The sequence below is a fragment of the Haliotis rubra genome, unplaced genomic scaffold (assembly GCF_003918875.1).
Source record: "Haliotis rubra isolate DU_JTF1 unplaced genomic scaffold, ASM391887v1 Scf326, whole genome shotgun sequence".
Lineage (NCBI taxonomy): Eukaryota > Metazoa > Mollusca > Gastropoda > Lepetellida > Haliotidae > Haliotis > Haliotis rubra.
The window spans coordinates 852,547-974,442 of record NW_025766998.1 but is presented as its reverse complement, the minus strand read 5'-3'; the positions used below and the strand labels follow the sequence as shown (position 1 = coordinate 974,442).

The window sequence follows — 121,896 nt, the reverse complement described above, 5'->3', positions numbered from 1 at the left end:
CGGTCCGAACGGCCAGTGATAGAGCAAGGCCACCTTTCAGACGTCCGTTGTTAGCCCCTGATCACAAAGCAGCACGGCCATCTTGGTGTCACACCCGACGTGACTGGAATTTGACGCGATGGGGAAGGGTCCACTGGTCGCACGAAACTTTTTGTTCATGACTGATGGTCGAAGGCGGGGGTTCATCGATGGTGTCGGGGTGCCTCTTTCATTAGTGTTAACATGACTAAACTAAATCTGATTGGACAACGATACATGACTGACATCATTGACAGGGCTGGTGTTGCACCTCATTTCGATGTCCATCCTATGAACACATGGCCAGTCCTCCTGGACGACAAACCTAGGCCACATCTTTCTGTCATACAGACCCTGAAACCAATATTCATTCCCAAGAAAGCCCATGTACGTCTCGAATATGCGACAAGTCATGATAACCACAGTTTTAGTTTCTGAAAATTAAGAAAGTCTCTGGGCTCCTTTTCATTATCTTTTCTGATTATTATTTATGAACCTTTTTTCTGTAAAATATGTTCATTCCAGTGACTAGATGTTTGTCTAGGCTACTTCGAGCACGTGCCTTTTGTCGATTTCTTACTTCAAAGGCGTAGCAACTCTACCTTGGCCCACAAGGAGTCCAGATCTGACTCCCATGCAGCATGTTTGGGACATTATGGGTCGCGGAATCTTGACTATATTCCAGAATCTTGAAAATGACCTTCAACGACAATAGTTATCAGCAAAACTAAATGAACCAATGTTTTGCTCAAATGAAGAAACTACAGTGTTGCGTTCTTTTTGCGTTTAGATTTGTAATTTAATTATTCCTTGAGTACCCGTGAGGGTTTGGGTTAGAATATTGATCTGCTGTAACCCATGCTTGTCGTAAGAGGCGACTGACAGGATCGCTGACTGGGTTGACACATGTCATCGGTTCCCAATTGCGAAGATCGATGCTCATGCTGTTGATGACTGGATTGTCTGGTCCAGACTCGATTATTTACAGACCGCCGCCATATAGCTGGAATATTGCTGAGTGCGGCGTAAAACAAAACTCACTCACTCATTCCTTGAGGGTCAGTTTATCCAGATAGTAAGCTCAATTGAACAACTGAGGTTTTGATATGGTTAATGGAAACATTTTGATACTATGTACATTGTGGGTGTTGCGATAGTTTTCAGTGTGTATACATGTTAACAGATACATGGGGATTATTTCAATCTAGGATGCACCTGCACACAAACACGCACACAAACAAACACGTGCATACGTAATGTATCAGTCCAGTAAGATGCCACTCACGCAGACAAACATATAATTATTTTTGCAAATATATACTTGTACACACCAAAATATACAAAGTTAAAATCACAAATCCTCCATGTGACCACCCTGGGGATTATCGGAAGGTACCAGGAACTTCAATTCTTCAGTACAAGTGACGTTTGTTTAGATGTTTGCATCTATCAAGGAAAATGTGACTATATCAACACACGACAAAATAGGAGTAGAGTGTGTGCAGAGAGAATGTCTCATTGAGTAGGCTCCTCAATGAATTTACTGTGGAGGTACAGCAAATAAGCGATGTTCTCAATCGAATCTTTTCGCTTTCCGTGTTGGATTTCGTGTTGGGCACATGGCTAGACTCGTGGTTAGAATAACTAATACGAAAACAAGCTAGAAGTTAGCATGTTGCTCTGTATAAGAATCTGTTCACCTGTTGTATATCTACCCATCAAATGTTTAGACTCACTAGTGTAAATTTAGCCACTGCTGTGAACTGTTTTAAACTAGATTTTGCAAAATATTCCACATTGTTTAAAGGTACTGTTTTCACATGAACTGATGTATTGTAAAACAAATTCGTAAAGTTGAAAAGATTATTGTCATGAGTTCAATAAATGATGAATCTCAGTGAAAATTGGTGAATTCTTAACAAAACTTTACAACAAAACGCATCTGTTCACATGCACGATATGCACATGTTTTTCAGCAATTTGATGCATGATCCTCGTGCAGTTCATCTGCATAAGATTTGCAGTTGGTTCCCCTAAGTTAGTTGAGAAATTCATCTTCGATGTAACTACATATATGTACATAACATATAGTGAATGCTTTAAGTGAGTCTAAACTTTTGATGGGTAGTATAGTTGTTGTTGATATCATCGACTGTTTGCTTGCTCACTCACCAGCTTTACAGGTATGATCACTAGCTAGGAATTTACTGTGTCACTTGCTTACGTTTTCAATAGTCTTTAACACTTTCTTTTCCAAAAATTGTTTAAAATCATTTCAAAAGAAGCATTAACAGGAAAATTGGATCGACCACATGATAATTAATCGAGGTGAAGCTTACAATCGGGAATGCTCAAAGTCTGGAATCGGATTATCATCTTGAGGATTTTACACTTTCGACAGCGGTATACTTGCTGACCTGTTTTCTTACACTGGGTGTGTTAGTACATTGGAGTTACTTAACAGTGAATGTTGATATAAATCATAACACGTGATTGTTATCATTATGAACACCTGAACACTTCAAGTACCCGTCTTACCTTTAGTATTAGTAATATGGTTTTTGTATTTTAAAATATAAAATTTAAACCATGTAACCCTGAACTGGGGGGTTTAATGATCCCGTTTTACACAACAGTGAATTCTTCTCTTGTATGCTAAAAAATGAAAAATTAGATGTAAATAAGTAGAACAAACATGAGTGAGTGAGTGAGTTTTAGTTTTACGCCGTACTCAGCAATATTCCAGCTATATGGCGGCGGTCTGTAAATAATCGAGTCTGGACCAGACAATCCAGTGATCAATAGCATGAGCATCGATCTGCGCAATTGGGAACCGATGACATGTGTCAACCAAGTCAGCGAGCCTGACCACCCGATCCCGTTAGTCGCCTCTTACGACAAGCATAGTCGCCTTTGTGGCAAGCATGGGTTGCTGAAGACCTATTCTACCCCGGATCTTCACGGGTCAGAACAAACATGAATACAACGACGCATGGATAAGTAAACAATGGATATATTTGTTAGTTTAGTTTGTTGCTTAACGCCGCACTCAGTAGTATTCCAGCTAAATGGCGGCGGCGCTCAGGACACAGCGAGTTGTAAATAAACGCCCTCCGGAGTCAGGACCAGACAATCCAGTGATCAACAGCATGATCTTCGATCTACGCAATTGGGATACGATGCCATGTGTCAACTAAGTCAGCGAGCCTGACAACCCGATCACGTTAGTCGCCTCTTACGACAAGCATGGGTTATTGAAGACCAATTTTAACCCGGATTTTCACGGGTATATGGAACGAGATTTCTAAGTGATACCCTGCACGTTGTCACACAGTGAGTATAGTGCCTGTTGTTAGGGAAGCTTGATATAGTGGATGATTGGCCGGCTGCTTCAGTTACTGTTCACACTACCCCCTGGCCTAGTCTTGACACCTGATATATTTTATCATAAGTATTTATTATTCTCATTACACTACATAACTTTATAAACACATTTTCTTGTAATAAAATGATATGGTTGAACATTGTAAGATACGTTCACTGAGAACGGCCCTGATTTGGGGATTTTACTGGCCCTTCAGTGAATCTGTTGAATGTAAATTGTTTCATTGTGGGCACAGTCACACAACTTTCAAAGATTGATTGTTTTGATATTAACATTAACACCTGTCATGCTGTGTTTCTGTGTAACCTAAACCAAAAGTAATGTTATCTCTAAAACACATATGAATGTAATGAGATTGCATATTAATATATAATTTCATCCGGACGGTCAGCCGGAACTTCCTCACTCAATTTATAGAAGAATGTTTTTTCTCTGTTTTCAAGTAATGTTTGTGTGTACATACATCTCTTACATTGATGACGTAACAGAACATGATAATACTGTGTCTTGAGACCGCTGTCATATATTTACCATTATGCTTTCTGTCTCTTTTATTCGTCGTCGCTATATGGCTAAAACAATTCCGACACGACGTTAAGACTCAACTCAACAAATTTTATTTCCCGCACATCGTATCCCAATTGCGAAGATCGATGCTCATGCTGTTGATCACTGGATTGGCTCGATTATTTACAGACCATCGCCAATTAGCTGGAATATTGCTGAGTGCGGCGTAAAACTAAACTCACGCAGTCACTATTTCCGCACATTGGCTTGTTTAGCTCTTTAAGTTTTATGGTGACGGTATTGTTGGTAGGCGTTGATTCCCAAGGTGTACCTACTGCAGTAGTTCACCAGAAAGTCGGCGATGCATTGACTTCGTCTATTGGATCCTTCACAAAGAAACACACGGTCAAAACGTTGCCAGTGGACCAAAATGATGTAATGCAGTTTGCAGTTTGGTAACTGAGAGGTGTGAATTTCATCTGGGTGACATTGACCTGTAAAGTGTTCTCTATTCACAGTGAATAGATTCCTCTTGGGTGAATATGATTGGATGTCTTGTGTGGGCCCTTCATTGTTAGTATCTGTGTTCTGAACCCGTCCATGTTGAGTTGGAAGAATCATCGGCTCGCTCATGATCTGAAGATTCATTCATTCGTGAACTGGTGAGATTTTAATGGCGGAATTTTGTGGTTGGTAATTATACACTTACAGCCTCATTGTATCCTACACTGCGTGAGACAGTATGGTTTTACACCTGTTTACCAATATTCTAGCAATTTCACAGAGGGCGAGACCAGAAATAGGTTTCACATATAGGAAATCGAACCCGGGTCTTTGGCGTGACGAACCAAAGCTTTACAACTAGGCTACCACTTTTGTCGCCCCAATTTTTATAAGCAGCATTCCAGTTATATCACAGCAATACAGCATTCAAGTACAGCATCACACAGCATTCCAGTTATATCACACAGCAATACAGCATTCCAGTTATATCATTCCAGTTATATCACAGCAATACATATCACAGCAATACAGCATTCCAGTTATATCACAGCAATACAGCATTCCAGTTATATCACAGCAATACAGCATTCCAGTTATATCACAACAATACAGCATTCCAGTTATATCACAGCAATACAGCATTCCAGTTATATCACAGCAATACAGCATTCCAGTTATATCACAGCAATACAGCATTCCAGTTATATCACAGCAATACAGCATTCCAGATATATCACAGCATTCCAGTTATATCACAGCAATACAGCATTCCAGTTATATCACAGCATTCCAGCTATACCACAGCATTCCAGTTATACCACAGCAATACAGCATTCCAGTTATATCACAGCAATACAGCATTCCAGTTATATCACAGCATTCCAGTTATATCACAGCATTCCAGTTATATCACAGCAATACAGCATTCCAGTTATATCACAGCAATACAGCATTCCAGTTATATCACAGCAATACAGCATTCCAGTTATATCACAGCAATACAGCATTCCAGTTATATCACAGCAATACAGCATTCCAGTTATATCACAGCAATACAGCATTCCAGTTATATCACAGCATTCCAGTTATATCACAGCAATACAGCATTCCAGTTATATCACAGCAATACAGCATTCCAGTTATATCACAGCAATACAGCATTCCAGTTATATCACAGCAATACAGCATTCCAGTTATATCACAGCAATACAGCATTCCAGTTATATCACAGCAATACAGCATTCCAGTTATATCACAGCAATACAGCATTCCAGTTATATCACAGCAATATCACAGCATTCCAGTTATATCACAGCAATACAGCATTCCAGTTATATCACAGCAATACAGCATTCACAGTTATATCACAGCAATACAGCATTCATATCAGTTATATCATTCCAGTTATATCACAGCAATACAGCATTCCAGTTATACAGCATTCAGTTATATCACAGCAATACAGCATTCCAGTTATATCACAGCAATACAGCAATACATTCCAGTTAGTTATATCACAGCATTCCAGTTATATCACAGCAATACGGCAATCACAGCATTCCAGTTATATCACAGCAATACAGCATTCCAGTTATATCACAGCAATACGGCATTCCAGTTATATCACAGCAATACGGCATTCCAGTTATATCACAGCAATACGGCATTCCAGTTATATCACAGCAATACGGCATTCCAGTTATATCACAGCAATACAGCATTCCAGTTATATCACAGCAATACAGCATTCCAGTTATATCACAGCAATACAGCATTCCAGTTATATCACAGCAATACAGCATTCCAGTTATATCACAGCAATACAGCATTCCAGTTATATCACAGCAATACAGCATTCCAGTTACATCACAGCAATACAGCATTCCAGTTATATCACAGCAATACAGCATTCCAGTTATATCACAGCGTGTTACTGTTAGCATCTCTGAACAATGTATTCCTACTTTACTCCTTGTGTAAGACCCCCGAACACGCGTATAGTGCCGTTACATCAAGAAACAGAGTCGGGATGAACCTGGATCCGAACTCACAATCATAGGTTCCTGGTATGTCCAAGAGACGCAACTCCGCACAGCCGTGGACAACTGGGTCCCTGGGCCACCCGTACCCGTCGCAGCGCTTCTGACCTGACCCCCACACGCCTCTTTTTCACACATTCATATACAGTGATAGTATATACAGTGGACTAACACTCACATAGATTAAACACATTTAAAATAATTTTAAATAATCAGTACGTTAATTGAATGCGAAATGGTGTCAGTCTGGAAGAGAAAACAGCTCTGCACAGGTGATGCACTGCCTGAAGCGCCGTAAAAGGTTGCGAGTCTGTCAAAGGTGCCGCTCTCGGGAAATGAAACATTGGAGTTGTGGTCATGCCGTCCCAGGTATTAATTCCTATTATTGGATGTTCAGAACCTGAAGTGAGACTTCACAATATCACATGAGAAGCGTTATAATGTCTGTTACATAAAACCAAGTGAAAGCAAATGCAGGGTGGTAACCATTTCTCCACCCTTATTGAAAGTATCCTCAGAGTATGGACATATTCAGTATATATAGGTCAGAAAATGACAACCGGGACAGGTAAACCAATGACGTGTGACAACCGGGACAGGTAAAACAATGGCGTGAGATTCAAACAATGACAATTGGGACAGGTAAACCAATGGCCTATAGTGTGGGATTCAAACAATGACAATTGGGACAGGTAAACCAATGGCCTATAGTGTGGGATTCAAACAATGACAATTGGGACAGGTAAACCAATGGTTTGTAGTGTGGGATTCAAACAATGACAATTGGGACAGGTAAACCAATGGCTTATGGTGTGGGATTCAAACAATAACAATTGGGACAGGTAAAACAATGGTTTATAGTGTGGGATTCAAACAATGACAATTGGGACAGGTAAACCAATGGCTTATAGTGTGGGATTCAAACAATGACAATTGGGACAGGTAAACCAATGGCTTATAGTGTGGGATTCAAACAATGACAATTGGGACAGGTAAACCAATGGCCTATAGTGTGGGATTCAAACAATAACAATTGGGACAGGTAAACCAATGGTTTATAGTGTGGGATTCAAACAATGACAATTGGGACAGGTAAACCAATGGTTTATAGTGTGGGATTCAAACAATGACAATTGGGACAGGTAAACCAATGGTTTATAGTGTGGGATTCAAACAATGACAATTGGGACAGGTAAACCAATGGTTTATAGTGTGGGATTCAAACAATGACAATTGGGACAGGTAAACCAATGGCTTATAGTGTGGGATTCAAACAATGACAATTGGGACAGGTAAACCAATGGCTTATAGTGTGGGATTCAAACAATTACAATTGGGACAGGTAAACCAATGGTTTATAGTGTGGGATTCAAACAATGACAATTGGGACAGGTAAACCAATGGCTTATAGTGTGGGATTCAAACAATGACAATTGGGACAGGTAAACCAATGGCTTATAGTGTGGGATTCAAACAATAACAACTGGAACAGGCAAACCAGTGCATGGTCAGATCAATGATCTGTGGGTTGGCAAGCCAGTCCCGTGGACTTGTGGGTTCGATCGATGCCATCAGGTAGGACAGTTTCCTCTCGTGGAACCATTCTGTCCATCCGACCATATTTTGACAGACATGTTGAAGTTTCAGACAGTAACCCGTAAAGATGGAGTGAGTGAGTATATTATAGCGTTGCTCTTTGCAATATTCCAGCATTATCACAAATGCATAGAGATCCCGATCACTGTCTTCTCGCGTGGTACCCACGTGGAGTGACCGTCTTCTTCCCGAGGCAATCGTGTCCACTAACCTACATGTCAGTGGTGGACACAAGACTCTGGTGTGCTGGTCACCGCGCTCGCCCCGGGCAGATACGGAGGGACAAGCGAACGCTCGACCCAGTAGAATAAAACAAATATGGAAATGATCAAAATATCCCAGCGATCACCACGTGATACGGGTTTACCAGACATACAGGTGTAAATCTACAACTTAGTGGTTCACATAGCTAATCGTTCAGAATCAAATTAGTTCACAAGTTATTTTAAAATAGAAACCCCTTTGACTTCAAAACATCGGCAATGCCGCAGGTGGTTTACTCCAGCCCCGTATAGTCGTCTTCATCTTTATGTCGGTCTTCATCCCCAACAGGATGGAGTGGGTGAGTGTATAGTCTTTTACACCGTTTTAGTAATATATTAATACTGTACAAACCTAGAGAATCAAACCTGGGGTCTTCGGCGTGACGAGCGAACACTTGCTCAATTGGATACCCCACGGTACCTGGTACACAAAGAAGTCTTCATCTTTATCTTGGTCTTCATCCCCAAGAGGAAGGGGTGAGTGAGTTATAGTCCTTTACGCCACTTTTAGAAATATTGCAGCAATGTCACGGCAGAACACCAGAAATGGGCACTCGCGTGCTGTACAGACGTAGGGAATCAAACCCGGGCATTCGACGCGACGAGCGAACGCAAACGCAGCATCTATAGGCTACCTAGACTAATGCTTAGTCTCTGAATATACATAATTTTGATAATAACAAACAAGCCCATTTAAATTGAAAAGGAGCCCTAGAAAGACCAGAGATTCAGAACCTGAGGAAATCTAGACTTGCTTTATTTAGGGCTTTAGCACTGCAGTAGGGAAAATAATGTGGTTCGGGGACTGTGAGACAGACTATAGACTACCACACGGCACCTGTTGTCGAAAGAAGACTTTGAAGGTTTCATTAGAGTTTAAGTGTTCGGGCGGGAGGTCAGGGAGAATTTGGGGAAATAATTCAAAGCCACAATTTAACTATTGCTTCTTGCGCCGTTTTGCACAGCCGCACAGTCTGGAGTCCTGACCGATGGCCATTATTGTGTTCCTATACCGCACTCATCGTTATTCTTGCTACATGACGGAGGTGTATAAATAATCAAGTCTGGACCAGACATTCCAATGATTGACACTACGAACATCGATCTACCCACAGGCGGGATGAGATGACATGCATCAACTAAATCAGCGAGCCTGACCACCATGTCCCGTGAGTCGCCTCTTCCTCCAAGCACGGGTTGCTGGAGACCAGTTTTAAGCACTCTTCCAGTATCTTCTTCCACCAAGTGGAGGAATAGAGCTGTAACTTAGTACAAGTGTAAGTTTACGCCGCCAAGTTTACTGCATTGTATCGGGGAGAGCTGGGACGGGGTACACGTGAAATGAGCTTCAGATAATGGGAATAAAACCCAGGCCTTAGGCGTAACGAGCGACCGCTTTAACCACCAGGCTACCCCACCGCCCCTTATATCGGGGAATCTCCAGCACACTATAGATTGTCTTGTAATTTTACGGTGTATGATTTGCTAAAAACATTGTGGCGTGCGACCAACTTGCTGGTTTGATGGTTTGTTTAGGTTGTTCTTTGCTTGTTTGACGTCACAGTCAGCGCCATTACAGCTTAGATGTGACGTCCAAAGGTTGTGTTGCATAAAACCATCGCCGTTTCATCAGGAGTCTGTGAAAACTGATACAGGCCACGTACTTCCAGTACACCCAGAACATGAAAGAGAAGCTGTTTATTAAAGTTTCGGGTGCTTTTACAATACAATACAGAGATACACTGAATATAAAAAGCACCCGGTCGAATGGCCTATGGGACACTAAAATCACAAGATATCATAGTAATACAATAACATAAAAGAATACAAATAAAACACATCATTACACACATGCCAGAATGAAAACATTATAATCATACAAAGGTTATAAGAGCACGGGGCGGTGGGGAAGCCTAGTGGTTAAAGCGTTCGCTCGTCACGCCGAAGACCCGAGTTCGATTCCCCACATGGGTACAATGTGTGAAGCCCATTTCTGGTGTCCCCCGCCGTGATATAGCTGGAATATTGTTAAAAGCGGCGTAAAACTAAACTCACTCACTCACTCACTACAAGAGCACGGGCAACCACACCTATCAACCACGTTGACGCACGCGTGCACACTCACGCAATCAGGCACTCGCTCAGTCACGCTTGCATGCACGCAATCATGCATTCACACACATTAGCAATAGGACAATCACGCACTCACACACACAATCACACATGTAGCTTACCCTTGTACTGAGTGCCCTGTCGGCGTTATACCGGGGACAACGCGGTATATCACAACTCTTAAGGTGTTAATTAACCCTACAAGTGACACGCGTCCAATATACACACGTTCTATCACACAAACACCGATACATTAGGAAGTCTATCAAAGTACATGTGCTCCTGTGTAATACTGCAGCACGTAATGTGTTAATTACCTTACAAATGACGAGCCTGTAGTATGCAGTGGTGTTCTACAACCCAACCATCGCTATATCAGGGTGTCTTCATTCAAAAGTGAGTGAGTGAGTTTAGCAATATTCCAGCTATATGGCCGCGGTCTGTAAATAATCGAGTCTGGATCCAGTGATCAACATCAGGAGCATCGATCTACGCAATTTGGATACGTTGACATGTGTAAACTAAGTCAGCGAGTCTTTAAGAGAATATACCTACTGCATGGTATATCATAACACTTTGGGTGTTGATTACTCCACAAGTGGCGGGAGTCCAAAACACGGTGATATTCTATAACCAAAACACCGTTATATCAGGGAGTCTATGTAAAGTGCCAAATGTGAGGATCGTCCAATATATACTCTACAAAAAAGAAACGCAAAAGTGGTTGAAGGATGTATACTTAATGTATCTAATAAATCATCAACAGATCATAATAAAGTGTTCATATTTGGCTCAAGTCATTGTCACTAACCGCGGTTCATCATGGCACATATGAAACAATCAAATGTCAAGATGTAGGTCATCTGTTCTCAATATCTTGCATGTGCTCCCATGAGAGTAAAGAACCCCCCAAGGAATCATTCAGATTACGAATTGGGGCATGGGAAATGTTCACCCACTGCGTTGCTTGTCCCAACTGTTGGAGATTCTGGTGATGTTGCTGACGTGACCGCAGGCGTTGGTCAAGAGCGTCCCATGGTGACCTTGAGGGCCATGTAAACCTGATGTCTTCCGTCTGTACGGAGAAAAAAAAGAAGAAAAGAGGTGAGGTGAAATTGGGTTTAACGTCGTGCTTGAGAATATTTCGCTCATATGACGACGTGCATGCGTGTGTAGGTGTATGTGCGGCTGCTTGTACTAGCCCAGACTGAAGCTGGTTTTATATTGCTAGCCCACTGAGATACCATGCCGCAGTGAAGCATGAATACCCCACTCAGACACATTATACTGACTCCGAGCCGACCAGTCCTTCTTGTACCCATTAATGCCGAGCGCCAGACAAGGACCAACAAGTACCATATTTTAATGTCTTTTGGTATGACGTGGTCGGGCATCGAACCCGCGACCTTCCGCTCTCCGGGCGGACGCTCTAACCACTACACCACGGAGGCGGTCAAAGAAGAAAAGAACTCGTCACTAAAGAATACGTCCCCATCGGTGTTGCGGTCATACTCTGTTCCTTGAATCATTGACGTCGCAGCCGACGATACAGATCAGTCGGAATGACGCCTCGAAATGACCGTATCGGGCAAGTACCTGTGGTGCGTCGACGGTTCCTCGCCGTCTGGGCAGAATGCCTACGCAATCCTGGTATTGCTGCAGCTGCGGTGAGTCTTTTACGTAAGTGACGAACCCGTATGACCTGTCCAGAGCTGTAGTTGTAACGCTTGGTCGACCGGATCTTAGTAGGTCACGTGTTGACCCCTACGTCTGATAACGGTTCCACGGTCTTGTACCGGTGCTTGGCAATATGGGGAAAACATGGCTGAGGACACCGCCAAGTAGCCTGTCTGCAATCGGCCGATGGCGTTGATGCGTTGATCTCTGTCAGTTGTGGCTTGTTTTCACTTTTCACTTGCTGTGCAATTGTGATGGCGGACAAATGAAAACCCATCGTTTTCAAAGCCCAACAATTCATGTTGCACCACATGGTGGTATGTTTAGCCGCCACTCACCCACGTGGTTGCGTTTTCTGGGATTCCCCTGCTTTTTCGGTATTTTTGGGACGTACTTTATTCTACCTTGCACAAATACATACACTCATACTTGGTTTTCATTTTTATGAACATGCGCAATAATCCGTCAGATATTTACATTTCATATGCTTTTGCGTTTGTTTTGTTTTGTCTTTGTTTTGTTTTTTCAGTGTATAGTTCAAACTGCATACAATGACGTTCCATAGACATTATGCTTGTTTGACTTGTAAGGAAAGCGTGTTTGGGCGATGAGAACAACATCTCTAGACTAACGTTTAGTCCCTGAATACATATAAGTGTGATAGTAACAAATAAACCATTTAAATTGAAAAAGAGCCCCAGTGAGATGGGAGATTCAGGCTTGGGAAATCTAGACTTGCTTCATTATGGCTTTAGCATTGCAGGGCGGGCTAGGCAATAGGGAAAATAATGTGGCTCAGGGACTGTGAGACAAACTATTCTGTCTCCTGTGGCCCTCATTTAAACTGCCGACAAAGAGAAACATTCTTTTACAATTTGGTAGAATGTCGACAAACACAATCACCAAAACCCTGCAAACTTAAGTTTCAAACACAAATTCTCCATCCGTTTCAACATACGATCTTTATCCCGGCAGTACATATATCTATTAAAGGTCAGGTCGGTCCAGCGAAAATTGGAGAGAATATGTTGTCGACAAAAGCTTTAAAAAACACACCATTAAGCTGAAAAGCTCATGTACAATGTTATGTCCGTTTTAATGCAATAACGAGTTTCACTCCAATTGACAAATTCAAAAGTGATATGAAACTGTCGTGACTGTTTTTTAGTGTTCACATAACAAAATACTGTAGTCCTTTGTTTTGTGTAATTCCGTGTCTTTCAAAAACTTGTTTGAAATGTAAATATCAACCGTGTGATTATGAAATAATAAAGGCGGAAACTGGGTTTTAAGAGAGCGTTTATCCTGACATGAGCACTGACGTTAGTGTTGACAGTTTAGATTGTCTCCAAAATGTTTATAACATCCCTTTGTTTCACATGTTTTAGTTCATTTGATCTAAGTCCAATTCAATGGACATTTTTTTTTAAAACGCGACAAAGATGATGTCACTTCTCATTGGTGCGTGAGTTTTGTTTTAGGCCGCTTTAACATGATAGCAATATGATAGCGAGAAACACCAGAAATGCGCTACACCAGAGACTTCGGTGTAACGAGCGAACACTTTAACACTTTGCATGAAGTAAGTGCAGTTTTCTTTAATAACCTTCGGGCGGTGGGGTAGCCTAGTGGTTAAAGCGTTTGCTGGTCACGCCGAAGGCCCGGGTTCGATTCCCCACATGGCTACAATGTGTGAAGCACGTTTCTGGTGTACATCGCAGTGATATTACTCTAATATTTCTAAAAAAAAAAAATCACTCACTCAATTAATAACCTTCCATCGAGCAATGAGATTCACGCCGTTTTTTATACAAACATGTTAAAATTATAGCTAAATCAAAATGTAAAGTTATTTACAATGCTATTAGGGTGTGGTGTAAATCATTATATCTGCCGTTTATCACAGTATACTCCTGGGACAAATGTAGACCCGGTCTTAACACCCACACTCCAAATCTTGACCACGTTGAACAACAGGGCTAGTCATCCTCCTTCAAACCAGGCTTAATATTCATGCAGTTGGTCAATGGACATTTGGACAGTGTGTAGACTAAGGCTTAGTCTCTGAATATATATTATTTGGATAGTAACAAACAAGCTCATTTATATTGAAAAGGAGCCCCAGGGAGACCAGAGATTCAGAACCTGAGGAAATCTAGACTTACTTTATTTATGGCTTTAGCACTGCAGAGAGAGCTTGGCAGTAGGGAAAACGATGTGGTTCAGGGACTGTGAGACAGACTAGACAGTGTGGGTCGACCATGTTTGCTTTTAGTAACCTGATAAATTCTGTGGTTAGTTCCATGTCGACAAGAATTTCTGGAGGGTGGGAAGTGTCATACTAATTACTGGATAACACTTTTACTGCTGCTGTGAGATCCTAAAAAATAGGCACTAGATATCATTTGGCCTTGGTAATATAAACAGTCCCTTCTGTTTAAGACATATTGAATCAATAATCAAAGGTGAAATACATGAATGGGCGCGTGCATGGATTCGTGAATGGGCGCAGGACGAACGAATGAACGGCCGAGCTGATTGGTACGTGGAAGGATTGGACTTCAGATATGTGAATGAATGAACACATGTGAATTTCTTGTTGGTGGGGCAGTAGTTCCTGGCCTTGACCTTTAAGTTGTAATTTCATATGTCTTTCATAAGCATCGAGGGGCACCACTTCAGTACGAGTCTGAGCCGAAGCGTTCTCGCAATAAATGGATTAAATTTATATGATACTGTGTGTGTTTTTTATTGGTTTTGTAGTGTTTTGTTTTAAATATTTTGATTTATAAAGATACATTGTTTGAGAGTGAGATTTTATACACGCCAGTGTAAGAAAATGATAAATTGTACTTGTTTTTCTCTTTTCGCCTAAAATACAGTACATAATATACGTGCAATCAGATCAAAAGAGTTTATCGGTTTTGAGGATCTAACTTTCAACAAAACATTATCAAATTAACTTGGAAATAACTAAAAGTATCTACTTGTTGTTTTGGAAAATTAAAACATTCAATATTTTTCCATAGTTATATTCATTATATATACATAAAACGAAACATGCAAAGTGTACGTGTAAACATTGGTGTTAGGGACTGGGTGTCTGCCTGAAAATGTATAATAAAAATCAATTTTGTTTCAGCTTTTCATTGACCCGAACGAGACAAGGGAGGTAACCGTCGCTGACATGATCCCTCCATCTTCAATCAAACGGAGCTAAACGGGCATTGACCGCTCCTTATGCATGGTAAAAGGAAAGTATATCACCGCAACAAATTGTTTGGAAAATAATTAACAGTGTGTTTCACAACCATTCGCGTGTGTGTAGACATATGAAACTCATTAATTTGAGAGAAAAGTCGAACGTTTGCGTCTGGAATCAGATACGAAACCAAAATGACTGGCTCCTGACTTCCTAATTTAGCATTCTGATCGACATTCAACATGGCGAGAAAATTTGAGGTAAGATACTGTAGGTTTATTTTACAACATGTGTGATTACTGTGCTGCATAATGACCTGATTGTTAAAAAAATATCGGAATTAGTATTTGATATACCTATACAATGTTGGAATATTGTCCTTAGTGTCACCACACAGGCACAAAACGTAGAACATCACCATGCTTGATAATTCGGTTTTCTGGGCTGAAACGATCTTATGTCATGATACGAATCCCGAAGAATAATATTACGGATACCGTCGTGTTTCTACACTCATGGATGGTCTTTCTATACCTTTGTGATCGTCGCCACGGTTGAAATAGCCTCACTGACTGATTTTGACAACAGGGTTCCTCAATACGAGCGTAATCGGTTGCCATTCTGAGATTTCGCTGCCAGCCTGTTGATCAACGGCGTTGCACCGATGGCATCTTACATTCGGGTCTATAGAAAAAAAATACACTTCTTTTTTGTTAATAATCATTTACGTGGAAGTTTGCAATACGATCATTACAGACGTGTGAGGTTATTGATTCGTGGTGTTTCTGATGTGATGTTTGTCTGAATCACTGTTGTGATGCTCTGCAATCATCCATCGTAGACAATGGATGACTTATGTTGGGAATTATACATTGGCATGTACCAGTAAGGAGGGTTACCGATTATACTGTATGCTGTAACACAAGTGTAGACAACTGTTTATGTTTCACCGTGTAATGGTTGTTGATTCAGCATCGAAAGTATACAATGTACTTGCTGCAGGGTGCACATGTCCTCATTTCAGTATGAAAAATACAGGAAATCTTTATACTAGGACCTTTGCAAAATTGATGTTTTTTTATTACATTTGTGTTGCATGATTGATTGCGTGATTTATAAGACTGGGCAATTGGTGTTATGTAATATATTAAAAAGTTGCTATAGACACAATGAATATTTCACACCATGACCTCACCACCATACTCAGATTACTGTTTTAATGTTGGCGTGGATTTGTTTTCATTGTGTACTGGTTGGTAACACAAAGTGTCAGTGATGGCTGAATTTTGTTTATGCTGACTTTGCAAATAGTTAACAAGCTTGTAACCAGAATGGTTATCAATATCCCAATCAATTAGGATAGTTTGGATGTATGCCATTTGTCTTACTGCACTCAGTCAGCCTTTGAACCAAATGTATTTGCAATGTTTATGTTTTTGATTAGCCATGTACAGAAAGCAAGTCAAGACAATTTTCTGCAGGCAACATTTTCAGAAAATGTTGATGTATAAACATAATAAGTACCATAAAGTATTAGCATGAAAATGGGCAGCAGGGTGGCCTAGTGGTCAAAGCATGACCTCCTCATTCTAAGGGTCTGGGTTCAATCTCTCTCATGATTACAAAGTCTATTTCTAGTCCCTCATTCAATAAAAGAAGTATAAGACATCCTAAAAGAAGTTGTTCTGGAATCAGTCTTGGGATCAGATGAGAGTGTGGGATGGATGAAATGATTCAGCACTGCACTGTTTGTTTTCCTTGAATCAATACATACTGTCCACATTTTGAAAACTGACAAGACATCACAACGTTGATACACACTTTGTACTTGTTCAGGTGTATCAAGTCAAGTATATACCATCAGACCATGAACTGTTGGTTGCCTTGACCATTTGACATGAATAGATGAAAGTGTAAAATTATTAATTGATCTACATTTTTCTCTTTCAAAAGAGGTGCCAAGATACATATTTACCGAGAATTGCATTAATGTCCCAGGGTTGGAACATTTTCCCAAATACTTTTTTTTGTAAAACAAGCTCATGTCAGTTGTTACTGTTAGTCTTGAAGGCTTAACTCTTTCTCTGTGACACCTGACTGGAGGTTCTTGAAGTATGGTGCTCAGTAATTGTCTTCTTCTAGCATGAGGGTTATGACAAGGCCTGAAGGAGGGTCTTGACAAATAGGGTTAATTGTAGACACTGCAGATTGCTAGGGGTGTCACTGGTTGGAAATTCTAGTGTTGATATATCACACAGAATAGATGTATTGGTATACAGTTATTATAGTAATTCTGTATGTTATCTTAACTTCAGTATGATACATTATGCACAAATGCACGCTCGAAAGCATGTTCATGACGCAGAGAGGAGCAGGTAAAGAGCTGCAACCACGACGTCACCCACACCTTGACGTCATATAATCTGTATAGTTGTAAATGTTTCTGTGTCGCTGAATTTTTTAATTTGAGGAGCAGGTAAAGAGCTGCAATCATGACGTCACCTACACGTTGACGTCATGTAATCTGTGTGGTTGTAAATGTGTCACTGAATTTTTAATTAAGTATCAATATTCATAAATGTAGTATTGACAAAGAAACCATCAGTACACTGAAAATGGTATAGAGAACGCTCATACATGCAGACAGTAAAATAAGGAACTGTTAACTGATCTGCGACCCGATCCACAAAATGTTTGTACACTATGCCATTTGTAAACCAAGCATAAAGTATAGAGTTATGAATAGGTCATTATGTTACGAACACGTTGTGGGTTGGGACCCTGAAGAATGAATTAAAGAAAGGATGGTGTCCAATATTTTCCTGGTATCATATTGTCCCAGGTCACATATTGTGACACAGGTCTATCATTACAGCATAAATAGAGGGCTGAAAGATCCTGTGTCATTTTGTAGCTCTGAGTAGGAAGTAGACCAGGGACTGCTTATTTTCTATTTTACCTAATCAGGGAAGGGCACCACAGCCCACAGAACATGGCTGACATTTTTGGGTGAGTTTTTTGTCGGTGTGCATTGTTTTAGTAAGCATGGTCGCCACATGCATGTGTGGGATGCTTCTCCATGACAAGACTTCATTGTTGTGGGGAGGTGGAGGAGGAGGAGACAAATGCTTCAGGTTTAAGGACACATGTTATACTACTCATCATTTGCTTGGGATGTCGGAGGTATATACTGCTGGTGATAATCTTGGGGACAGCTGTGTGTGAAGGTATTTTCTTAGGTTTGATTTTGGTGGTATTGTACCCTGCTTTAAGTTTGCATACATTTAAACTCAGATACATCTCAGGATACATTGTATCTATGGCAACTAGATTGTTCATATTTACTGCTTGGAATTGGATTTCAAGAGGTATTCTTCTTAAAGATTTTTCTGACTTTTGTATGTTCATGATTGCTTGAATTGGTGACAAGTTCGTTTTTCATTATTTAAACCAATTGGATGATTTACAAATGTCCCATGAAACAAGTCTTAAGATCCAAGCATTCATGCAAACAGATACTTTGACATTTTAAAATACTCTCCTCTAAGCATGCTGGGATATATGCTATAAAACACTGTATGTTTTACGTGCTGTAACTATGCTAAAAATAAACAGTTTCCGTTCTTGCTTTTCCCTGATTGGCTGGTACTGCAACAAAAAGTATTTTCCCCTCACGGTACCCCAAAACAAACTACTTCTAGTTTCATGCACCTGAAAATGACATGTTTCATGGTAGGCTGAGATATTTTCCTTTCTTTTTTGTTTGTTTGTCATTCCAGAATTTTCTGGTGTAGTTCATCTCAGATATGGCTGAGTTTTCTTGGCAACTTTTTTTACATAGATTATGATTCACAAGCTACAGAAAGAAGCCATGAGATGGCATTTAAAAGTTTCAATCGACGTTTTCAACTTATTGTTCATTTCCTAAGTTCTCACGCACATATATACATCTAATATTAACAACAATGACAACAATGGAATCATTGTCAAGGGAACTTTAGGAAAGAACTGATCCCTAGAATCCTACGCACCTGTTGAAATCTGGGTTAAGATAGGCATAGCTTGAAAAGGATACTTTCTGATTGGTTCATGTTGATTTGGTATTCATCATGTTCATTTCAATGGTTGGTTGAAGACAGTATGAAGTTGTAACATTGTTTCAAGATACATATATCATGGTTGGTATTTTTGTGCCCCTAGTCATTAAGATGAGGCCAAGTGGATTATACCTTGCACTGTTGGAAATGATGGTGAAATGCTAATGGCTTGCTGCAGCAGTATTTGGATCAAATGCTTGCTTGTTTTAACCTTAAGGGCATGACAAGGGGTCCTTGACTTGCATGGGTAATTTTAAACACTTCTTTGGTATTAAAGCAGTATTGTTCTCCCGAAGTATTGATTGATGTTCACACTCAGAATGTATTTTGATGTACCTGTGTTTAAATAGATCCTGACAAGCTGAATAATTCATCCAACAAGAAGTGTTAATAAAAACATCCTAGAATATATTTGAAATGTGCCTCAACTGTTTGACACTGTTTGATCACCGTTTACCTCCTGAGTGTTGGAATACAAGCCTGTTGGGCTCTTGGACTATAAGATCACCATTGTGTAGGCTTGTACACAACATGAGACTTGAATGTGTCATGCTACACCACAAGGCTCATTGACAAGTGTCTGTTTATTTCATGTCTATGGCAGTGTTCCTTCCTGTTTCTATCAGCTCTCTGAGTGTGACACACTTAAGCAGTTATTTCATTGATGATGTGACTAATTCTGTGTGTGCCAACCATTCATGACTAATTCCTTCATATGGGGATTCTTTTTGTTTTCCCCACCTCATGAGTGACCATACTTTTTTCTATAAGGGAAAACCCAGATTTTTTATCTGTCTGTATCATGCTCTATCCTCTTGACCTCAAAGGGGTAAGTGTTACAAAAAATATGATTTAGAGTTGAAATGATAACATCCACTCCAGTGTTACCAAGTCGTGTCAGCTTTAAGAAAAATCCCCCAATGATATCATCTTTTGCAGTTTAAACTTGCCTTGAACCATTGTTTGGTTGAGAGCTGGAGTGTAGCTTGTGTATGGTTGTGTTGATTTATCGTTGATTTTCAAGGTGTTGAATTTGTTTTATGCTAGGTAAGAATATTGGTCCAAATCAACAGATGTTGTAAAAGGTAACTAAATATATCTCATGGTCAAACACGACTTAATTGATTTCACATAGTTGTATTGCAATGCATGGATCGATGCTCATAACGTCAGTCACTGGAATGATTATTTACAGACTGCCATCATGTAGCATAAAATACATGTAAACATATTGGTACTTTGCTCAGTTTGTGATTATAAACGAAATTGCACCAATTCACGCTCATAGTTAATGGCTTCAAAATGCAACTCAGGCTTGAAAAATAATTACAGTGAATAAGATGGTTTTGTAAGCCAGTTTGATAAAATGTGTTAAATTTGATGGAAATGAATGGATGACCTGGGCCCCGTTCCTCAAAGCGATCGTGGCGCTACGACTGTCATAAGTCTATGTTAAATTATGGGAGTTACGATCACCTTAGCGTTACGATCGCTTTGTGGAACGGGTCCCTCTATGTCTGATAATTGTGCTCAGCCAGGTTTTATCTGTAGCGCCTCAATTTTGTGTCCTCCTTCAGAATCATGACACTGTCTGTGTTTTGTGCCACTTACAGTGATGTATCAGGTCCATTTGGTATCTAGGATGTACCGTAGTTCCCCTACACGAGCCCAACATGGTGAGATTAGTGCAGTGATGTATCAGGTCCCATTGGAATCTTGGATGTACCGTAGTTCCCCTACACGAGCCCACCATGGTGAGATTAGTGCTGTGATGTATCAGGTCCCATTGGTATCTTGGATGTACCGTAGTTCCCCTACAAGAGCCCAACATGGTGAGATTAGTGCAGTGATGTATCAGGTCCCATTGGAATCTTGGATGTACCGTAGTTCCCCTACAAGAACCCAACATGGTGAGATTAGTGCAGTGATGTATCAGGTCCCATTGGTATCTTGGATGTACCGTAGTTCCCCTACCGTACCGGGACCCAACATGGTGAGATTAGTGCAGTGATGTATCAGGTCCCATTGGAATCTTGGATGTACCGTAGTTCCCCTACACGATCCCACCATGATGAGATTAGTGCTGTGATGTATCAGGTCCCATTGGTATCTTGGATGTACCGTAGTTCCCCTACAAGAACCCAACATGGTGAGATTAGTGCAGTGATGTATCAGGTCCCATTGGTATCTTGGATGTACCGTAGTTCCCCTACACTAGCCCACCATGGTGAGATTAGGGCAGTGATGTATCAGGTCCCATTGGTATCTAGAATGTACCGTAGTTCCCCTACAAGAACCCAACATGGTGAGATTAGTGCTGTGATGTATCAGGTCCCATTGGTATCTTGGATGTACCGTAGTTCCCCTACAAGATCCCACCATGGTGAGATTAGTGCAGTGATGTATCAGGTCCCATTTGTATGTTGGATGTACCGTAGTTGCCCTACAAGAGCCCAACATGGTGAGATTAGTGCAGTGATGTATCAGGTCCCATTGGTATCTTGGATGTACCGTAGTTCCCCTACACGAGCCCAACATGGTGAGATTAGTGCAGTGATGTATCAGGTCCCATTGGTATCTTGGATGTACCGTAGTTCCCCTACCACGCCTACCCAACATGGTGAGATTAGTGCAGTGATGTATGAGGTCCCTTTGGAATCTTGGACGTACCGTAGTTCCCCTACAAGAACCCACCATGGTGAGATTAGTGCTGTGATGTATCAGGTCCCATTGGAATCTTGGATGTACCGTAGTTCCCCTACAAGAGCCCAACATGGTGAGATTAGTGCTGTGATGTATCAGGTCCCATTGGAATCTTGGACGTACCGTAGTTCCCCTACAAGAACCCACCATGGTGAGAGTAGTGCTGTGATGTATCAGGTCCCATTGGTATCTTGGACGTACCGTAGTTCCCCTACAAGAACCCAACATGGTGAGATTAGTGCTGTGATGTATCAGGTCCCATTGGAATCTTGGATGTACCGTAGTTCACCTACAAGAACCCAACATGGTGAGATTAGTGCTGTGATGTATCAGGTCCCATTGGTATCTTGGATGTACCGTAGTTCCCCTACAAGAACCCAACATGGTGAGATTAGTGCTGTGATGTATCAGGTCCCATTGGTATCTTGGATGTACCGTAGTTCCCCTACAAGAACCCAACATGGTGAGATTAGTGCAGTGATGTATCAGGTCCCATTGGTATCTTGGATGTACCGTAGTTCCCCTACAAGAACCCAACATTGCAAGATGAGTGCTGTGATGTATCAGGTCCCATTGGTATCTTGGATGTACCACAGTACCCCTACACGAGGCCAACATTATGATGAGTACAGTGATGTATCATGTTCCATTGTGTGTTATATAGGATGTACCATAGCTTAGTCTCTGAACATATATAATTTTGATAGAAACAAATAATTCTTTTAAAATTGAAAAGGAGCCCCAGTGAGATGGGAGAGCCCAACATCATGTTGAAATGAATGCATTTATGTGTGTGGTTGATGACGTTTTGTTTAGCTGTTACTGCTGTTATTTGGCAACAAGCTGGCCATAAAATTTATATGAACAGATTATTTGCAGTCTTCATCCGTGTGTCACTGTTAGCCATTTTGTATTTTACATGCATCTTGCCGAAATTTATAATTTCCTTACTGATTCACAGAAATAAGTTTGAAATCAGTTTAATCAGAATAGTCAGCACCATACCTGTGATCATATGTTTCACCAACATGCTAAATATTTGAGACCCACATCACTTTGTGATTTCTTCCCACCATGGTGTAACTTGAATACTGTTTAACCAGGGTTAAACCAAACTCACTCACTCACTCGAGAATAACTGGGGCATAAAACAACAAACAATAAAATCGTAGAGTAAGGTCTGAAGCTGGTTTTACTTTAAAATGGGCTAGTGGAATCTTCTTTCTTATTATTGAAATTGTTTTAGACTCGCTCGTTCATTCTTTCATTCATACACTCACTGTATATATTGAAACCTGAGGTATCATGTTATTGACATTATTTCGTTTTCAAGTGTGTTATATTTTGGTTCCATTATGAATATGATAAATATAATGATATACTTTGTGATAACTGCCTGGGAAACATTCATCACATACCTTTGTGCAATTTTTCACTGTTTTTCGACTTGTCTTTGATAATGAAATATGATATGTGTGTCAATTAACAGTAACTGCATTGCAAGTGATCTTGGGCTTTAACAGTGCAACTTAATGATTGGAAATAACAGCCAAGTAATTTGTATCAATTAACTCAGCATTTCACAATATGGAATATCTGTCATACATAGTGTTGCATGATAATTATTTTTCTTGTGAGATTTAGGTTAGTCTGTATCATAAAACAATTTAAAGCATTTTGATATGTAATTGACATGTAAGTGTACGCAGTTATGAGATTGCTATATTCAGTGTATTTTGTTTCTTTGTTGAATCACATATATATATTTTGGTCAGTGTCTCTTTTATACTGTCATACAGGTGCTTTTTTCTGTAGATTACCTGGAGGAGAGGAGACAAAAAGGATAAGATAAATGAATTCACCATGTTTTGTTAACACCATATCTGTGTCTGTTTTGCAAACTTGCTAAGCTTTAAGACTTGTTGCTTCTGGTTTTCTTACACATAAAACTGATTCCTCTGAAATTCTGTTTTCAACAGCATTAAACCAAATTCACTTATTCATAATTACGCATGTGGACACTCATTGCTGAACTTGTAACCTTGCAAGATCTTTTGTATTACAAATAAGTTAGAACTTGTTTTCTCATTGGAAATAGCTAAACATATTCTGATGTGACGTTAAGCATTGTTCACTCACTCACTCACATCACCAAGAGGTGACAGAAGCCTCTGAGAGCAGTTCCTGGAATCCCAGCTCAGATCACCTACTGCTTGTAATTATTTCCCAGTTCCTTGTACATTGATAACTTAACCAAGCGTGGGTCACACAGGCGTGAAGAAATTCAAGGTCACTATGTGCACTTTGTACCACTTTATTTATAGGTTCCCGGCGGGATGATTTTGACAATATTCTCATGCAGCTGTGGCGGCAAACACTAGATATGAGTTTTACCAGCCTGCTGGCAATTTGTGCAAGGGAAGAGACTTTAAAAGTTTATCTACTAGCCTCTATGGTGTATGTCGGGTTCCATATGGCTCAAAATAGACCCAGAAATACTGTTTGCCGAATCTTTGACAGGAGTTGTATTTCTGATAGCGTGGAGAAGATTATTGGAGTGAACCAGACTAGTGCACTTCCAGTCTGGAGCTCAGTAGGGTTTGGTGTTGCCAGGATTGGAAATGTGAAAAATGTATGCTTGCATGTATGATGTGTGTACAGCTTGTGTCCTGATCAAACAGGTGCTTGATCAAACAGGTACTTGATCAAACAGCTACTTTGGCAAACAGGTACTTGATCAAACGTGCTTGATCAAATGGGTACTTGATCAAACAGGTACTTGGGCAAACAGCTACTTGATCAAATGAGTACTTGATCAAACACATGCTTGATCAAACAGGTACTTGATCAAACAGTTGCTTGATCAAACATGTGTGATCAAACAGGTACTTGATCAAATGGGTACTTTATCAGCCTTTTTAAAACAGTTGTGTGTTTTGTCACTTTTCGAATCCTATTGCCAAACAGGAGTCTTGACCTCAAACTCCACATCAATGTTCTGATAAAATATTGTCCATACTGAGAAAAAGAAAAACGTATAAACATATTAATTTTGAAACTAGACATTTTTATCCCTGCTAACCAAAAAAGCTTTTGTATTAGTATAACAAAAATATGTTCCTAGATTCTTGCAACACCATGATGACATGACTTGACATCAAAACATGCAACTTTCAGAAGGAATTAGGTGAAAAAGTGACAGTGTTGACAGTAAGGGGTAGCAACTCCATCCCCACCCACATACTTAATCTTGAATTTCATAAAAATAATTGATGTATGTTTTTCCCAACCAAACTGAGTTTATTTGGGAAAATCCATTAACTCAAAAGTGTCTAAATGATACTTTGTAAATATACATGAAAAGTTTGCTTCCATTCCAAGAATCTTGTGTATATAGGATCATTTTATTATGTTAAGGAATGTGTTGAAATGTTGAAACCAGAAAATAATCTTTACTATTTTCTGGATGGCACAAGGAATGCATTATCATACACAATCTCAGTACTTTTGAGCGTTATTTCTGTGCATGGTTTTCATTGGCTGAAACCATCAACCAATGGCAATAAAGGAAACAAAACAAGGAAGTTGCATCTGCAAAAAGAACAGCTGAAATCAAATTAGATACTGGAACCTTATAGCAGTTTTATTTTTTTGTATAGCAAAGCATCATAGATCTCAACAAACAAACAATACCCAGAGAGCTATTGCTTTTAATCTCATGAAATATCATCAATCATATCTGAAGAGTATTTTTGCAGTCAAACAAGTTCATTGGCAATCATCTGGACAAATAACTAAAATGTTTTGACTTGACCAAAAGATATCTTTGTCACCGAGTAGATTTCTAATATGTCCATGAAGTTTGGCTTCAACATCAATCTAACCGCTGTCGATTCATAGAAATATAATATCTGTTGAATCCACGCTGACTGTCAATAGTGAAGGATATGCTCTATGTATATCAAAGGTGCTGTCCATGTTGTGTTGTGTACCTGTGAAGATCCAAGTTGGAATTGGCCTTCAACAACCCATGCTTGTCTGTGGCAACTAACAGGATCAGGTGGTCAGGCTTGCTGATTTCGTTGGCACATGTCATCATATCCCAGTTGTTTGCATTGATGTTCATGCTGTTGATCACAGGATCGTCTGGTCCAGACTCGATTATTTACAGACCACTGCCATATACTGATACAGCTGGACTATTTCTGAGTGTGGCTCTAAGCAGCAAACAAGCAAACAAAACCTCATGCAAATATCATCCAGCTCTGTGTCATCTGATTGATGATGCAAGTACTGTCAGTGCTGTCACTCATGCATCACTACATAATCAGAACTTTCGTTCTTAGGAATACTTATTAAGTATTATCGATATGAAAATTGTCATCATGTAATAAAGTTTTAATTTGCCTAAACAAACTTTTTGTTAACTTATTGTCAGTTGCTGACAGAATGCACTCTGCTGTTCACATTTTATTCCCAGTAATTTCGACTAGTAATGTGTGAACTGATTATAAACTCGCGTTGTGTGAACTCGCAGCCAACTGGCAACTAATTGTTTTCAGCAACCAAGGTCGGATTACTGCTTCCGACATCTTGAAATCAGTGAGTGAGTTGGGTTTTACGCAGCTTTTAGCAATATTCCAGCAATATCACGGCAGGGGACACCAGAAATGGGCTTCACGCATTGTACCCATGTGGGGAATCGAACCCAGGTCTTCGGGGTGACGAGCGAATGCTTTAACCACTAGGCTGCCCCACCTTGAATGAAGTTGTCAGAGAATGGTTACATGTTATAACTGTCATACTCTGATACATTGGCCATACTCATTCACTCACTCACTCACTCACTCACTCACTCACTCACTCACTCACTCACTCACTCACTCCACTGCAATGGTGAGTCGCTGATGCTGTTAGACAAGTGTCTGTCATACATTAGTTATGCTTAATTATCTGTTACTGATCAATTAGATCATCTTATTCACATCACATGAACAAACAAATAGATCAGGCAAGCTGTCAATGCCTCCTGTCCACCCTCCTGTCCACCCTTCTATCAGCCCTCCTACTTGTCTGTTCATGGCAGACCACCCGAACAAATGGATCAGATGGTCAAGCTATCAATCCCTTTCATTATCCCTTTCACTATCCCTTTCACTATCCACCCTCCTGTCCACCTACCTGTCCACCCATCTACCTGCTGTTCGTGGCAGACCACCTGAACAACTGGATGAGATGTTCTGTCCATGCTGAAATGATCACATAACTATCCCATTACTGTCAATCTCTGGTTTGTTATCCCCGGCCGCGTGTTTAGCGTGAAGCGGGGGATATAGTATTAGGCTCCGTCCGTACATACAAATTGGAATATCTTAAGAACGGTTGACTGGATTCTTTTCATATTTGGTACCTAGGCTCATCACAGTAAAAGAAAGGTCCCAGTCAGGTTTGGTGACCTTGACCTTCATTTCAAGGTCACAAGGGGACTTAAACGTTTTACCTTTGTCAGCTAGATATCTCAAGAACCGTTCACTGGATTTTCTTCATATTCAACACCAAGCTTTATGTAGGGAAGGGGCAAGTTCAAGTCGATCTTGGTGACCTTCACATAATTTCCAAGGTCACGGCAACACTTTGAAGATTTCAGCATCTTAAACTGCATGTTAAGATTGTCAGCGAGATATCTCAAAAACAGTTCACTGGATTTTCTTCATAGACTTTCAAGACTTCCCTTGAATGTTTTCAATAAGCAATTTCTTTATTACTTTTTTTGCATATTTCATACACTAAGACATTCATGTCTTGAAAATATTTGTGCGTTTGAACAACTACAGAGTAAGATATCAAGAGAGGTTGACTGGTCATGTTTTTGTTTACATTTAACTTCGTCTTATCTTACGACCTTCACTTTCATTACTTTTTAAGTTTGATTTGATTATTTGCGACGAGGGATTATGTCTCCTTAGTGACAATGCTTGTTCTCTTCAAATTTGCTTATCTATAATATTGCTTAGTTTAGCATTAATACAACAAACCTGAAATCTGTTTTTGACTGTGGTCCTCAGTTTGTTTAATGAAACTAATGTCCAGTATCCTGAGCAAGTTGTATCTGTGCACTACTGTGTCAGGGTAACCTAGCTTGCCTACTGAGATATGATAGACCAGTCACTGGAGTAATGTCTTGAGCACGAGATAACGCACAGCTGATTCCGAATATGCTGTTACCGTAGGTTATCTTAATTGAAACTGATGTAATCGGATCCCTTGAATGGAGGACACTGTGCGTTGCTTTTGATGATATTTCTTCAGAGAATTTTTGCTGTATTTGATGTAGAGGCATTCCGTAGAAATTACAGAATTGTTTTGGGGGAAAATAGGAAATAAATTTTACCGAAATAATGCTGTTTTTATTATCCAAGATACTGTAATGCATTACATTCCAAGGGGAGAATCATATATGGGGAAAAGGAATATAGAGTGTGTGTAGTTCTGTAAAACAGCAAATGGTCTCAGCATTATGAACATCAGGGGTTAAAGAATGTCTTGAGTATAGCCTACTATATTTGTGGGGTTTTATATAACAGGTTACAACCATGTTGGCAGAGTGGTATGGTTTTAGTCTTGGGAAAGCGCTACTTTGATAGAAAACCACAGACATGCAGTGTTTAGGATAGCATTCTCAGTAACTGCTTGGCCGTTCCATAGCCCTTGGTTTTGTATAGTTTTGAAAACTACAGTATTAACAAAACTCTGTCCCCATTTACTGCCACACCATGTAACTGGAATACTATTAAAACAGCATCGAACTCAAGAAAAAAACTAAATTCTGCATGAGCAGTTTCTGTCTTTCATTAAGTCTCCATGACTGTGGTGTAGTGGAAGGAGTACCTTCCATTTCCTACATTGAAAAATGGTACTTCTTGTTTCCCTGCCTGGTGCTGCACAAACAAGGACTACTAAGTGGGGTATCTTTTCTGGACTACTGCATGTTGCCTCTGCGTGCTAGCACTTCACAACAGCGTCAGTACAAGCAGGCACACACACATGTGCATGCACATCACAGTATAAAGGTATATGTAAATCCTGTAGTCCACTTTCGACCAAACAAGTGAAATCCTGTAAAACATACAGATGAAATCCTGTAACACACACAGGTGGAATACTGCAACCCACACAGGTGAAATACTGCAACCCACACAGGTGGAACCCTGCAACCCACACAGGTGGAACCCTGCAACCCACACAGGTGAAATACTGCAACCCACACAGGTGGAACCCTGCAACCCACACAGGTGAAATACTGCACCCACACAGGTGGAACACTGCAACCCACACAGGTGGAACACTGCATCCCACACAGGTGGAACACTGCAACCCACACAGGTGGAACACTGCAACCCACACAGGTGGAACCCTGCAACCCACACAGGTGAAATACTGCAACCCACACAGGTGGAATACTGCAACCCACACAGGTGGAACCCTGCAACCCACACAGGTGGAACCCTGCAACCCACACAGGTGGAACACTGCAACCCACACACTGGAACCCACACACAGGTGGAACACTGCAACCCACACACACAGTGGAACCCTGCAACCCACACAGGTGGAACCCTGCAACCCACACCCACACAGGTGGAATCACTGCAACCCACACAGGTTGGAACCCTTCAACCCACACAGGTGGAATCCCACTGCAACCCACACAGGGTGGAACCCTGCAACCCACACAGGTGAAATACTGCAACCCACACAGGTGGAACACTGCACCCACACAGGTGCAACCCACACAGATGGAACACTGCATCCCACACAGATGGAACACTGCATCCCACACAGGTGGAACACTGCAACCCACACAGGTGGAACACTGCAACCCACACAGGTGGAACCCTGCAACCCTGCAACAGGTGGAACACAACCCACACAGTGGTGGAATACTGCAACCCACACAGGTGGAAATACTGCAACCCACACACAGGTGGAACCCTGCAACCCACACACAGGTGGAATACTGCAACCCACACAGGTGGAACACTGCAACCCACACAGGTGGAACCCTGCAACCCACACAGGTGGAACCCTGCAACCCACACAGGTGGAACACTGCAACCCACACAGGTGGAACACTGCAACCCACACAGGTGGAACCCTGCAACCCACACAGGTGGAACCCTGCAACCCACACAGGTGGAACACTGCAACCCACACAGGTGGAACACTGCAACCCACACAGGTGGAACACTGCAACCCACACAGGTGGAACACTGCAACCCACACAGGTGGAACACCAACACCACACAGGTGGAACACTGCAACCCACACAGGTGGAACACTGCAACCCACACAGGTGGAACACTGCAACCCACACAGGTGGAACACTGCAACCCACACAGGTGGAACACTGCAACCCACACAGGTGGAACACTGCAACCCACACAGGTGGAACACTGCAACCCACACAGGTGGAACCCTGCAACCCACACAGGTGGAACACTGCAACCCACACAGATGGAACACTGCAACCCACACAGGTGGAATACTACAACCCACACAGATGGAACACTGCAACCCACACAGGTGGAACACTGCAACCCACACAGGTGGAACACCTGCAACCCACACAGGTGGAACCCTGCATCCCACACAGATGGAACACTGCAACCCACACAGGTGGAACACTGCAACCCACACAGGTGGAACCCTGCAACCCACACAGGTGGAACACTGCAACTCTGAATCCTGCAACCAAGACAGGTGGAGTGCTGTGTGTACAAACTGCCCTGACCATCCTGTGCCTAGACGTCCTACAATGTAGGTATTGCGTCATCGTTTGCTCACTCCCGGTGAAACAATCTGCATTGTGAGATTGTCAATTGTCCCGGTGCGGTATTGATGAGAAGGTGTGTTGAGTGGAGACTTCTAGGCTGCTGCCAGGCTGAATCATCACACGATCATGGCGTATACTTGTATTGCATATTGAATCATAGATTTCTACTGAGCTAATTATTCATGGATCATTCTTTCATATGCATGGTTGGTGTGTCAGGACAACTCATGCATGTCTTGTAATGTGCATACTTTGGGAAGTCCGGTTTTTCATGCTGGGGATTGAACATGTGTCACATTCTATGGTAAAGTCTGTCTCATCGTCAGCCTCATCATGTTCTTTGAGGTAATAGACGGTTTGTTTGAAGAGTTCGGTATGTCCCTGCTAATTGTTACTTGTAATAGTTTCTTTCTTTTCTTTTTAAATAGTAATCATTATTCACCTGTCTAGGGATCGTTCTGTGATTGCTCAAAAACTGGTATTCAGACCCATGTCTGCAGCTAATGTCAGTAAAAATTCCCAAAATAACGATATTAATAGAGTAACAATCACTGATTAAATGACTTTGTCCAGATAACTTTAAGTTCACTGATAACAGAAGTAAAGAGGAAGAAACTTCTAAAGGTTCTTGACCCCCTGGTCTGAGTTTATGATTTTCAGGAGAATGTATACTCTTTTTTATTTTATCTTCTAAACTCTGCAGAATAAGTAAACTTTAACTTCACAACCTAGAACATTTGATAGATTAGTCATACTATTGTGCATGTGACATTGACAATAGGTCAAAATCTAACTTAGATTACAGGCAGTTTTTCTTGATAAAATTTATAATATGTCCTGTCGATATTTTCAATGCAATTAGTTTCAATTATGATGAATCCATGTAGATTGTAAATGTTGGTATGTGCAACATGGTGTGAAGGTGCTTGTGTACAAACAGATTAAAGTACATGACTTACTGTTATGTTATATTGCTTACATCTAAACTATAGGTTATGAAACATATTGAAGACAATTTGTTAAAAACATAGTACTGTATTGCTTATTTCTTCAACTATGACCACGTGCATACTTCCAAAGTCAAGTGGTCTTAGCCTAATATGAAAGGTTAGAGGTTCAAATATTAATGGATTAGACCCACAGGATTTGATTTCACACACCATAGTGGTTTGTGAGGTCCAAACATCACTTCACATTATAGGAAGCTACAATAATGTTGAAATGGCTGACTTGGGCATTAACTACTTCGGGCATACTTTAATTTCAAACACTGGTTTTAGAGTAGACTAGCTCTTAGTCCCTGAATATATAATTTGATAGTTACAAATAAACCCATTTAAATTGAAAAGGAGTGAGTGAGTGAGTTTAGTTTTACGCAGCACTCAGCAATATTCCAGCTATGTGGCGGCGGTCTGTAAATAATCGAGTCTGGACCAGACAATCCAGTGATCAACAGCAGCCCGAGTGAGTTGGGAGATTTAAGAAACCTGAACCTGAGGAAATCTAGACTTGCTTCATTTAGGGCTTTAACATTGCAGGGAGGGCTAGGCAATAGGGAAAATAATGTGGTTCAGGGACTGTGAGACAGAATAGCATGAGTGGTCTCAAGTTCTTTGCCATTGTACTCACTACTGGAACAGTTCTATTCTGTGTGTACATTCACAGTTGCATTGATGTAGCCATGTAACTGGACAGTCATGCAGCTTGAACTCATCTAGCTTATACAAGTTCAGCTTGTTCTCCACAGAGAGACTAAACATCTATTTTCCTTCAGTTCTACTGCAGTTTCCCATTTGTTTCTGATCATGAAAGATAAGTTTATGATACTTGCACGAAGGTAATAATTTAATGAAGTTGGAGGATATTGATTTAATGAAGTATGTTTTCATGCTTTCTGTCAGCACACAGTACACAATAATGACTTTCATTCACAGACAGCCATTAGATTGTTATTATTAAATGAAGCATGAATTTCACTCTGTTTGGGCACAGACACTTCTATTGCTGTGAGAAGAGCTAGGTAATTATACGACACCATTGCATGCTATAATATTCACGACTTCCATTGATGAAATGTGAAAGATCAGGATGTGTGTAACAGATAGAATTGAGACGACATGTAATCGATATGTAGTATGTAGTGAAACAATGTTTGCTAAAGTAAGATCAACCCTGATGCATAAATGATGGCCTGGTGTTCTGCTGTTGGGTAGAAATGTATCGGAGTGACAGGTCAGCTGGGCCACCTTGTGCTTGTGCAGGTATAACCTATCAATACTGTCATGGTGGTATGTAAGTGGTGGTAGAATAACTAAATACTGTCATGGTGGTAGTGTATGTAAGTGGTGGTAGAATAACTAAATATTGACATGCTGGTAGTGTATGTAAGTGGTGGTAGAATAACTAAATACTGTCATGGTGGTAGTGTATGTAAGTGGTGGTAGAATAACTAAATACTGTCATGGTGGTAGTGTATGTAAGTGGTGGTAGAATAACTAAATACTGTCATGGTGGTAGTGTATGTATGTGGTGGTAGAATAACTAAATACTGTCATGGTGGTAGTGTATGTAAGTGGTGGTAGAATAACTAAATATTGACATGCTGGTAGTGTATGTAAGTGGTGGTAGAATAACTCAATACTGTCATGGTGGTAGTGTATGTAAGTGGTGGTGAAATAACTGAATACTGACATGGTGGTAGTGTATGTAAGTGGTGGTAGAATAACTAAATACTGACATGGTGGTAGTGTATGTAAGTGGTGGTGAAATAACTGAATACTGTCATAGTGGTAGTGTATGTAAGTGGTGGTAGAATAACTCAATACTGTCATGGTGGTAGTGTATGTAAGTGGTGGTGAAATAACTGAATACTGACATGCTGGTAGTGTATGTAAGTGGTGGTAGAATAACTAAATACTGTCATGGTGGTAGTGTATGTAAGTGGTGGTAGAATAACTAAATACTGTCATGGTGGTAGTGTATGTAAGTGGTGGTAGAATAACTAAATACTGTCATGGTGGTAGTGTATGTAAGTGGTGGTAGAATAACTAAATATTGACATGCTGGTAGTGTATGTAAGTGGTGGTAGAATAACTCAATACTGTCATGGTGGTAGTGTATGTAAGTGGTGGTGAAATAACTGAATACTGACATGGTGGTAGTGTATGTAAGTGGTGGTAGAATAACTAAATACTGACATGGTGGTAGTGTATGTAAGTGGTGGTGAAATAACTGAATACTGTCATAGTGGTAGTGTATGTAAGTGGTGGTAGAATAACTAAATACTGTCATGGTGGTAGTGTATGTAAGTGGTGGTGAAATAACAGAATACTGACATGGTGGTAGTGTATGTAAGTGGTGGTGAAATAACAGAATACTGACATAGTGGTAGTGTATGTAAGTGGTGGTAGAATAACTAAATACTGACATGGTGGTAGTGTATGTAAGTGGTGGTGAAATAACTGAATACTGTCATAGTGGTAGTGTATGTAAGTGGTGGTAGAATAACTAAATACTGACATGGTGGTAGTGTATGTAAGTGGTGGTGAAATAACTGAATACTGTCATAGTGGTAGTGTATGTAAGTGGTGGTGAAATAACAGAATACTGACATAGTGGTAGTGTATGTAAGTGGTGGTAGAATAACTAAATACTGACATGGTGGTAGTGTATGTAAGTGGTGGTGAAATAACTGAATACTGTCATAGTGGTAGTGTATGTAAGTGGTGGTGAAATAACAGAATACTGACATAGTGGTAGTGTATGTAAGTGGTGGTAGAATAACTTAATACTGACATGGTGGTAGTGTATGTAAGTGGTGGTGAAATAACTAAATACTGACATGGTGGTAGTGTATGTAAGTGGTGGTGAAATAACTGAATACTGTCATAGTGGTAGTGTATGTAAGTGGTGGTAGAATAACTAAATACTGACATGGTGGTAGTGTATGTAAGTGGTGGTGAAATAACTGAATACTGACATAGTGGTAGTGTATGTAAGTGGTGGTGAAATAACTGAATACTGACATAGTGGTAGTGTATGTAAGTGGTGGTGAAATAACTGAATACTGACATAGTGGTAGTGTATGTAAGTGGTGGTGAAATAACTGAATACTGACATGCTGGTAGTGTATGTAAGTGGTGGTAGAATAACTAAATACTGACATGGTGGTAGTGTATGTAAGTGGTGGTGAAATAACTGAATACTGACATAGTGGTAGTGTATGTAAGTGGTGGTGAAATAACTGAATACTGACATAGTGGTAGTGTATGTAAGTGGTGGTGAAATAACTGAATACTGACATAGTGGTAGTGTATGTAAGTGGTGGTGAAATAACTGAATACTGACATAGTGGTAGTGTATGTAAGTGGTGGTGAAATAACTGAATACTGACATAGTGGTAGTGTATGTAAGTGGTGGTGAAATAACTGAATACTGACATAGTGGTAGTGTATGTAAGTGGTGGTGAAATAACTGAATACTGACATAGTGGTAGTGTATGTAAGTGGTGGTGAAATAACTGAATACTGACATAGTGGTAGTGTATGTAAGTGGTGGTGAAATAACTGAATACTGACATAGTGGTAGTGTATGTAAGTGGTGGTGAAATAACTGAATACTGACATAGTGGTAGTGTATGTAAGTGGTGGTGAAATAACTGAATACTGACATGCTGGTAGTGTGATAGCCCATTATCCTGATTTAGGAAGTCATATAACGTTTTTAGTGTGGTATCAGTGATATCCTAGAAACGTACAAAAACATAAAAATTTCACTTTTCATCCTCCTGAATAAGAGATGGGTGTAACATCTATTCTTGTAACATGATCTTTCAACATACACATTTGTGGTGGCGAGCTGCATGGTGATACAGACAGTTATACCATGGTAGGATGGAGCCATTTATCTGTTGATTGGCTGACACTGTAGTGGAGCAGTTATCTCATGTGGACAGGCCAAATGGTTTATGAGGAGCCTGACCCACAGGTGCTGGAAACATTACACACTCCCCCACCCCACCCTACCACACAGGTCAAGTGGACTGATTCCCTCCCTTCAAACAGGGCAAGTGGACCGATTCCATCCCTTCATCAACAATATTCCTGATTATGAATCTTTTTACCAATGTTTTGTGTAAAAGATTATTTTATTATTTGTTTTTGTTCATTCTAGTCTCTAGTCATTGAAATTTACTTACATTTCTAACTTCAGATTAAATTTTGCTATATATATTTCATGAATAATTCAGTCCCTGTCCATAGACATGTCAGGAATTAAATTATATTCAGGCGAGATGCCTGCTAATCGATGTCATGGATTTACACGTCAGAGACTGAAACCCCTGCCTCCTGCAAATTATGTACAGATAATTTGAATTTCCCATTTTTGACTTTAGGTCCAGTGATAATTGAACTAACAAAGGATTATGGCTTTCTTAGTTAGCAAAATATGTTTTCATTTTATGCAACATTAACATACATGAGAATTTTTAACAATGAGACTATTAAAAAATGGGTTGAATTCTTCTTTTTTAATGCAGTTTCACTGTTTGCCTTGAAAAATCGTAGATAGACCCAGTATGTATGAAAAAGTCATGAATTTAATACCATATGCTGATTAGTTTGAAAATGACTCTTGGCAGTTTCTAAAATTACGTGGGATTCAGTGTTTTCATTATGGTAGAATGAGTTCCTACTTTCCATGTTCTAATTTCCAGTTTTCATCAGCATCCCCACCTCCGTACCAGTAAGTATAAATAAGGCCATCTTATCAATATGACAGTGTCAGATAGTTATTACACTCAAACAGGTTTAGCTTCCCCATCTCGGTAAAGCTGTTTACCGCCGTCTATGGCGCTGTCATTGTTTCTGGAGGGAAGACAGAAACGTCGTCCGTCACCGCTGGGAGACAATGAAGGCATGGATGCATCATTAACCTTTGATGGTGTCCTCATACTCCGGCTCAGCACTGATCAGCACTGATCAGTAGCTTGGAGTTGGGGATGCCCCTTAGAACTGGAACACCGCGAAGGTTAGGGGTGAGCGAGGAATCGGTAGATTGTGGTACTTGTAGCAGTGGTGTAGGTGTAGTGGCCTGGCAGGAGAATGGACGGTGTTGACTGTGTAAATGTCACGGCAGGTTATTAGCTTGCTGTTGCTTCGGGGGTCCGATTATGAATGTTTTTCATAAACAGGGCTGATGCTAAATAATCTGTGTATTTGCCATGTTTGTGAAGAACATAGTTACCGTATTTCATGCACTAAGCAACCAGGTTAGTGCTTGTTATGTTCTGCCTTGTTAAAACAGGTTAGCTTCTAAATTCTTTTAGAGTGTAAAATGTTTGAAAAATATATGTTTTAACTTAAAAAAGGATTTATTTTATTTTCAATAGTAGTTAATTGAATGTGTGAGCTTAGCTGTTGTTCTACTATGTGTGGTATCATGGTTATGGCTAGTCTAAGGTTATGAGTTTGACAAGTAGATATTTTATCAGTGTTTTGATAGTAAGAGCAGCATAACACCAACTATGGCATGATGGAGCTGTAGCCTCTAATGAGAGAACTGATAAGCCATTTAAATTAGAGGTGTGACGATACAGAAATTTCACGATACGATACATATCGCGATATCATGGAATGATACGATTCGATACGATGCATATCACGATATGCTATCTTTAGTTAGTTTCTTGTTATCAAAATATACTTTTTAAAGAAAATATGTAAATTTTGACATAACCGTCAATTTCTGGTGAAAATTCACAATTTAAAGGTCAACGATACATATCACGATACAGAAAAAAGTATCGATATATTTATTGTCAGAAAAAGTATCACGATTATCGATACTACGATATATCGTCACAACTCTAATATAAATACATGTAGAACTAGCCAAAGTATTTGTAGAAATTCTTTTATTGTGTTTGTATATTTTTTTTAATATTTAATTTTGTATTTGATGGATTATTTCATTGAAATATATTTTTGATTTTTGTTCATGTATTTAATACTCCTAAGACAGTTTACTAGGTCCTGGTTCTATAGTCAAATTTCTGTCGTCCACCGCGACGATATTTGTGGAATTTTGCTAAAAGCGGCATAACACTAAACTTGCTTGCTTGTTGGTAGTATAGTCTCTGAAATACCTGTTACTGCAGGACTTATTTGAAGATATCATTGTATCTCCATGGCATAGATGATTAAGATATTAATGAATACGATGTGTAAAAAATGTACATATCACAGTGTTGATCATAATGAGAAACTAAATTCAAAGAAGAATCTGTTCAGAATGTTTTGGTAACCCTACCCCGGCCACAAAATAAGGAGTGAAAAAACAAATCCAAATTGCTTTTTATGTAGTTTATTGCCAGAGATTGTCTAAATGATACAGATATTACCTTCAAATGTTCTATATATCTTCCAAACAAAGAAAGCAAATTGTAAAGAATATTAAAGGCAGAACTGAGAACATAACATTAAATGAAAGACTTGCTCACATGACAGACCAGTGTTGGATCACAAAGTAATTTGATGTCAATGATGACTATTGAGTGTAACCAAGGGGTAATGATCGGAGCTGATTAATATGGGCTTGTGCCAATAACTGCGTAGTGGCCAACAATGGTGTACATGCCGTCCACATGCTGGCACACACACTGGGTGGGAGGGACCTGATTCAGTCTTCCTCCCACACAACTAGGTCAGACACTAGGCTGGATCAATGGATGAACACATAGACTGATGATGCGTGATCTAAGCCAACTGTATACTGTACCAGCTTGGTACCTCTTACTGGTCTGAGAGACTCACAGTCACCATGACTTGGCTAGAAACAATACTATCTGCACAATTCCCTGTGTTTAGCAACATTTGCAGGGACATTCTTTGTATAGTTACCTAATCTGAAACAATGTTCTTCAGGACATGTTTAGTTACAAATATCTGTGTCTCAGAAAAAAACTAATCTGAAACCACGGGACAGGTTAGGAGATTCATATGCCAAATGGAATGCCTGTTACTTGTGTGAGGTATTGTCAGTAGAACTATTATGAAGCGACAAGATACATTGTGTGTTGTGTTGGGAGAGTACTTCTAGCTGTAGGTTAAAAAATACTGTTCAGTTCCTTGTATGTGAAGCAGATAATGAAGTGATTCATTTAAACCAGCCACATCTCAATACATGCATGTGGCTTTAAAATAGGCATGAATGATACACACAAATGGAAAATCATGTGACATATTCAGAGTGGGTGTGGGTGTGTCCTTGGTCTGACAATGCCAGATTTCCCACACGTGACCCCTAACTTTATCTAACCATGGTGTGGCTTAGTTCTCAAGCAGGATAGTGATTGCCACATTGAAAACTCTGAAGACATGTATCAGCCATTTACGCAAGGCAGCTGGTGTATGTTTCATGGTCATGTGACCCGATGATGAAGTTGATGTGTGTAAGTCATGCACAAGGTTTTGTAATTGGCGATGATTTAGGAGCTTGTAACAGATTATGACCTCATTTGAGTGTTTTATCAGATAGATGTTCAATATCTCTGAGACCTGTAGCTAACTGGGATTGTCGTCAGAGGTGACTAACTGGATTGAATGGTTCGGTGACTTGGTGGATTGTATGTCATTGGATGAACTAATGCTCATGATGTCAGTCACGTGATTGTTTGGTCCAGATTTGATGAACGACTGCTGTCATATATTGGAATATTGCTGAACACAGCATAAAACTATGCTAGGACTTCACACTCAGAGTGGGTTAAGTAGTAGATTAAATACCAAATGTTCTGAAAATATTGATTTGAAAATCAACCTAAGCCTATGAATGTAGGGAAGGAAAATCAACACCCTGTCTGGAGGGTCTCCATAAAGCAGGTTTACAGGGAATGTCTCAAAGAATTAATGTTTGAGCGGGGCGTTAAAAAAGGGGAACATCTTGCTGTTAAAATGTCATTATCTGTCTTTTTATGATAACAAACGGTTTTGATAGAGTGAAGAGTTAAGAAAGGACATGTATTCACAGATGTCCCTGAAAGAAAAATGATGTGCATATCTCAGGAAAGTTGCTAACCTAACCCAGCTAAGTATTAGTTCAGCTTGTGTCGCCCTGTGAAGATCCGGGGTAGAATAGGCCTTCAGCAACCCATGCTTGCCACAAACGGCGACTATGCTTGTCGTAAGAGGCGACTAACGGGATCGGGTGGTCAAGCTCGCTGACTTGGTTGACACATGTCATCGGTTCCCAATTGCGCAGATCGATGCTCATGCTGTTGATCACTGGATTGTCTGGTCCAGACTCGATTATTTACAGACCGCCGCCATATAGCTGGAATATTGCTGAGTGCGGTGAAAAACTAAACTCACTCATTCACTCACTCAGCTTGTGCCAAAAACATTTGAGGCAGTGAAATTAGCTATAAGCACTGTTTTCAGTTGATTCTAGTATTGTATGGACTTATATTTCTCAGTGTCCGCGCGGAGAGTGGAAGGACGCGAGTTCGACCCCGAAGCGTCATACCAAAAGACGTTAAAATATGGTACTTGTTGGTCCCTGACTGGCGCCCGGCATTTAGGGGTACAACAAGGACTGGTCCAGCTTCAGTCTGGGCTAGTACAAGCAGCCACACATTCACATGCATGCACGTCGTCATATGCGCGAAACATTCTTAAGTGTGACGTTAAACCATTTCACCTCACCTAATATTTATCAGCTTCACACCAAAGAGGATTTTATGAGACAGGGCTTCAGCCCATACTATTGACTAAAGCTGCAGACTGTTAGTTGTAGGTTACACTTCAATGGAACTCTATAAGGAAAACATTGATAAGGAAAAAATTGACCCACCTGTGATATGCATGATAAGATTGCTGACTGAATTCACCAGACTACTTTATCAGTAAGGACTGCCTCTGTCATTCTATGGATAGATTGTCTGCTATAGGAGTGGAAGGTAGGTGCTTCAACCCCCCTGGCTGTCATTCCAAAATATACTGAAGGAAGCAAAAAGGAACACCACTTCATGACAGTGTTCCTTTATTTATTCTCAGATTTCCTCACACAGCGCTATTCAAAGCAGGGAAATATTAAGGGAACGCTTGAAGTTTCCTGTGATCCTCTATTTCTTTCTCTCAGTATACTTTAAAAGTTTATACTTGTTGGTGCCTTGCCTGCCATTCAGCCAGGATTCATCTCTGGCTTTGAAATTTTATGTTCAGCTGGGTAGGGTTGTGTTGCCTCAGAACTTTTCACTAACCCAGCACAATCTAATTATATCATATAATACACAGACAATGAAAGCATATCAAACAGCAGGCAACACTGTCAATGTTTCCTGTTCTTTGGGTTTGTTTCTGTTTCTGGATGTTAGCTGGAGATCAGTAGTGTGTTTGATGAGGATGGGATAGGTCGAAATGAAAGTAATTAGCAAATTGTGTAATGTTTGTGTATGCATGGGGAGAAGACACTGCAGGAACATTGTATAGTCCAGAGTATCTGATTTCTTCTTTTTGAATACATCTTATACACAAGGTAATCAATATACACAATTAAACATTTTCTTTTGGATACATACACTCATGTCCATTAATCTCCCATTTACAAGCTTTCTGGATTTTCTTCTAGCAATCAAGACAAATGACCAGTCTACTGGCATGATATGTTGGATATGTTATGCTTTGTATACCATATCATTGTGTGTGTATTATTGTCGATCTACTACAGTGTTGCCATGTCTGTAACATGATCTGTCACCCATAATACCACATTCTAGTCTATCACATGAATGTATGTCTGGATGACTGGGTGTAAATGATCAGATGCTTCATCTATTGACATGATATATATTACTGTAATGACCTGTCTATCATGTGTAAATATCATATGTTTAGATGACCAGGTATAGGAGATACAGTGTTACTATATCTATTGACATGGTATATTACCTATAACACGCTGTGTATCACATGTATATGTCTGAATGACTAGGTATGTAATGCCCTGTCTATCGTGTCTGGAGGAGTAGATGTGGGAGATAACGACAGTGTTGCTATATTTGAGCTTGATGTAATGTACATGCACAGCTGACTTACCCTAGGTCAACAATATTCGCCACCTCGCTGTGCCATATCATCATGTCTGTGTGTGTATACAGCGATCCTAATCAAGAAGGAAAGTCATGTAGCTGTTAGGAAGCCTAGTGGTTTAGATGTTTGCTTGTTACTTCCAGGACCTGGGTTCAACTCCCAGATTGATGCAATTTAAAATGGATATTTTTGGTGTTTTCCCCTCACACCCCTTCACCTGATGAAGGAGTAAGGATATACTCCGAAACGTTATGTTCCTCATAATAAAGATGACACAATTTGATAAAAATATTTTCTAAACTATTCATGATCCTTCAGTGTTGAAAGTTCTTTATAAAATACTTGCCTACTTTTCCAGTTTTTCACAAGCGTGTGCAGAGGTGGAAATAACCCATTGCCCGATGTCCGAGTCCAGTGTTTTTTTCTGTTGGGCAAGCAAATTTGTACATCACACTGTACCGGTGTCCAGTTGACTTTCCAACGTTAATTATGTTGTTTGTTTAAAAAATCAACAAGAAAACGGCCAGTATAGTGGAAAAGTTATCAGGGCAAGTGATTTTACATGTGCCACTGTACCGAAGTACACTAGCAATTTTAAAGTTATTTCCACCCCTGGTGTGTATTGTTGCAATTTTTTTCTACTGGGCGTGCAATGGTTTTTCACTGTGACATTGCAGCTGACAGGCATGGTTTAAATGCCATCATTAATGTGATCCATCATTCGTTCACCTACTCATTCCATCACTCTACACACACACTCTCTTCTATATAATTTCATTGTCTATATTTTACAACATCTGTTATTTTTATATCAATTACCTTTTCCTAATTTGAAACATTATAATCTCAAATGAACCAAAAAATCAGTAAAGACCCCCAAAAAAGCTTTGTCATCACAGGTATTGATACAAGTGAGTTGTATTTGGACGATTATAGACAAAGGATGGGACATCATGTGACATCATGTGAGGCCGGTGTATTGTGGCGGTTGTAATTGTATATACTGCGACCCTGGATTGTGTGTGTACCTACTGACCCAGTCAGGCAGGTGGAAGATGGGGGTGAGTTGAAGTATTCCATCAGATGGGAGAGGGTGTGTGAGAGGGGGGCACCTTGCAGTACTCCAGCGTCAGGCTGAATATGAGAGGTGGTGTTTGACTCACAGGAGATTAAATGCCTGAATAATAACGTAAGAAGAGTTAGGAATTTCAGGTCCTATGATGCATGGAAGCCGTGAAAAACATAGCGTAGGTTTAGGTTTCCTCACTGCTGGTGTAGTCTATGTTGAGGTGCAGTAAGAGCTGCCTGGCTCCTGCAGCTAACATGTCTAACAGGTAGGGCAACTGTGACCTAATCAGTGGTGGGATTTATAGGGGATTCTGGGATCATTTGTGGCTCCTACTGTCGTGTTTGAATGTACAGACCCTATCAATAATAGGAACATCACTGAAAAACTTAGACTATCATCATGTCTGTGTGTGTATACAGCGATCCTAATCAAGAAGGAAAGTCATGTAGCTGTTAGGGAGCCTAGTGGTTTAGATGTTTGCTTGTTACACCCAGGTCCTGGGTTCAACTCCCAGATTGATGCAATTTAAAATGGATATTTTGGTGTTTTCCCCTCACACCCTTTCACCTGATGAAGGAGTAAGGATATACGTTGTGTTCCTCATAAGAACGATGTTGCCATCCACAAAATAACTCTCTTCCTTAACTGTACTTCTAAATGCCATTCAAAGACACAAAGTTATGTGGTGGGATTTATAGGGTATTCTGGGATCATTTGTGGCTCCAACTGTCGTGTTTGAATGTACAGACCCTATCAATAATAGGAACATCACTGAAAAAAACTTAGACTATCGTTCATTGTTTTAGACATGGTATTGTACACAAGTAGGAATTTGCTACTTTTCTTCAAATTTCTAAATTAATCAAAATTTATTCCTTTTTAAAATCCTGGAGATTCCATGGTATGTGTAACAGAAAATTGGTGTCTTTGAAGTGTGTGGCCATTGGTTGTGTGTCGTGAAACATTACTCATACGTCTATGCACTGTCTGAACACATTTAAAAGGCATCCGAGACATCGTTGAAATAGTTCACTCACTCACTGGAAGAAAACAGTCCATCAGAAACTCCATGTCCCCACCTCGGGAAGTAAATTGTCCGAACATTTTAAACCTAATTATGAAAGTGAAAAGCATGAGAAGCATGTTCAGATTTCACTGCTGATGTCAGTTCGTGTTTTCATTGATAATCTCACTTGAACATTTTAGAAAAATTGTTTAAGATACTTAACAGCTATTTGAGTTGAGATTATTGAAAATTATGATAACATTTTCAAAGTCATATTCATACAACCAAAGTGGCTTAACCATTCATTATACCACTTATCCATTGAGGGTTAATTGTAGGTATAATTCTACTTTCTTGATGCTATCAGTGGGCAGCCTTTTTTATGTATACTCCTTCATGACTGTAGTCACTACTACGACTATTTTACAGCTGAGATTTGAATCTCAAGTGAAAGGTACTGTTTGTATTTAGTAAATTCTCCTCATGTTTCCGGAGCAGGAGTGTTCATTGTGTTCCAATTTCATTCTTTGAAAGAGAATTTCAACAGGGAGCAGACGACATTTCTGCCCAATTCCATTCCAGTGGGTTATTTTATCTTGACATTCATCAGATTCTCTCTCTGTTTGCAGGTGCTAGCACATGGATGTTGCTGTCGCATGTGGTGGGCGACCTTCAGGTCATGACCTTGCACCGAGCAACCCGGTGAAGGAAATGACAGAGAAGTTTGTTACCGAGATGTGACTCCACTGATGCTAATCCTTGTGTTGTAATAACAGCTTCGCCAACACGTTCTCTCCTCCTAACATGCAAGCTGGAACGTTTAGGATTCCTTGAAATATTTTCACAGATGACATTTTGAGAATATTTACAGATTCAACATTCATGTGCAATTTGTAGTGAATTAGGACTCCTTTGTTGAGGATTTGTGTTTGTTTTCCCTCCCATCGAGGATTATGTTGTTATGTTTTATGTCCAGTGCAATAATGGCTCTACGATGCAGTCAACGATTATACGCAAATGGCTGATATGTGGATAATGGTGGATTCAATGCCTTTTGGTTGACGACGTCACGCAGTGGTCATGGCGAAAAAGGCAGAGGGACGCACTTTTAACATCGGCGTGATCGGATTATCTGGAACTGAACGGGAGAAGGGGCAATATGGTGTGGGCAAATCCTGTCTTTGCAATCGATTCCTGTACCAGGTGGCTGACAAGTACCACACAGAACACATCTCTGTGTTGTCGCAGAGTGACTTCGCTGGACGGGTCATCAACAACGACCACTTCCTGTACTGGGGCGAAGTCACCAAAACGGATGAAGGGAACAATTTTACTTTCAATGTGGTGGAACAGACTGAGTTTATAGATGATGTGTCGTTTCAACCATTCAAAACAGGGAGGACGGAACCTTACACCAAAAGATGTGTTCAAACCAAAGTGCAGTCTGCGGAGAAACTGATGTACATTTGTAAGGACCAACTTGGTGAGTATAAGTGTAATGTTCAATGTGTTGACAATCGCAACTTGCTCCGTCTGTACCTGTTGGTGTGTGACTGATAAAACTCTTCAGGCTCTTCAAATTTGAATATTGTACCTTAATCGACAGACAAATAACACAACTGCGATGTGGCCACCTATGTACACAGAAAGTTGAAACATACACAGTGTTACATAACAGAAAAGCCCTTGGTTGTATTTGTTAACGCCACACAGCAAACAGAAGCATTTATTGTGGATAGTTGGTCCTATTGATAGAGGTTGCAGCTTCAGTTAGGATATTTCTGTGTCAAGATTTTGGTCTTTGTCAGAAATAGTGTGTAAAATCTTTTTCGCTGACATAGAAACTTAATCGTGTGGTTGAATGGGTGTACTGTATAAATAAGAAATGACATCAAGGTTATTTGGGGATTGAGCAGGTTAAGAGCTCGGTTCAACTCAGGGTTTCAAACTGAAACAAGTTGTTATTGAAACTCTTTCTGTTATAATTCATTTGGTGTATTTTGAAGAGTTAGTACACAGGATTGAAATTAGCGCTTTTGTGTAGGTCCGAGGCCTGTCGAAATTATCCCAGGCTAATTTAGTATAATTCTACTTGCCCGTATAGCAATGTAAGTTCTTTACAAATGCTCTAACCTTTGTAGTCCTTGTTGGTAAACATTTGAAAATTTTATACTGTAAGGACTAGTAACCTTTTCCAGGGCTGGCAGGGAACAAGTTTACACAACTGGCGTAGGAGTGTTTCTTCTTGAGGTCTTCCTTCTGGACTTTCAGTACAGACTCATTGAAATTAACTACTGATAGGGGTTATTGGGTTTTTTTCCGTATTACACAAAGATGAATTTGTAATATATCAAGTGTATATCTAAATTAGATGACATACCTGATTACCTCTGTCAGTAGTTGAGAAATAGTAGTAAAAATAGGGTTAGGACAGTTTGAATAAAACTTGATAATGCCACACAGCCAAACTTGCATCAAACATGTATTGTTCCTGTGTCATGTTAAAGCCGTATTGTGTCATCAGTGTTAAGTGTCTCATGACTATAACAAGTCATGTCAGTACTTGTATCCCAATTACTTAGAATGTTGCTCATGCTGTTGATCACTGGATTGTCTCGTCCTGATTGATTATTTACAGATCGCAGCCATGTTGCTTGAATACTGCTGAGTGTTGCATAAAACAACAAACTAAACAAAAACAGAGGGGCAATCTTTTGCAGATTCGTTACTGTAGCAGATTAGCTTATGAAAGTCATCAGTACTGAAAGACTGGGGTCTATCTTAATAATTATTTATATAGCGCTGATTTCCACCACACAGGGGCAATGCTCAAAGCGCTGACACAGCTCATATGTACAAGAAAAAACAAGGATTTATGAAACATAATGGCTAAATTCATGTCATAACTAACCAATCAGCTCAAGATTGTCAACAGTACTGATAAAATGGAGTCTGTCTCAGCACACTTCATGTCACCAGTACTGAAGGCAATTTCATGTAACGTCATGTTCAGAAATACTCGCTGAGGAGGGAACATTAACTTTAAGATGGAGATTCTGATCTATTTATTGCTCCTGAAAAATTTCTGTTTGAGTTCTGTGCTTGATGAACTATAGAATATAATTTATAAGTGGCCTAATGAGATAAAAGGAAAGTAAGACCCCTGTGTTTACAGTATCCCAGTCTGTTGCATTCCAATAGGTCCATTGTGACATAGCACTTTTGCAAGCCTGCACCCTATTGCTTGCAGGTGGTCGGGCAGTGTCTTGGTGGAGATTGGGTGATGGTTGATGTCGTTGGTTTGCCTGATCCAGATTTGATCACCTGCTTGCAGTAATAATGCTGACTCCAATATTTATCATTCACTCACTTCTCCAAAGACAGGAGTTGTCATTCTTCGTCCACTTGCAAAATAGCAGTCACAACCACCTTTTCAATTGCCTTCATCCATGAGGCAACTGTCAGTCCAGCGTGTCCCTGTGGATGTATTGTGACCTCACAAACTTTTGTAAAACTATGTTCTAAATATTTGCAGCTTTCAAGAAAATTCTCTTTGAGCATGTCATAATTCCTTCCCTGTTTGTGTATTGTAGGTATGGAATCAGACTATGAACAGAAGCTGATGCCAGAAGGAAAGTTAACCATTGACGGCTTCATCTGCTGTTTTGACGTCAGTCAGGCCCCCCAGCGGCCAGTTGACAAGCAAGTGGAATTCGTGGCAGCGTTGCTGAGCGCTGTTCTCAAAGCCAAGAAACCGCTGGTTCTTGCAACCACAAAACATGATGATGCAGAGGAACTTTTTGTGGAAAAAGTAGAGAAATTACTCAACAGACGGGAGTTCAAAGGATGCTTTCCATTGGTTGAAACATCCGCACATGACAATGTGAATACAGAGCTTGCTTTCATGACTCTAGCCCACCTCATTGACAAGACTAAAGCTCGAGCCAAAGTGATTCCTTTCAATGAAGCATTGAAAGCTCGGCAAGAAATCCTCGGGGTTGCAAACAAAGCCTATCAGAACTTGCTCAAATTGCATGTTACAGATCCAGTGCTAAGTTGGCTGGCGTGTCGGAAGAAATTTGTGAATGAGCCTGATTTTGGACATTATGTTGACCTCTTTGGTACAGATAAGGCAAAGAAGTTGTTTCGCAACCATGTAAAACACCTACGGGATGAGCAGATTCAGCTGAAGGAACAGACTTATTTGTCCCAGATACCCAAGATTTTAAAACACTTCCTCCCTAGTCTAGATGCAATAGGTGACAGGTGAGTATCTCTTGCTTCCTTCCTGTTTATTTGCATGTGATATTACAGGTGAAGTAGGTCTCAGTGAAAGGTGGGAGATTCCAGGTAGAATAAGTGTCTCTGTTGATGTGTTTGTTGAACGTGTAGATCTCCCAGGTAAAATGGAAAGGTGTGAGATTCCAGGTAGAATAAGTGTCTCTGTTGATGTGTTTGTTGAACGTGTAGATCTCCCAGGTAAAATGGAAAGGTGAGAGATTCCAGGTAGAATAAGTGTCTCTGTTGATGTGTTTGTGGAACGTGTAGATCTCCCAGGTAAAATGGAAAGGTGAGACACTGAGAGATTCCAGGTAGAATAAGTGTCTCTGTTGATGTGTTTGTGGAACGTGTAGATCTCCCATGTAAAATGGAAAGGTGAGAGATTCCAGGTAGAATAAGTGTCTCTGTTGATGTGTTTGTGGAACGTGTAGATCTCCCAGGTAAAATGGAAAGGTGTGAGATTCCAGTTAGAATAAGTGTCTCTGTTGATGTGTTTGTTGAACGTAGATCTCCCAGGTAAAATGGAAAGGTGTGAGATTCCAGGTAGAATAAGTGTCTCTGTTGATGTGTTTGTGGAACGTGTAGATCTCCCAGGTAAAATGGAAAGGTGAGAGATTCCAGGTAGAATAAGTGTCTCTGTTGATGTGTTTGTGGAACGTGTAGATCTCCCAGGTAAAATGGAAAGGTGAGACACTGAGAGATTCCAGGTAGAATAAGTGTCTCTGTTGATGTGTTTGTGGAACGTGTAGATCTCCCATGTAAAATGGAAAGGTGAGAGATTCCAGGTAGAATAAGTGTCTCTGTTGATGTGTTTGTGGAACGTGTAGATCTCCCAGGTAAAATGGAAAGGTGGGAGATTCCAGGTAGAATAAGTCTCTGTTCATGTGTTTGTGGAACGTGTAGATCTCCCAGGTAAAATGGAAAGGTGGGAGATTCCAGGTAGAATAAGTGTCTCTGTTGATGTGTTTGTGGAACGTGTAGATCTCCCAGGTAAAATGGAAAGGTGGGAGATTCCAGGTAGAATAAGTCTCTGTTCATGTGTTTGTGGAACGTAGAGATCTCCCAGGTAAAATGGAAAAGTGAGAGATTCCAGGTAGAATAAGTGACTCTGTTGATGCGTTTGTGGAACGTGTAGATCTCCCAGGTAAAATGGAAAGGTGAGAGATTCCAGGTAGAATAAGTGTCTCTGTTGATGTGTTTGTGGAACGTGTAGAGCTCGCAGGTAAAATGGAAAGGTGGGAGATTCCAGGTAGAACGAGTCTCTGTTCATGTGTTTGTGGAACGTGTAGATCTCCCAGGTAAAATGGAAAGGTGGGAGATTCCAGGTAGAATAAGTCTCCCTGTTTGTTGATCGTGTAGAGCTCGCAGGTAAAATAGAAAGTTGGGAGATTCCAGGTAGAGTAAGTCTCTGTGTTTGTTAAACGTGTAGAGGTCCTAGGTAAAATAGAAAGTTGGGAGTTTCCAGGTAGAATAAGTCTCTGTGTTTGTTAAACGTGTAGAGGTCCCAGGTAGAATGGCAAGGTAGAAACACAGGTGAGGAAAGTTCCCCAGTGCCCCATGACCATGTGAGAATATGTTTCAGTGGATGCCCGTTTGTTGTGTGTCTCCAGCAATGTTGCTTTCAACCATCCTTGACCAACAAGTTAAACAACAACAAAAACACATTCACCAAACATGCTTTGTCCTTTTAAACATGCATATGAAAGGGAATTTACAGTATACAATTATTATCCCCCGCAACGCGTTTTGGGGGGTATTAAAATGGACTCCGTCCGTGCACATTTGTCTTTTCTGGAGCAGAACTTTAAAACCATTCAATATTTCTTCACCAAACTTGGCACATGGATAGATCTGGTGGTGTACTGGTGCCTTTTGGTAGTTTTGGTATTCTGAATAAAATATTTTTGGCGTTTCCATGGCAACAAGTTTGACTTAGATTGAAATTGGTGGTTGTGCTCCTTTCAGGAGCAGAAGTTTTAAAACCTTTCAATACTCTCCTTCCACTTTTCTATATACACACCAAAACATTTGACATAATCATAACTCGTGGACATATTCATGAAGAGTATTTTGCCATTGCGGGGGATATTGATGACTTTGTCTTCTTGTTTATTTGAACCTGCTTTCACTTTTACTTTGGGCTTCAAAATTGATTGTGGGTTCATCATTGGTGATGATGGTTGATTGGCCACATTTCAAGGTTAATGTTTAGTTTCATAACAGGCTGTAAGGTTAGTGACAACTTCTTGCATTATATGGGGGATATTTCCTTCCTTGTCATTCTGGATATTTTGTGTCCTGGTTTGCCTTGATCAGCATAAGATCACAGCTTGTGGGCGGAGTGGAAAACATGTGGGCATCCATCCCTTTACGCCATCTCCACCACGACCCCTCAATCCCCACTCCCAAAATTGAAATACCATGACATAACTCTTCACAGTAGCTTTCAGCAAGCTCAATGATTTATTCTGAATATATGAATATATACAGATTTTAATAATGTATTGCATTATAAAGTTAAATTATAATTCTGTCTGAATCCCCTGTGATGATTATAGAGCATAACAATATCATCAGAATTTCATGTATGTCTCACTGCGAACACATGGGTTTGTTTTCCCATATAGGTAAAAATGTGAAGCCCATTTCTGGTGTCCCTTGTGTTTTTATTGCTAGAATATTGCTAAAAGTAGTGTAAAACTCCACTCTCACTCACTCACTCACTCACTCACTCACTCTATAAAGATTATTAACCTTGTATGCTTACACATAATACATTCTTTATTCCTAATATATGATATTTATGATTCGGAAACAAACAAGGTTAATAATCTCTTTATCATCTAATGTTATTCTTAAGATTACTCTAAAAACAAAGCACCAAATCGTACATGAATTTATATGAAGAGAATCGAGCATTTGCATAAGAATACTTAGCGGTAGATCAAGGTGAAGGTCGTTCATGGCGCAATAGAAAACCCCTGTAGACTTGCAACATCATCAATGAAATGTTAACGTTTAAGGATATGCATGGCATGTGTGGAGTTTTCTGAAAGTAGTTAGTGTATTGACCTAATTTGCATATTTATCAGATTTGGATACCAAGTTTATCAGATTGCTTTACTGCACTGATAAACCCTCCATTATATGATAAACAGGGATATTCCATACTAGGTTCCCAGTAACCCATCTTGTTGTCTGAATGGTCAGGATTGGGTTCGTCTGTCAAGTACTTGTTGTAAAAGTCACTTGATGGTGATCTAGTGGCTACAAGAGAGATCTAGTTGATTGTGTTGTCTGCTTTGAATTGTGCTCATGTTATCAAGCACTGGTTTATTATGATTGATTCAAACAGTCATGCAAGCAGTTGAACTAGATTGATTTGTGAGTCACTGGTTGATATGGGGGCGGGTTTGATGTGTTTGCCTTGAAGGGTTTTGTGATTGTCTGGTTGATGTAAGGGTTTCATATTCATACAGGGGTCCTGAGTTGATGTGGTGAGCTACAGTTGGTATGGGGTACCGGGTTGATGAAGGGTATGTACTAGGGCTGCAACGAATACACTATGTGGCGAATATGATATGTATCATGAATATTGGGTAACGAATACGAATAATTATTCACGAATACAATATTGTAGTTAAGTGATTGATGCACAATATGGAATGCCCATGTTGACAGTGTTAATTTGTTGCAGCAATAACCAGTTATCTCATGACACTCAGATTTGGTATGTAATAGTTTATAGTGGACAGTACCATGTGTGGACTTGGCAAACTAACATGACTTCACTTGTGCTACTGCAAGGCTAATACATATTCCATAATTGCATATCTCACTTTAAAAAAGAAAATAAGGGTTCAAGTAAAACACACTGTGACTCCCTTTAAAAATTGTAAATATTTGTTAATATTTGGTTCTGGTGACCACTAAATGCACATCCCCAGATACATATTTGTGATTTATTCACTTGTATTCACTGCTTGAATCTAGCTGGCAGGTTGTCGGATTAAATTCAATGTCCTCTCGATATTTAACTTGATTATTGATTTAGAGAAGTACGCCTCCACCATCTATTTTGGCATGAGTTCATATGTGCTAAATAGTTTTGTTTTTTTCAACAGATATGTTTATAATGTCAAACATTAGGAAGTGACAAGTACAAACAGCAGGTGTTCCAACAAATCCCACAGTGTTACTGATCCCAGCATCTAATAGGCATTAAAAAGTCCTACGCACAATGACATCCTTGTTGTAGATATAATTCAAAGGAAAAAATGAAATATCCTGTGCAGGGTCTAGTGTTTAACACAATGGTAGATCAAGTGACAGTAGAATGTTTCCTGGCCGGTGCGGAGTTGTCACAGTCGGTGATCTGCGGCCTGTTCATGAATGGATAATACAGGTTGTCCCCAGTCACAGAAGCAGATAGGTTTGGTCTTGTTGTGACCTGGGGAGCATTATTTGTTTGTGTGGGTACACACATGTGTCAAGCAGCATTTACACATTACATAATATTTACTGTTGGCAACTGCTTCTGTAGATAAAACCTCTACCCTGAGAGTGGAAGGTCAGTGGTTTAAATCCCTGGGTCAAACCAATAAGAATTAAGAACTGGTATTTGTTTTCCTGTCTGTCACTGGGCATAACAGGAATTAACAAAAATATACACATGCCACAAACATGCTACCACACAGATATGAAAACACTCTCATCTTGAACACGACGGGGCGGTGGGGAAGCCTAATGGTTAAAGCGTTCGCTCGTCACGCCGAAGACTTGGGTTTGATTCCCCACATGGGTACAATGTGTCCATTGATATTGCTGGAATATTGATTAAAGCAGCGTAAAAGCATACTAACTCACATTTCTCTTCAACGTGTTACAACGCAGAAAGTATTTGTATATATAAATATATGTCGAGTAGCATTCAAGTGCATTCAAGTGCGATTAGGGGTAGATAGTATGATCATCAGTTCCACACATTGGGGTATTATGGCATTCATCCGTGTCATAGTTTCACTGTCTAATCTTTCAGATTAAAAATAACACAAAGGCAAGTTCTTTACATTCAGATTTCAAGGTTACAAGCAGTTCAGAATTGTTTTTCATGGAAAACTGTAATAGATATGCAACCTGGGCTAGATGGGCTCCCATTGATGATCTAGCAGGTCAAGTAACAAGGTTAGCTTAATGGATGTCAGAGAAGTATATTACATTATTGATGGAGGAAGTAGGGGTGTGGCAGACAAGTGTTGAGTACAATTGATTACAACACAACACATGACAGTGTCTCTCAGAGTCGCTACTGGTTACAGTTATCCAACATGTTTTTGAGTCTGTAGTTCAGAATTTTGATATGTCCCTTTTCCTTTCCTTTCTGATAGGAGTTATTTGATTAAGATAATAATTTGTTTGAAAAATAAACCTGTGTCCAAGTGTCAGAAATAAAAAGCATGTAAGCCAAGGGATCCTGTTGCAGCGTCATTGTATCCCAACTACGTAGATCGATCGATGCTCATGTTGATCACTGGATTGTCTGGTCAAGACTTGATTATTCACAGACCGTCACCATATAGCTGGAATATTGCTGAGTGCTACTGTGCGGCGTTAAACAACAACCAACCGTGTCTCAGTACTAATGTTGAAATTTAGACATTTGGGGCATCTTCAGATTCAGTAACCACAGAAAGATTCTGAAGGACCCACAGACCCCCAATAAATTTTGAACCCGACAAATCCTACACATAACCAACTGTTTGTGACACTCATCTGCAATATATTCATGCACATTTACAAATTTGATATGGGTTGACATTGGAAATCCAGGAACAGCTGTTGACTTCCTGTTTCATGATATGTCTATTGATCAAGCTTTTAAGCACGGAGGAGATCCGGGTTAGAATTGGTCTGCAGCAACCCATGCCTGTCGTGAGAGGCAATTAACGAGATCTGGTTGACACATGTCGTCTTATCCCAATCACATAGATCGATGCTCATGGTGTTGATCACTGGATTGTTTGATCCAGACTCAGTTATTGACAGACTGCTGGTATATAGCTGGAATATTGATGAGTGTGGCGTTAAACAACAACCAACCAGCCAACCTTGTCAAACACTATTGTTGAAATTTAAACGGGCTTCCTCAGATTCAATTGACACAGAAGGATCCTTAACCTTTAGCCTGCTGACCCTAAAACCCCAATAAATTTTGCTCAGGCTTTTAAAAAGTGACTTTGCTTTCACTGGTTTGCTCTGTCCGGAATCATCTGTTTACAGCATGGTACTACTGCAGTTCTTAGACTGGTATAGCATTGTGCTATTTCTTGTCAGTCTCTTGGTTGGAACCATTTGTTTCCTCACAGTAGTGATTAGGTGACTCACTGTCATGACCCTCATTAATAATATAACCCTGAGTGGACATAAATTGTTCTTATTCATAGGTCTGTGTATTGTTCCCAAACAGCTATGTAGAAGCTAAGTGTGAGATACATATTCTTATCACACCTCTGTTCATTATGGTCCTAGGTATAATGTGTGAATCTGATTCCTAGAGCACCTGCTGAGGTACTGTGTGTGCATCTTAGCACTAGCCTGTGTCAGTTTGTCAGATGTTAAAGGTCCCCCGAGAGCTTGCAGGATTTCACACTTTTGGGGGTCTCATATGTTATCACTATTTGGGTTGGTGAATATTTCAGGTGACGTTGCTTGGTGCATCTCTCTCACTCACATACTCACTCACTCACTCACTCACTCACTCACTCACTCACTCACATTAGAATAAGTGGGGCCTAAAACAACAAACAATGAAAGTTCTGAAGCTGGTTTAACTTTAAAATGGACTAGTAGAATCTTCAGGCCTTATTGTATTCGTTCTATGTGGATGTATTTTGTTTCTTCTTATTATTACCCGTGAGGTCCGGGTTAGAATATTGATCTTCAGTAACCCATGCTTGTCGTAAGAGGTGACTAACGGGATCAGGTGGTCGGGATCGGGTGGTCAGGCTCGCTGACTTGGTTGACACATGTCATTGGTTCCCAATTATGCAGATCGATGCTCATGCTGTTTATCCCTGGATTGTCTGGTCCAGACGCGATTATTTACAGATGGCTGCCATATAGCTGGAATATTGCTGAGTACGGCGTAAAACTAAACTCACTCACTCATTCACTCACTCTTCTTTCTTGTTATTGTAATTTTTTTAATGGAGTGGTGGGGTAGCCAGGTGCTTAAAGCACTTCCTCATAACTCTGGAAACCGCAGGTTCTTCCTACATCATAGTACATGGATACAATTTGTGAAGCAAATTTCTGGTGCCACAATGATATTACTGGAATATTGCCTTAAAAAGTGGCATAAAACCAAACTCACTCACTATTGTGTTCATTGTGTTGTTTCTTTAGCCAACTTGTCCTTAGGTATATAACCTTATGGATATAATATACTGAGGGAAACAAATAAGGGAACACAACTTCATGGCAGTGTTCCTTTATTTATTCTCAGATTTCCTCCCACAGCGCTGTTCAAAGCTGGTGATGAAAACTGGAAAATATTAAAGGAACACTTGAATTTTCCTGTGTTCCTTTATTTGTTTCTCTCAGTATATTTCAGACTGGCAGCAGGTGAGCTACAGAGCCTTGTGGACCTTGTTAGTTGTTTTGCCTCTTGTTAAGTTTTACATCGGTGACAAGAACCTGTTCATTGATATAGGTGTGTTGTAGTTGTTTGTAATTCAAAAGGTAGCACTAATTCATGTCGTCTTGTTTTAAGTGAAGCTGTCAAAGTAATGTTCCACTGCCTTTGCTTCCAGGAGCTGGCCAACAGTTCAGAAGAACATCCAGAAGCATGAAGACTTCTCCAAGTATTTTGTGGACGCTTGCACGTCAGGGCAGGGCACATGGAAGACGACTGATGCCTTCCTTGACAGCCAGGATGAGACCAGGATACCATTTGATTTGCTCAACTCCCCTGATGCAGAGACCTGCTTCAGGAACCACGTCAACGAGCTGCAGGCGAACCACCGTAGGAAGGAGTAAGTGTAGGGAGGGAAGAATGATATGTTATCTTCCAAAAACAATCCAGACAAAGCCTATCCTGTTTAGGAAGGGAAGGAAGAATGGACTGTATGTTATCAACACAGCAAGTGTCACGAAGTTTATGTAATGGATAGATTAGGTGTATGGCACTTTCTTAAGCAGCATTGTTGAGTTAACTGTTTCTAGATATTAAGTGTTGCATGTATTACAAAGGTTTGCCCCTGTGGTAAATTCTGATCCAAGACTCACAGTGTGTCTTGTCCTCAGACTCCAGCGACAGTTCAAGAAGCTGCTGGAGGAGAATCACCAGGTGACACCGGGGAAGACGCTAGGGGAGACGTACGTGTTCTTCGTAGGGAAGGAGGGGTACAACGGGCTGGATGAGACGGACCGCAGCATCGTGTACGAACAGCATCAGCAGGAACTGCGACAGCAGGCCAAGCATGAGTTCCAGGAACTCCTGTGGGAACAGTCACAGATATTTCTGAATCTCAATTCCACAGGGAGGCTGACGCCAGAAGACCTGAAGGGCATCACGTTAGCACTGCACGATGATCCTAGGTAGTGATTAGTGTTGGGAATTGGTTGAAATCTCACAATTGATGATTGGTTTATTACCAAGGAATCATTGACAAAAATTGGCTGACATCATTTTTAAGATTTTCCTGTTCTGGTTGTTAATGCAGATAAGTATAATATGGTTCTCTGGTTTTTTTTGTTTTACTTAGATATTTGCAAATTTCACATCCAATGTAAAATGATGCAACTTGCTACTTTAACAGAGATGCCAACTCATACGATTTTACTGTATTCGTTACGAAAAATCAACACAAAATATGCGACTACGATAGTAGTAAAAATATACAATTTTAAGAAAAATACATGAAATTATCAATAGCATATGTACCATGCACAATAAATCGCTAAACACATCTTATTCAGCATCAAGTAATATGTGGATGCTTACTCCTGATTTAGTTGAGTACAATGTTAATAACAAGTTCTTAGAATATCTATATATTCTGTATTAAATATGAAAATTCTTTGGAAAGTTTAATACTAATTTTTGCCAAAAAATACTAGCTTTTGCATCAGTTTTTGGCCAAAATACTAATTGGGCTAAATTGGGGTTGGCATCTCTGCTTTAAAGTGATGTCTAATGTTTCATGAACATATACCATCCAGAGTCTTCAAGAAATATTCAGTCATTACTTTCCAGTAAATGAAGTGAGTTTCCTAAGATCTAAACCCGTTTTCAGACCCTGACAACTTCTACGATATGTTCAAACACTAAAACAGTAGGTCCAGAATCGTTTGTGTTCGATTATGAGAAAATGTGATTGATATGCTTGGTGGTTTGGTCACTGCGCCCACCCTTTGATTGTGTCGGAACACCACTAGTAGTGATACTGATTAAGTTCATGTGCGACCGATGAGGTAACCTTGTGGCTAAAGTATTGCTATATCTCACGAACATAGATACATGAACAGTGGCTCACATGGGTACAGTGAGTGGAGTCCTGGTATTCCCCTCCATGATAAAGTTTACATGACACTGAGCTCGATCGCTGTTGTCAGATAGTGGCTGTTAGGTTCTGTTTGATCAAAGGAAATACAATATCTGAAACAGCAATAGCTATAAAATGATGATAGGTCATCCTTTGCTTAATGCGGTTAGCAGCAGGTAAGCAGTTATGTAATATGCAGAGGGTCCCGAATGAATATGACTGGTTTAGTGTCATTGAACCTCATCTCCCTACTCCCGTGTCGTGTCATTATTTTTTAAAGAACCCAGCAGGGCATCACCTGAAGTGCTGCAGTTTACTGTGTATGCTTGTCTCTTAGTGACAAAATCCTGGTATTATTTCAGGTACAAGGTTCTCTGTCGCCTGGAGGAGGACCGTAAAGTGATGATTCTCAACCATCTCGGCTTCATCCAGTGTCCATCCAAGGATCGGTGCTACTTCCGCGGGAGAACTGTGTTGACCTGCAGTCCCAAAAACTACTGTCCTCCAGGTCATCCAGGTGAGCTCCATCAGGTCCTTTGTCACCTTATCTCATTCTTCAGGCAGATTTTCCTTGGATAATAACTTCTGTGTCTGTTTTCCAATGGTCTAGCAGAAAGATGCATGTCTTGTTCTGGTTCTGTATCTTTGTGTGTATGTTGCAGGCCGGAGGTGGTCCAGTCATGTGAGATCGAGGATGGGTCAGAACGGTGTCTCAACCTGGTGCTGCTTGGCAAGGACGGACTCGCCAAAGATGTCAACCTGGCTATCAGGGTAAGTTGCCAGGCTAGCCATTCTCGAAACGTTCGTAGCCCTACGGACTTCTTAAGCCTATTTTTAACACATTGGCTATGATCAAAGTTAAGAATTCTTAGGGCTACGGACATTTCGAGAATAAGGGCCCAGCTCTTTATTTCTAGAACCCTGCGGGGAATCCATATTTAAACAGGAAGATATGTTTGAAGCTTATGTAGGAGGAAACTAAGGGGATCGGGTGGCCAGGCTAAGCTTATGGTTAGTCATCGTAACTTGATGGCATGGATTGTTGCCCACAGTATCAATCACTGGTCCAGACTTTGTCGGTTACAGGCAGCTGTAATATAGATGGAATACTGCTGATTGCGACAACCAACAACAAAAACAGACACATTGTGTCAAGCCTGTCGGATCCTGGTTACAGTTAATCTGTAGTAGTCCATGATTGTCATTAGCGATGGCATTGGGATTAGCAGGGGTGAGAATGGGTATGAGTGGGAAAAAAAGAGGAAAATGAGACATCTATTTTCCACAGATATAGACGATTTTACAAGAATGACCCCAGCCCGCAAAATTCTGCGGATCCGCAGAAAATTCTCATCCCTGGATTTGACTTTCCTTCATTGTGTCGTGTCGTGGGTACAGTTCATGAGGCTGTTCTTGTGGCGCTGAATATGCCGGAAGCTGTCAGGTCATCCTCAATCAGGAAATAGTAAAATTGCAGAATATGAGAATATGCCTTCAATTTCAAATCTTTGATGATGTCTTCCAGACATACGTACATATTTCAAATAATATTTACAGGCTTCTAAAGTTAAATTCAAAACTCATAAAGTGTTTTCAAGCATGTCTGCGATTGTCAGTTTAGCCCATAGTGACAGAACTATGTATAGACAATGAGTGTTGATGAGGGTGTCTGTGAACTTGATATGTTCCCTTTACTGTTTCAGAATCTATGTATAGACGATGAGTATGTTCATGATAGTGTCAACTACAGCCTTGACTACCGGCCTATAGATGGCGATGTCAGTTTGGAGCATAATGCATTAGCCACAGCTAACTTCAAACCACATGGTAAGGACTTTAATGGTTCCCCAATACTCACCTCCTTGCAGGGTTTTACAGCAGAGTGGTCACATCAGTGATGCTCTCGTTCACTTCCACTCATTAAGAGTTTCTGAAACTCGTCAAGGTTATTGAATCAGACATTAATATCTATAAAAAGAGTAAGGTGTGACATTATATAGTATTGGTTACTAGGGCTGTAACATTGCATTTAACTATCGATGGGTTGCAATTGTTGTGTCTCCAGTAGCAATTAATCTATGGTAGTGGGTGAGTGAGTTTGGTTTTACACCGCTTTTAGCAATATTCAAGCAATATCACGTGGGGGACACCAGAAATGGGCTTCACACATTGTACCCATGTGGGGAATCAAACCCTTGTCTTCGGCGTGATGAGCCAACGCTTTACCCACTAGGCTAGCTCACTATGGTAGAGACAAAAAACTATCGATAGTATGTGTGGCTATCGATAGTTTAGTAATTGACTTCTGTTGATAAATGCACAGCTCAAAATACAGGAAGGACTAGATTCATTCACTTTGATTTAGATTTATGCGCACCTGTACCTCTTAAACAAACATGACTGTTCACGTGATCTGGGTTTCAAGTTTCTTGTCAGTCATTAAAAGGGACTGAAACTACTTTAGCTTGTTTTTGTTTCATAAATACTATACATTCATTTGGGAAATGATTTCAAATTCAAGGATAGGAAAACTATTTCAATAGTATAGATGTGATTTTTGCTGCCCCGTGTTTCAGGATGTGTGTGTGTCTACAACTCCTTGCACACTCTGACGTATGTGCGGGAGAGTCTGGAACGCTCACTGTTCACTGATCTCGAGCAGGATGTACAGGCCCTCAACGGGATGCCCATTGCAGTCATTCAAGCATATAATTCTAGTCAAAGTGACAAGGAGCGGGAGATACTCCACGATGATGGCCAGAATCTTGCCAAAAGGTCAGCTACAGTAACGATTTTCATAGATGACATCACCTACATTGATATAAATTAAATTTTTGATTATCATGAACTAGTAACTAGAAACCTGTAATAATCAGTTTAGGATATGTTTGGAATTTTCATTTGGTAACATTGGAAATAGGTTGAATTCATAAGTCAAGATAGCTATAGACACAAATAGAAACTAAGTGTCCTAAATTGGCAAATATGAAAGTATTACTTTAGCCATAATTTTGTTGAAAAATATGCCAATCCACCGGCTTGAAAACAGATATTGCATAGCTACACATAAAGAAAGGCCGTTGTTTGGCCTTACACAGTCTGCTACTAAAACGAGTGTGTCTTGTTTATCACCTGATAGTAAGTCTGTCTGTAGTGTTGCCTCTGTGTAGTGCAGAAAGTCCACTCATATTGGGTTGCTGTATTTGAAGTAGAAACTAAGCTATAAACAATTTTGTAGATAAAATTATCAATATCATAAAGTTTTGGTGTCTTCACCTGTTTATTGTAGCGATATACTAACTGTAACTTGGGAAAGGTGGCAGCCATTGACATCGCATGACAGCCTTAGTTTGAACTATTGTGGAGGACTCACAATATCAAGGTCTTCAGTGAAGATGTGAAATATCTATTGATTTTAGAAAAGAAGCCAATTATTTGATATTTATTAATCTGTACTGGTTTCCTAGGTTACATGGTGAATTCATCAACATTCCTGAGGACATAGATGAGGCCTCACATACGCAGTTTGACAGCTGTCAGATCCACCGGGCGCTGCAGGCTGTCATTCGCCGCTGCTCATCAAGCATGGGGGGCTGGCTCCTCTCAGAGCATGCACAGCCAGATATCAGGTGAGCTACCACCCCATGCCCCTTCAAGATGGTGAGCTACATGTGACACTATCCGAGAGGTTCAAGGTAGATGAACACTTTCTGACTTCATTATGTGAAATTGTACATCTAATGTTCATCTAAATTGAACCTCAAGACCAAGGTAAGTGACATTTCTACATGCTGGCGATGAAGAATGAACTGCGACGGACAGTTTGTATCTCTGAGGGTTACTCTTTGAATCAAAGACATGGAATTTTAACTGTGTTTGAAATACCATCTTTGTGTCCTCAACTTTGTTATGGCTAGAATACTGTTGAAACATAGAATCCTAACGGTGAAACAGAGATTTCTGCAGGTGTGTAGAATGCTGTCTGCTGTTTGTAACACCCTGACTGACACTGAGCAATAATGTTGATCAGTGTTCCTACAGCTCCAGCCTTATTTGTGTACATTTCACGCTGGAGCATGCTACTTTTACCAAGATTTCAAAGAGGGTCATACAACTCTTGCTCAGAAGTTGCTTAATCAAGGTTACAACGTTCAAGGGCTCAGTAAAGCTTCAGGGGGAACACTTCCAAATTTGACACATCATTGGCAGTAGTGATGTCTGATGCAATTTCCTATTTTGACTTGTACCACATGTTTTCATATTGTTTTATGTGGGGGCAGTGGGGTAGCCTAGTGGTTAAAGCATTCGCGGCGTAAAAATAAACTCACTCACTCACTGTTTTACTTGAACAATTAACAAGCTTTTACATTTGTTTATGATGGATACCACCAGTGGAGCAGGGTCATCTCACCTTTTTGATAATGTAATATTTTTATCTTAAACATATGTTCATGGTACAGTCAGTCAACTATGAATTTACTAGAGATTTCTTCTGGATGTGGAAAAGGGATTTGTTTGCAGAGTTACATCCCTTGGATGTCAGTGTCAGCTGTTCATCAACAATCATTGATTTTAACCTTGTTAATCCACCTGGAACCATAACTATTGACTCATGCTTAGTCTCTGAATATATATACTTTTGATAGTAACAAACAAGCCCATTTAAATTGAAAAAGAGCCCCAGGGAGACCACCTGAACCTGAGGAAATCTAGACTTGCTTTATTTAGGGCTTTAGCACTGCAGATAGGGCTTGGCAGTAGGGAAAATAATGTGGTTCAGGGACTGTGAGACAGACTACCATAACTACAGAGCCTTTTCCTAAACCCCTGTAGCCTCATATATCTCCTATATATGCCACAATGTCCATTGTTTAATGACAATAAAGGTAACATACCTCTACTTTATCAAACCCTCTGTTTCATTTGGGGACAAGGTTTTCCAGAGTTGCTTCCTTACCTTTCAGAACCCATTGGTCAAAGCACAAAAAAGGGTGTTTGGTTTTCCTGTGTTATTTTGGTTTCACCTCGAATTATCTATCCTGTGATGACAACACTTTTAAATGTTTCTAATACCCTGTATAGATGATTAATGATGAGTTTCTGTGAAGGTTCTCTTCTTGTCTAGAGAATACCAAATTGACAACTGTTTTATCATGTCTTCTCCCTTCTCATTGTTTAATAATTTGGCCGTGTATAATTGTTTATAGCTTGCTTTCTGGTATAATGATTTATTCCACGTTTTCTCATTGTATAATGTGTTTTTTACATGTTTATGATTGTATGAATTTCATTATGTTTTCTCATTTTATAATTAATTGTATCATTTGTTCCGTTCAGGATATCTGTGTGCATGATGTGCGGTGATGAGTTCATGGTGGACGTCCCGCTAGGACCCTTCTTGAATAATGAATTCTGCAGAGTGTCACCTAAAGCACCCCATCTCATTACTCTGGACACTTTCCTGGAGTATCAGAAACAGCGAATAGAAATAGAAGTGTCATCTTACCATGGGGACAGCCACGACCTTCAACAAGTCACACATGGCTACATTCTTGTATACTCCGCCAAACGGAAAGCTTCTCTTATGACGCTCAGGTCAGTAGCTAATCCTCAAGATCTGGATTAAAATTGCTCTATTGGGTGTTCACGCTAACTGACTGATGTATGACACAGAGTAAGCCATTAAATAACAAACACATACTTACTGGTAATCACGTGTGTTGATTAAGGCTGTTACAATTCACTAGCATACTAGGTGAATGGAACCGTAGCCCTTCATGAATTCGATTGGTTATTCGTGGTCACATGAACTGAATATTTACAAATATTTACGATTCTCTTTTTAAGGGAGCGTGTTTTACTTGAACCCTTATGCCCTTTTTCAAAGTGAGATATGCAAGAGTGGAATATGTACTAGCCTTGCGGTAACGCAAGTCATTTAAGTTTGCAAAGGTCGCACATGGTACTGTCGACCATAACTATTACATACCAAATTTGAGTGTCATGAGATCACTGGTTATTGCTGTGACAAATTAACACTGACAACATGGATGTTCCGTATTGTCCATCAAACAATTACTACAATATTGTATTTGTGAATAATTATTCCAGGGTTTGAAATACCCCATTTGGTGGCGTTCCATGGCATGGTAAATATTGAAATGTCATGGTTAACATTCTCGGTGCCTTATGGCATGCCTAATTTTTTGAAAACATAACTCACCTTTAGTCATTTAATCCCCCAAACAATTTTTTTTTTTCCGAATTGGATAATGCCATACACAATTTGAATGCTCAAAAACCCATTTCTTTATTTAACAATAAAATTTCAAATGATCATCATCATTGTCATTGATTCTAAAAACATGTGGGCACACTTTCTGAAAGGCACACCTAAGATATTTGTCTGTTGCCCTAAGGCACATTTAGAAAAAAGTATTTCTATCCCTGTTTGCGTATTCGTTACCCAATATTCGTGATACATATCATATTTGCCACATAGTGTATTCGTTGCAGCCCTAGTGTTGATCGTGTGTCATACATGATTACCCAAATTGTGGGCAGTATTTCATCTGTGTGATGGTGGCTTTAAATGATCCATTATAGACCAGACAAACCAGTTATAGATTTTAGGTGCCAAGGATATTCAAAACTGGTGATTTTTTGGGGTCTACCAGTGAAGGTCCGGGTTAGAATTGTTCTTCAGTAACCCATGCTTGCCAAAAGAGTTGACTAGTGGGATCTGGTGGTCAGGCCTGCTGACTTGATTGAAACATTTCATGGTATCCTAAATATGTAGATTGATGCTCATACTTTTGATCACTGGATTGTATGGTCCAGACTTGATTCTTTACAAAAAGCCGCCATAAAGCTGGAATATTGCTGAGGGCAGCATTAAACAACAAACAATTAAACAATCATCTATAAAGTTGTAATTCCATCTTTTGATATTCTAACATTGTTCCCGACCACGTCATACCCAAAGACGTTAAAATATGGTACTTGTTGGTCCCTGCCTGGCGCTCGGCATTAATGGGTACAACAAGGACTGGTCGGCTCGGAGTCAGTATAATGTGTCTGAGTGGGGTATTCATGCTTCACTGCGGCATGGTATCCCAGTGGGCTAGCACTATCTAACCAGCTTAAGTCTGGGCTAGTACAAGCAGCCGCACATACACATACACACGCATGCAAGTCGTCATATGAGCGAAATATTCTCAAGCACGACGTTAAACCCAATTTCACCTCACCTCACCTCACCTCTAACATTGTTGATTGCTGTGATTCTTTGCTTTATTTCTCAGTGCCTACAAATAAATTCTTTTTAAAAGCAGTTCAAATGGAGTTTACTAATTGGTAAATCAGATGTCTGATTTCTTGAAAGGCACAAACCTCATTCAATGAATGTGTGTCCAAACCTGCTCATTATATTTCCACACTATTTTCAGAGCATTTGCTTTGCGTCTCCCCAATGTGCCTAAACTGATCCTGGCAGTATCGGACAGCAGCGGTGCGTCGTCCTTCTACTCCAGTCAGTACAGTCAACGTCTCATCACCGACGGCAACTCACTGGCAGACCGCATTGCCGCTCACTTCATGACCACCACAGCCAACTTCACACAACAGAGTGAGTGTCACCAGGTGCAGCCAACACAGCTTCGCCTTGCTGCAACTTCCTGCTTATAGAAGTAGAGATACTTGTACAGTGCTAGGGTTGTAGGCCAATAGTAGAGATACTTGTACAGTGCTAGGGTTGTAGGCCAATAGTAGAGATACTTGTACAGTGCTAGGGTTGTAGGCCAATAGTAGAGATACTTGTACAGTGCTAGGGTTGTAGGCCAATAGTAGAGATACTTGTACAGTGCTAGGGTTGTAGGCCAATAGTAGAGATACTTGTACAGTGCTAGGGTTGTAGGCCAATAGTAGAGATACTTGTACAGTGCTAGGGTTGTAGGCCAATAGTAGAGATACTTGTACAGTGCTAGGGTTGTAGGCCAATAGTAGAGATACTTGTACAGTGCTAGTAGAGATACTTGTACAGTGCTAGGGTTGTAGGCCAATAGTAGAGATACTTGTACAGTGCTAGGGTTGTAGGCCAATAGTAGAGATACTTGTACAGTGCTAGGGTTGTAGGCCAATAGTAGAGATACTTGTACAGTGCCAGGGTTGTAGGCCAATAGTAGAGATACTTGTACAGTGCTAGGGTTGTAGGCCAATAGTAGAGATACTTGTACAGTGCTAGGGTTGTAGGCCAATAGTAGAGATACTTGTACAGTGCTAGGGTTGTAGGCCAATAGTAGAGATACTTGTACAGTGCTAGGGTTGTAGGCCAATAGTAGAGATACTTGTACAGTGCTAGGGTTGTAGGCCAATAGTAGAGATACTTGTACAGTGCTAGGGTTGTAGGCCAATAGTAGAGATACTTGTACAGTGCTAGGGTTGTAGGCCAATAGAAGAGATACTTGTACAGTGCTAGGGTTGTAGGCCAATAGTAGAGATACTTGTACAGTGCTAGGGTTGTAGGCCAATAGTAGATATACTTGTACAGTGCCAGGGTTGTAGGCCAATAGTAGAGATACTTGTACAGTGCTAGGGTTGTAGGCCAATAGTAGATATACTTGTACAGTGCTAGGGTTGTAGGCCAATAGTAGAGATACTTGTACAGTGCTAGGGTTGTAGGCCAATAGTAGAGATACTTGTACAGTGCTAGGGTTGTAGGCCAATAGTAGAGATACTTGTACAGTGCTAGGGTTGTAGGCCAATTGTAGAATAGTAGAGATACTTGTACAGTGCTAGGGGGTTGTAGGCCAATAGTAATGAGATACTTGTACAGTGCTAGGGTTGTAGGCCAATAGTAGATATACTTGTACAGTGCTAGGGTTGTAGGCCAATAGTAGAGATACTTGTACAGTGCTAGGGTTGTAGGCCAATAGTAGAGATACTTGTACAGTGCTAGGGTTGTAGGCCAATAGTAGAGATACTTGTACAGTGCTAGGGTTGTAGGCCAATAGTAGAGATACTTGTACAGTGCTAGGGTTGTAGGGGTTGTAATAGTAGATATACTTGTACAGTGCTAGGGTTGTAGGCCAATAGTAGAGATACTTGTACAGTGCTAGGGTTGTAGGCCAATAGTAGAGATACTTGTACAGTGCTAGGGTTGTAGGCCAATAGTAGATATACTTGTACAGTCCCAGGGTTGTAGGCCAATAGTAGAGATACTTGTACAGTCCCAGGGTTGTAGGCCAATAGTAGATATAGTTGTAGGGTAATAGTAGATATACTTGATCTAGTCGTAGGGTAATAGTAGATATACTTGATCTAGTCGTAGGGTAATAGTAGTTATACTTGATCTAGTAGTAGGGTAATAGTAGTTATACTTGATCTAGTCGTAGGGCAATAGTAGATATACTTGATCTAGACGTAGGGCAATGGTAGTTATACTTGATCTAGTCGTAGGGCAATAGTAGATATACTTGATCTAGACGTAGGGTAATGGTAGTTATACTTGATATAGTCATAGGGCAATAGTAGATATACTTGATCTAGTCGTAGGGTAATGGTAGTTATACTTGATATAGTCATAGGGCAATAGTAGATATACTTGATCTAGTGGTAGGGTAATGGTAGTTATACTTGATATAGTCATAGGGCAATAGTAGATATACTTGATCTAGTCGTAGGGTAATGGTAGTTATACTTGATATAGTCATAGGGCAATAGTAGATATACTAGATCTAGTGGTAGGGTAATGGTAGTTATACTTGATATAGTCATAGGGCAATAGTAGATGTACTTGATCTAGACCTAGGGTAATGGTAGTTATACTTGATATAGTCATAGGGCAATAGTAGATATACTTGATTTAGTTGTTGAGTAATAGTAGAGATACCTGTCCCAGTAGTATTGAAATACAAATCTGATAAAAAGTCAGGTAATATTTTCTTTGTGAGCATAAATTGTTTGGGGAAACAGGTTCTCTCTCTCAAAACAGTCAAAGAAACAAGCAGGTTTTGTTTTGTCAATACATGCAAAACAAGTAATGATCTAAATAATTTGTTCAAAATTATTTCTTAGCTGAAATATTTTCCAATGTCAATGTACAAAGGACAAGACTAACATGCATGATTAAAACATTTGAATTCATGCAACTAACTGAGCTATTTCCCTTGTATATAATTTGCTTGGTTTCCACCATGCCAATGCTATTGTCTCTCTTTCGAAAATACAGCTGACTCAGCAACTGAACAAGGGAGTGCTTGCCTAGCCCGGTGTACTTAGTGCTTTGTTTTCTCCGACTGTAAGATAGTCAGCCATTTTAGCCACTAGTCAGTCTTGTTCAGTCTTGAGGTTTTCTGTGGCGATAAAATAACATTCCACATGTTGGAGGTATAGTTTGCCAAAGGTGCAAACACAGAAGGGTCGAGATAGTAGCTACAAACATTTTTACACAGACCTCAGATATAATTGTTGGACAAGAATGAATATAATGAGGAATTAGTTCATGCTTTGCAAAGTTTGCTGAGCAATTGTGTGTATCCCTATCGATGTCCCGACACTCATCCTTCCTCCTCTTCTCCTCCCTGCTGCTGCTGCCTCCTTGTGGACTCGCAGACACGGGAAGTGAGTCTCGTGTACTCTCGATGTTGTCCGCTTTGCTTCATTCTGCACTGTTCCATGTCTTTCTGCACAGTTCCATGTCTTTATGCATTATTCCATGTCTTTCTGCAAAGTCCCATGTCTGTTTGCACAGTTCCATGTCTTTCTGCACAGTTCCATGTCTTTCTGCACAGTTCCATGTCTTTCTGCACAGTTCCGTGTCTTTCTTCACAGTTCCATGTCTTTCTGCACAGTTCCGTGTCTTTCTGCACAGTTCCGTGTCTTTTCTGTACACTGGCATGTGCTACATCGTGTTGTCATGTCAGTTTCATGTTTTCTGTTCTGTCCTTGATGCCTACAGTTTTTGAACATTGATAATCTGTTGTTTTTGTGAAACAGTTTAGTGGAATTCTTGCTAAAACTGTCAAAAAACACCATGGAATTTCCAAAATTTGTGTCCACCCTAGAAATTTTACAAATCTTGTAAGTTATTTGTATCACTAGTTTTTGTTTTATTTTCAGGCTAACTTTGTCTTCATAGTCTGTATAATTGCTGTCCTATCATATCCAGCTCTACGTTCATATTGTTGGACCACATGAGTACCTGTTATCAAAGCAGCTTCGACTATTTGTTGACCTCAACATCAAGTTGACAGACCATGACAAATCTGAATTACTGTTCAAAGCAGCATTAAACCACATGCTTATATTTGGTGTTGTCTGCAAAGTTTCTGATACTGGATACAGATTTAAAACACTCTCAATTACTTTTTTCGGCTCTGTAGTAAGGAATATAAATGGTTTCACTGTTTGCTTATGAGCAAAACACAAAGGAAATCTGTATCATTATACAATCTGATATATTGTGTGAATATCTTTTAGATAAGACATTGAAAAAGAAGTTATTGTGAACTCCACAGTGTAGGATTTTGATGTCCTTGTTGATTCCAGACAAGTGCAGTAAATGGTCAGTGATCAATCTGTATCAGTTCATGAACAATGAGGAAGATCAAAACATCATAAATCAATCATTGGAACAAGGTGTATTGTGCATCATTATCAACCTATCAGCTTCCTTGTGTGCTGTGTTATCAGTATGGATGGCAGAAAACCCTCAGTGTTGTATTGTACATCCTGCGCTCATGCAGGCTGTGATAATGTCAGTACGGATCACCTCGGTGTGCAGAGTTGCCTCCCTTAGGTGTTCAGGAAACCTGTGCTTGTGGGTTTGAATCCCATTTTAACCTGATCATGTTTCTAGGTTTGTCAATACCATACCCACTTAAAACACTTCAAACCTACCTCGCTCTAAAACAGCTGATAAGATAGATGAATTCTAATAATTGATTATTTTTCCTTATCCTGACTCATGCTCTTTTTGCTTGTCTTCTTCTTCTTGCGAACATAGTGGAACACTTGTATCTCCCTAATTGAAGCTCCCTTCAATTTAAAATCACTAATTAGTATTCACCACGAGTTACCTCCTTTTCACAAGCTGCGGCGGGGAGAGCGAACCTCTACCCATGTGCCTCACTCTCTCCTTCTTCGCCCAGTGAGCTGGACGTGAGAGCGCCTGTGTCTCCCGACACACTATATCCTTTGAAATATATTTAGTTAGTTACCTCGTATAGACATCTATAGAGGTTTAGCTAGTATCCTTCAAGCGATTATATATTGATATTTAGTCGTTTTCTACAGTTTATTCACGGGCCCGTGTTTGTTTCAGTGGATTACGTTGATGAAAATTCTGTACTATTGCAGATTACGTTTTTATGCTGCTGCTGATCCGCCTTTAATATGATGTGCGGCCATGTTTATTATATTCACATTGCAGTTCGCGGTACTAATTTATCCAATTCTACCTTTTATTAATATTTACTTTGCGTTTGGCACGCACAGCAGATAGGTCGCGTATGCAGACTCTAGTATGACTGATACACGGAACCCCTCGCCAGTCTACTGCTGTTGGCCGACTCCCCTCCCGTGTGGTGTTCCGCTAGAGTGGTGGAGAGGTGTGGGCGTAGTCCGCCATCTCCAAAGCATCCTGCTTCCCCAGACATCCCATCGTCGCAGCAGAAGACTAGAGGTTTTCTACCACATCTCAACAGCGAGACCGTTCCCATCGCGGTTTGGGCCTGTTTGATGATCAGCCGGTCATCATACCAGATGTACATCAAAGATTGACCGATGTCGGCTCAGATCAGCATGCAGCCTGATGTACCAACGCCAGATATCGCGATGATGCGTCCTGAGGGTCCCATCAGTACCAACACTCAACGCAGGCGTCGCACACCCAGGGCAGCGTCGACCTCTGAGGAAAATCAGCGAAGTCTACTAGGACTTTCTCAGCGAGATTGTTCCAGCCGATGACCTGGACCTCTCACGATGATCAGCTGATCATCATCCCGGCGTCACGCCACAAAAAGCGACCGGTGACAGCTACAACGACATCAGCAGAGATCACCATGCAGCCTGATGCCTCTACACTGATGTCGGACGATTTTCCGGTGGACCCCTCCATTAACACGCCAGATAAAGCACCGGCGACCTCGTCGCAGACCATCCCAGAAGACATGATGCGACAAATTATGAACATCATGGAGGACCACTATATCTCGCGGTAGCAGGGTCGAACCCAGCGAAGGCTCCAACGTGAACAGCACCCCAGAGGCACCCCCGTCAGCGTAGCAGCCAGGGCGATGTCACCTTCGCGAAGGAAGTCACGGACCACCTTGACGAAGGACCTAGATGTACAGCCTTCGCGGCGAAGGCCTTCAGCGAAGCGGAAAGGACCTAGATGTACAGCCTTCGCGAAGGCGGAAAGAACCTAGATGTACAGCCTTCGCGAAGGACTTCGCGAAGGCAGGATAGATCATCACCTTATGCGGTTTCATCCCTAGATGTGGACTCGGACCATCAGACATCCGCGGAAGCCTTCGCGAAGGTCATATCGTCGTTCCCGGACGGACGCAGAGGAAGCTTCGCGAAGGCATGCGCCGAAAGAAGACACCTGAATCCAGATCATCATCATCTAGAAGGACATCGAGGGACTATACAAGAGCTTAGGCGAAACTATCAACGTTCCCCTCACAAGTCTCCGAGAAGATCAACCCATAGACAAGTTGATCATCGATATCAAGTATAAGAACTACAATCGTATATTGGTTCTGTTGAATCCATGGCGAGGCGTATGTTAAGCTGGCCTAAATAGATCTAGAGCGATCAATTAGACACTTATCACCAGACTTAAGTAACCGCGACTTCTGAATATGATAAGATGATCCATGCGGCCCTACTTAGGCAAGCGCCAGCCGATCCCACATCCTGTTAAACACAGAGGCTGTTCACGAAGCAAGCTCATATATATATTTATATATATATATATATACTATTCGGGCTTTGACTTCGACACCTTGGCGATGGTCGCGAAGGCTAAGTAACTCAAGTCTACTTCACCCAGAAGATCTAGAAGGGATACTTGAGAACTTCAGCGAAGTCTCCGGCGTTCACCGAGGAAGTCTCCTCCAAGGTTTCCATATACTAGCCACTTTCGTCATATATAGCTACTTTCGTCAGTCCGTTCAAGGCGTCGCGCCAAGTTGATTATCAACTGTATGCCAGATGCCGTCTATAAGCCTCTGGCGAAGATAATTGCTCAGGCTATTTACAACACAGAACGTCGCTGTATTATTAGTCAACGACATTTCATAGATCTTCACAGAAATCAACTATTCGTATAAATTGCTAATATACAATCCCGGACGACGATCACGATTATCTACATGCGTGACCATTACGCATATCTGCAGACAATTCAATATCGAAATTGAACAGCAGCCTTGTTACAGCGAGTATAACTCTTAATGCGTCAAAGTTTCTGAGAAGAAATATGTACAACAAGTTCAACGTTAATTCTACAATTATGACGATACATTCATGTATACAGTCTACAAGCTCACAACTTGCAAGTTGTTTATACCCTTATATATAAGGAAGTCGAATTATATTCAAAACTGAAATTACTTTCCGCGACAACCAGGAAAATAACCTACCCAGCATATAATTACAGAGCGAGATATTTCGCCCGGAGGTTTTCGCTAGCGATTACCATTAACCCTCGAAACACGTGGTCACTCGGATAACCGAGGAAGCTACGGTGAAGACCGGCGTTTATGCTAATATCAACGGCGACAAGAATTTATTCAAGGTGGGTTTTTTTCCGCTACACCGGTGACATCACAGCCGGGTATTATACAGAATCAAAATGCCTTGTTCTGATTGGACCCGAGGGACAACGACCTACACAGAGGTCAATCTCAATTCTCAGTTCAAGACTTACGTCTGAAGTGACAACTATATATCAGTGAGCGAGCAAGCCTCATTACAGTCCAGTTAACCTGAACATTCATGATTAGACTGCCTTTCTTCAAGTTAGAGACCTCCCCTGTCAAGTTAAGGCGAGGGATCGGCAGTCAGGCGATTTTACATAAAGTTCAACGAGGACAGACACACCTGGTTGTGCACCTACATCGTCAAGGACTTCGCAGCGAATTACCTAGAGCGAAGATACAAGTGGATCTAAATCCACAGCGTTTCCAGACTACAGCTGAATTTCATCAAGCGACTAACACAACTAGATGGTTAGTAAACCTACTAAACTTCTGTTTGGAGAACAAAGCGGAAATTTCACGCCCAACCTGGGGATATGAATATAGTGCTCCAACACCTCACAAGTGAGGTTTATGAACACGCCTGGATGACATACTTGGACCCCATGATCACGATGATTCTATCAAGTTGGCCAGCAAGAGCACTGTAAATTTATCTCCACCAAACCAAACAGGAGGAAAAAATGCAACAGATTATTTCCTCTATCATCAACTTACGCAGAGTGAAGTCTCATGTACTATATCTCCATTTGGATCAGAACTGTCATACTACGTGCATATGCGGATGGACCTATTCCGACCCTCCATGAGCTTAATACTCATGATATTATAGCGCTAACTTCTACAATTGTTCTACACAAATGTGATTGAAATAATGGAGGGTTATTTCTGGAAATCGATATGGTGGTTGCAAACCATTATCTGAGAGATATCACCACCGAGGGCGTCTCAGGTATACACCAATTCGATCCCATGGTCCTCGCACAACAGCTGACAGTTCCTCGGAGAAGATAAGTCAATCTAACAGATTTTTACTTATCTTATAACAATACTAAATAGCTTCATGCTATGTATAATTTACTTAAGTTCCTTTTATCATCACAGTACTATGATTATTACATCATACAATATATAAGTTAACAACTCTACAGAGTTTGTTATTATATATATTTACCTTAAGTTATTCATATCTTAAGAGTAATACTATGGTTACATGATAAATGCATTAGCTAACAAACTCTACAGAGTTTTTGGCTATTTTATACATAGCTTAAGTTAATTAAGCTAACAAACTCTACGGAGTTTTACTATTATATAGGTAACTTAAGCTAATTATACCTTAAGCATAGTACTATACTCATATTATTAAAATATATTGGCTAACAAACTCTAAGGAGTTTTGCTATTATATAGGTAGCTTAAGCTTATTCATATCTTAAGCTTAGTACTATGTTTATATCATATAAGTAGATTAGCTAACAAACTCTAAAGAGTTTTTGCTATAAGTATCATCATATTTCTAAGCAATATGGTTATATTATAACATGTATTAGCTAACAAACTCTACATAGTTTTAGCTATTATATATGTAACTTAAGCTTATTCATATCTTAAAGCAGTACTATGTTTATATCATATAGGTATATTAGCTATCAAAACTCTAAAAGAGGGTTTTGCTATTATATATTTAAACTTAAGTTTCATCATATTTTAAGCTTTATGGTTACATTATAACATGTATTAGCTAACAAACTCTCACGAGTTCTTGCTATTATATATGTAGCTTAAGTTTTCCTTCATAAGCTCAATACTAGGTTTATATCATAGCTAACAAACTCTAAAGGGTTGTTTTCGCTATTATACAATTAGCTTAAGTTTCATCATATCTTAAGCAGTATGTTTACATTATAAAGGTATTAGCTAACAAAACTCGACGGAGTTTTGTTATTATATATATATAGCTTAAGTTTCATCATAACTTAAGCTCAGTACTATGTTTTTAACATAAAAGTATATTAGTTAATAAACTCTAAGGAGTTTATTTTGCTATATACTTTTAGCTTAAGTCTAATCTTATCTTAAGCTTAGTACTATGGTTACACTATAAACATATTAGCTAATAAACTCTACAGAGTTTTTTGGCTATTATATATGTAGCTTAAGTTAATAATATCTTAAGCACAATACTATACTCATATTGTAAAATATATTAGCTAACAAACTCTCTGGAGTTTTGCTATTATATATGTAGCTTAAGTTCATTATATCTTAAGCACACTACTATACTCATATTGTAAAATATATTAGCTAACAAACTCACGGAGTTTTGCTATTATATATGTAGCTTAAGTTAATTATATCTTAAGCACACTACTATACTCATATTGTAAAAATATATTAGCTAACAAAACCCTACAGAGTTTTGCTATATATATGTAGCTTAAGTTAATTATATCTTAAGCTCAGTACTATACTAATATTATAAATATATATTAGCTAACAAACTCTACAGAGTTTGGCTATTATATATGTAGCTTAAGTTAATTATAGCTTAAGCACAGTACTATACTCATATTATAAAAATATATTAGCTAACAAACTCTACAGAGTTTTTGCTATTATATATGTAGCTAAAGCTTATTCATATCTTAAGCTCAGCATTATATCTATATCATATAAGTATATTAACTAACAAACTCTAAAGAGTTTGCTATTATATAATTAGCTTAAGTTTAATCATATCTTAAGCTTAGTACTATGTTATATCTTAAAGTATTTTAGCTAACAAACTCTAAGGAGTTTATACTAGCATATTAACAAGCTTAAGTCTATTAGTCTTAAGCATTGTATTAATGTTATATATACTTTATCATAATAAGTACATGATAATAACCTTTTATATGGCAGCTGATAAGTTAGCAGCAGGAATTCATCAGTTCAGTGCCTTTATGAAGTTCCCATAGGGTTATTACAATCATCACAGTTCAAATCACTAATTATTAAAAATCCAAAGTATTAGATATTCCCACCTCCGTTCCGTAGGATGCTACAAGCAAAAAGAGCATGAGTCAGGATAAGGAAAAATATGTAATTTTTGGAGTAAAATTGATATTTTATACTTATCCTGACTCATGAGGTCAGCCTCCCATCCTCCCAAATAACACTTTGGATTTCCCTGTAAATTCAAATGTTGGGCTCAGTATATGAGGAGAGAGTGAGGCACATGGGTAGAGGTGGCCCTCGTTCACGCGCTTGTGAAAAGGAGGTAACTCGTGGTGAATACTAATTAGTGATTTTAAATTGAAGGGAGCTTCAATTAGGGAGATACAAGTGTTCCACTATGTTCGCAAGAAGAAGAAGACAAGCAAAAAGAGCATGAGTCAGGATAAGTATAAAATATCAATTTTACTCCAAAAATTACATTATTTTTATGATCTATTTTAAACCAAGCTGAACATACTGAATAGACAGTTTCTTCACTAAATATTATGATAGCACTTGTGACATGTTGTATAGAAAATATTTATTTTGATGGTCTTTGTCCGAACAAGAAATTTGAAAAATATTGACATAAGTTGCAACTGATATAAGATTCATCCCTGTGTAATAACTATACCTGTGCTGGTCATCAGAGGCAACTGAGAGGATCAGGTGGTCAGTGAGTTGAAAGCATCCCCTCATATCCCCATAGAGTGGCATGCTGTTCAAAATGTATAGATCACTGGATTGTCTGGTCTAGACTAATTATTTTTTAGCCACATTTACACATGAAATATCACTTAGTGCAGTGTTAAACAATAATCAAATATAATTAAAAGGACAATGATCAGAAAAGGATCCTCCATTATCTACTGAAAATGTGAAAATTCATTCAATAAATAATTGGTACAGGCTCATTTAATGACAGACTGCTTTAATATGGCTAAACATTGCTGTATTCTGCAAGAAGTATGATAATTTGAGGGCAGTGAGGCAAGGATAGTAGCTGCTTCCTCCACCAAGTAGAGTGTCTAGTGAAGCGTAACGCACACTTCCATGTTTCAGCAGCAGTATACAACCCTTTCTTCAAGGAAGCCTGGGAGAGAAAGGAGGAATCAGAGGACATGTTCCTCGAGCCAGTGGACGAGCAGAGCCCACCGGCATACGACGACCGCAGCACCTACATTGACCGAAGGCCTCCAGCCCCACTGCCATACAATACTTATCATACCACCAAGAGCAGTACAAGTAATAGGTGGGTAGAATGGTAGGTGAAACGGTACTGTTACACTCCAGATGTTGTGTGGGACTTCCTCAGTTCACAGGAGGGAGTGCTTCCATGATGTTCCTAGTAACACTGACACACATTATAGTAGCCAGATTCAAGGCATGGGTGGCACAGTTCCCTTTGGTTCCACAGTTCCCAAATTTGGCTCAAGCTTTCTAAGTTCCGTGCAGAGTTTTAAGGCTGTTTGTGACAGTTTTACCACGTTAAAATAGGTCCCCCAAATCTAGAAGAGAACCCCACCTAGCTACAGTTCCAAAACTGAATTTGATGTAGGAGACAGTTCAGTGGATGGGTGGTGATAGGGAACCCGTGAAGATCCAAGTTAGATTTGATATTCAGCAACCCATGCTTGTCGTAAGGGTGGTCAGGTTCACTGACTTGGCTGACAAGCTTGATATCCCAACTGCGTAGATCAATGCTCATGATGTTGATCACTCAGTTGTCTGGCCCAGACTGCCTGTTAATATGTAAAGAAAAAAACAGTCGACAGTTCCCACGAGGTAAAATAAACAGTATTTTGTGTGCAAAATCGTCGGAAATTTATGTGTAACATCATAGGTATTGCCCAGGTTAGGATTTTGATGAGATATTGAGACAATGGGATGACATCACTTGGTGTTTATTAGGAGCAACATGGAAACACACCTTCCCTGAGTATTGTAACCATTTGTCCATGTGCTCCCATCCTACTGTTATTTATCTCTCTTGTTACAGATGTTCTTTTTATGGAAAATGGTCACTTGATCGGAATGAAATAAACACAGATGATTGATTGGTTGAATGTACATGCATTGCCTCAATTGAAATTCAAAAATTGTTACATCCATTAACATGTGAATAATAAGTTGAGATTGGAAGACTCTTGGTCCTCAGTGCTGTCATAAGGTACTTCTTGTAACATTAGTCAGTAACAGGAACTATTTGAGAGTAACTCATTAGTGAGGTGAGTCTTGAATGTCCACAAATTTGAAGGTAAAAATTCCTTTGTTCATAGTTATCATTATTTCCACAACAGCCAAAGCACAGAGGACTCAGAGCCTTTGTACGACCAGCCCAATCTGTACCAAGGTCGCTACCCTTCCGACAGCGACCATGACCGGGCGTCCTCAACGTCACCCGTACCATCAGGGGAAGACATCTACGCAGAAGTTGGACCACAGTCAAATGGTGAACATCTAGTCAGACCGAGCTATGTGAAGACTCGGCAACACATGCATGCGGGTGAGTTCACCACATAGACTTCACCATTGATGGGTAGGTGTCCAACATAGTGACTGTACGTGGGATTTCATCTGGGCCAGTCTGACATACTGACGTTACATGGGGGTCTCATCTGGGGCAGTCTGACATACTGACCTTACGTGGGGGTCTCATCTGTGCCAGTCTGACATACTGACTTTACGTGGGATTTAATCTGGGCCAGTCTTACATACTGTCTTTACATGGGATCTCATCTGGGCCAGTCTGACATACTGACTTTACATGGGATTTAATCTGGGCCAATCTGACATACTGGCTTTACATGGGATCTCATCTGGGCCAATCTGACATACTGGCTTTACATGGGGGTCTCATCTGGGCCAGTCTGACATACTGGCTTTACATGGGGGTCTCATCTTGGCCAGTCTGACATACTGGCTTTACATGGGGGTCTCATCTGGGCCAGTCTGACATACTGGCTTTACATGGGGATTTCATCTGGGCTAATCTGACATACTGTCTTTACATGGGATTTCATCTGGGCCAGTCTAACATACTGACTTTACATGGGATTTCATCTGGGCTAATCTGACATACTGACTTTACATGGGATTTCATCTGGGCTAATCTGACATACTGACTTTACATGGGATTTCATCTGGGCTAGTCTGACATACTGTCTTTACATGGGATTTCATCTGGGCCAGTCTAACATACTGAATTTACATGGGATTTCATCTGGGCCAGTCTAACATACTGACTTTACATGGGATTTCATCTGGGCTAATCTGACATACTGACTGTACATGAGGATCTCATTTGCATGACTACAACATGGGTATCTCACTTGCATGACTACAACATGGGTATCTCACTGGGTGAGGCTGCTGACATGCAGCATACTGACTTAACCTGGAGATCTCGCACAGGATACTATGGACTGTTGGCACTGAGGGTGGAGTGAAAGCTCACAATGACGGGACAGGACAAAGGGATGGAAGAGATAAGCAGGCATCTACATTCTGTGCCAAAACTTCTGAGTCTACCAAATTTAGGTCTTAGTATCATCTGTATTACATTTTGGTGATATGTGGTATGGCATTGACTAAGCTTAAAACAGCAAGGTTTTGGTCTACTTACTGAGCTTACCTGATCAAACTGGGACAGCAGACTAGTCACTCATGTCACAGACTGCATTTAGGCAAGAAATATGGGTTGGAATTGTTGTGTGAATGTGTGGGTAGGCTAGCTGCCCATGCTGTCTGTTAGAAAGGACACTGACATCAGGTTTCCATTGGTGACAAAATGAGAAAGTTTGTCAAGTACTGAAAAGGTTTGATGACAATGCAGAACTGATTCTTCTTCTTCTTTTCAGCTTAAACTGAGAAATATTGATCAGTGAATATGTCACAGTAGTTAAAATTCCAATTCCTCCCAAATTTCAGTCCAACAATACAAAGACCATCGGAAGTCTCTGCCGATACTGGAGAGCTCCTGTGACTCTTCTCGCCTGATGAGCGAGAGTACGGAGTTTTCCGACTCGGACGTTCAATCGATTAGTCACTTCCACAAGTCCAGTAGTATGAAGCTAGAGATGCCTGTTGAACCGTCAGGTGACTAGATGGCGCTGTTGTCTTTCATTGTCATTTGCGTCACTCATTTGCGTTCAGTTTTTGTTGTTTCCAGATCTGTGTTTCTCTCATGTTTGTGAATGTGAAACCAGCTATGTTCTTTCTTGGTAAACATAATTTGTTTCAATTTTGGCAGTGTGAACCTGAGTTTTAGTGTCATTTCATGTGAGCTATTTGATGTGTAACATATCAAGTTTTAGGATGAAAAATTGAAAAACTTTTTCACATGAGCCAAAATTATCTCCACTGTTCATATATGTATTAGTTTGTGTAGTAATTGTTCAGTAGAATAATACTTATTGTTGTGACAGGATATTGTTTGTTGTGGGATAGTATTTGTCATTTCTATCCCAGCTAGGTGTTGTCACTCACTGTTGTCCTGTGTGTGTAAGTCAGTACAGGTTGTTTTCCCAGTTTACACAAGCTGTCATGTTGAGTGGCAGGCCAATATAATCATTAGAGGTTTTATAGCAGTAATGGTTTGTTGGTATCCATGTCCTGCAAGCTCTCCCAAGTTATAAAGCAGCTTCTCAAGACAGATAATGAGAGTCTGACATATTTTGTTCCCGTCTCTTTGACTTGGAGACACCAAGGGGCCCTGCTGGCCCAGTTGATTCACTGCCGTGATTCACTGCCCCATCATCCCATGGGCATGCTGAAAACACCAATCATTGCTTTCGATTGTGCTTCATGGTGAACTGAATATGACAAACTTTGAAGCAAATTTAGTTCATTATTCACTGCACCTCTGTCTGGTACCAAGGCTACCATATCCAGGAATTTAATGTCCTTGGATCTCATACTATCTATGGCTTATGCTCTGGGGTCTTGTGACCGCCTCCGTGATGTAGTGGTTAGAGCGTCCGCCCGCGTCATACCAAAAGACGTTAAAATATGGTACTTGTTGGTCCCTGCCTGGCCGCCCGCGTCATACCAAAAGACCTTCAAATATGGTACTTGTTGGTCCCTGCCTGGCGCTCGACATTAATGGGTACAACAAGGACTGGTCGGCTCGGAGTCAGTATAATGTGTCTGAGTGGGGTATTCATGCTTCACTGCGGCATGGTATCTCAGTGGGCTAACACTATAAAACCAGCTTCAGTCTGGGCTAGTACAAGCAGCCGCACATACACATACACACGCATGCACGGCGTCATATGAGCGAAATATTCTCAAGCACGACATTAAACCCAATTTCACCTCACCTCACCTGGGGTCTTGTGGCCTGGGTCTTTGTGACTGGTACAATCAAATAGACATGAGGCCAACACAGACTACCTCTGCCCTGTACTCTGGTGGGGTCATGATGACCTTGTCTTTATACCTGTTGGGTAGGGTCATCGCCACCTAGCCTTGTTGTGTGCTGAGCCGGGTCAGCTTGACCTCGACTATTCCCAGGATGCACTGTTAATGATGAAAGGCTATGAATGAACCTGAAGGAGTTACAAGACACCAGGATTCATCCCAGCCTGAAATCCCCCATCTTAAGTAAATTACCTTAAAAAATCTAAGATTCATACCTTGGGACTCAAATTTTAAGACACAACTGAATTCATGAAAAAGTCTAAGTCTCTTCCTTACAAATGAGTGACTCACAGACCAGTTAGTTTCTGGATGAATAATAGTTCCATCAAGTAAGCCTGTTAAAATCATTTGACAGTAATTTAACAGACAGGCTAGGTTAAATCATTTTAGGGCAAGCTTACATTTTTCCTAATACTTTGATTCATTCACTAAATGAGGCATATTCAAAGTACGTGGAATCTTTGAGGTTTCCTGCAGAGGTATTTCAGACTAGGGACCTCTCAGTCTATTTGCATTGAGGTTAGACAAGGACTCCTTGACTTCTTTAAGTGAGAACATGGTGACATTATTGGTGGATTCATTTTTACTTTAGATCATCGTTCAACCATCCTGATACATGGCAGTTTCTCAATCATCATGATTGGTGGGCAGGTGCTTGAACTGTCCGTTCAAAATCGCTAGACTTGGGTTGGGTTCCATACTTTGTTTCAGTGTGTTAAGCTGATTGAAGGTGTCCATCATCGAGGTATTGCTGGAACATTAGTACAAGCATTGTAAACCTTGACTCACTCTCTCACTCGCTGCCAGCGTCCTTTCCTAAGTCATCCTGTATTCCAACCATCTGCAGAGTTTGCTTTTCAGGAATTCCATTTCAGAGCAGCTTCAGCCAAAGTCTCTCCTTGTGTTGTTTGTGTTTCTGTCTATCTCATGCCTCCTTTCCATCGTCTTTCTCTCCAAGCTTGGGCGCTTAACGAGCACATGCGTCGCCACCATGAGAGGAAGTACGCCGCTGCCGCCGCGGCAGCCTGCAAGCAGACCTCTAGCAGCGAAGATGGTGACGCCATATTACGTATTCGCATGTCATCGTCTACCTAGTGCTTGCTGCAGCGTTTCTTTGCATGACTAACACCTTCAGCTCTGTAACTAGATATCTCCAGCTCTCTCTGCTCAGGATGTCTCGGATGTCCTGAGTTCTGTGTGGTGTATTATGACAACATGCAGATGTGATTTGCGTTATTTTTTCTCACCTGCATTGTGCTATTACTGTATTGTGACGTGGAACACTGGGTAATCAAGGAGGAACACCTTTACTTTTCACTGTCACATGTTGGAGTACTTTTAGCACAGTGTATTACATATGTCACAGTGTAGTATGTGTTTTTTGTGTAGAATCTGCTTTGAACACCTTCAAGCTTCACTGAATGATTTAGAAGTACATTGTCACAGTGTATAGCATATTTATCACCGTGCCGTAGTTTTTCACAGAGTCTTGATTGCAATAATTTATATTCTGGACATGTGTACTACATTGTTAATCCAAACTGGTTTTGTTGAAACATATAGACAATTACGTTCTCTCTCTCAAGGAGCCAGTCAACATGACTATTGTTAAAGTTGTTTGCAGTGAACTTTGCTAACTATAAACATAGACCTCCTACCGAAAGTGTGAACCTCCTGCCTAGGTACAGACCCTCTACCCTATGTGTGAACTTCCTGCCTAGGTACAGACCCTCTACCCTATGTGTGAACACTGCCCAACTAGGTACAGACCCTCTACCCTATGTGTGAACACTACCCATCTAGGTACAGACCCTCTACCCTATGTGTGAACACTGCCCAACTAGGTACAGACCCTCTACCCTATGTGTGAACACTGCCCAACTAGGTACAGACCCTCTACCTTATGTGTGAACACTGCCCAACTAGGTACAGACCCTCTACCCTATGTGTGAACACTGCCCAACTAGGCATAGACCCTCTACCCTATGTGTGAACACTGCCCAACTAGGTACAGACCCTCTACCTTATGTGTGAACACTGCCCAACTAGGTACAGACCCTCTACCCTATGTGTGAACACTGCCCAACTAGGTACACAGACCCTCTACCCTATGTGTGAACACTGCCCAACTAGGTACAGACCCTCTACCCTATGTGTGAACACTGCCCAACTAGGTACAGACCCTCTACCCTATGTGTGAACACTGCCCAACTAGGTACAGACCCTCTACCCTATGTGTGAACACTGCCCAACTAGGTACAGACCCTCTACCCTATGTGTGAACACTGCCCAACCTTAGGTACAGACCAACTCTACCCTATGTGTGAACACTGCCCAACTAGGGTACAGACCCTCTACCCTATGTGTGAACACTGCCCAACTAGGTACAGACCCTCTACCCTATGTGTGAACACTGCCCAACTAGGTACAGACCCTCTACCTATGTGTGAACACTGCCCAACTAGGTACAGACCCTCTACCCTATGTGTGAACACTGCCCAACTAGGTACAGACCCTCTACCCTATGTGTGAACACTGCCCAACTAGGTACAGACCCTCTACCCTATGTGTGAACACTGCCCAACTAGGTACAGACCCTCTACCCTATGTGTGAACACTGCCCAACTAGGTACAGACCCTCTACCCTATGTGTGAACACTGCCCAACTAGGTACAGACCCTCTACCTTATGTGTGAACACTGCCCAACTAGGTACAGACCCTCTACCCTATGTGTGAACACTGCCCAACTAGGTACAGACCCTCTACCTATGTGTGTGAACACTGCCCAACTAGGTACAGACCCTCTACCCTATGTGTGAACACTGCCCAACTAGGTACAGACCCTCTACCCTATGTGTGAACACTGCCCAACTAGGTACAGACCCTCTACCCTATGTGTGAACACTGCCCAACTAGGCATAGACCCTCTACCCTATGTGTGAACACTGCCCAACTAGGTACAGACCCTCTACCCTATGTGTGAACACTGCCCAACTAGGTACAGACCCTACCCTATGTGTGAACACTGCCCAACTAGGTACAGACCCTCTACCTATGTGTGAACACTGCCCAACTAGGTACAGACCCTCTACCCTATGTGTGAACACTGCCCAACTAGGTACAGACCCTCTACCCTATGTGTGTGAACACTGCCCAACTAGGTACAGACCCTCTACCCTATGTGTGAACACTGCCCAACTAGGTACAGACCCTCTACCCTATGTGTGAACACTGCCCAACTAGGTACAGACCCTCTACCCTATGTGTGAACACTGCCCAACTAGGTACAGACCCTCTACCCTATGTGTGAACACTGCCCAACTAGGTACAGACCCTCTACCCTATGTGTGAACACTGCCCAACTAGGTACAGACCTTCTACCCTACGTGTGAACACTGCCCAAAAGTATGGACCTGCAGCATTATCTGTGAACCTCTAACCAGAGTATAGTACCTCTGCCCTAGTTGTGAACAATCTGAAACGCTGAACACACTCAAGTCTGGGTCACTGAGCAAAATATGAACCTGCCTAACAAAGTTTAAACACTATCCCCAAGTGTTGACCCTTAGTCTGAGTGTTAACACTAACCCTAAACACTGACAACCCCTAGGCTACCCTAACTGTGAACCACATGCACTATGTGTTGACCCCCACCTGAGTGTGAACACTGACCCTAATAATTGAACTGTGAACCCCCTACTTTATGTTCTGTCCCCTCCCAGAGTGCAAACATTGACCCTAACATTGAAAACCCCTACCCTGTGAACTTCATACACTATGTGGTGACCCCTCCCTGAGTGTAAACACTAACCCTAAACACTGACACCCCTTCCTAACTGTGAACCCCATACAGTGAGACCTCCATGCTACAAGTGTCCCTTACCCTAAGCACAAACACTGACCCTAACCATTGACAACTCCGACCCTAACTGTGATCTCCTTACACTGTGTGGTAAACCCTAAAATGAGTGTGAACACTGACCAAAAGTAGGACCCCAACCAAAGAAGAAACCCATTCATAAGTAGTGACCTCCACTCAAAGTGTGAACACTAGTCCGAGATGTTGACCCCATGAATGTGGACCTGTACCCATATCATGGACCCTACTGACATTGCAGGCTACTGTATCCCTGCTGGGTCCACAACAACATGCAGCCTACAGAGTAGACTAATGCTTAGTCTCTGAAGACATAATAGTTTCATGATGGTTATTGCAATATTTCCCGTATTAGACACACGCTATGAAGACATCTCTGTTTCATGAAGCAATAGGTTCAGACGCCATACGACCGCCTCCGTGGTGTAGTGGTTAGAGCGTCCGCCTGGAGAGCGGAAGGTCGCGGGTTCGATCCCCGACCGCGTCATACCAAAAGACATTAAAATATAGTACTTGTGGTCCTGTCTGGCGCTCGGCATTAATGGGTACAAGAAGGACTGGTCAGCTCGGAGTCAGTATAATGTGTCTGAGTAGGGTATTCATGCTTCACTGCGGCATGGTATCTCTGTGGGCTAGCACTATAAAACCAGCTTAAGTCTGGGCTAGTACAAGCAACCGCACATACACATACACACGCATGCACGTCGTCATATGAGCGAAATATTCTCAAGCATGACGTAAAACCCAATTTCACCTCACCTCATAATAGTTTGATAGAAACAAATAATCCAAATTACATTGAAAAGGAGCCCCAGTTAGATGGGAGATCCTGAACCTGAGGAAATCTGCACTTACTTCATTTAGAGCTTTACCATTGCAGGGAGGGCTAGGCTGGAGGGAAAATAATGTGGTTGAGGAACTGTAAGTCAGACTGACTACAGAATAGTTGTCACTACTGTGGATGCATTCAGTGGGTCAGTTGTAGTACTGAAACCATTACAGTCTATGACTGCTTGTCAACTAATCCTCCCTACCCAAGTGACAGTGAATGCTGATCCACTTAACACAGACAATTGTTTGTCATGCAGGTGGAGTGGAACGGGGATAAGCCCCTAATCCTTTCATCTTATGTCGGCTTAGCAAGGTGTCATCGGCTTATACAGAAATATTTGTTTGCTGACTTAACCTTATAGTGCCATACAGGCACCTGTAAAACACATACATTGAGAAATTATATACTACAGTGCTTAAAGATACACATAAATGCTCCTTTCACATTGAATCTAGATATTTTTGAAAGAAATTGCTAAAAGATTCACATTTGTATGTACACACAGTCAGATTTGGCACAGGAAAATATTTTTAGAAATATAAAAAGATGTTAGTTCACATTTATGTTCACACTCAAATCTTGTGTAGAGAATTTAGTAGGAATCAATTATGCACAACATGCAGATTTGTATACTCATTTTGTCAAACCTTTCCAGGATAGTGATAAAACATGCAGAAACAAATTTAAATGTTATGTAATTAATTAAAATAAATTAATTCATGCAGCAAAGGAAAATCAATCATTGGGCCATGTATTCATATAAATACCTTTGAATATACACAGATATTTATATGTATTATAAGGGTGAAGTATACAACTACTATTGTTTGTTAACATGAGAATTAATAGTACCTGTCCCTTGTTTACCTGATTCCAAAATGTGGAAACAATTGAAACAGAAGTCTTGTCACAACTTAAATTTTGTAAACATTTTGTCCTGACCAAGCAATTACTGTCATGAAATATTGAAATGGCGTACACTGTGTTGGATTTGCCAGCAGATGTTTTACTGTGACAGGCAAATATTTGCCCCTGCAAAGGTGACATTAGTTCCACAATCACACAAAACCTCACAATATGAGTTTAAAAGTGAATAATCCTGATTAATCTCCAATTTTCTCGACTGTGTCAGTTTTTGTACATCAATATTAGCATAGAAGTCTGTTCCATGCACACAGAGCTACACAACTGTGACATGTCTACATGTGTAAACCAACAAACCCTAGGGTAAAACAAACTGTTCAACAAACTGACAAATCCTTGTTTGTAAGACAATAGTTTATCTAACCTCTGATCCGACTACTGTTTGTTTTTCTGCTGATAACGCCCTTTATCTGACGAATCTCCCACACAGATCATTGTAGGAAGACAATGCAACCGCTGGAGCATGGCGATCCCACATTTCACCGACCCAACCCTTACCATTGGTCAAGCCAGCAAGGCTCTACTCCCACATAATTAAAACTCACACCAATTAATGAAGAGATTAATTGCTATTGCTCCAGGTCATGTGTTTTGTTTATGGGACAATAGCACAGCATGTCGGAAGACAATGGTTGGAGAGGGTGCCAGTGTTTGAGCATTGTGCCAGGGTGTTGGTACAAGACATGGGGAGAGTATATATATGCTGAACACTGCTGGGTGTTCAGAATACATGGACATGTGCTAGATCAGAACCTGAAGAGATATTACAGTGTAGAATTGTGTCATCAGTCATGTTTCTGGACAGTGTTCTTCTCTGTAGTGGATATTACCATCCCTATAAGAAAATGAAAATAGGTTTGTATGGTGACAATGGCATCTTGCATTTTAAATTACATTCCACATGGCTGTTTTACATCTGACTAGATACAGTACCTGAGGTAGAAGTGAGTGAGGTATTGAAAGTATTTCTGTGAATCATTGTCAGGTATTTAGTTATCAGGAAAATAGTACTTTTTACCAAGTGTAGCACAATTCTGGGTGTGGCAAATAGTACTTTATTTTGGCCATTAGCAATGTGCGCTGAATATAGTATCACTGCATAACTGAATATTTCTTCTGAAATAGCCAAATATGCTCCATGTGGCCATATTATTGTCTTGGTGGTATGTGAAGAGAAGGGAACAAAGCACTGTCTGTTTTTGATAGTTCTCTTCCCAGTATCTGCCGACACAGCATTAAGCACTCTCAAGTGATAGTGTATTGGGATCACTTGTCACAGAATGTCTCATTGTTTCACGTTATAGCAATGCTAATGCCACTTGTATTGTGTTTATAGGTTTCAGCTTTATTATTTCATAGTACACTATAACCAGTAATAAGGGTGATTTTTCTTTTTGTTTATTACTAACTGCAAGGGTTTTGAATTGTATAGTTAGACAAATGTAATATTTCACTTAGAAAAAATTATTTATTGCCTTTTGACCAAAGTATGACTTAATGTTGCAGATACATTGAGCTGTTAGTAAGAGAACTGAAATTGTAATCTGGTTGGATGTTTAAGCTTTTTGTTCAATATGTATTTAGTAAAATTATCTAATCCTGTTTTTGACTGTATCAGAGATAAATCCCAATGTTTTTCTATATCACTGATTGTTTTGTCACCTGCATGTATTGTGTGCAGTCAGTGGCCATGTTGAATGTTGTCTGGTGCTGAAATGGCTGATCTTGACCTTAGGCAGCCCCATTACTTTCTTGAAAGTTGATAGGTTCTCTTCATTTCTAAGTACATACATATTAATAACTTGCCAAACTTTTGGGATTTTGGAATAATAAAATTGTCAAATAGTTTTGAGGCAACTTTTGAGTCGTTACCAAAGATTGTAATGACAGTATCAGATTGTTTTCCTATTTAGCCAGACTACTGGGACGGTCACACCCTAAACCTGGGAGACACAGCCATTATATGTGTTGTTTGTTCTTATGCTGTGTATTTCATTTGTAGGCTGGGTGGACAACAACCTATATGAGACAGCCAGTGCAATGCACCACGACCGAGTGTGGGGGGGACAACGACTTGTACTGCCACGGGGGCGACCCTATGGATATCCGCCACCCCCGGTACGGTCCTGTGTCCCCCGAGGATGCAGTGTGGGCAGATGAGCAGTACAGTCCACAGGACACCAGGCCACATAGACGATCACAGGTAACGCAGATTACACAAATTATTTCAGTGTATATTTTTTAATAATTATAAGGATTGTTTATGAATCAGACTATAACAAGACTCTTACTTTTACAAACACGTGAAGATCTGGGTTAGGATTGGTTTTCTGTAATCCATGCTTGTCATAAGAGGTGACTAACGAGTGGTCATGCTCTCTGACTTGGTTGACACATGGTATTGTATCCCAACTGCGTAGATCAATGCTCATACTGTTGATCACTATATTGTCTGGTCCAGACCGATTATTTACAGACCGCCGCCATATAGCTGGAATATTGCTGAGTGTGGCGTTAAGCAACAAACCAATAGTGTTGGGAATTGGTTGAAATCTCACAATTGATGATTGCTTCGAGAAATCATCGGAAAAAAATGGTTAGCGTCATTTCTCGGATTTTCCTATCCAGGTTGTTATTGCAGATAAGGATAACATGATACAACTTGCTACTTTAAAGTGATGACTAATATATCATGAACATCAACTTCCCAGAGTCTTCAACAAATATTCAGTCATGACTTTTCAGTTAGTGAAGTGAGTTAATTAAACACATTTTCAGTCCCTGACAACCTCGAAGATATGTTCCTTCAACAAGTGTTTCAAAGACTAAAACAGTAGTTCCAAAATCGTGTGTGTTCGAGAAAATGAATAAATGTGATCGACTGCTTGGTCGTTTGGTCACTGCGACCAGTCTTCTATTATTTCAATTAATCGGAACACCACTACACACCAACCAACCTGCCAACAAATTTTGGCATGATTTTGTTTCCATATTTGAAATATGGTTTGTATGATTGATATTCCCTGTGTGTTTTCAGTCTCGAGGAAGTCATGATAGGCCCAAGATGTCTGGCAGTAGAGTGCAGGCTCCTCTCGCAGTGCCTGAGCCCATCGAGATAGCAGACTACTGTACAGTGAAGGTAGGCACAGATTTCTTTTGTTTTTACGAATATATATAACGCCTTTCCAGGCTTCATATCCTGCAATCCGGCAATTTTGAACAAACTTTGTAGACTGTGCCTGTAGACAGTGGACATGATTCCTCTCTTGTGCCTTGTCCAGGATGCTGTGAACACGTTCGAGCCTCTGGAGAACGACTACGGAACAGTGCAGGACGCTCTACCTCGGGGGAAACTCCATCGTGTCAAGTCCTCCTCTGGCAAGAAAGAAAAAGGTAGGTTGTTAAGACCCTTGGGGCTTAAGACCCAGACGCCGTCAGTTGCACTTTTCAGTGATGAAGGCTTTGACATATTAGGTATCTTTTTGACATGGTTACACCCGTATGAATACAGTAGTGGAATAAAGTAAGACTAGCTATGTACCAGTTCAGATGGAAAAGTAGGATAGGATGTGAGAATGTTGCCTTGCAGTTTATTGGTTCCATGTAACGAGCTGTTGAAATAAGAGAGTAATCATTTTCTGTCCTAGCCTCTGTGGCTCGTTGGTCTAGGGGTATGATTCTTTGTGTGCAAGAGGTACTCAAAAGTACAGGTATACGGTTCAGAGCTACAGATAACTTTTCGCTTGTGTTCATCTTAATTGGGTACACTAATTTTCCTTTGAGTAACCAAATAAATTGTACCCACCTCACGCAATTGGGTATTTTGCCATTTTCCATTAATTGTAAAAATATATTAAAGTTTAAATGTTGGTTTACATGTTTGTTATTTATATTTGATCTGTTATAAATATGAGAAACGATAAGAAAGACTGCAAGTTGCCAAGTCCAGGTGCTGAAATAGAAACTCTCAATATACCTCAGTTATTTTATCTATTTTTGTTTGTACGCATGTAACATCAAATCTATTGAGTATTTACAAATTGAAGCGTACTTGTACGCAATAGACTTAATAGGAAGTGAGATTTCACATAAATATTTGCGCATCTTATCTGTTCCTCTGCGGTTTGTTGAAGAATTATATATGAGCTGTGACTTTTAAATATTTCTAATTTCTTCACAGGTTCCGATTCGGAAGACTCTGACTTCAGTTCACTGGAGCGTGACCAGCATGAAGAGGTGGCCCCAACTGCTAGGGTCACTAGGCGCCCCACCCCCTACAGGAAGAAGGGCAAACAGAGATCTCAAGACAGTGCCATGCAGTCCGTAGACAAACGAAGGCCTATCGGGCTTCCGAGGGGGACCACATTTGGGGGGAAATGTAAGTAGCTTGTTGATAATGCGTCAGCTTACATCATCAGAGAGCAAAAGTATCCAGTGGTCTTTCTAAGCTGGAGATGGTTTTATTGGTCTTGTAGAAAATAAATGACTACTCAGCATTATTATATTTTATTATTAATTATGCAGTTTGTGCTATTATTCTTTCAAGAAACAATATATTGTCTGTTATTGTATATTCTAGAGTACTATCAGTAATACTACATTCCACAGATCACTGGCATTTTGTTGTGTTCACTACTGTTTTCTCTCAGCAGTTCGCAGCAACTCCCCGTCGGAAGGGAGTGAGGGGACCGGGGACGAGTGTCCCGGCAGGAGGAAGGAGAAGAAGAGGCGGTCATTCCGTCGTCAGAAAGGCTTCGTAGTCAGCCAGAGTCCAGGGAGAGCCATCAGTCCACCCATGTCCGACAGTGACCACATTGTCGGATCCCCCCCTGGTACGTGTAACACTAAAATATCTTCAACCTGATTAATTACAACAATATTTTAACAGTTCATGACTTGGGAATCTTTTTTTTTTTTTTTTAAATTCTTCTTGATTTAAAATAATTGGTTTCTTGATAGGTAAATTGTTCCTAATTTCATAAATCTATTTTCCTGATTGTTTGTATATCACAACAACTGTTTCTACTTCCAGGTCGCCCATTTCATAACGAGAATCAGTTTGAGCCTATGATTCCCCCTTACTCCACTATGCCACACAGTCGGGTGAGTACATCAGTGAGTGTAGTCTTCATCATCCCAGTAGTATGTTAGATAAACTTGTAGGGATTCCTGGTTAGAATAGATCGTAGGCAACATAGCTTATCACATAGATTGGTGGTCAGGTTTTGTAGCTTGGTTGGTGATGTGTTGCTACCCGACAGGTTTAATTGTTCATAACAATATCAAAGACAGGACATGACCATAATATTTAGATCTTGTTATCTAATTGTCATCAGAAAAAACTAGCAATATTTGTGGAGCCCCTGTTAAGGGTCTTTGCTAAATCCCCATATAATACATTATGTTGGTCCTTGTGTGATGCAGTTTCCCACAGAGGAGACGGAATGATGGCGGCAACCAGTTCCTGGTGAAACTGAAGTCCAAAACAATGCGGGACCCAGAGAAGCAGAGGAAGAAGGAGGAGAAGAGACGACAGAAAGAGGAGGTAGGCAATGAGGTCATGAACCCTCCCTTGGTCCTGGTCTGTCATGTTAGTTATGTCTGACATGGTGTTTCCCCACTGAGGCTGCAGAAAAATACAGTTTAAATTCCCAAATTGGAATTATATATTACCCAATCCATGTAATCTTGTAATAAATAATGTAATGGTAAATAGTAAGTTTATTTAAAAGAAATGTTTCCATGCCAGGGGCACTTAGCTTTTTGTCACTAGCGTTTACCTGGCAGCTATCATGAAGCAAATATTGTTAACTGTGGTACACTCAACAGGGTGAAGAGTTCAGGACTTTCTGTAAAATGATTGAACATAAAGATCAGATGTAAAATAGTTTCTGTAAATAGAAAACAAATCTGTGACAAAGTGACTTAGATCTCTTGACAAATTCTATTGCAAAAGCATTAAAAAAAATTATGTATTAATATATTACTTTACTGTTATTGTTCATTTTGATCGCTGTGATGAAACTGCCATGTGATTCCTCCCTCCAGGTCACATGTTACTTTATAGTGGGGTAGTGTTATACTGAGGGAGGAAGGGATCCAGGAACACTGATCAATATCACCGGTTGTTTATGTGGTTGCTAGGGGCAACTAGCTTGTGTGGTCAACATGCTGTACTTTGGATATTGGAAATAAGTTTCTTTATGTGTGTGCTTTATAGTGAAGGAGACATTGTTGCCTACAGCACTGATGGAATAATTCCTAAGGACTTTCACTATAACAACTGTGTCACTTATCAGCTGTTTTCTGACTTATCGAATACCTAAGTATCAAGTTACATTAGATTCTGGTATTGATCTTTTCCGAGTGCTTTAATTCAAACAGTAGATTAGGGAATAGCAATAGTTGGGATATTGGATTATTTGTAAAAGATGTAAGCTGAGTAATGGGTTGTTCAGCCTCAGTGTGCTCCACTGTGGGTGTGAGTGGCTACTCCAGATTTTACGTGGGACAGGAGGACGATGAGTCTCAGGTGATGTGACACTTGGCATGGTGCTTAGGAAAGAACAACGTGTATTTAAATATATCAATATAAGCCACAATTTTGTATCATGGATCATTTTGATGGTTCTAATGAGAAAAATTGTACTCAATTTATTAATTTTGTCTATAAAACTAGAAGTATGAATTATATCAGTATGCTAGTGGTCAAAATATTTTTGGAAGATAAGGACTGCCTGAACTGATTTGAAGACCTTGAATACACCCAGAACTCATTCCTCATTTGGTACACAGTACATATGTACATCGGATCAAAATGAGCAATTGACTAGTTTACTATAACCTATTTTGAAACTTCCCCTGAAGTTCCTCCCATGCCTCAGGGCGGTGGGGTAGCCTAATGGTTAAAGCTTTGGCTCGTCACGCCGAAGACCAGGGTTCGAATCCCCACATGGGCACAATGTGTGAAGCCCATTTCTGGTGTCCCCCGCCGTGATGTTGCTGGAATATTGCTAAAAGCGGCGTAAAACCAAACTCAGTCAGTCAGTCCTCCCATGCCTCAGCAGGTACCTCCAGTTCTGTGTAGGATTCTAATGTCCATGTTATTGCAGGAGAAGCGCCTTAAGGAGGAGAGGAAGATGAAGAAGAACCCCAGCAAGAGTTCTGGTCCGTCCCAGAGCGGCTGTTGCCTGGAAGACTTCCCCACCTCCACCGACAATCCCCTCATCCCACTGTTTGTGGAGAAGTGTATCATCTTCATCGAGGAGGAAGGTGAGTTCAAATTCTCCAAACATACAGTGTATCATTGAGTGCTTTTGGGATGTTTCAAATTGATATACATCACAGGACAACTGACCAGCACAACCATATCCCTCTGCTACTGCCGTGTTTTGGACCTACAGCAAACTAAACCTATTTTCATATTACAATTGTGTACTTATTCTCTATGGGAAGACATTTGGTGTGCCAAGTAGCTTCATACACAAATTTCCCTGCCAAGATTGAATTAATGTGAAAGTACATTATAGTTTTAGGTCAGCTATGTCCAGGCCTGGTATAACATGTGGTATATCTTTCAGGTCTGTACGCAGAAGGTATCTACCGAATACCTGGCAATAAGGGGCAGGTGGATCTTCTCACATCCAAGTTTAATGAAGGTGAGTGGCTTAGCATCCATCATTAACACAAACACTTGTCCTTATAATCCACATCCCTATCCAGGTTCTGCAGGGCGACGTTGCCTAAAATATAATATCAAGACGGATAGGAAATATATAAACCTTTTCTTTTCCTATGTATGTTTATTCTTGCGCATACAGGCGATGGGGTAGCCTAGTGGTTAAGGCGTTTGCTCATCATGCTGAGGACCCGGGTTTGATTTCCCCCATGTGCACAATGTGTGTCCAATTACTGGTGTCCCCCGCTGTGATATTGCTGGAATATTGCAAAAAGCTAAACTAAACTCACCCACTCACTCACTCTTACACAAACATCAGAAACTGTGCTTTGAATAAATCCTCATCTTTGTGGTACTTGTTGCAGACATCAACACGGACATTCATTCACTAGATATACAAGTGAATGCAGTGGCTACCATCTTGAAACAGTTCTTCATGGACCTGACCGAGCCCCTCATCCCAGTGCAGCTGTACGATGAACTCATCATTGCAGCAGGTAGGTCCCATTAGCTCAGTCCATGTGCTTCGTATTGGTGTAAATCTTGTGTCAGCAGTTGCAGGAATGGCGTTTCCATGGTAACCTTAGAGAATACAGGTTACACATTATTCCTAGCTATTCGTGGCTGGATTGGGTGGTCAACCTGGGTCACTTGGTTGAGTTGTGGATAGTAGCGGTCATTGGTACAGGCTTAATTATTGGCCTGGTCCATTGATAGTTGATTAAGGTCTTTCGTACTTACACAATGTGTTACACCATGATATGATTGTCATAAGTAAAGGACACGTAACATCTACAATTGTAACATCACAGTTTATACCACCTTTTTAAGCAGCCACGTATTATTATATTACACATGTATTGATAAGACCCTGTCGAAGAACACAGTTGCTTGTGACAATTCTTCTGATGCACGATATTCGCCTTGGAAGTGTAGCGCCCATTGATTTTTAAGGGGCAGGAAATGCTTCAAAGAAGGTTAAAGTACTAAATGTGTTTCTGCTTACATAATAGAAATAAGTTGAGTCTGTACATAATTCATTTGTGCATCTAGATGGAAAAGACAGAAAAGGTAAAAGCTGCGACAACTTGGCTTGAAATCTTACTTACATTCACTATTTTGTGTAATTTTATGTTTTATTCTCGGAGGTAGGTGTCTGAGCACAACTAATACTGTAGAAACACTGCTGCGCCATTAGAATATGTGTCCTAGAACGCCAACTAAACCTGGCTCCTATATTAGCAATGGGAACAGCTTGTACACAAGCCATGTCATTAATCACTCAGCAAGTATCTGCCTTGCACATTAAGAGGGAAGTGCTTAGTTATCACTTTCTATCTTACTAATATAGATTCTGTTGAAGATATCTCTGCCTCTGGTGTTTTGGTACCTCTCAATTAGATGTTCTCTTTTTTTCTTCACAAATAAATAATTATGTTTTTATTGTTTGCAAATGAAAAGTAAATGACACACCAGTAAATTAATTAGGAATGTTGCATGTTAGCATGAGTAAATTCTGCACCAAGTAATTTCAATTTGGATATGAGGTTTGTGGATATATATTGTATATGATATTGTTGCTTATAACACAAGTAAACAGAGCTTATATTGGTGTAAATCTATAATCAACCCTAATGGATGGAAATGAAAATCTGTGGAAATACTGGCATGTGTTGTTACATGAACGGCCATTGTGTTGTAGGTGTTCGAGACAAGAGCAGTCGGTTGTTAGCCCTGCGAGGAGTCCTCAAGAAACTGCCTGATCAGAAGTACAAACAGAACTTTGAAGTACTGAAGTATCTTATCACACATCTACACAGGTAGGTCTTGTCAGACAGTTGGTCAGGACATTTACATACATGGGTTCAATGTGTTATATGCCCCATTCCAACCTGTTATACAAAATACCTAAATGAAATATTCTGACTTCTTTGAGCTGCAAGTTGGGATGTACAATATTGAAGAAACTTAATGGATAACAACAGGTACCGCATGACAATGGTACGAGAATCTGTTGTTATCCATAAAGTTTGTTCATTATTGAAATATTCTGATAAACCTGATACGAAGTGAAAGTGCTGCTCTTCAGTCAAAAAGTTGATGCAAGTGTATGTACTTCCGGTTCAATTTGATTTTATGGTAGTACAGTTGGTAATTATAGCTGTAATACAATGGGTATAATCTGGGTGCTTTGTGTAATCTGGGTGCATTGTGTAATCTGGGTATGTTGTGTAAGCTGGGTGCATTGCCTACATGCATTGTGTTAATCTGGGTATGTTGTGTAATCTGGGTGCATTGTGTAATCTGGGAATGTTGTGTAATCTGGGTGCATTGCCTACATGCATTGTGTTAATCTGGGTATGTTGTGTTACAGAGTATCAGAACACAGCGAGCACAACAGCATGGATGATTCCAACCTGGCCCGATGCTGGTGGCCGACCCTGATGCGGGTGGAGATCACGTCGTACGAGCAGATGGGCCAGTACTCTGTGTTCCTGGTCAACATCATGCAAACCCTCATTGAACAATATAACTTCTTCTTCCACGGCGGGGACGAGGTATGAGGGCGCCGCCACACCACACAGGCATCAACCCACAGCTGCCAAACTCACCTGGCGGCACCGATGACGCAGCAAGCCCGACCAACAGCAGGAAATATGTTCTGCTTTGTGCGATTTTCTACTCACGATGTGCCACGTCACATCTCAAGTGCAACGCATAATACCCAGAAAACAGTGTTCATCATCTGTATGTGGCCATATGGGAGGTAGAGACGCCGCCGCTATGTGTTAAGCTTGGCATATCAAGTGCTGAATCATTGTGCGACCAGTGTGTGCTGGTATTTCACATTGCCTTAACCCATTACCCTTGTGGTATACTGGTTAGTCGGTCAAGCCGAACAGCCATTTGCTCGGCTGTCGGCCACGACTCACAGTTATGGCAAATTGTTGCTCTCTCTGTTGTTAATGCTTGTTACTTTTATACCTTCTTTAACGCGGCGTGTCACACGCCACAGCCTACCGCAACACCAGACTGACGAACCGACAGATGGACACAGGTCATAGTTAGTTGTTGTCATTACATCCATGTACGGTGTTTGTATATTTGTGCATAGTTGTTGATCGTGGTGTTTTTAATCATGATTACTCAATAGGCATATACAATAGCATACTACCGGCTCATTTCCCATTTCTGTTTACACCATTGACGATCCAAATATAATTGATTTCTTTGTTGTTAATTTAAAGACCTTTTTTATCTGTGATAAATGAACTCGCTGTTCTGTAAATGTGTATTCTAGAGGACTGTGCCCTATTGGAGTGTTAGTGTTGTTTTAGAATTAGCCGATCTTGGTGCTGAGAATTGTTCGACCAGTAGCCAGAGCAGGAAGAGGGCAAGTCTCCCTCACAGATCCTGTTCGCAGAATCAACTGTTATCGTCTTTAATATTTATATATGCTGAGACCGTTACGGCAGTTCTGGTAGTGATAGTGGTGGCCATGAAGCAGTATCTGCAACCTTTCACTCTGTAAAATTGTACATATTTCTAATTTAAGACATAAGATTGTTGTCGCCTTTTGTGTCAAATGAATAAATGTATGATGCTCATGTGAAGTTCTTATTTTGTTGGTTTTAAAATGAAGAAAGGAACAAATAGGTGTTAAGTTCCGATATTAACAAGCCTGCCTGAAAAATCATGAAGGGGTCTTCTCATGGTAATTTGGGGAGGAAGTTTCTGTCTATTTGAGCTCATGAACCTTTGCTGATTTTGACAGCCAGCAAAGTAATTTTTCAACAACTTAAATCAACCAAGGTGTATATGTATAAAACTTGTTTGGTTGAGGAGTCTGAAATTTGAAAGATCAATATTGTCAATATATTAAATATTTTTAAATATTTCAACTAAATGCTAAGTATTGCCCAGTAATCGTACATATCAGGTCCATAATGTTGGGCACAGTATTACAACCTGACTGTTTGGAACGAAGCCTTCAGTCTGTTGAACTTAGAGCAAGAGCCTTGTGCTGTCAGTCAGCGTCAGACATTTAGCCCTCTTGATTGGCAGTTGTGGGCTTGCATGTTCAACTAGAAACACAAGGTTGTGACATATGTCCATTTCCATCCCATATCATTTTGTGGTTAATAAACGTGGAAATGAAATAGAAATCTGGGATATTAGGGCAGGTTGCTAAATATGTACTTACAATTACTGACTTTGTTGCCATCGCCACTGCTGTAAATTTTGTTCACAATTACATTTACTTCTTCAATTTAACAAATGTAACCCCTATCCAGATTGAATGTGAAGTCACAAAGCACAAGATTCATTTCAATCAAAGTTGTAGATCGATCTCAAATGTCACTCATAATCATTGAAAGCAAGTTGAGTTCATGAAATGGGAAGCTTCATTTCAGCCGAGCTCCTCTCATACATTGACAGTCAGACAATCATAAACATCCTTATTTTCTAAATCAACATTGTTCTATTTTTATCCTGTCAATTTTGCTACCACAAACAACCAACTTCATCGGTAAATGATTCTGTTGTGTGACTTGCATGAATCTTGATATCACAGGTTAGATGTCTAAGAAATTAATATTGTTTGTTATGACAATAAGCATGATTATGCTCATTTAAATTTGAAATGGATGGAGCTCACAAAGGACCTTGACCTTCCTACATCTCTCGTACAGGTGTTGGGGCTAAGAAAAGAATATGGAGGCTGTACATATGTAATACTAATGTCACATGAGTATTATGAGAGGATCAGTGACAGGTCAGGCCAAATGATTGGGGTCGTGTCACTTGCACAAGTGATGTCTGTGATATGTGTTTGCCTTCGCAGTCATAACATGGAGTCATTGTGTGCAACTACTTAGTCAGATAGAATATGGGCTTGTTGAGTTCGTATGACCCCCCAGCAACAATACTAAATCAAAATTGTTATTTCACAAACGGATCTTGTTGATCCTTATGTATACCAGACTGCCTTGCTGAGGTGATATTGTGTTCACTGATGCATATCACGTTTCAATGGTGAGTACATGTTCCGGTTCCCCGAACACCGGTACGACAGACAGTGGGCAGGGCTGGTCCATCAGTATTGACTATAGGTAAACAACATTTTATTTGCTTTGAATATCCTGTAACGTGTACACTGCTTTGACAATGTTCTGTCTCAAACTTTTTGTCATGAATAAACTGGAAACAATTTACAGTGGAAATACAGTTGTTGCTTTTCATTTTGTGTGAATGTATCCTGAAGATGAATATTATAGTTAGTTTATTACATGAATTCACCTGAAAGTTAATGTAACTACATATATTGAAGTACTAACAATGATGCCACAATAACATGAGGTAAGTTTCTCTGTACTTTCACACATTACCCTCTCATACAGATTCAGAATATGTGTTGTCACTTTCTTCACTTATTGAAAAGAAACCGCTTGTAAAAAATGTTTCTGCATTAAGAGTCTGTTCTAATGTGATGCAATTTCTTGTGAAGAGGGAAAACAATGGCGTAATATTAAATGAAAAGTAAAGGATGTCAACTTCTTTATAATGAGGGACAATACATTTTGGAGTATTTTTTAATTCCTTCACTTGAAACATCGTCCTTTTCCCTTCATCATCTGGTGAAGGAGTAAGAATATACTCCGAAACGACACCATAAATGGGCTCACACACGTATCAATATGGGGACACTAACCTAGGTGTTCACATGACGAGCGAATGCTAGGCTACCCCACTGCCCCTTGACATTAATACCCCAGTCCAAAACTGATTGCATAGGTGATGAGAGAGTGAGTATGGTTTTACGCCGCTTTTAGCAATATTCCAGCAATATCACGGCAGGGGACACCAGAAATGGGCTGTGCATATTGTACCCATAACATAGGTGATGAACTTGAACCAGCACCAGTATTGGGGTTGGTAACACTACAGTAGTTGGTATTCTATTATGAATTATCTTCTATTTGAAATTGGTTGCAGAGCTTTGTGAGCAAGATTCATGCATGCAGTGAAACCATGCTGTCCCTAAAAAAGGACAAAAAGTGGCAAAATAACCTGAAACAAGCAAAAGAACAAGACAATGATGTTTGAAGTTAAAACATCAGTTTATTATTTACCACACTATTCTTTATCACTTTGTACAAAAAAGAGAAATGTTTATGGACAGTTCTTGTGGAAGGTGTTCAAGACAAATATCAAGTGAAAAGCAATGAACACAACTCAAGTGGGTGGTCAGGAATATTTAAACAATCCAACAGTTCTCATCAAAGTTTATTCTGACATTATAATTGGCCATTTAAAATTATTTTTTCCACAAACCATTTTCCACATTTCTCAGTGCTTTTATTGTGTGCTGCAACCATACATTATGAAATCTGCACATGAAATACTGTGTTAAATATCCTCACAATCTAAAACACCAAATTACAGAATGACAAGGATTGGTATACAGGAAGAAGTCGTCAACAGGATCAACGGAACATAAATTAGCGCCTATGATAGTTGTCAGTGAGCAATGAGAGAAATGTATATATCACCAATGTTGTTATAATCAGTATCACAGGGCCCACCGCTGGTGCAAGACTAATTCACCACCAAGCATTACTCAAACTTGGAAACCTAGGATCACTTCCTTATGCCAGAAGTCACACAACCCATGGATTCTTCTAAACACAAAACTGTTCCTGTATTCAACTATTGATCTGGATAGATTTCAAAATTAATGTTTCAACACAAGTAACTTTATCTAATGAAAAAATCGCAAAATAACCTCAAACGCTGCAAAGTGGATTATTGAAAAGTTGTTTGTAATGACTTCTCGCAGGGTTTCACTGTTCCAATTTGTCTTACACTGGTCCTTCCAGAAGTTAACAATTAAGAGCTGATTACATCCTGCACAATGGTGTCAAGGTGGTGATGGTGATGATGTGCTTCCCTTGACAGTGTGTTGTTATTGAAGACAGGGACAACTGACATCCATGAATTCCTCTACCGTCAACTGGGAGGTGTCACAGCTCATTTCTCTTCACACCACTCATTCTCCTTACGAACCTGAAATTTACACAAAAATAGATTTGGGCTGTCATTGCAAGATCCTGGCTACATCTCATACTTTATTTCATACCAGCCTCATTGAGCACAAATGGAAGCAACACTTTGCAATATATTGCAAGTAATAACACATGAGTGAATAGTTATGAATATGAGACATTAATTTACTGGAAACCATGGAAGGTCTCGATTAGAAGTGGACCTTAACATCCAGCGTTTATCATAAGAGGCAATGTTTGGGTGGTCAGGCTTGCTGACTTGGTTGATTCATGCTTGAGTGCAGTATTAAGTAACAAACAAACATGAAGAAAAGGGCTCTTGTGGCTAAGGCAGACACAGCTTAACACCACTGATCATATCTAACAAGTCCACATTACACACAATAGGTTCACCTGAAATCAAAATATATTGGGAAAGAACTACTCCCTCAACATGATCATACATCTTGTACTACTGACTGTGTCTAACGCCAATTGCAAACTGTGTCAGTATTATTCCTAATTAGGAATCCTTTAAACAGAAAATAATGTAATTTTTATGATAAAATTGATATTTTGTACATGTCCTGACTCATACATTATTGCTTATCTCCATTTCTTTCCGAGGTATAGTGGAAACCTCTGTCCTATTGTTCCCAATGAACAGTTTAAAAATAGCTCACCCCAACTGGGCCTCTTCCATTAACATCAGAGGTTTCCTGTTTCTATTGTAACATCAGATTGTAAACTGAATGAGTCAGCAAGAGAAAGCAAAACATTTCTTCCTAGTTGTAGGGAAATGTCACAGGAAAGCCAGCTGAGCAGACAATGCACAAAGGGGCATAACTCCAACATCATACCACCAAGGCTAATATTGATCACCTTTTCAAAATATACTGCTATCTAAAGATCAAGACAATGTTACAGGAGACAAGCATGGGTTGCTGCATATCTGTTCTGTTAGATGGACCATGGTCTACACATATAAGTGTGTAGCTAACACAAATGATCACCGATCCACTTTGATGTTGACTGAGCGTTACCTGTTCTTCTTCAGCCGGTGTGAAGTCATTCTTAATGTTAAATGTTTTCCTGATCTCCTCTGGGGATTTGCCTTTGATCATGTTAGCTACAGTCTTGCATGTGACATCCAACAAACCCTTGATGTCTAAGTAGTTGGCAGCCTGCAAATAGAGAAAGTTGATCGATAATGAGTGAGTTTAGTTTTACACCACATTTTAATAGCAATATTCCAGAAACAACATGGCAGGGGAACACCAGAAATGTGTCCCCATGTTGGGAATCAAACCCCAGTCTTCAACGTGACGAGCAAACGCTTTACCCACCAGGCTACCCCACCACCCCTGATCGGTAATGAGGTAACAGTGAAACTTGCTCCATCATGGGCATAATCAAACACTATTTTCCCAATGTTGCAAAAACACTATGTTAAAGACTGAAGTGCCACAATGTTCAGATCATGCCTCTGTATTTACTTATGCTAAGGAATTCCCAGGAGTTTTTACCTAAGTATGAAGTCTCCTAGGACCCCTGTCCAATGGAAAAGCTGTATATCGTGTAAACTTTGAACATTAAAAATGCATACGCTAATGACCCACACTGTTAAGGATGATGAACTTACCAGAATAAGTTCAAAGAGTGTTCCCTGATCTACTTTGAGGAACTCAGCATCCCAGGAACAGATATCATCTGTTCTCTTCTCCTTGTTCTCATCATCTTCTGGTGGTGGGGGGTCGTCCTTGTGGTAGGTGCACCACTGTACAACCTTCTTCAAGATGGCTGCATTCACATTAGGAAGTGGGACTGGCTCTTCTTCATCCTCATCCATTCCCAGGTCTGAAAACCATGTATTTCACTTTGAAAATAAGACTTATTCCCTAAGACTGGCGCAATTCTAAAATGGAGTTTGTTTGCTTATGTCCCACTTTCAGTTCTATGCCACTATACCTCCAGTTGAGAAAAACCCGGAATATGTTCAGTATTTTTCAATATTGCAAATCATGAAAGGTGGTTAATACAAATCACAAATTGTGCGTCACAAATTGTACCCATGTGGGGAATCGAACCCGGGCCTTCGGCATGATGAGTGAACGCTTAAACCACTAGGCTACCCCACCGCCCCTCGATCTGTATAGTAAGTTTATAAAGAAATATTCACGATTTTGGATTTTTGCACTGAACATGAAAAAACTTTGGTTGCCAGACTGATGAACAAATTGATCTCTATATCCCTCGTGTTTTAAACCAGGGGTATAATAAACTGAAACTGTGCTAATTTACAACTACATCAACTTTGTATACAAGACAAGTATAAGACGACACAAGGTTGTGTCAAAATCCAAATAAGCCTCACCTTCTATTTATCAAACACACAGCTTGTCTTCAACTACATGTTTTTTAGTGGGTCTTCCTACTTGTCAAGCACCTATTGTTTCAGGTGTAAAATCGACCATGTGTGCTGATTGGTCAGACAATAGGGGATTAGGGGGGCATCTCTAACATTTAGAGAGAAATTTGTTTAGTCAATTTGTAGGAGTGAACACTTTTCACTTAGTGCTGGATTGCTGGATCAATTGATGAACATTATTTCAACTAAAATGATGAAATTGAAAAACAGGAAATTGATTAGATGAATAATTGGTGAACTTTATTTGAAACTGGTGAACCAATGTCATTCATCAGTATAATACAATGTATATATAGGTAATCTTTCAAAATAGGTATTCAAAATAGCCATAGCCAATGTTCCAGCAGGTGAACAGTTTGTTCCGAAATCGAAAGGTGGACTGCATTTGGTATTTGCTGGACACAAGTTCAGGATAAAGACAAGACGTCAGACATCGATACACTGGAAAAGAGCCCAGCCACCATCAACACCAAGAATGATCTTGTGACAAAGTATAACAATGTTCACAATCATTCACCAGATGAAGCTAAGATTACTGTCAAAATAGCTGCAAAATGTTGGACATGTGTTTGTTGTATATTCTGAATCACCTTAAATCAATTGCAAATATTTTCTAGACAGCCCCTGCTGCTGGGTTTGCCAACTGCTGGACAAGTAGGAAGTCACTGTTTTTCACATGTTCAGTGGGCTCGAGAACATTTTTGCCTGTAACTTGCTTGTCTCAGTCAAACAAACATAATTGTGCATCTTAATCTGATTATCACAGCAGACAAGAGTGCCCTCAGTTCATTAACTCACCTTCCAACATAGTTTTGATTGTGATGGACTGCTTTGCAATCTCTACATCCACCTCAAATATCTCCCCATCTGAACTCTGCAGCTTGATGCTGGGCATCTGGAAAACAATCAACCGAATATAAGAGGAAGCTTAATCAAAGTGCAACTACATTATCAAATGATTACAAACCACCTATTTATCAACACGATCAATACTGTCAGTCAGTCATATTCACTGTTGAGATGACAAGACTTCATGGATGATCAACTTACTTTTTTCAAGTATAAGAATCTATACCCAAATGTCGCCATCGTCAAAATAAAGAAGTGGATCATCCATAAAGTCTTGTCATCTCTATACCACTAACTTCTAGACTGACTGAGTATGGTTTTTACGCCGTTTTAGCAATATTCCAGCAATATCACGGCGGGGGACACCAACTTCTAGAAGGTGAGGTGAAAATTGGGTTTAACGTAGTGCTTGAGAATATTTCGCTCATATGACGATGTGCATGCATGTGTATGTGTATGTGCGGCTGCTTGTACAAGCCCAGACTGAAGCTGGTTTTATAGTGCTAGCCCACTGAGATACCATGCCACAGTGAAGCATGAATACCCCACTCAGACACATTATACTGACTCCGAGCCGACCAGTCCTTGTTCTACCCATTAATGCCGAGCACCAGGCAGGGAACAACAAGTACCATATTTTAACGTCTTTTGGTATGACGCGGTCGGGGATCGAACCCGCGACCTTCCGCTCTCCGGGCGGACGCTCTAACCACTACACCACGGAGGCGGTCACCAACTTCTAGAATGCCTCTCAAACAAATATTCACTATTGCAACAGAAAAACTAGACAACACTGAGTTTGTATTAAGATGGTAGATTAAAGAACCTATCATATATCCATTTTTGTTTAAAAACTCAACAAGTGTTCTACCACTGCTTATGTCAAAAATGCAAGATGCCAAAATAACCTTTCAAACCATTGAACATACCTGAAATTGACAAAAAACAACAAAGATTATACACTGAATACCCCAAGTTCAGAAGAATTAACTGAAGAGCATTAGACTGACATGTAACATGACAAGTCCTGTATCTCTGACAAAGCTATTTGTTCTTTTTCAGTGGCAATTGTCCAAAGTTCACCCCTTGTCCTTCTGAACCAACAGCTAGTAATAATAAAAAACAAAGGTTTTATGAAGTTCAAGGGTCATATCAAGGTCGAAAAATATTCATCAAATATCATTACCATCTGATAATATTGTTAATGGGTCAACATCACTATCCCGATTATGTTGTCATCTATTATTATAACATGATGTTATGTACAAACTGATTTACAACAACAAAAGTACTTGTCCAGTTCTTAAATAGCAGTTGGGGGTTGGGGGCATCATCATGCATGGTATGGATAAATTAAAATATCCTAAAGTGAGTTTAGGGGAAATTGAATTTAATCTTGCGGTCAAGATTATTGCACTTATATCTGTATACTATGTATATAGGGATGTGAATATATATCATTATGTATGTGTGGGTTTGAACTGTTTTCGAACTAGGCATACTTTTTACCAATATTCCAGTTCGAGCGGGAAACCAGAAATGGGTTTAGTTTTAAGAGAGTTTAGTTATATGCTGCTTTTAGCAATATTCCAGCAATATCAAGGCAGAGGACACCACTAATGGGCTTCACACAATGTACCCATGTGGGACATTGAACCTGGGTCTTCAGCATGATGAGTGAATGCTCTAACCACGAGGCTATCCTACCGCGCCCAAACTAGATTGATTGAATGCTGGTTCCATTGAGACAGACCACGGGATACCATCCTGCAGTTCATCAAGGATACTCCACTGTGACACAGTGCTCTGACTCGAGATAACGTATCCCGTTATCTTAGTGGTGTTCCGATGATCGAAAAGCAATCGAAAGAAGGATTAAAAATAATTATCGATTGCAAAAACATATTTTCGATTAATCGAAATTTTGTTGTTTTAGTTTAACACACTTGAATGAAGTAAACTAACCATTAAATTTGATGAATATTCACAAACAAACATGCGCTCAACAGCGTAAAGCTATGTGCATTGCATTCATAGTTTCGTATTCATCACTACTGTAAATATTACTGTAACCTGTCTATGAATGAATTTTGCACCTATCGTGAATGTAATGAGATATACTGATAAATATTTGTTGTATAAATAAACAGAATATTTTCATTAACATATTAGAAAAACCTGGGGAAAACCCTTACAATTGGTGATTACATTAAAAATGTATATATTTTGATTATAATCAATAATCATTCAACACAAGTCCTCCGATAATAGATAGTGGATCTGGTTTCCGATTCCCAACACTACATTATCCCCTTAAAACTGAGTACCAGGCTGGGTGACAACAAGTAGCATCCCTGGCATGATGCAGTCCTAGATCGAACCACTGACCATCTCTCCAATATCACTCTCTATTCACTAGACAATGGAGGCAGTTATGTACATATTCTATTTCTAAGGATGTCTTGCAAGTCCTAGCATGCCAAGTTGAGCAAATTCATCAGTATGTTTTAACAGCAGTATTAGATGATTTACGTACAGAGCTACAGCATATTGAACATACATGTATATGTGTTCTGGCTGTGTTTTGAAATTCTCCACTGAGACTGATGAGAGAATAAACAATAAATTTAAGTAGGTTATTCTGCATATTTCTCATTGTTATTTTTACAATGGAAATTAACAAAGATGTAAGACATGTCATTGTCAATTTAGACAAACCATGCAGACAAACAACACCAAGTGCATCATTCCAGTGACTTAAACGTTCTATTTGTGAAGTCATGAACAATGGGTAAATCATGAGGCTTCATCTGCTTAAACAGAATTGCTGAAATGTATGCAAAGTTTTTGGACTTGATCTGTCAACCTTCATCATGGTGACAGTACATATTTTGGTAATGTGGAAACTTACTTCTAATTAGTGTAAGCTATGAATATAGATCAAAGAGTTCAATAACTGTTACCTAAATATTGATCAATTATGGATAAACATGATAAATATCAGAGAAGAAGCTGAACAAAAATGACCCAAACGTCAAAAGAAATCAACATATGTCCTGCTACAGACCACTAAGGAAAACAGTGTTTTGAACCTATGTAGAAGCACCCCATGAATAAAGAATAGCTTTGTGTAAACGGGTGTAAATACAACTTTATTTCATCACAACATAGTATGTAATACATTATTGAGGGCACAATTTTTGAATTGATAATCATTGATAATAATTCGCATAAATGATATTTCTGACTATCTTTTTAGCTAATCCTACTTTTAAACGTTCTATGGTATCACATGAGACATCATCAAAGGGAATGCATAAGTTATTTTGTGTTCTAGTTTACCATTTTTTTCAATCAATAGGCAATGTTGGTCACTGTGACAAACAAAAACGTTGCAGAAATAAGTATGATTAAACTTTGTAGCATGGGATAGCACAGTCAATGCATTATGCTAAGCAAATTAATAACTGAAATTTCACAATGTTTGTTATCTTTTACTTCCAGAACAGTCACTTTACATTTTACAACTGAGAAGATTTGATTAACTTTCGGAGCAAGATTATTTCACTCATACAGGGATTGGGATAGAGAACTTTGACAATGGGCCATTTTCAGGATTATTAGCCATTTTCTGAATTTAGAATGGGCCACTGCACTTGTATCAATAGTAAACTTCAAAATTTTAATGGGCCATTTTTTATTCTTATGTACAAAATGGCCCATGGCCCTGCCTTTCCCAATCCCTGCTCATAGCGACACGTCTTGTGGATATTTTTTCTTTGTTCTAGATTTGAGCCTACTTTACAGTGATAAACCCCTGAGCTGTACAACTTCATGGCTGAACAAGACACTTTTTACTGACTCCAAGCTAGCCAGTTCATGTCTAATTACCCAAATCATGTTAATACCAAGCACCAACAGTAACTATATTTCCAGTTTCAGTACAACATATCCAGGTGGTCAATACTTTCTGCACTAGATTCTAAAGTACCAACACTTAATACAGAAATTTAAGTTATTTTCTATATTCACTTACAATATGGGGCAACCTAGTAGTTAAAGCATTCGCCAGTCACACCAAAGTGAGTGAGTGAGTTCAGTGTTATGCTGCTTTTGGCAATATTCCAGTAATATTACAGCAGGGGACACCAGACATTGTACCCATGTGGGGAATCGAACCCGGGTCTTCAGCGTGACGAGCGAACGCTTTAACTACTAGCCTCCCCACCGCCCATGTCACGCCAAAGACCCAAGTTCTCTCCCCTTCATGGGCAAAATGTGTGAAGCCCATGTCAGGTGTCCCCGGCAATGATATTGCTGGAATAGTGCCAAAAACAGTGTAAAACCATACTCACTCACACACTATTTACCATATAGTAATAAAATACTTACTTTGCCAATATTTTAATGGCCTTTTTCGATTGTGGGGCCAATGTTTTTATTGCACACTTATGGAAAGGATTCTCAATTAGTTCTTCTTTCAGTGATAATAACAGTAATGTTTAAAGAAACGTGTGGAACATTTTGTCTTTCCTGAAAAATCAATATTGGTGCAAACTGACAGTGACAAGCCAAGCATTTTCCTTTCTGTCAATCTGTAGGATCTTTATTACGCTGGAAAACCATGGTAGTTAAATGAAGCAACTAGAAGTACCATTGTTCAATGATGTCATTAGTCAAATGTGGAGACTAAAATTAATAGTCCAACTTATGAGAAATTGTCGTCGTTGTGTTTGACTGATAGGCATGACAATATATCTTTGACAAAGAACTCTAAGGTGCATCATTTCCCATCGAAATTTTACTATACACTTTTGTAAGTCTCTATAAGAATAAGCAACTATTATGAGTGTATGAGTATTATGACCCTTTCATCTAAGCTATCCTGTGGGAAATTGATTCAACTGTTTACAAAGGTGGAATAGGGTTATCAGATCAAAAAGATGTCAAGTTATACTATTTTACAGATGTGGAAAGCTAATCTATAGTTCACATGAAGATTCATTCTACTCAAACAAAATGTGGTCCTGCAATAATAAAAACTTGGGTCATAGGATCATCTGTGAAGTCCAAACATGACGCCATGTTTGTTGGCAAGGAGGTTCAGACGACACAATAATTGTGCTAAACGGAGTGATATGTCCCTCGAAATCGTCTATTCTTCGACAACTGGCATAAGTATGTTTGCAAGTGTATACTACCTTGATGTCGATAACCTGGAACGCGAGATTCCCAACAAAATATGAACTGTACGGATAGAAGTCAGCGGGAGAAGTTCACGCAACACACTAGATAGACTGGTATTCTGTCCTTCGCTTATGAGAAGCTGCACAAAGTGGAGTGTGGCGAGGAGCGCAAGTGCTCAAGAGCAGACAAACCAGTCTAGTTCTGACTTGTCCTTGAAGTCCAGGAGCGCATGCGCTCAATGACTGGTAAACCAGTCTCATAACACACTGGCGACCCCTGGAACTGAACCGATAACTCTAAATCTTTCTTTCAAAGACAGGTTTTGTCATTTCTTCCACGCTGGACCGTTTCGCAATGATGCTAAAGTTTGATTTTAAAAAAACAAACAAACAAAAACTAGTTTTATGCTGACATCGATTTATGTTACTGTTTGCTAAACGCACGACAACATTATGATGTTATTATGTAGATCAGAGACCATGTAGTATATACCGGCATATGTAGATCTACAAGAACTGTAGACGACTTTGCACTATACCAAGGTGTGCTCGATGTAGGCCTTGGCTGGAATACGAGTTTATTCATATGAACTACAAGAACTGCAAAAGTATGATAAGTGTGGACGACCCATTTAAAAAATATTTATTTTTGTATTAACACTGAATTACCACGCTATCGATTTTTTCTTCTTATTTTGTGTTTTCAGTGACCGTAAAGACTGCATATAACTGGGACTATATAAGGGTGTACACATATTGTATCAGAAAAGTGATTATACAACGCTTGCCCATATATGGAGAACCGACGGCGTGTACGTTCGTTCAAGTGTTCAAGTGTAGGTATGTGTGTCATATCTAACGCATTAGCAGAGACTACAGGGAGAAATACACGATGACGTCACGGACCCGAAATAGCTGCTTGTATCATCCATTCTCAGTAGCCTCTGTCATGTCTGTGACGTACGACTCAAAAGCCAGACATGTTTTATCTATTCTTTAGAATATCCAAGTTGGTATTATGAATCGCTGGTATACAACTCGATGTATATGAGAAACTTAATACAATGACTTCATATGCAGTATATATCTCTTCTGTAAATATGTACACGAATACATTGGCTGGAAGAAATATGATTCACTTAAAAAGTGTATGCAACAACAAAAATACAACAAAACTACTATCCAACCTTTACCTAGTCGTAAATAATCGCCAAAACACAACATTAGAACATTTTGTAAACAAAACCTCAGACCAGTCGACCTACTGACCCTTAGGTTCTCGTGAGGTAGCCTTATGGTTAAAGCGTCCGCTCATCACGCTGAAGACTCGGGTTCGATTCCCTACATGGGTACTATGTGTGAAGCCCATATTTTGTGTCCCCCGCCGTGATATTGCTGGAATATTGCTAAATACGGTGTAAATCCATACTCACTTACTCCTTTAATGTTCAAATCATAAATCTAACATCCGCACATACATCGTCATCGAAAAATCATTTCATTTTTACCCCCATCAAATATAGGTGAATGTTTTTCTTTGCCCTGCAGGGAGGTGAAAGTGACAGCAGACACGCATCAGAGACAATATGATCACCTATTAAATGGTATCTGCACGCATGAAGAGAGCCTGAGACCAGTATCCTGTGCTATTTATATGTGTTCGCTCATCAGTGAGCAGGTGCGTGTTGTTTACCGTGTACAATGACTTTCCCTTATTTGTTTCCTTCAGTATATCTACTGGCTTGACGGTGTGCCTACGTCCGCATGTGATCGTCATGCTTTTAGTCCAGTAAATCAGTACACATGCCCAAAGTCGGTCGAAGAAAGGACCCGTTTATGCTGTAATAATAATCCAAACATGGCATACCATCAGAGATGAAAATATCATTATCTCGAAAATGTTCTTTTGAAATATTTCAGTTCGGAGATCGTTTAAATGGTTGTGTGTACGTCAATTAAAATAAACGTGTACACTTCAATACAACCTTCCGGTCACAGTGTCCTATGTCATGTGTTACCACAATTGAAGTCTCTATATGTTCATCCTGGGGCGTGAATCCGTTGTAAAAGATAGTGAATGAGTTGTGAATCCGTTGTAAAAGATAGTGAATAGACAAAGATATCCGACATCTTTTTACTAAGCTGTGATTAGTTATGTGATACTCAGACACTGAATGTAAACCTACATGACCGAACTTTGGTTAACGTTGAAAATGTACATTTTTCATAGCAACAAGCAACATTTAGAATGACAAAGGGTAAATCTAATACCCCAGTCCTAAACTGATTGCATAGGTGATGAGTGAGTTTAGTTTTACGCCGCTTTTAACGATATTCCAACAATATCACGGCGGAGGACACCAGAAATGGGCTTCACATATTGTGCCCATGTGGGGAATCAAACCCGGGTCTTCAGCGTGACGAGCGAACGCCTTTATCACTAGGTTACCCCGCCACCACCCTGACCGGAAGAGGAAACAATATGGTTAGATCGTCATCATCCGTATTTGAAGTCCGGGAAAGGGCTATTGAACTTGTCGTTCGGATCGGATCGGTTGTTTTCAGATCATTTCTCGATGGCAAATATGTATGGAAATCCCAAATGATAAATATGTTGAATTCACAAAATAGATGTACCGTTAAAGCAATAGCAATATTTCGAAAGTGTGTATTTTCCAAGAATGTTTGAAACAGTGTTTAAATAAATTATTTCTACGTTCTTACCACGTGACAACAAAAATGTTGTAACAACATTTGTAACATGGACCAGTAGGACAATATTACTGAATAAAATCTGTCTGTCTGTGTGTTTTGGTCACTCTGTTGATTGTACGGAAGTAGAACCATTGGGCCTCTTTACTTTAGGGCTTGCTGATTCTACTTCCGGAATAAATATAATATCCTGATTTCATCATCAACTATGATACATTAGTACAAATGATTGAGCAGGGAACAAAACTCATTCAATCACACTTAACACAACGTACAGCTGACAGCTTGACCAGAGGGACTGTGCTGTCCAGTCCCCAGGTCCATTACATGTCCGTCTGTTCCTTGCGTAATACCAGTAAGTGCCTTGTGTAATTGTGTAATTAGTACCTTAGTAGTAGGATTATCAGGGATTGCTGCATGCATGGTTTCAGGCAGAGTCATTGCGCGATTACAGCATTGTGTTAATTACCAATAGCCTTGCTGAGATTAACATAATCCCTCCTGAAACCTAGGGAGCGAGTTTGGTTTCAGTATTTCAATGTTATATCTAACGTGACAGTTCAAAATGGCAGAGAAAGCGACTCGCATCTGAGACGAACCGTGAATAGGTCCTCGGCAACCCATGCTTGTCGTAAGAGGCGACTAACGGAATCGGCTGGTCAGGCTCTCTGACATGTCATCGTATTCCAGCTGCGTAGATCAATGGTCATGATATTGATCACTGGATTGTCTGGTCCAGACTCGATTATTTACAGACCGCCGTCATGTAGCTGGAATAGAGCTGAGGGCGGGGTTAAACAATAAACAAACAAACAAAGGTCTGAGAAGTTCGCCACACAGGTGAAATTCACTGGGGTAGTACCTGGTAGCTAAGGCACACAACTCCGGTAGCTTCCCCATGTCCACTAAGCACTGAATGTGCCTCTTTAAGTTGAAAGCGCCACCAGATTTGGGCTTCAAATATCTAGTATATTGAACACCAGTTTTGATAGTATTGTTTTATTCATGTATATATCTCCATAGTTCATTCCCAGTTAACAACAAAAACACATTCAAGCATTCCCCCATCACAGATGTTGCAAGCTTGTATAGAGCTAAATATTTCAAGATAATAAATAGAATTAAATTAATAACAGAAAATAACAAGATCTCATAATCTGGTTTTAAAAATACACGAAATGAATTTTAAAATGTACTCTGTGATAACATGATTAATAAATTAGGAATAAGATGGCAGTTAAAGATATATATAAAATGCAACTGTAAAGTTAGGCCCAATTTGAATCTTCATGATCAGTGAGAAGGGTTGTGAGAGTGTTCATTTATAACATAATTCCTCCTTCGAATCTTGCATCCAAATGAAAGCGTGATACAACGTCTAATGTACTCAGAACAACTCTAAAAGGGTAAAAGTGCCCCTTTAAAATGACAAAAAAAGATAATGATATCGTATCATAAATAACTACTTAAATAACATATATTTACATCGATCACGTTAAATTGGCTACATTCGAATGAATGTACAAAAGTGGCAGTTGTATAACCCAAACACCCCCGACTGCCTAACAAATAACACCGAAGATTACATTTAATTTCAATATTGAAACATAACAGTCAGGTCTAGTTCATCATGAAAGACAACTTCGTAACATATAGGGATTGAGCTACTTTCTGCAGTTGAGAGATATATGTGTATTTCAAAATGACAGCAGATGTATCAACTTGCATAGTTGTGAGACTGTTTTCGAAAACACGTGTCCTTACTCAAAATAAGGCATTTCTGCAGACACACATGTATGTCTCACGGTGTTTCTTGGACGAGAGGAGCATTCGCCCTCGTATACACTAAAAGCACATACATTAAACGAACATAAGTACGACCTAGACGCTTTTGAGCAATAAATACACGAATGATATGTACAATACTTCCCCCACTGACGTGCCATAAATACTATATCATCACTGACGTCACACACAACTGTGTGATTAACAATTAGTCATCAAACCATAACACACATACGCTATGTACAATCCTCGTTGTCTTGGAACGATATGGATTTACGAACGATTAATGGCACCGGCAATGTTTTAACAACGTGTGGAAGGTGTATTCCCATCGCCATACGTATACTGCATTTACTAAGGTGTTCTAAACTGCTCGGTTGGACCGAAGTTGGTACAAGTTTACACACATCACACAAACCGTCAACGTGAACTCGGTCGTGAAGAGTTACAAGCAAGGGAAGTAACTTGTGTTGAACCTGTTTTTCACACTTGAGCAGTTCAACACAACACTTGAGGTTGTTCAACGTTGCACGGTATTTTCGGCAGGATTTCTCCAAAGGGGTCATGAGAGTTGAATCTTTCAAGATTGGATTGGCTCCATGTTGTAGTAATATCTTCGTACAGTTAACATATCCCAACTCGGCTGCAGTGTGAAGCGCTGTCTTTCCATTCTCCATAAGTTCACAACCTCTGGCGTTCACATAATTTATGTTTACTTTAACACCGATTAACCGGCTCTCCACGCAAAGCAGTTTCAACATTGCCTCATCGTTAAGTCTGACGGCTAATAAGAGAAGAGGACAGCACAGACTCACTCGCAAAACTTCCTCACCAAATGTTCGGAGAATATGACGTGCGTAATCCAAGTGACTGTACATTACTGCAAAACGAAGCGCTTCTAGAGGAGGGTACAATATGTCCCCTCCCCCGTCGGTCATATCAGGATCGCTCTTCACTCGCCATCGCTCGATTTCTTCAACAGAAGATCCATTCCTTATTGCGCTTATAAATCTAAACATCGCGAATCCGCAATCTTACCCCCTTTATCCAGTGTAAGGGGTTATATCCAGAAAATAAATATCCCGTACACAAGATCTGTCCTGTCGAACAGTAAACACAACACGTCTGGTCACGTGTCAGGCTATAAATAGTCTAAGCTGGCCATTTGTGGCCAAGGAATCGATACCTGACTGTGACGTCACAGAATAGTTGTTTTTGATTGGTTGAGCGTTTACACGCAGTCTATCGTATGCTTTTACTACTGATTTCAACCGATCCCAGAGCCAGCTGTTGGATCACGTCGTGACTAGTTTGGTTATATATTTCTATTCTGATAAATAATTGACGGGACATATATTGATGAGAAGTGGTGCTGTGTAAATAGCGGGGGAGAAACGAAGTACTGATCTGATAAGCGGCTGGGAAGAGACGACAATTCATTATTGAAAGTCTTCATCGGGAAAAAATATTACTTAGCGTTGACAACCAAGGTGATGATCAATCAAAATAAATATATCGAGTCAAGCAGAATGGGCTCAAAAAACTAAATGTACAATCGACCCCAAAGAGATTACTGAATTGTGTCTGACTCATGTCCTCGTGTTACACCACACGTGTAAAATGACAACCTTGCGCGTTCAACTGATACCAAATAAGGAAGTTGGATATTCAAATTAGTGGGATCAATATCGGATTGGCATGATTACAGTCCCTGTGAATCACCTCGTATTGAACTGTGGTCGTGTGTTGTATCGTTGTATATTTGAATATAAAGAGGAATTATTACATCGTTCGAAATTCAAAACCGAACGCGTAGTATATTCTACTATAACCATTATTATTATTAAGATTATAAATAAATAAAATACCGTTGGAAAATCAGAGGTGTATAACGTGGTCATATACCTCTGAATGACTTTAATTAACCAATCACAATCCAGTATTTACTGAAGTCATGGTAGAATGCTACTATTACTATACAGTTTGACCACAAATAAACATACACTTCTAGTTTTGGTCAGACTCTTTATTCCGTAGCATTTGAAATTGAGCCGAAAATTGCTGAGAGAGCACATATGGATATTTCCATTGAACGCTACTTGTTACATTACGCCCATGACTGGAAATGCATACAGGAATTTGTAAATGATAAATCCTGTTATTTCCATACAGAAGGGGAAAATACAACATATGAAAGAGTGAGTGGGTGAGTATAGTTTGACGCCGCTTTTAGCACAATGTCCAGCAATATCACGGCGGGGCCACCAGAAATGGGCTTCACACATTGCACCCATGTGGGGAATCGAACCCAGGTCTTCAGCGTGACGAGCAAACGTTTTAACCACTAGGCTACCCCACCACCCACATATGAACGAAGATGTTCTTAATTCTTCCCCACGTTTCTTGGGAAACTTATAAAGTCTTATATTGAGCTGGGGATAAATTAAAGTACACAGAGAAGATGTGATTGTCTCCTGTCTGTTTCCTCAGTATACTAATACGGCATGTATTGTGTCGGTAACTTGTTGCTGATAAGGTTAACGGTTAACATGTGTTTATGGGGCGGTGGGGTAGCCTAGTGGTTAAATCGTTGGCTCATCACGCTGATGACCCGGGTACAATGTGTGAAGCCCATTTCTAGTGTCCCCCGCCGTGATATTGCAGGAATATTGCTAAAAGCGGCGTAAAACCAAATTCACTCACTCACTGTTACGTCTACAGGTCAAGGACGTGCTTGATTCAAAGATCCGAACTGAGAAAATAATGTGGTGGTATTTCTCTAATTGATTGTCTTTGTAGCCTGTTTGTTGAAATAATTTGCCGTCACACCTATAATTCATAACACAACCTTGCCTGATTTGCTGTCCTTGGGGCTAATTATGTCACGTGATGACTGTGTGTCTCGTGACATAAGATTTATGGAACATACTCACGTTGCTAACTACATTGATCACTTTTAAATAATCGATTTTCAGAAATGTTAATGATAATATAGTGTGCTCTTAATGAGGTATGCGTATATCTTGCAGAGAAAGTGGTGTTATAATTTTAAAGGGGCACTGTCTTTGATCTAAACAGGGCATTGTCGTGTGTTGAACTGAGACATCGTAATGAGACATTGCGGTGAAGATCATGCGTAGAACTGAGACCTTTTGTGCCTGAGAACCGTGAAACTGAGACATTGTAACTTTGTATCTAAGGTAACCAAGGGAACCAGTAACTGCTGGTATATACACATCATTAATCTGCGTGATGTTTACCTGTCATTACGCCACGGTCAAGTCTCCCTTTAATTATTCCAGTCAATGCTAAAACCACGTGTTGGCTAAGCATTGAAACATATATGCTTGCCATCTGGATTTTCACGTAATGTTGTGTGTATTTACGCCGTAAACTCGGGCGGCATAGACAAAGTGCACGACGATCAAAAGTAAGACAATATGATAGTAAGTTTCCGTGCATTGCTGCATGGGAAAATTCCGGTACACTCTACTTATATATGTACACGGCCTTGACCCTATCTCACCCGCCATGTATCCGGGTGTTGCGTTCATCATTGTTAGATTTATACCTTCATAAGCGTAAATAATATTGGAGTCAGTTATGTAAGGAAGGAATGGCGCTTCCATCTCTTTCAGGTGTACATACATACGTGCGTGTACCTGCGTGCGTACGTACTTGTGTGTTTGCTTGTCTGATGTTTAACCCCGCACTCATCAACATTCCAGCTATATGGCGGCTGTCTGTAAATAATCGTATCTGGACCAGACAATCCAGTGACCAATATCATGAGGATTATCTCCGCGATTGGTGTAGTGCGTATGTGTGTTCCAAGCATGTTTCATGACTGTTATTGCAATATTTCTCCTATTAAACACACGCTATGTAGACGTCTATGTTTCAAGAAGCAATACGTTCAGACGCCATACGACCGCCTCCGTGGTGTAGTGGTTAGAGCGTCCGCCCGGAGAGCGGAAGGTTGCGGGTTCGATCCCCGACCGCGTCAAGCCAAAAGACGTTTAAATATGGTACTTGTTGGTCCCTGCCTGGCGCTCGGCATTAATGGGTACATCATGGACTGGTCGGCTCGGAGTCAGTATAATGTGTCTGAGTTGGGTATTCATGCTTCACTGTGGCATGGTATCTCAGTGGGCTAGCACTATAAAACCAGCTTAAGTCTGGGCTAGTACAAGCAGCCGCACATACACATACACACGCATGCACGTCGTCATATAAGCGAAATATTCTCAAGCACGACGTAAAACCCAATTTCACCTCACCTCCCACGCCATACACATCGACCGTTAATTACAGAGTTTTCACATGAACATCGAATTAAAGACAATAACTCGGTAATTGATCAAAGGGTACGGGCTCAAATCTCACTGATTAACGCAAGTTGGTAAATTACACGAGGCATGATCGCAGCTCAGTATATAGCGTTAATGGAGTTAATTACACAGATAATGCCTGAGTGCATTGTTTGATGCGCCTGTATTAACATGTTTAATTAACGTTACCACCTAAATCCGTAAATATACAACATTGCCTAGGTAACCTAAATAACCATGGCAACTCGGATATAGGCTTTGAATAATACTTCAAGTATATCATACCGTGTGAGCTTGATGAGGGGGGAATACTGGAAGTGAAACAGGTCTTGGATGGGCTACCACAGACCCCTGTTCTGCTTCTAAAACATACACACATAGCTGTTTTGAATGTGTATTTATCAAACATTCAGGATAGCTTTGACTGGTCAGTATTCACAGAACACTGTGACTGATTCTATTCATACAGTAAATCAGGCTACATAGAGCAGGGTACAGCTTATTGAGAAAGGGGGTGGGGGTGGAGTGTGAGTGAGTTTCAATGCTCATTTAATAAACTTTCAGGACAAGGGCGGGGAGATGTGTGCACCACTGTGGATGTTGAGGAATGGCATCATTTCGTACTCATCTTGTTAGTAGATGCTGATTTGAGCCTATGAGACCCTTGAAACAAAAAAGATGCCATCTTTAAATACTTTAAAATATTAATGTCCATAAACCAGAAAGTATGCCCTATGGTGTTAGTTATACATGCTAAGCAAGGGGTTTTAAAGGGAGATGTGAAATCCAATTCATTGTAGCACAGAACTATTGGACCATATCAATCTGTGTCCAGTGTCCCACTCAATCCTGTATAGAAGATGGAACTGAATACTTACTAAGTTTGTTTTTAATGCAACACACAGAAATGTTCAACATGTCAGTGGTCTGTTAATAATGAAGACTGGACCAGATAATCCAGTGACTGGCATCATGGACATCACTGAGATACCATGCCATGCATCAACCAAGTCCGGGAACCTGGCTACTGGATCCAGATGTCTCTCACAAGCATGTGTTGTTGAAGATAGCTCTAACTTGATTCATCACAGATTGTACCCACATACAATCAACATCAGGGGGTGTTGTGGCCATTTCAACATGGAGTACAGAGCATTTGAGTTAGGCACACTTTAGGCAAACATAAATGACTCATAAACAAACTTCAAACATACACAATAAGAGGTTCTCTGTAACCTTACATGTACCCATTGTGAGATCCACATTTAAACGCTGAGGGGGTCCTTTTGAACCAAGGCTTTCACAAAAACTATTCATCCTTGCACCCCCGAACAAGCAAATCACAACACTGAAAACAAACCAGTATCACCAGTTCATATCTTTTTATTGCATAGCTAACATATTTACAGCTAAGCTTATTCTAGCTATCTACAACCAAATGCTTGATCATTCCTGTATCAAAACAGAATAATTTTTCTCAATACACTTGTCTTAGACAAAATAGCCTCTGTACAATAAATCTCTATATAACATGGCACAGTGAGGGCCCCTGTATCCCAGCCTACACAGTCCCTGTAGCCCCAGTCCACACAGTCCCTGTAGCCCCAGCCTACACAGTCCCTGTAGCCCCAGCCTACACAGTCCCTGTAGCCCCAGCCTACACAGTCCCTGTAGCCCCAGCCTACACAGTCCCTGTAGCCCCAGCCTACACAGTCCCTGTAGCCCCAGCCTACACAGTCCCTGTAGCCCCAGCCTACAGTCCCTGTAGCCCCAGCCTACACAGTCCCTGTAGCCCCAGCCTGCACAGTCCCTGTAGCCCCAGCCTACACAGTCCCTGTAGCCCCAGCCTACACAGTCCTGTAGCCCCAGCCTACACAGTCCCTCCCTGTAGCCCCCAGCCTGCACAGTCCCCTACACAGTCCCTGTAGCCCCAGCCTACACAGTCCCTGTAGCCCCAGCCTACACAGTCCCTGTAGCCCCAGCCTACACAGTCCCTGTAGCCCCAGCCTACACAGTCCCTGTAGCCCCAGCCTACACAGTCCCTGTAGCCCCAGCCTACACAGTACTTGGCACTCATTTCTTCCAATATAAACACCTGATGTCAAACATTTTGTCCCATCCTAAATTTCTTATTCAGTTACCTACTTAAGACATATACTACTCAACTTTTGACAGAGAAACCTAGTGATCATTAAATATTTTGGTCTGTTACAAAAAAAGAGGTGCTCGAGTTCATCTCAAAAAGGAATCAAACCTCAAGGCAATATATATTACTGGACATAAACAACACTTTTTATGGATAACAATTTCTTTATTCTTTGTTAAAAAACAAGTAGTTGTTATCCATAAACTTCCATGGTCTTCCAACTTCTAAATGCTTGGCAAAGACTCAGTGTGGCATCTCTGTCTCAAGCCTGAATAAGAGAAACATCCCTTTCAAAAGTGGAGCAGCATATTTTTTTTGTATTCTACCATTCCAAAGAGCATACAGATCACCTAATTCTTACATATTGCTGTAGTTAATCTAGTCATGACATATTAACTATAGCAACTTGAAAGAACCTAGTGGCCCAAGTGGAAACCCCTGTTGAGTAATATATGCACATGTATCTCATAAACAGACCTCTAGAACATTTATCAGTGAGGTTGGATAACTGCCGTATACCACAGGCAGATAATGCATAAATTAACAATACCAACTCACAATCCAATTCTTTTTTAAGAATACGAGGAGAAATTCTAAGCCAAGTAATGAGTCTGTTGAGGTAATCACCTGGTCATTTGGGCCACCTCACAAGGTAGATGTATATCTTATCTGTACAAGAACTTTCCCTGGGAATCTTCACTGCAGAAGGATCAACCACATCAGTCATCCCTTCTGATGCATGAGTGTGAGATGAGTGGGTTAGTGGATGGAGCTCTAGGTTATCAAGGTCTGGTGCAGGCAAACCATTGCAGACTTCCACACAATGATATAGCAACATGGTAAACAGAATGGTTCCATCTGTACAAACTGATCTTAGTTGTAATTACTGTAAACCTAAGTTGGACTCAGTTTCACAAAGTGATCCTCGCACTACAAATTAACTGCTGCAAGCCTCATACTTAGGCCTACATCAGTGGTAGCATTAAGACTGCTTTGTGTAACAGGC

General features: G+C 40.2%; 3 protein-coding genes and 1 long non-coding RNA gene across 4 annotated transcripts; 1 reads left to right on the top strand and 3 right to left on the bottom strand.

The window, feature by feature from the left end:
* The first annotated feature begins 15,319 nt into the window (after positions 1-15,319).
* LOC124283982 (rho GTPase-activating protein 190-like) lies at positions 15,320-99,632 on the top strand. The gene is given in 32 exon segments (XM_046720033.1): positions 15,320-15,563; positions 44,731-45,584; positions 47,695-48,367; positions 56,194-56,415; positions 56,687-56,980; positions 58,290-58,386; positions 58,389-58,444; positions 58,590-58,698; positions 59,631-59,754; positions 60,504-60,702; positions 61,395-61,556; positions 63,265-63,522; positions 65,376-65,554; positions 68,539-68,547; positions 76,737-76,926; positions 77,975-78,180; positions 79,605-79,772; positions 81,971-82,149; positions 88,732-88,932; positions 89,767-89,868; positions 90,011-90,122; positions 90,910-91,107; positions 91,379-91,561; positions 91,762-91,832; positions 91,961-91,968; positions 92,154-92,274; positions 93,842-94,001; positions 94,310-94,387; positions 94,773-94,904; positions 95,461-95,478; positions 96,110-96,227; positions 96,782-99,632. Coding segments are annotated over 31 exon segments (5,220 nt in total). The 5' UTR covers positions 15,320-15,563; positions 44,731-45,181; the 3' UTR covers positions 96,972-99,632.
* Positions 99,633-100,510: 878 nt separating this feature from the next.
* LOC124283966 (S-phase kinase-associated protein 1) lies at positions 100,511-110,081 on the bottom strand. Its single transcript, XM_046720016.1, has 5 exons — positions 109,932-110,081; positions 104,680-104,776; positions 103,096-103,310; positions 102,497-102,637; positions 100,511-101,475 (listed from the first exon to the last, which is right to left on the bottom strand). Exons 2-5 carry the CDS (start codon positions 104,774-104,776, stop codon positions 101,440-101,442), a joined length of 489 nt encoding a protein of 162 aa, XP_046575972.1. The 5' UTR covers positions 109,932-110,081; the 3' UTR covers positions 100,511-101,439.
* A 3,530-nt stretch (positions 110,082-113,611) lies between these two features.
* On the bottom strand, positions 113,612-115,567 carry LOC124283968 (ankyrin repeat domain-containing protein 9-like). The gene has a single exon (XM_046720017.1). It carries the CDS (start codon positions 115,430-115,432, stop codon positions 114,650-114,652), a length of 783 nt encoding a protein of 260 aa, XP_046575973.1. The 5' UTR covers positions 115,433-115,567; the 3' UTR covers positions 113,612-114,649.
* A 4,544-nt stretch (positions 115,568-120,111) lies between these two features.
* On the bottom strand, positions 120,112-121,100 carry LOC124283969. The gene is made up of 2 exons (XR_006900443.1): positions 120,734-121,100; positions 120,112-120,305 (listed from the first exon to the last, which is right to left on the bottom strand). It is a non-coding gene; the product is annotated as an uncharacterized LOC124283969 (long non-coding RNA).
* Positions 121,101-121,896: the final 796 nt, after the last annotated feature.

Bases quoted from the DNA above. Each gene is read 5' to 3' on its own strand.
- LOC124283966 (XM_046720016.1), bottom strand. From the start codon at position 104,776: ATGCCCAGCATCAAGCTGCAGAGTTCAGATGGGGAGATATTTGAGGTG. The intron at 103,311-104,679 runs GTGAGTTAATGA...CATGGTTTTCAG, and splicing joins AATCAAAACTATGTTGGAAG to ACCTGGGAATGGATGAGGAT. The intron at 102,638-103,095 runs GTAAGTTCATCA...CTCTATTTGCAG, and splicing joins CACTCTTTGAACTTATTCTG to GCTGCCAACTACTTAGACAT.
- LOC124283968 (XM_046720017.1), bottom strand. From the start codon at position 115,432: ATGTTTAGATTTATAAGCGCAATAAGGAATGGATCTTCTGTTGAAGAA.